At 41.3% G+C, this 139332-nt stretch overlaps 1 protein-coding gene across 1 annotated transcript; it reads right to left on the reverse strand.

Moving 5' to 3' along the window:
- Nucleotides 1-6548: 6548 nt before the first annotated feature.
- c1qtnf4 (C1q and TNF related 4) lies at nt 6549-93197 on the reverse strand. The gene is made up of 3 exons (XM_061887303.1): nt 93076-93197; nt 27714-28077; nt 6549-12728 (listed from the first exon to the last, which is right to left on the reverse strand). The coding sequence occupies exons 1-3, from the start codon at nt 93180-93182 to the stop codon at nt 11943-11945; spliced, it is 1257 nt and encodes a 418-aa protein (XP_061743287.1). The 5' UTR covers nt 93183-93197; the 3' UTR covers nt 6549-11942.
- Nucleotides 93198-139332: the final 46135 nt, after the last annotated feature.

The following is a 139332-nucleotide window of genomic DNA, read 5'->3' on the forward strand; positions in this document are numbered from 1 at the left end:
TCATGCTTTAGCTGCCTGAAAGCGGGTGACTCCACTGTAGAAATAGCCTGCATGTCTTCTAGCACATACGCTGCAATGGCTCTATCAATTCTGTCCTGGTTAGCAGTCCCTCCGTTAAAATCCAACCAGTGAAGTGGCATCGGAGTCTGTCTCTCGTTTTACTAGCTTCGTCGAAGCATGTTGCTTTTGTAGCTGTTTCGGCAGATTAGAATTTCTGTTTTGGTCTTTGATCCAAGACACAACTTACATTTAACTAAAATATTCTTTCCTATGTGCTCGACAAAAGAAAAGTAGGGAAAATAACTCCGCGTTTAGAAACTCGGCTACGGCTCCGCAATGATGTTTTGTTAGTAAACACAGACACGCTGCGCCACCCCGCCCGAGACAAACACACCCACACATAGCGCGCCTCTTGTGACACAGGAAGAATCAGAAGGACGACAGCGCAACTCTCCAATAAAACACACTCAGATCTTCTCACTTTCTAGCCGATACCACGTAAAAAATAACGTAAAATAACGCAGTAAGGCATCATGTTGTAACGGTAACTGAGTTACTGAATATTGGAAAATAACGCATTAGACTACTAGTTACCTTGTTAGTCCCAACACTGCTGGCGACTCTTTCAGTCGAAGATGTGAATTTGTGACAACAGGACATTTGCTGATTGGAGTAAGCGTTGCTCTGGTTTGTCGACAAATTGGAACTTACTTGCAGTCTTCAAAGTACCCCAAAGCTGCCAGAAATGATTGGAGGATGCGGGCAGAACTATGGGCATTCTTGTAATTTGGATAACATTGGACTGTCTGCCCTGCAGGATGATTTTGGGACCAGTAATAAAAAATTTAGAGTGAAAAGCAATTTTAATTTTCACTCGCATACAAAACATTCAAACTTTGATTGTTTCCATGGCTTCGAGACTCTGCTGAAGGACAGTGTGGCGAAGACAAACCACAACAAACTCCCTTCTTGTGTCTCATGGACACTCACTTGTTGTTGTTGACTTTGGACTGACCGGCGGCTGCAAGAACACCAAGGCCGCGGAACAGAGACACGCGGCAGGCTTACTCACACACATGCATCCACAAAAATTATACGCCCCACACACATACCCCACCACCCATCCATCACTCTTGACGCGAATCCCTTAGAGGTGATGGGCGGCTGGGCAGCGCCTAAAGCAGGGGTCGGGAACCTTTTTGGCTGAGAGAGCCCATCCATCCATCATCTTCCGCTTATCCGAGGTCGGGTCGCGGGGGCAACAGCCTAAGCAGGGAAACCCAGACTTCCCTCTCCCCAGCCACTTCGTCTAGCTCTTCCCGGGGGATCCCGAGGCGTTCCCAGGCCAGCCGGGAGACATAGTCTTCCCAACGTGTCCTGGGTCTTCCCCGTGGCCTCCTACCGGTTGGACGTGCCCTAAACACCTCCCTAGGGAGGCGTTCGGGTGGCATCCTGACCAGATGCCCGAACCACCTCATCTGGCTCCTCTCGATGTGGAGGAGCAGCGGCTTTACTTTGAGTTCCTCCCGGATGGCAGAGCTTCTCACCCTATCTCTAAGGGAGAGCCCCGCCACACGGCGGAGGAAACTCATTTCGGCCGCTTGTACCCGTGATCTTATCCTTTCGGTCATGACCCAAAGCTCATGACCATAGGTGAGGATGGGAACGTAGATCGACCGGTAAATTGAGAGCTTTGCCTTCCGGCTCAGCTCCTTCTTCACCACAACGGATCGGTACAACGTCCGCATTACTGAAGACGCCGCACCGATCCGCCTGTCGATCTCACGATCCACTCTTCCCTCACTCGTGAACAAGACTCCTAGGTACTTGAACTCCTCCACTTGGGGCAGGGTCTCCTCCTCAACCCGGAGATGGCACTCCACCCTTTTCCGGGCGAGAACCATGGACTCGGACTTGGAGGTGCTGATTCTCATTCCGGTCGCTTCACACTCGGCTGCGAACCGATCCAGCGAGAGCTGAAGATCCCGGTCAGATGAAGCCATCAGGACCACATCATCTGCAAAAAGCAGAGACCTAATCCTGCGGTTACCAAACCGGAACCCCTCAACGCCTTGACTGCGCCTAGAAATTCTGTCCATAAAAGTTATGAACAGAATCGGTGACAAAGGACAGCCTTGGCGGAGTCCAACCCTCACTGGAAATGTGTTCGACTTACTGCCGGCAATGCGAACCAAGCTCTGGCACTGATCGTACAGGGAACGGACCGCCACAATAAGACAGTCCGATACCCCATACTCTCTTAGCACTCCCCACAGGACTTCCCGAGGGACACGGTCGAATGCCTTCTCCAAGTCCACAAAGCACATGTAGACTGGTTGGGCAAACTCCCATGCACCCTCAAGAACCCTGCCGAGAGTATAGAGCTGGTCCACAGTTCCACGACCAGGACGAAAACCACACTGTTCCTCCTGAATCCGAGGTTCAACTATCCGACGTAGCCTCCTCTCCAGTACACCTGAATAAACCTTACCGGGAAGGCTGAGGAGTGTGATCCCACGATAGTTGGAACACACCCTCCGGTCCCCCTTCTTAAAGAGAGGAACCACCACCCCGGTCTGCCAATCCAGAGGTACCGCCCCCGATGTCCATGCGATGCTGCAAAGTCTTGTCAACCAAGACAGCCCCACAGCATCCAGAGCCTTAAGGAACTCCGGGCGGATCTCGTCCACCCCTGGGGCCTTGCCACCGAGGAGCTTTTTAACTACCTCAGCGACCTCAGCCCCAGAAATAGGAGAGTCCACCACAGATTCCCCAGGCACTGCTTCCTCATAGGAAGACGTGTTGGTGGGATTGAGGAGGTCTTCGAAGTATTCCTTCCACCTATCCACAACATCCGCAGTCGAGGTCAGCAGAACACCATCCGCACCATACACGGTGTTGATAGTGCACTGCTTCCCCTTCCTGAGGCGGCGGACGGTGGTCCAGAATCGCTTCGAAGCCGTCCGGAAGTCGTTTTCCATGGCTTCCCCGAACTCTTCCCATGTCCGAGTTTTTGCCTCCGCGACCGCTGAAGCTGCACACCGCTTGGCCTGTCGGTACCTGTCCACTGCCTCCGGAGTCCTATGAGCCAAAAGGACCCGATAGGACTCCTTCTTCAGCTTGACGGCATCCCTCACCGCTGGTGTCCACCAAGGGGTTTTAGGATTGCCGCCCCGACAGGCACCAACTACCTTGCGGCCACAGCTCCGATCTGCCGCCTCGACAATAGAGGTGCGGAACATGGTCCACTCGGACTCAATGTCCAGCACCTCCCTCGTGACATGTTCAAAGTTCTTCCGGAGGTGGGAATTGAAACTTTGTCTGACAGGAGACTCTGCCAGACGTTCCCAGCAGACCCTCACAATGCGTTTGGGCCTTCCAGGTCTGTCCGGCACCCTCCCCCACCATCGCAGCCAACTCACCACCAGGTGGTGATCGGTAGAAAGCTCCGCCCCTCTCTTCACCCGAGTGTCCAAAACATGAGGCCGCAAATCCGATGACACAACTACAAAGTCAATCATGGAACTGCGGCCTAGGGTGTCCTGGTGCCAAGTGCACATATGGACACCCTTATGTTTGAACATGGTGTTTGTTATCGACAAACTGTGACGAGCACAAAAGTCCAATAACAAAACACCACTCGGGTTCAGATCCGGGCGGCCATTCTTCCCAATCACGCCTCTCCAGGTTTCACTGTCGCTGCCAACGTGAGCGTTGAAGTCTCCCAGTAGGACAAGGGAATCACCCGGGGGAGCACTTTCCAGCACTCCCTCGAGTGTTCCCAAAAAGGGTGGGTACTCTGAACTGCTGTTTGGTGCATAAGCACAAACAACAGTCAGGACCCGTCCCCCCACCCGAAGGCGGAGGGAGGCTACCCTTTCGTCCACCGGGTTGAACTCCAACGTACAGGCTTTGAGCCGGGGGGAAACAAGAATTGCCACCCCAGCCCGTCGCCTCTCACTGCCGGCAACGCCAGAGTGGAAGAGGGTCCAATCCCTCTCGAGAGAAGTGGTTCCAGAGCCCTTGCTGTGCGTCGAAGTGAGTCCGACTATATCCAGCCGGAATTTCTCGACTTCGCGCACTAGCTCAGGCTCTTTCCCCCCCAGTGACGTGACGTTCCACGTCCCAAGAGCTAGCTTCTGTAGCCGAGGATCGGACCGCCAAGTGCCCTGCCTTCGGCTGTCGCCCAGCTCACAATGCACCCGACCTCTATGGCCCCTGCTATGGGTGGTGAGCCCATTGGAGGGGTGACCCACGTTGCCTCTTCGGGCTGTGCCCGGCCGGGCCCCATGGGAACAGGCCCGGCCACCAGGCGCTCGCCATCGTGCCCCACCTCCGGGCCTGGCTCCAGAGGGGGGCCCCGGTGACCCGCGTCCGGGCGAGGGAAATCTGGGTCCATGGTTTTTCATCTTCATAAAGGTCTTCGAGAGAGCCATTTAAGCTAAATATTTTAAAATGTATTTCCGTGAGAGCCGTATAATGCTTTTAACACTGAATACAACTGTTAGGTTCAAATATCGATGACATCAATTAAACAGACAAGAAGCAAGGAATTAAACAGAGAAAGGATTCCATTTAGCTCAATGAGGCGAAACGCGTAGACCTGTTCCCTTGTACAGTGTCGTCCCACGCTCTGACGAGAGAATTATACGCCTCCTCTTTTATTTGGACTTTCCCTGATTACAACAACTAAATGCGTGCATCTCTTATTCTTTTTAATAACATTGTTATTCTGAAGGTAACAAAAATAAATACAATGCTTTTGATCATTAATGCGACTTCTTGAACAGGTGCGGAAGAAACGGATAGATAGATTAAAATGCATGAGAATGTTTTATATTTCGAACGTTATTTTTAACACTGTGATTACTAGCGGAATTATTAACTACTTATCGTGTTGAGCAACGTCAGCTAAGATTTATCTGAGAGCCAGATGCGGTTATCAGAGCCACAGGTTCCCTACCCCTGGCCTAAAGAGCTGCAGTCTGCCACGTAACCCTCACTTTCTCCCCTCTGTTGCAAGTCTCGAATTGTATGTTGTAATATGTATATGTGCTGAGGTATGGAGCTTTTTTTCCCACTCCAGACAGGGCCTCCTTAGGAGCCCAGTCGATATTGTATTTTTTCACTCATCCTCCCCCAGCGTTTACCTTTTTCCCATCTTTTACGGTGCGCCTTGTGGCAAGCCATCAGTGTACCTGTTCTGTAACCCTGTACACCATGCGTGTCAAACTCTGGCCCACGAGCCAAATTTGGCCCACCGTGTAATTTAATTTGGCCCTTGAGGCAATATCAAATTAACATTAGAGCTGGCCCGCCGGTATTATAACACCGCATTCACCGCTAACACTCATACTTACCAACCCTCCCAATTTTCCCGGGAGACTCCCGAATTTCAGTGCCCTTGCCGAAAATCACCCGGGACAACCATTCTCCCGAATTTCTCTCGATTTCCACCCAAACAACATCATTGGGGACGTGCCTTAAAGGCACTGCATTCAACGTCTTCTACAACCTGTCGTCTCGTCCGCTTTTTCTCGATAGAAACATTGTGCCGGCCCAGTCACGTACTATATGCAGACTTTACACACGAACAAGTGAATGGTGGTCAACCACCAGACAGGTCACACTGAGGGTGGCGGTACAAACAACTTTAACACTGTTACAAATATGCGCCACACTGTGAACCCACACCAAACAAGAATGACAACCACATTTAGGGAGAACATCCGCACTGTAACACAACATAAACACAACCGAACAAATACCCAGAACCCCTTGCAGCACTAACTCTTCCGGGATGCTACAATATACACCTCCCGCTACCACCAAACCCCGTCAAGTTAATGTTGATATTTACATCAGAAAGCTGCAAATAGGAAAGAGGCATTCAATTTTTTAATTTAAATTGTATTTAATATACCATTGATATTTTAAAATTATTATTATTATTATTATTTGAAAATCGATTTTGCATGTCACTATAAAGTTATACAAGCCTTGCTCGTTCAATATTCAATGCAAAACTTGTATGGGTCCCTATTAAAAAGGTTCATTTGTTCAACCTTGGCCCGCAGCTTTGTTCAGTTTAAAATTTTGGCCCACTCTGTATTTGAGTTTGACACCCATGCCGCACACTGTTTGTTTGCACAATCTTGAACGGGTTTGTGCTAAAAACAAAGTTTTGTTGTACTTGTGCAATGGCAATAAAGATCTACCTACCGACCTAGACACCAAAGTTGTCTCAATTTACAAATACAACTCTTTTGCAACGTTAGTTGTAGGACTATGTATGTATAATCAACTTTGTATCAATGTCTTGTCCCTGCTGGGTATGGGTCTTTTAATGGAATATAATTCACTTGCTGGATTCATTGGCCGACAACCACTCTTGACAAGGCTCTATAACCCTGTATTCTTTCCTGTAAACCAAACATTCAAGTTAGTTGGTTGAAGACTCTTGATTAAAAGAGATGACATGCTTGACGTTGTCTGTCCAGCAGATGGCAATGCAGAATCAGTTATCAGTTTGAAAAAAAACACTTAAATACATCTGTCTTGGTTTTATTTTTTTCCAAGATATTTTTCTGTGACAAATGACATAACCAACACATGTTTTTTCTTTATTATTTTGTAGAACACTAAAATCATGTTAGAAATAGTCAACGTTCTCAGGACACAAGCCACATGATCAAAACAGGACATGGTCAAATGCACACACCGAATGAATGTACTCTGTATGTTTTATCATTTCAATTTAGTTTTGAGAGGGTTTACTTTTGAACCATTTTAAGTACAACATTGTAGCTAATACACAGTTTTAACCCTTTCATCATTACTACATACAGAACAGCGACATTCAACAAATCAGTAAGTGAACTCGACTTTTATTAAAAAATACAGTAACAGGCTTTTGCTGGGCCTGTGATATTTTTGATTCATTATATTTTCAGTTACATGCATGCACCACATGCTGCTGGATGTTTTAAATGACAGCGGTTAAGTCACTTCACACACTATGAATTGTGCCGAGGCATGATCATGAGGTCCACTGTGGATGTCTTTTTTTTAAGTGACTGGAGTGGAAAAAGCACAGAGGTTGAGACAATAACAGACGACATGATTGGGTAGAATGTGCTTACGCTGGTATTTTTTCAAAGGGGTACCTATGGGAAAATGTTCATTAGGACCATGGAAGGGGAGAGAAGTGTTGTGGGAGTGTGACACAGGACACTTATCACATATTAGTTATCATCAGATGTGTCTGGTTAAAACCCCCTGTGTGACAACAAGAAACTGTGTGTGTCCACAATCAACTCTGAGCATGTCGAATATTATACATGTCACGCATATAACGTACACTCATTCAGCCTGTTGTTCACCATTCTTTATTTATTTTAAATTGCCTTTCAAATGTCTATTCTTGGTGTTGGATTTTATCAAATTAATTTCCCCCAAAAATGTGACTTATACTCCAGTGCGACGTATATATTTTTTTTCCTTCTTTATTATGCATTTTCGGGCGGTGCGACGTATACTCCGGAGCGACTTATAATCCGAAAAATACGGTACATGACACATTCAATTTCATTGTCAGGATGTCATACAATAATATTTTTAAAAAGTGAAGTGAATTATATTTATATAGCACTTTTCTCGAGTGACTCAAAGCGGTTTTACAAAGTGAAACCGAAAATATAAGTTATATTTAAACCAGTGTGGGTGGCACTGAGAGCAGATGCGTAAAGTGTCGTGCCCAAGGACTCAATGGCAGTGGATGGCGGAAGCGGGGATCGAACCTGGAGCCCTCAAGTTGCCTCAACCGAGCTATACCCCCCCCCAAAAACGTTCTACTTCAATGCACGTCCTTTATTGCTTCGGTAGAAGGAGCACAGGGTCTACTCAGCGTTGCCAAAGTAGCTATTGGCTCTCATAAAATTGGCTAAAAATTGCTTGATGAAGCCATCGCCTTATTTGCGGAATTAATTGCAATCGACGTGTCGCAGGAGATTAAAATGATTAAAACCGCAAATTATCTTTCTCCTGTTGAGGCTTAAATTTTAATTTAAATCAATTGTGTTCTGCTTCATTAAATGTTAGTGTATCACATGTGATCAAACACTAGAGGGTTGTGAAATTCACAAACTAACCGGATCTAATGACTGGCTCATTAACATGAGCTATGGGACATTGCAGTGATTTATTTTAGTGTGACATGACAGTGAAATAACATTTACATTTATAATTTGCTCCGTAAGCCGAGGCTCTAACAGCGGTAGCTTTGCACAATCAAATTTCATTTGCAGTCTGGATGCGACGGGGTATTCTTTCTTCTCTGACAACAGCTGGGACTGCTGCGCGAGGCAACTGCTGACCTGACTTCCTGTGATTATTAATCATCATCTTTGTGCTTAAGACATTTCTCCGTGACTTTTGTTCTCCACTTGGTCTGATTTTATGAGCTTGTCATGTGTCAGTCAGTCAACTGACAGAGGCCTTATTGCCTCAAGTGGTGGAAAGGTGTATTACAACAAAGTACCACTGCAGGCTATACGGACCGCAGCTAAGAAATATATTTCTGGCAGACTTATGAGCAGGGGTCCCCAAACTTTTTGACTCGGGGGCCGCATTGGGTTAGAACAATCTGGCCGAGGGCCGGGCTGTGTATATATATATATATATATATATATATATATATCGATCCATCCATCTCCATCCATTGCTACCGCTTATTCATGAGGGGTTCCCTCAATCTCCTGACGATTGAGGGAACCGTATTGAGAAATCTCCTGACAATTGAGGGAACCCCTCATGAAACAGTTCTGTAGAGATGGAGTAGTCTTGTGATTTTTTTCCCACACATACATATTGCGCTCTACCACGGTATGGAGCACTATTCTCTGGATAATCCAATTAAGACACACACACACACACACATATATATATATATATATATATATATATATACATATATATATTTAATTACTTTAGCACCGGAAAATGATCAAAGAAAAGTAAGTGACATTTCGCATTGTGCTTCTCAGAAAATGAAAGTCATATCATAAAGTCGAGGGTCATCACAATTTCCAATTTCTCCCCGTGGTGTGAAATGAAACCGACATGCATATTAAAGTGGCCTTGAAGAGGAAATTCAATTTCCCCCTTTCTGTTCCCTAACTTAGGAAATAAATTAAACGCTGCCTGGATTTGAAATCTAATTATGGTGCACAATCATGCAGGCTCGGAGATGCCGTGTAGTCAACTCAACAGCACCCTTAGGATGAATTTAGAGTTGGAACTTTTCCATTAAAAAAAAAATATATATTTTTATCCTCTGCTGCCGCTGTGTCTCACACTCACTTCACGAGAAAGACAAAGAGCCATTTTGTCAACAGCAAATACACAGTTCACATAGTCTTTTGGATTTTAGTTGAGGCAGAAAATTGATAATAAAGAATCTTTGAAGTCTTTGAATGTAGAATGAGAAAGATGACCACTACATACAAGCTAAAAATACCAAATGCAGACCACAAATGGATATAATGGTATGCCATAACTACTTATTTATGATGCTGAGGGACACTTCGGCTCGTTAAAATTCTGCTCCACACTGTTCACACTCGTTATGAGAGACAAGAACACCGATGTATATTTTTTTAATGCATTCTAACACATAAATAAGAGTCAGTTTACAATGGAGTCAGTGGGAGGTCCTCATAAAACAACAATAAATAATCATCCAAAAAGCACCAACAATGCCATTCGTGACCTGAATATTTGCATAGTATTGGTGATATTGTTATCATAAGCGCGGACAAACTTTTCTTAGCCGCGCCGTGATCAGAGAGGTAACTAGCTTGTGCTGACATATTGACATCATAAGCTGGTGAGCTGCTTCCTGTCCTAGGAGCTCATGAAAGTTGATTCTAGATCATAAATAATGCCTCTCATCTTGATAGTAGAAGGAAGAAGCCATAATCCAACAAGTTGATCAACTTCAAGGTAATCTTATTTTCAGTGAAGTTATAGGATAGGCAAATATAAGCCTTGGCTTCAACCTATTCCGTTTACAGTCATTATTTTTCTTTTCTTTTCTTTTTCTGTGTAATGTGTATGTGTCACACCCATGAGATCATGTTTCATTTTTGTCATGTTTTGTTTTGTTTTTTGGACAACCGGTTCCTATGTTTGCACTTCCTTGTTTGTTTTATCACCATAGCTATCAATGATTTTCACCTTGCCCTCATGTCATGCCCCTGTTCTCAGCCCTCACACCTGTTTGTAATCATCACTGGTATTATTTAAACCTGTAGTTACCAAGTGTTCAGCCTGGCAACTTCATATTCCTCATCTACCTTCATGCCATGCTACTCTGTTTATTATGCTGTTTTTGCCATGTAAGTTGTTGTTATTCATGCCACAGTGCAAGTGTTTGTTTCATATTCATAGTTTGTAGCCTCTGTGCTAGTCTTTTGTTTTTCATTAGTCAAGTTTGTTCTCCACCATTGTGCGCGCCATTTGTTTCCCCTTTTGTTAGTTATAGTGTTTAATAAATAAAAATGTACTTGCATTCTCACCTGGCTCGTACCAATTTTCCTTTGCGTCAAAGAAACAATCCCAGTCAAAGTCCCAGTTATATATGTATAATCTGTACTGTTAAACTGGTCACACAAAATGGTTAATGGTTGATTATATGACCGAAATAAACTTATTTCATTCATTCATTCATTCATTCATTCATTCAACTTTAGACCCGTAAATGGAGAGAAAGACATTAAATGACGCTAGGTGTCTTTGCAAGGATTATTCATTTAAATTAGAATATATCAACATTCCATCAGTCAGCACACCGGTGGGAGCCGACAATATACAGTACGTAATTATTAATGATGTTTTTTGGCTGTTATGAAGTCAGTTTGCAGTGAATAGTAATCAGTGACGATGCACCGCCGTATGCTTAAAATTAGTATAATACCTAAATATTAAATGTTGTCTATTTGTGTTGGCCCTGCGATGAGGTGGCGACTTGTCCAGGATGTACCCCGCCTTCCGCCCGATTGTAGCTGAGATAGGCACCAGCGCCCCCCGCAACCCCAAAGGGAATAAGCGGTAGGAAATGGATGGATAGTAAATATGTCCAAAGACATGCACCTGGGTATAGGTTGATTGGCAACACTAAATCGACCCTAGTGTGTGAATGTGAGTGTGAATGTGTCTGTCTATCTGTGTTGGCCCTGCGATGCGGTGGAGACTTGTCCAGGGTGTACGGCGCCTTCCGCCCGATTGTAGCTGAGATAAGCACCAGCGCCCCCCGCGACCCAAAAGGGAATAAGCGGTGGGAAATGGATGGACGGTTAATAGATATGCCTTTCACTACATTACATATGTACTGACAGCATGTATTTAAAATGATGATGGAAGTGTTTGAATGTTTTTTAGAGCACTTTATAGACTCTTATAGGCTCCATTGTAAGCAAATTTTTGCTTGTTTTTATTTGCTGGTTAGAATGCATAAAAAAAAGAAAAACATTTGTGTTATTGTCTAACATAAGGATTGTAAATGAAAGGCAAAGTTCCAAAACAAGTGCAGTTCCCATTGAATGATGTTGAACGAGAGTTCAAACTTAATTCAGCCGTGCTGTTTAATTTGGGTGTGAGGTCAACTGACAAAGAAGTGCACAGAATTCCTAATATCGTCGTTAAACAGTGATAGCAAATCAATGTTTGAATTTGGTAAGAAAGGATTAGGTCACATTTGGGGATTTCTTTTGCTGGAATCGAAGTAACTAGGCATTGAATTCTCACTCAGTGCACGGTCTCAGTGACATTACAAAGACATTCATATGAAGTGGATGCGTGGAAGAACCATGTAGAATCATTCATGCCCGCCACTTTGCATGAATTCCACCATCAACATTTAGTCTGTAGCCAAGATGCGGCGACTAGGGCTTCTTATCCGCTTGTGACTGACTCGTAATGTTAATTTTAGTCATAGGAGACATTTCTGGGTACACAAGGAAGCCGGTGAAGGTGATGTATTTGGCATGGTTGCTGTAAGCTCCGAAACCATCTTTCTGGTGGGAGTACAACCACACGGTGTCGCCTGGTTTCAACGACAGCATCAAACTCTGACTCTGCAGCGCTTTCTCTCCGTGACTGTCGTCGTAGATCATTGCCTGCACTTCGAGGTGGTTCTTCATCAGCTTGACGGAGAGAGTCTTCTGCGGAAGTTTGCCTACGTTGAAGGAGAAGTAGTAGGCGCCAGGAATGCGACAGGTGAACATCCCCTCCGTCACGTTGAAGTCCTCCCCGATGTTCACGAATGCAGCGTCAAAGCTGACTGGCTCGTGCTGTGGCGCTCCGACTTGATTTACTCCGATTATACTCTGAGTGCGGCCGACTGAGAATGCAGATCGTGGATCAGCCTCCTCCTCATCGTCATCCTCCAGACGTCGCAGCCCCTTCTCACCCATTGGGTTCCTCGGTTCAGACCCAACGTCTACTGTGGCTTGGTTATCATTGTCCTGCTGGGGTTGCTGGGGTTTGTAAGCAAGACGGTGCTGCTGCTGGTGTGTCTGGTAGTCGTAGATGTCGGGGTAGACGAGGTAACCATTAAAGGTGGTGTAGTGTCCGGTGTTGCTATAGAGGGCGTAACGAGGATCGCCATGAAGACGCAGCCAAATAGTGTCACCAAACTCCAGTTGCAGCATAACACTCTGGCTCTGTACCTGCAAGGAATGCAAGCAGGTTTTACATTGACTTTAGATCAGTGGTTCTTAACCTTGTTGGAAGTACCGAACCCCACCAGTTTCATATGCGCATTCACCGAACCCTTCTTTAGTGAAAAATAAATTTTTTTTTTTCAAATTCAAGCCAAAGTTATATGTTTTCGGTAACACTTTAGTATGGGGAACAAATTCTAAGTAACAAAGACTTAAGTTGGAGTTTTTTGGACACTATGGGAACATATTCTAAGTAACAAAGACTTAATTTAGAGATATTTGGTTAGGGTTGGGGTTAGGGTTAGAGGGTTAGGGTTATAATAAGTCCATGCCGAATAAGGCATTAATAATTACTTAATAATGACTAGTTAAGAGCAAATATGTTACTAATTTGCATGTTAATAAGCAACTAATTAATAGTGAATGTTCCCCATACTAAAGTGTTACCAAGTTTTTTTACTGGTGCACAAAAGGAACCGTGCATGAACATCACCTTGTTCAAAGAACAAAACCAACTCAGTGCATGAACTCCCAACAAATTACACACCTGCAAATCAGTGTGACTTCTGCTGTTGCCGTATTCATAATACGCCCATAGGGAGAAGTTTTTATTTACACGAGGAGTCGGGTGTGCCTTGACCTCCGCCGAACCCCTCAGCCCGACTCACCGAACCCATAGGGTTCGATCGAACCCAGGTTAAAAACCACTGCTTTAGATTAAGGCATTTGGACTGTAGCAACCGTTGATTCCACTGTCCACCAGAACACAATTCCATGAACCAGACCTGGGAAAATTATTGCCAGGCGGCTGCGTTCGCAGATAATTTTTTTTAGATCTTTAATAGCAAAACTGTAGCTGCCATTATGATGTGCAGTGATGTTTTCAAATTACTGTGAGTCTTGAACTATACAAAGTATTTCAAATGTTGGACTCTGCGCTTTTGCATGATATACTAGTACGGGGGTCGGCAACCCGCGGCTCTTTAGCGCCGCCCTAGTGGCTCTCTGGAGCTTTTTCAAAAATGTATGAAAAATGGAAAAAGAGGAAGGGAAAAAATATATTTTTTGTTTTAATATGGTATCTGCAGGAGGACAAACATGACACAAATCTCCCCTAATTGTTTTAAAGCACACTGTTTGTATTAAACATGCTTCACTGATTTGAATTTTTGGCTAGCGCCGTTTTGTCCTACTAATTTTGGCGGTCTTTGAACTCACCGTGGTTTGTTTACATGTACAACATTCTCCGAATTTCTCTGACGGATAGGTTGATTGGCAACACTAAATTGGCCCTAGTGTGTGAATGTGAGTGTGAATGTTGTCTGTCTATCTGTGTTGGCCCTGCGATGAGGTGGCGACTTGTCCAGGGTGTACCCTGCCTTCCGCCCGATTGTAGCTGAGATAGGCGCCAGCGCCCCCGCGACCCCGAAAGGGAATAAGCGGTAGAAAATGGATGGATGGATGGTGTTTTATGCCACTTCTTTTTCTGTCTCATTTTGTCAACCAAACTTTTAATGTTGTGCATGAATGCACAAGGGTGAGTTTTGATGACGTTATTGACTTGTGTGGAATGCTAATCGGGCATATTTGGTCACTGTATGACTGCAAGCTAATCGATGCTAACATGCTATTTAGGCTAGCTATATGTACACATTGCATCATTATGCCTAATTTGTAGCTATATTTGAGCACATTTAGTTTCCTTTAAGTCCTCTTATTTCAATTTATATCTCATGACACACTATCTGTATGTAATATGACTTTTAAATTTGCTTTGCGGCTCCAGACAGATTTGTTTTTGTATTTTTGGTCCAATATGGCTCTTTCAACATTTTGGGTTGCCGCCCCCTGTACTAGTTACTATGGTAATCTAAGTCATAGCATCTCAGATGAAGCACCAAGCAGTGTGGGTGGGGAGCGTTTCCACAGAGTGTTTCCAAAGCGGCCGGCCTGGGTGTCAGGGACAAATGCGGAAGGAGATTTCTACAACAAAGTTCTAAAGCTTAGTGATATATCGGATTTTAGGTGTTCATATTTGGCTGCTTGTTGCATTTTTGTTGCGTTTCGCTTGATTGTAAAATATATCAATCGAGAGGGGGTGTGACATTCATATTTTGTCAATATTCAGTGTTTTATGGTTCATAGTTATTATTGTAAATACCTCATTCTTTTTTTTCATGTACATTCTGGGTGTCTCATTCAGTAAAAATAAAATTCCATTCTGTTTTTAAGGCGGTCTTTCATAACGTTTTTAGCATTCAATCATTGAAGTTAAAGTTAAAGTACGACTGATTATCACACACACACTGGGTGTGGTGAAATGAACCTCTGCGTTTGACCCATCCCCTTGTTCCATCCTCTGGGAGGTGATAGGAGCAGTAAGCAGCAGCAGTGGCCATGCTCTGGAACCATTTTGTTGATTTAACCCCCAATTCCAACCCTTGATGCTGAGTGCCAAGCAGGGAGTTAATGGGTCCCATTTTTATAGTCTTTGGTATGACTCGGCCCAGGCCTGCCATAAAACTAAGAACACATGGCTCTACTCAAGAGTTTTGACATAAGAAGACCAGGGATATTTTAAAGGAAAGCTATTCTACTAATGTGTCTGATGTGTTTTCCCGTACAGTCGTCCCTCATTACGTCGCGCTTCAAATATCGCTGCTTCACCACCTTGCGGATTAAAAAAAATAAAATTCCTTTTTCGTATGTTACGTATTTTTTTACCTAAATCAAATGTTAAATTAAAGGGGGTGTCTGCAACCTTTACACAGATGCCTAATGTGTTGCATCACACATGCTGTCAGTTTCTCTCTCCGCCGCGGGCGCACCTCCGCACGGCTGCAGGAGATCTGTAATCAGCGCACCTGTGTGGGATGAACGAGCTGCCTTCAACAACTTGTGAACCGATTGGCTATCGCAACTGTCTATCAACTCTATGTGTTCTCAAATTCATCCGCTAACGGTCCCAATGAGTATCCAATCACAGGAAGCATAAATGTCACGTTCAAAGTGAGGCCATCTAGAAGACCTTACTGACAACAACTCGTGATCTGATTGGTTATCGCAACTGTCTATCAACTGTACGTCCCCGTCCGTTTACAGTGCACAGACGCTCGTATTGGCGACAGCATGGCAATATACTAAAAAACAAACTAAAACTAAAAACAACGGCACAGGAAGGAGCATATTATGACGTGAAGAGTATTTGAATACTTTTAGATATTTAGGGAAAATAAATACAAAAATAATTGCATCTTTAACCATGATCCTGATTTTTGGTAATGTTATGCCGGCAGAGAAGGCCTCGCTGGCCCTGATGGCACACCACTGCATCTTAGGTTATATGTAAAAAAGTATTACAGCGCGGTTTTTGTCTTATTACTGATTATTATGTTGTGGCGATTGATTAAGTTAGGATAGACCAGACAGGACTTGTGTTTCCTGGTTAGGGTTAAACGCTGCCAACAACATGGGGGCTAATGTCAGCGCTACCGTATCTTTGCCGCGACAATCAAGTTGACTGGCTTTTGGCAGGCCAACATTTTGATGCACTTCTTTTTCGACTCCTTGTTCACCCTTAACACACCTTCACATTGGTGTGTTAATGCTACCTGGTGATCATGTTCAGTTTGGCTATGTTCTGTTTGGCTTTTGGATTTTGTCAGTTCCTGTTTTTTTCACTCCCTGCTTTGTTTCCATGACAACCCATTCGTTTTTCACCTGTCCTCATTTTACGTACCTGATTCATTTGGACTCATGCACCTGTTGACAATCACCACATCTGTCAAGACTAGGAATAAGGTGTGGAACGTTTTCCCGAGGTGCGAAACGACTGGATCGAACATGGCGTGAAGGTAATGACATCTTTTAATTTTAACACTCAAAAGTACTACAAAAACAAAGGGTATAAACACAAACTTGCACAAAGGCAGAACTATGGACATAAAACAAAACTTGCAAACTATGGCATGAATAAAATGAAGGAAAGAGTGGTTGTGACCGCAGTTTGTAGAGGACGCTGAAGGCAGTGCCTTTAAGGCACGCCCCCAATATTGTTGTTCTGGTGGAAATCGGGAGAAATTCAGGAGAATAGTTGCCCCGGCAGATTTTCGGGAGGGGAATTTAAATTTGGGAGTCTCCCGGGATAATAGGGAGGGTTGGCAAGTATGACTGGCACACCACTAAACCGCCTAAGGTCTGCTGAGGCCCATGATACTAGGTAGCTATTTATATTTAAAGCGGTAACATGTTTGGATAAAGTTTGCCCTCATCCTTTGATTCTATTGGCATTTAAAAATATATTTTCATACTCTATCAAGATTTCATGCCGACCACAACTTTGAAAAGGCTACATTTTCAATGTAGCTTGGGTGGTTTATGAGTTGTCGAAGCGAAATCTGAACCGTGTCCCAAAGCGGTCACGTGGTACAGCCTGGTAGCGAGGCTTCACACGTCATCATTTCCGTCTCCTCCCTTACATCAAGCAAGCCATGATACACGCTTTGCGGGTTCTTCGGACCACCAATCACTGACATGCCAGGCTCTTATATGATGACAATAATGTTTTATTTTCCAATAAATTGTCTTTCGCGTGCTTTTTAGCAATCGTTCACTAACAAACTAAGCACATGATTGGTTTCTCTCCAGTGTATAGTTTGTCTCGCTCTCGCTATTGCTCATGCTGCACCACCAACCCTTCTATCCTCCCCTGGTGCCTTTTAAAAGAGCGACAGGTGATTAGATAATCAGGCCCAGGTGGGCCATCTACACACCTGTCGCTGAGCTCAACGCCGGTCCTGACACACCCCGTTTCGCTGCGGGTCCGCAGGCCACGCCCCCTCCACAACCCCTTTCAGTACTCGACACACACCCCGAAGCCTCGCAACATTTCGACCCATCACTAACAAAAATACAGCATATAGAGTACATTAAATTGTTGCGGAATTTAGTGGCTACATACGCACTTTTTATTAATACTGTACAAAAAGAAAAAGGGAACGGTTTACCTGCCAGCGGTGAAAGAATACAAGGGCAAAGTAAAACGTAGTCACTTTCTCTATTGTTCTTTTTACTTAACTTTCTGCCTTTCTTTACGACTCCCAAGCGTAAAATATGCTCTGAGGAGGAGTGAAGAAATCATCATTAAGATGCATGCCCAGACGTCCTCCTCCCTACTGCTGGGTTATTATCTGTGACCTAAATGCCTTCCCTCTTGCTTGAGCTTCCCAGATGAATGGCAAACACACAATAAGGTTGCTGTTTGTTTACCTTTAGCCGAGCAGGTGGAAGCCTATTTCAAAGGTTTAGTGGCGAATACATAAGCCAGTTATCATCAAAAAAGCTGAACCTGGGCAATTATTTTGACTCGTGGGGCCAAATTCAGATATATATATATATATATATATATCCATCCATTTTCTACCGCTTATTCCCTTTCGGGGTCGCGGGGGGCGCTGGCGCCTATCTCAGCTACAATCGGGCAGAAGGCAGGGTACACCCTGGACAAGTCGCCACCTCATCGCAGGGCCAACACAGATAGACAGACAATATTCACACTCACATTCACACACTAAGGCCAATTTAGTGTTGCCAATCAACCTATCCCCAGGTGCATGTCTTTGGAAGTGGGAGGAAGCCGGAGTACCCGGAGGGAACCCACGCATTCACCGGGAGAACATGCAAACTCCACACAGAAAGATCCCGAGCCTGGATTTCAACCCAGGACTGCAGGACCTTCGTATTGTGAGGCAGACGCACTAACCCCTCTGCCACCGTGAAGCCCTATATATATGTATATATATATATATATATATATATGTATATATATATATATATATATATATATATATATATGTGTATATATATGTGTGTAAGCTGTGAAAATCAGCTGTACAGTATGTGTGTATGTGTGTGTCGGTCCTATTTTTAGGAACCCTAATACAAAACTTCACAATAATGTCTGATTGAATGTTAAAACCGTTATGACAGACCGCCTTAAAAAACGGAATAGAATTTTTATTTTTTTTTACTGAATGAGACACCCAGAATGTACATGAAAGTAAAGAATGTGGGATTTACAATTTTAACTATGAACGATAAAACACTGAATATTGATAACATATGAATGTCACACCCCCTCTCGATCGACATATTTTACAATCAAGCAAGCTGAGATAGGCTCCAGCACCCCCCGCTATCCCGAAAGGGACACACGGTAGAAAATGCATGGATGGATGGAATATGCAAGAAAAATGAAACAAAAACAGCAAAATATGGACACAAAGGGTAAAAAAAACCCCCACCTACAATCTGATACATCTGACATATCACTAAGCTTTACAACTTTGTTGTATAAATCTCCCTCCGCGTCTGTTTCGGACACTCGCATTTCAGGCTGGCTGCTCTGGAAACACTCTGTGGAAACGCTCCCCACCCACACTGCTTGGTGCCTCGTCGGATCTGTTGTGACTTAGATGACCATAGTAACTAGTATATCATGCAAAAGCGCAGACTGCAACCATTGAAATACTTTGTGTAATTCAAGACTACATCTTGAAGATAAAAAAAAAAAATATTAGAGAATGTCCGGACGGCCAGATTGAAAAGCCTAACCGGCCGCATGCATCCCTCAGGCCTTAATTTGCCAATGTCTGATATACACTTTTACTAATAAAATGTTTTCTATCAGAGGTGTCCTAACTTTTTCCGGCGAAAGCCACATAGAGAAAAGTTTAAATCTGCAGGGGCCGCGTTGTACTTTTTTGTGCATTCAAGACCCTAAAATCTGTCATGATTTCACACGACTCTTATTATCAATTTTTTGTATTTCTATTATTTCCTGTGAAGCGCGCTTATTTTTCCGTCAACATTCTGTTTGCCTCCATTTGCTACCACTCTAATCACTCTGGCTCCGTCACCTGTATCTGATTGGCAATCAGAATGCTTTTCGAGACTGGATTATTTTGCTTTGTACCTCAACGTGTTACCTTTGACAAAATACATCACATTGTTGTTCAATCAACTCCAACGAGAATAAGCCGTAAAAAATGGATTGATGGATGTTGTTCAATCAATTCTTAATAGTATTTTTATTTATTGATAATATTATCTTCATTACCTTATAGGGCTTTCGCGAGAAAATTGTACATATGCTCCTAAAACACCATGTAGAAGATCAACACAATTTTGTTTTGCAGGCCCCATTTTTGGGGCAAATTGGGCTGATTCCATCCATCCGTCCATTTTTCTGACGCTTGTCCCTTTTGGGGTCACGGTGGATCGCTGGAGCCTATCCAAGCTGCATTCGGGCGGAAGGCGGGGTACACCCTGGACAAGTAGCCACCTCAAAGCAGTGGGCCAATAAAAAACAAGCTGCGGGCCTGATTTAAATGATCAACCAAAGTTGTCTTTTCAACTGATCCGGTTGACCACACTTCCTACTTCATTTGCTAGGAGTCAAAGTACCAAAGTACAGAGACACGCCATTTCTTTACATTGGGCTGGTACATGAAATAAACGAAAAACTGTACTTATTTTTTATTTTTTCCCATCGTCTACAATCCTTATGTTAGAAAAAACACGTCTTTCCCTTTTCTGTGTATTCAAGGATTAAAAAAGGGCTAGCACGAGGCAGCTAACAATGCATGTAATGGGGATTCCCCTATTTTGCCTATAAAGCTCTCTTAAAAAATGGCCACATTACTCTACAAGCATGCAATGACCTGTACATATCAACACAAGTATAGAGACATTGTTATTGTAGGGGCTAAATCCCAGTAAATAATTTTCTGGTGTAGTGACAGAGCGCCTTGCTAGTGCTGCTGATGTTACTGGTGCTGAATCACCTTTGAGCTTAGAAAAGTTTTAAAACTTAGATGTTCCACAACCAACCAACCAACCAACACAACATTTCAAAAGACTGTAGCAGTGAACACTGGCTCTCAACTTTACTTGTGTCAAAACGTGGACTATAGTGGGGTTTGTTTTCCCGGAATGCAAAGGAAGGTGATGGGACATGGCGTGAAGGTAAATACATATTTAAATTCATCTATAAAAAAGGTGCAAACTAAAGGCGCGCACAAGGCGGAGAAGAAACATGGCTAAAAAAAACAAAAATTACCACAAAGGCAAAAAACTTAGGACATGAAAAACTCGCTAACTTTGATTTGAATAAACAAAACTTATGTGCAGGGCATGAAGCATTTACTATGGCAGGAAGAGAATGAACAGAGCATGGAACAGCAACAATGACGCCAGGCCGACTGACTGGCAACTACAAGTTTAAATAATAGTGATATAATTAACACAGGTGCATGAGTCCTAAACAAATTAGGTGTGTGAGTCCAAATGAATCAGGTGAACTAATGGTTGTCATGGTGACAAAACAAACAAGAGTGCACAATGAGTCCAAAACCAAACAGAACGTGACCACAAAATATGACAACTTGACATCACCAGGCTCGGCAAGACGCTCGTTTGCTCCCAGCATTTTTTCACCTGAGAATTATGCTGATTTCACCAGCTAAACAAAGAGCACAAGTCGTGTTCTGGAAGATACAACCATCTCCCCAGTTGGCAGAACGTGACCACAAAAGATGACAGCTTGACATCACCAGGCTCGGCAAGACACTCGTTTGCTCCCAGCATTTTTTCACCCGAGGATTATGCTGAATTCACCACCTATAAAAAGAGCACAAGTCTTGTGCTGAAAGATACAACCATCTCCTCAGTTGGCATTCCAGTGAGAGCGGCCATAGTAAGTCACCGTTTAACTAAGTTCGTATTTAGTTTAGCAAAAATCCGACATGATGGCTGAGTGCTTCACTATAGCGTCCAGCTTCTAAAAAACTGTAGCTCATCCTCCATGTATTCCGGCACAAAAAGATAAGGTTCTGGATCATCTTTTGACCCAAACTAGTCGTCGCTTGCTCTCACTGTTAACATTAGCAGTAGCAAACACAAAATGCGCTCTCTAGAGTTAAAGTTAAAGCTATAGTATTGTTGTTGGCGGGAGTAGCGTCATATAGCTATGGAATCCTTGTCTATTACTCCATCACATTTATAATTACAGGATAACTATAAAACGTAGGAGTTATTATTTTTATTTTTTTCCTTTTTTTAAGCGGGCTCCATAGGCGGATTAGGTGAATTCCCCTTACCTCTATTGTTAGCTACCTCCTGCATGTGTGCCGGGCTTTCCCCTGACAGTTTGTTTATGTTTTAGTTTTTTCCTCTGCATTTGTCTGTTTCCTCTGTGTTTAGTATTTCCTGTCCTTAGTTCCTGTCTAGTGCTCTTATTTTGTCAGCTTCCTGTCTTTTTCCCTGAGTGCTGTGTTCCTCCTCAGCTGCGGCTGATTGGCACCTGGCCACACCCGTTGCCAATCAGCCCGCTCCTATTTGTACACGCTTTTTCTTGTGTCAGTTGCTGGATCATTGTATTGTCTTGTCGATGTCACGTGTAGTCGCTCTTGTGATGTGTTATCGCTCCTGTCGTGTCGTACCTTGTCTTTGCAGCGTAGCGGTAAGCTATATTCAGTTGATGTTTGTAGCTTACTGTTTTTTGTTCCCTGCTTCCGTTTTATTTTTCATTATACAAGTACGACTTCTGTTTGCCTGTTCGCTACCCGCTAGCTTCCATGCTAAGCTCCTGTTCGTTATTTTCTAGCTCCCAGGCTAGCTCTTTTTGTTTGATTATCCGCCTCGTGCGCGCTTTGTGTTTGTACCCTTTTGGTTTTGTTTTTGTCTTAGTATTTAATTTAATCATGTTTTCTCATTCCATGCCTGCCTCCATCTCTGCATCTTGGGGTTCAACAACAAATAACCCTGACAATGTGTTCTTGTTATGTTTCTGTTGCTCGCCTGCCTTCCCTATTATTTTGTCCCTACTGTTGTCTCTTGTTTCTCCTCCTCGGTGCTTCCTTCCTAAGAGGAGAATGGCCTAATCGGACACACCTGGTCCTAATTTGTCACTGGGCTATTTAAGGAGGGCACTGACAGCTTGTCTTTGCTGGTAAAATTGCTTCCTGTGCCGTCCGCAATTCATACCCAACTTCCACGCTTATGCCGCAGGTCGGTTTGGATTTATTTGTATTTTATTAATTAAATGTTTTAACTCAAACCCCCATTTTTTTGTTCTCCTCCCCAGAGGTTGAGTGTTTAAACTGAACACTCCCAGAGTGTCCTGGCCATTCTCTAGCCGATCGCCTCATTGTGGACTAAATTTTATGGTGTGTATTTTTGCCCCATTTCATTTTTTTTTGGACAATATTTATTTTATGGTGTGCATTTTTGGCCCATTACCTATTTGTTTGCACTTTTAGCTACCTTGCCTCATGTCTCTGCATCAAGGGATCTACTATTGACTGAGCCATGGCACTTGTCTCACTTAATGATCGTGGATGATTGGCAAAATTGTAAAAGTGCAATTTTTGTTCAAGGATTGAGTCATGAAAGATGCACGAGGCGGGTCGAAATGACCGCGGCCCTTACGAATGCGAGCACCTTCTATGTCATGTCTTTGTGATCATGTTCTGTTTGGTTATGTTCTGTTTTGTTTTTGACTCCATTAGTTCCTGTTTTTGCACACCCTGGTTTGTTTTTGTTTCCATGACTACCAATAAGTTCACCTGTCCTCACGACTCACGCACCTGATTAACTTGGACTAAGGCACCTGTTGTCAATCACCACGTCACCATTTAAGCCTGCAGTTGCCAGACAGTCAGCCTGGCGACATCATCCTCTATCACCTCCTACACACCCATGTTATCCATGCCGATGATCCATGCTCTTTCTTGGTCCAGTAAGTTTTTCATGCCATATATTGTAAGTTTTGTTTTATGTTCATAGTTCTCTTATTGTGGAAGTTTTAGTTTTCATAGCCGTTTTTAACTCCCACTGAGAGCGGCTTTTGTTTATACCCTTGTTTTTGTGATATTTTTGAGTTAAGATTAAAGATGTCATTACCTTCACGCCATGTCCGTTTCAATCACTTTGCACCACGGGAAAACAAACCACACCTAAGTCCACGCCATGACATTCTAAGTATCACAATAAATAAGGCAGCTTTAATTCTTCCATTCCATCTTTTTATTACTGTATTTTAAGTTTTTACTGTGTTCTGGGTATAGTAGGGTTGTTAAGATAGTACCGCAATAGTAATGAATCACATTCGGTACTGTACCGCCTCCTGAAAAGTACCAGTCCACCACACCTTAGCGCCCCTGTCGTCACGTCGTATCATTGCTGGTTTACGAGTAGACGAGCATGTTCGGCAGCGCACAATCACAGAGTACTTACAGGCATATAAGATGTGTGGACAGAAAAGGGAAACCAGACGCATTTTTGACTTAAAAACTAACGATAAAGGTGTACTTTAAGACATGTTAGCGGAAGTCGGCAGTCTTGTAGCTATTTCTAAATCACTAGTCCTCGCCTCCATGGCGACAAATAAAGTAAGTTTCTTACAAGTATCATCCCTGCAGGACGAAGAATAGCTAAACATGTTTCACTACACACCGCAGCTAACTGGAGTTGCAATGTAAACAAACGCCATGGGTGGATCTACACCTAACATCCACTGTAATGATACCAAGTACAGGAGTGTATCTAGTCGATACTACTATGATTACGTCTATTTATTGGCATCATGACATCTTTTTTCGTTTTTTAAAAATGTATATTATGTTCATAAACTCAGGAAATATGTCCACATGAGGACTTTGAATATGACCAATATTTGATGCTGTAACTAGTTGGTTTTGGAATGATACCTAAATTGTGGTATCATCCAAAACTAATGTAAAGTATCAAAAAACATAAGAATAAGTGATTATTACATTTGAACAGAAGTGTAGATAGAACATGTTAAAAGAGAAAATAAGCAGATATTAACAGTAAATGAACAAGTACAAACCCTGTTTCCATATGAGTTGGGAAATTGTGTTATATGTAAATATAAACCGAATACAATGATTTGCAAATCACTATCAACCTATATTCAGTTGAATATGCTACAAAGACAACATATTTGATGTTCAAACTGATAAACAATTTTTTTTTTTTTGCAAATAATCCTTTTCTTTAGAATTTGATGCCAGCAACACGTGACAAAGAAGTTGGGAAAGGTGGCAATAAAAACTGATAAAGTTGCGAAATTCTCATCAAACACTTATTTGGAACATCCCACAGGTGTGCAGGCTAATTGGGAACAGGTGGGTGCCATGATTGGGTATAAAAGCAGCTTCCATGAAATGCTAAGTAACTCACAAACAAGGATGGGGCGAGCTGTCGTACTTTAGGCTTCATAATGCGCCACACATTTTCGATGGGAGACAGGTCTGGACTGCAGGCTGGCCAGGAAAGTACCCGCACTCTTTTACTACGAAACCACGCTGTTATAACACGTGGCTTGGCATTGTCTTGCTGAAATAAGCAGGGGCATCCATGATAACGTTGCTTGGATGACAACATATGTTGCTCCAAAACCTGTATGGACCTTTCAGCATTAATGATGCCTTCACAGATCTGTAAGTTACCCATGTCTTGGGCACTAATACACCCTCATACCATCACAGATTCTGGCTTTTGAACTTTGTGCCTATAACAATCCGAATGGTTATATTCCTCTTTGTTCTGGAGGACACCACGTCCTCTGTTTCCAAATATAATTTGAAATGTGGACTCGTTAGACTACAGAACACCTTTCCACTTTGCATCAGTCCATCTTAGACGAGCTCGGGCCCAGCGAAGTCAGCGGCATTCCTTGGTGTTGTTGATAAATGGGTTTAGCTTTGCATAGTAAAGTTTTAACTTGCACTTACAGATGTAGCGACCAACTATAGTTACTGACAGTGGTTTTATGAAGTGTTCCTGAGCCCATGTGGTGATATCCTTTACACACCGATGTTGGTTTTTGATGCAGTAGCCCGAGGGATCAAAAGTCCGTAATATCATTGCTTATGTGCAGTGATTTCTCCAGATTCTCTGAACTTTTTGATGATTTTACTGACCGTAGATGGTAAAATCCCTAAATTCCTTGCCATAGCGCGTTGAGAAATGTTGTCTAAAACTGTTCGACAATTTGCTTACAAATTGGTGACCCTCACCCCATCATTGTTTGTGAATTACTTAGCATTTCATGGAAGCTGCTTTTATACCCAATCATGGCACCCACCTGTTCCCAATTAGCCTGCACACCTGTGGGATGTTCCAAATGAGTGTTTGATGAGCATTCCTTAACTTTATCAGTATTTATTGCCATCTTTACCAACTTCTTTATCACGTGTTGCTGGCATCAAATTCTAAAGTTAATGATAATTTGCACAAAAAAAAAATGTTCATCAGTTTGAACATCAAATATGTTGTCTTTGTAGCATATTCAACTGAATATGGGTTGAAAATGATTTGCAAATCATTGTATTCTGTCTATATTTACATTTAATACAATTTCCCAACTCATATGGAAATGGGGTTTGTAGATTAATAATTCATTATCTTAATAATGTTGAGAAACTAATAGAATGATAAAGAACACGATATGTCACTGAATAAGTCAGCAGATTAAAATAGGAACCTTTGTTTGCTGTACAAGTTGTCGTGTGTGTTCACTCTTTTATTGAAGTATAAACGTGCAATAAGAAACATATGTTTAATGTACCCTCAGATTTTTTTAAATTAAAATAAAGCCAATAATGTAATTGTTTTGTGTTCCCCATTATTTAGAAAAGTATCAAAATAATTTTGGTACCGGTACTAAAATATTGGTAGTGTGAGTGACTTAAGTGTTAATATATAGAACTAATTTGAGCTAGTTTTGATTGACAGCACACCAATCGGTGGTAGCCCAACAACCAGCTGTATAAGTGAAATAAAATTTCAAATGTTGCGTTACTGTTATCCGATAACAAAAGTTTTTTTTTCATGTAACCGGTAATGTGTAATGATTAGTGTGTGTGTGAGTATGTGTGTGTACACATGTTTCCTCTCCTGGGGAGTTGCCATCGTTGTTCAAATGCTACAGTAGGCTTTATATACAGTGTGGCAAAAAAGTATTTAGTCAGCCACCGCTTTTGCAAATTCTCCCACTTAAAATGATGACAGAGGTCTGTAATTTTCATCATAGGTACACTTCAACTGTGAGAGACAGAATGTGAAAAAAAAAATCCAGGAATTCACATTGTAGGAATTCATTTGTAAAATATGGTGAAAAATAAGTATTTGGTCAAGCATTCAAAGCTGTCACTGATGGAAGTAGGTTTTGGCTCAAAATCTCACGATACATGGCCCCATTCATTCTTTCCTTAACACGGATCAATCATCCTGTCCCCTTAGCAGAAAAACAGCCCCAAAGCATGATGTTTCCACCCCCATTCTTCACAGTAGTTATGGTGTTCTTGGGATGCAACTTAGTATTCTTTTTCCTCCAAACACGACGAGTTTTGTTTATACCAAAAAGTTATCTTTTGGTTTCATCTGACCACATGACATTCTCCCAATCCTCTGCTGTATCATCCATGTATCCATTTTGGTATAAACTCAACTCGTCGTGTTTGGAGGAAGAAGAATACTGAGCTGCATCCCAAGAAAACCATACCTACTGTGAAGCATGGGGGTGGAAACATCATGCTTTGGGGCTGTTTTTCTGCTAAGGGGACAGGACGACTGATCCGTGTTAAAGAAAGAATGAATGGGGCCATGTATCGTGAGATTTTGAGTCAAAACCTCCTTCCATCTGTGAGAGCTTTGAATGGTTGACCAAATACTTATTTTCCACCATAATTTACAAATAAATTCTTTCAAATTCCTACAATGTGAATTCCTGGATTTTATTTTCATATTCTGTCTCTCACAGTTGAAGTGTACCTATGATACAAATTACAGACCTCTGTCATCATGTTAAGTGGGAGAACTTGCACAATCTGTGGCTGACTAAATACTTTTTTGCCTCACTGTATTACACAAGAACGCTGCTGCAGTAACACAGAGTTGACTTACCTTTTTCTCCTCGCCTGCATTCTCCTCATACACAATAGCTTGCACCTCATTCCTATTCTTCATCAACATCACAGACAAGTCTTTGTGGGGGAACTTTCCCACCGTGAAGGAGAAGTAGTAAGCCCCTGGGATTCGGCAGTGGAACAAGCCTGTCTTCGGGTCGAAGTCCTCGCCGATATTGACATAGACCGCGTCGAAGGTCACTGTCATCTTGGGCCCACCTTCCATGCTGTTGGTTCGGGCCACCGAGAAAGCCGACCGTAGTTCGGCGTTTTCCAGCAGACGAGCAAAACCCGCCACCGCGCCTGCATGGCTCAGACAGAGTAGGCCAACCAGCATGCTCGCTGGGAGCAGCATCTTGTCTCTAGAGAGATGGACAAAGTCAGAAAATGAGTCAAATCATTGTGCACCTGATCAACCACACTTAAATTACCATGAATTCCAGACTAAAAGCTCCCCTTTTCTTAGCTTTAAACCCAGCGGCTTATAAAACAGTGCAGAGGTTGAATTTACTTTTTTTTTGTTGCAAATACCGTATTTCCTTGAATTGCCACAGGACATATAGTATGCGCCTGCCTTGAATTACTGTCAAGTCAAACTCGCTTCGCAAAATAATTAGCGCATGCTTAGTATTACCGCCTGGTCAAACTCGTGACGTCATGAGTTACACTTCCCCTGTCAAAATGGAGGAGGGTGATTTCAATACCGGTAATTTGAAGAATATTAAGAGCTATTCAGTAGGATTTAAGGTCCAAGCTTACATCACAGTCAAATTTTTACTGCATGCCTTTGGTAAGTGCCGGAGAGAGAAGAGGTTTTAAAATAATTAGCGCATGCTTACTTTTACTGCATGCCTTTGGTAAGCACGGGAGTGAGAAGAGGTTTTAAATTAATTAGCGCCCCGCGGCAATTCAAGGAAATACAGTAGTTTAAAAAAAGAAAAACAAGCAGACACTGAAGAGGTGTGGTATTGTTTAAGCTATGGCACCATCTTTTGGACGAGTTTGATCACTGGAGGTGCTGTAGTGCTCTTCCTTTCTTCTAGCCGCTTACTACTAGTATGGATTCATCATCACTACAAGCCGCGTTTTTAAGTTTTACAATATAACTAAATCAGTTTATACTTACTAAATTGTAACATGTTTTATGTCCATAGGACTGTTTTCATTCATATTTGTACAAGCTGTCGTAATGTAATGAAGCAAGCTAATATGTTAACACGTTTACGAGTGTCTGTGCTGGTATTACAAACTCACAATGGCATTCTTTTTGTATTGTTTCACAAATTTAATTAAATCGAATTGTCAACCCAAGAATTGGAATCGAATCGTGGGTTGTTGTAGGAGTCACAACTAGAGATATCCGATAACATCGGCCCATAAATGCTTTAAAATGTAATATCGGAAATTATCGGTATCGGTTTCAAAATTATCGATTTTAAAAAAAGTAAAATGCATGACTTTTTAAAACGCCGCTGTGTACAAGTACGTAGGGAGAAGAACAGGGCGCCAACATACCTTAAAGGCACTGCCTTTGCGTGCAAGCCCAGTCACATAATATCTACGGCTCTTCACACACACACAAGTGAATGCAAGCATACTTTGTCAACAGCCATACAGGTCACACTTAGGGTGGCTGTATAAACGATTTTAACACTGTTACAAATATGCGCCACACTGTGAACCCACACCAACAAGAATGACAAACACATTTTGAGAGAACAGCCGCACCATAACACAACAGAACAAATACCCAGATCCCCTTGCAGCACTACCATACAGGTCACACTGAGGGTGGCCGTATAAACAACTATATCACTCTTACAAATATGCGCCACACTGTGGACCCACACCAAACAAGAATGACAAACACATTTTGGGAGAACATCTACACCTTAACACAACATAAACACAACAGAACAAATACCCAGAACCCTTTGCAGCACTACCTTACAGGTCACCCTGAAGGTGGCCGTATAAAAAACTTTAACACTGTTACAAATATGCGCCACACTGTGAACTCACACCAAACAAGAATGACAAAACATTTTGGAAGAACATCCGCACCGTAACACAACATTAACACAACAGAACAAATACCCAGAACCTCTTGCAGCACTACCATACAGGTCACACTGAGGGTGGCCGTATAAACAACTTTAACACTGTTACAAATATGCGCCACACTGTCAACCCGCACCAAACAAGAATGACAAACACATTTTGGGAGAACATCCACACCATAACACAACATTAACACAACAGAACAAATACCCAGAACCCCTTGCAGCACTACCATACAGGCCACACTGAAGGTGGCCATATAAACAGCTTTAACACTGTTACAAATATGCGCCACACTGTGAACCCACACCAAACAAGAATGACAAACACTTTTCGGGAGAACAGCTGCATCGTAACACAACTTAAACACAACAGAACAAATACCCAGAACCCCTTGCAGCACTACCATACATGTCACACTGAGTGTGGCCGTATAAACAACTTTAACACTGTTACAGAAATGCGTCACACTGTGAACCCACACCAAACAAGAATGACAAACACATTTTAGGAGAACATCCGCACCGTAACACAACATAAACACAACAGAACAAATACCCAGAACCCCTTTCAACACTAACTCTTCCGGGACGTACATTATACACCCCCTTCAACTCCGCCCAACTCAACCTACTCATGCTCTCTCAGGGAGAGCATGTCCCAAATTCCAAGCGGCTGTTTTGAGGCATGTTAAAAAAAATAATGCACTTTGTGACTTCAATAATATATATGGCAGTGCCATGTTGGCATTGTTTTTTCCAAAACTTAAGTTGATTTATTTTAGAGAACCTTGTTACAATTTTTAAAGCATCCAGCAGGGCATCACAACCAAATTAGGCATAATAATGTGTTAATTCCATGACTGTATATATCAGTATCGGTTGATATCGGTATCGGTAATTAAGAGTTGGACGATATCGGAATATCGGATATTGGCAAAAAAGCCATTATCGGACATCTCTAGTCACAACTCTAATGCAAACAAAAAAAATGTAATTTGACAGTCAAAAACCTTAGTGGAAAACAGCCCTATTACTTGTTAAAACACAAAACTACACAAAACTTCTCATACTATACAACTGCTCTAAAGACTAGTTTGTCGTTGGCTGTAATCTGCTCTGCTGCTGCATTTAAAGCTCGAGTTGTAAGGGCTGTGAACTACAATCTGCAATATATCTGTTGCCAGGCAACTAAAAAACCTGCTTTTAAAAAAAAACCTAAATGCACTATATTCATGAATACTGATATGTGCATGAATGCTGAGCTATTTACATTTTTAGAAAAGGCTTACAGTATAGAGTGAGCAACATTTCAACTGCACCCTTCACCTATTGTACACACGTATTGCCTTTGAGGTTTAGCTTTATATTCATGTCAGACATCTAACCAACACTAATAAAAAATCTCTTCAAACTGCATCCGATCAGTAACTGTGGTTTTTAGTTGATCAGATTGTCCGAATGGAGATTTGTTATTTTCAAATATATTTTCCAATTTCAGCAAATGTAAAATTTGTGGGGGAAAAAGTAGACAATAAGAAGCGACTAACAAATTTAGCCTATTTTCCAAGGCCCTTTAGAGACTATTAATAACAACAAAAAAACATGTAACATACATATTGTTGTGTTTATAGTGTTTTCCTGACTTCTCCTTTGTCTGCACCTGTGTTTTTAGTGATTCGTCCTCGGCGAGGGGTGGACCTTGAGGCACACCTGCTCGCAATTAGCACACCGGTATTTAGGCTCGTCACTGTCAGCTTGGCCTCGCCGGTTATTGTCTCCAGAACTCCTGTCGTGCATGCACCTGCTTCACCAGACCTGGTATGTTTTCGCTACTTTGTCCTGAATTTCTTGATCTCCTGTGTGTTTATCTTCTAGTCCCCCTGAGGTAAAAAGGATTACTTTTGTTGGACTCGTACCCTGCTCAGTGTGCCCTGGCCCTTTCTCCTGCTGACCTCTAAGGAACCTATTTTGTCCAGTTTTGATGGTGTGCATTTCTGCCCCATCGCCCTTAGTTATCCCTTTTTTTCAAATTAAATTTTTTTATTTTTGTAATTCCACCTTTTCTCCCGTCTCTACATCCTGGGGTCACCCCTACTTGACCAAGATCTTAACACGTGTTTTATAATAAATCACTTTGCCATATTTTTTCCCCCTTGTTTCTGCTGTCAAAATAAATAATTGCCTTTCTTCGTATGTGAGTCTAAACATATTCATATCGTATTTTTTTTTTTTTTGTATGGCTTGCTGACTGTAACATTCCAATCACACTTTTCTAGCTGGTATATTTTAAATATTTAGCTGAATTTTCCCACATTTGGCTTATCTTCATATTTCAGGTATACATTAAATGGTGAATCCATCCATCCATCCATTTTCTGCCGCTTATTCCCTTTGGGGTCTCAGAGGGCGCTGGTGCCTATCTCAGCTACAATCGGGCGGAAGGCGGGGTACTTCAATCTAAAATTGTATATCTAAATATAAATGTTAAATGTTGTATAAAGTTAGGGTTGTCCCGATACCAATAATATACCAGAATGTATACTGATACTGTTTGATACTTTTCAAAATAAAGGGAACTACTAACCCTGTTTCCATATGAGTTGGGATATTGTGTTAAATTTAAATATAAACGGAATACAATGATTCACAAATAATTTTCAACCCATATTCAATTGAATGCACTACAAAAACAAGATATTTGATGTTCAAACTAATGAAATTTTTTTTTTACAAATAATAATTAACAGAATTTCATGGCTGCAACACGTGCCAAAGTAGTTGGGAAAGGGCATGTTCACCACTGTATTACATCACCCTTTTTTTTTTTTTACAACACTAAATAAACGTTTGGGAACTGAGGAAACTAATTGTTGAAGCTTTGAAAGTGGAATTCTTTCCCATTCTTGTTTTATGTAGAGTTTCAGTCGTTCAACAGTCCGTGGTCTCTGCTGTGGTATTTTACGCTTCATAATGCGCCACACATTTTAGATGGGAGACAGATCTGGACTGCAGGCGGGCCAGGAAAGTAGCCGCACTCTTCTTTTACGCAACCACGCTGTTGTAACACGTGGCTTGGCATTTTCTTGCTGAAATAAGCAGGGGTGTCCATGATAATGTTGCTTGAATGACAACATATGTTGCTCCAAAACCCGGATGGACCATTCAGCATTAATAGTGCCTTCACAGATGTGTTAAGTTACCCAGGACTTGTGTACTAATACACCCCCATACCATCACAGATGCTGGCTTTTGAATTTTGCGCCTATAACAATGGTTATTTTCCTCTTTGTTCTGGAGGACACCACGTCCACAGTTTCCAAATACAATTTGAAATGTGGATTCGTCAGACCACAGAACACTTTTCCACTTTGCATCGGTCCATCTTAGATGAGCTCGGGCCCAGCGAAGCTGGCGGCTTTTCAGGGTGTTGTTGATAAATGAGTTTGACTCTGCATAGTAGAGTTTTAATTTGCAATTACAGGTGTAGCGACCAACTATAGTTACTGACAGTGGTTTTCTGAAGTGTTCCTGAGCCCATGTGGTGATATCCTTTCCACACTGATGTCGGTTTTTGATGCAGTACCGCCTGAGGGATCAACAGTCCGTAATATCATCGCTTATGTGCAGTGATTTTGCGAGATTCTCTGAACCTTTTGATGATTTTACGGAAAGTAAATGGTAAAATCCCTTAATTCCTTTCAATAGCTCGTTGAGAAATGTTGTTCTAAAACTGTTCGACAATTTGCTTACAAAGTGGTGACCCTCACCCCATCCTTGTTTGTGAATTACTTAGCATTTCATGGAAGCTGCTTTTATACCCAATCATGGCACCCACCTGTTCCCAATTAGCCTGCACACCTGTGGGATGTTTCAAATAAGTGTTTGATGAGCATTCCTCAACTTTATCAGTATTTATTGCCACCTTTCCCAACTTCTTTGTCACGTGTTGCTGGCATCCAAATCTAGAGTTAATAATTATTTGCAAAAAAAAAAAAATTCAGTTTGAACATCAAATATGTTGTCTTTGTAGCATATTCAACTGAATATGGGTTGAAAAGGATTTGCAAATTATTGTATTCCGTTTATATTTACATTTAACACAATTTCCCAACACATATGGAAACGGCGTTTGTACATACACACACACACACACACACCTATATAAGCTGTGACGATCTGCTGTAAAATATGTGTGTTTGGGTCCTATTTTTAGGACCACTAATACAAAGCCTCACAATAATGTCTGATTGAATGCTAAAAAACGTTATGACAGACCACCATAGGAAACGCATGGAATTAAAAATGTTCTACTGAATGAGACACCCAGAATGTACATGAATATAAAGAATGTGGGATTTACAATATTAACTATGAAGGAGAAAACACTGAATATTGACAACATATGAACGTCACTTCCCCCTCTCCTTCCGCATTATTTACAGTTGAGCGAAACAACAAAAATGCAACAAACACGGCAAAATATGAATGTGAAGTGTTCAAAAAACCCCCACCGGCAATCTGATATAATACCACTTTTTTTGTAGAACTTTGTTGTAAAAATCTACTTCCGCGTCTTTCCCTGACACCCACATTTCAGGCCGCTCTGGAAACACTCTGTGGAAACGCTCCCCACCCACACTGCTTGGTCCCTCGTCCGAGCTGCTGTGACTTAGATTACCATAGTAACTAATTAGTTTACCATAGCAACTACTATATCATTCAAAATCGCAGATTCCAACCATTGAAATACTTAGTATAGTTGAAGACTCACGGTCATGAGAAAACATGACTGCACACCATAATGGCAGCTAAATTTTCCATCTTAAAGATCTAAAAAAATTATTTGGGAATGTCCGGCTGGCCAGATTGAAAAGCTTAATTGGCCACATGTGGCCCCCAGGCCTTAATTTGCCCAGGTCTGTTGTCTAAATGGTAAATGTTAAACTCTAAGTGGTCAATTCAAATCTAAATTTAAAAAAATATAAAAGTTAATTGCCAAAAGTCCTCATTGGTTTTGCACATCTGCAATTGCGGCACCAGCTGTCAGAGGTGAAGGAGTGTTTGTGTGGGCCGAGATGCGAGAAAATGGTGAAATATTTGCACTAGGCAAGACATTTAGATTCAACATTTAGATTTTCCATTGTCATATTAAAATATACCATTTACATTCAACTTTTACAGTATATTCAAAATTGAGATTTAGATTTAAAATTTCGATTCAACTTTTACCGGTACTTTATATTTGACATTTTGATTTAACATTTAGATTAAATTCATAATTCACCATTTATTGTGGACATCAAATGTTAACATTTTCCAAATGTGAGAAAAGCAACCTGAATATCTAAAATACTTAACCTATACTATAAAAATTAACCTGAAATGTTTCAATGAATGTAACTGCTGTTCTAAATGTGTCCACTGGATGTCGCAATAGCAATTCTTTGTATCTTTGTAGATGATGCTACATATGTACAAAATACATCACATGTTAGATGTTAGTGCTCCAGTCAAGGAAAAGGATCAGACTAGATTAATAACATCCTGTATTTTGATTTTGTGTCAAACTTGGACATGGATTGTGTGTGCTCCTTCGACGCAGAGGGATTACAGGACGAGCCAGGCGTGAATTAAGGTACATGGTGTTTTATTAGGAATTCTAAATACAAAAATAAACAAATTAAGGGCGCTCACAAGGAGGTATAAAACTTGGCTACAAAATATAAACAGGAAACAAAAACACTTGCTCGATTGGCATGAATGAACTAAGAACAGAAACAGCACGATGGCATGACTATAAACAACTAAAACAAAACACTTACTGTGACAACAAAAACAGGAGGCAAGAATAGCAAGGTGCGTGGCAGGTGATGGCGGGCATGGAGAATGAGCAGCAAGGTCGTAGATAACAATGAAAGTTAGAACGCCATGGGTAAGGAAAGTTGGATGTTCCCAGACTGATGGACGGAAAGAAATTGACTTAAATAGTGGCTGTGAATAATTAGGAACAGGTACGGGACTGAGGGCATGGGCGTGACTAGGAGGGCAAGGTGAAAAGCAATGAGTTGTCATGGTAACAAAAACAAACCAGGAAGTGAAAAAACAGAACAAGAGTCCAGAACACAAAACAAAACATGATCAAACATGAAATCAGATTTACAAACTTGACATTTTGAAACTATTTTTTTATCTTGATAGATTGAAAATTAACACCAATGAGTTGACTGATGAACATTATAACGACAAATAAATTATTAACCGCAACACGTAAGTCTAAAAAACCCCCCAACAAAATTATGTTTTGTACATTTGTGCCCCAAGTGGAGGAGTTCAAATACCTAAGTCTTGTTCAGGAGTGAGGAAAGAGTGGATGGTGAGATCGACAGGCGGATCGGTGCGGCGTCTTTGGTAATGTGGACGCTGTATCGATCCATTGTGGTAAAGAAGGAGCTGAGCCGGAAGGCAAAGCTCTCAATTTACCGATCGATCTACGTTCCCATCCTCACCTATGGTCATGAGCTTTAGGTCATGACCGAAAGGACAAGATCACGGGTACAAGCGGCCGAAATGAGTTTCCTCCCCCTTAGAGATAGGGTGAGAAGCTCTGTCATCCGGGAGGAACTCAAAGTAAAGCCGCTGCTTCTTAAGATTGAGAGAAGCCAGATGAGGTGGTTCGGGCATCTGGTCAGGATGCCACCCAAACGCCTCCCTAGGGAGGTGTTTAGGGCACGTCCAACCGGTAGGAGGCCACGGGGAAGACCCAGGACATGTTGGGAAGACTATGTCTCCCGGCTGGCCTGGGAACGCCTTGGGATTCCCCGGGAAAAGCTAGACGAAGTGGATGGGGAGAGGGAAGTCTGGGCTTCCCTGCTTAGGCTGCTGCCCCCGCGACCCGACCTCGGATAAGCGGAGGAAGATGGATGGATGGATGGATGGATGGACATTTGTGCTTGTTCTATTTTCAAACAAAGAAAACAATCTCAAAGTTCAAGTTCAAAGTTCATACTTTATTCGTCACATGCAGAGTACACCACAGCGAAATGCTTTTTTCCATGCTCTTCAGATATTGCGTACAGTGGTATCCAAACACAAGTTGCAGAATCTAATACACTAAATGCAAAAAATACAACAACTACAAAAAATTGAAAAAATACAAAAAGTCTGAAGTTGTCTTTATTTTTAAGTTATCGTGCCGTGATTTTACCAGTCCGGCCCACATGGGAGTAGATCTTTCTCCATGTGGCTGTCGATCTAAAATAAGTTTGACACCCCTGCTATGCTAATTATTTGAATAATATGAACCCCGACTTAAACAAGTTGAAAAACTTATCCGGGTGTTACCATTTAGTGGTCAATTGTATGGAATATGTACTGTACTGGGCAATCTACTAGACTTAGAAAATCTTTATTGTCCCCAAGGGACAATTTGGTTTCAGCAGTAGTCATTAAAACAAGAGTCAACAGTAAAAATGAGGTACAACAGTAAAAACGAGGAACAACAGTAAAAACAAGGTACAAATACATAAAATACACACAACATACAAACCATCATGAAGGCATTGAGCTAAAAACAAAAAACATTTGTAATACAATAAAAACTAATCATCACACGTCACTTCCCACTTAAGTGACTACATAGCAGCTAAGCTTGTTTAAGAAGCTCATTTATAAAAATAACAGCTGAGGGAACAAAGGATCTTATGTATCGGTTGTTTTTGGCCTTCCTATTACTAATGGCGTACATACATCCTGAGGGCAAGAGTCTAAACTGTGATAAGAGAGGGTGCTGAGAGTTGGCCAGAATGGCCTTTGCCTTCTGGATGACTTCGACCTGATAGATCTGGTTCAGGGGGTTCAAGGTAGTGCCTATGGTCTTTTGGCACACCTCGATTATACCACCTAGTCTGTTTTTATTGGCCACACTGAGGTTACCAAACGTGATAGAATATGTTAAGATAGCCTCGATACAAGATGAATAGAACATCCTCATTAGTGTCCTATCAACCTGAAAGCCCCTCAGTTTCCTAAAGAAAAACAGCCTCTGATTGGCCTTCTTGCAAATACGGTCATTGTTGGCATCAAAGGTCAATTTATTGTCTAAAATTGTGCCGAGATACCTGTATTCACGGACTATCTCAACAGCAGAGCCTTTGGGAGGGGGATCACGAAACGAAAGTCAATGTACATCTCCTTAGGGTCCAGGTACGAATCATCGCACCATTTGATGATGTACAGATAAAAGTTTCTATCAATCAATTAATCAGTCAATGACCAAAAATAGGTCAGTAGCTCTTAAAAGTAAGTACAGTTCTACAACTAATATTTTAAAGGCCTACTGAAATGAGATTTTCTTATTTAAACGGGGATAGCAGGTCCATTCTATGTGTCATACTTGATCATTTCACGATACTGCCATATTTTTGCTGAAAGGATTTAGTAGAGAACATCCACGATAAAGTTCGCAACTTTTGGTCGCTAATAAAAAAGCCCTGACTGTACCGGAAGTAGCGGACGATGTGCGCGTGACGTCACAGGTTGTAGGGCTCCACACATCTGAACATTGTTTATAATGTGAGCATCCAGCAGCAAGAAATATTCGGGCCGAAAAAGCGACAATTTCCCCATTAATTTGAGTGAGAATGAAAGATTCGTGGATGAGGAAATTTAGAGTGAAGGACTAGAAAAAAAAGAAGAAAGAAAAGGCAATTGCAGTGGGATTCAGATGTTTTTAGACACATTTACTAGAATAATTCTGGGAAATCCATTATCTTTCTATTGTGCTGCTAGTGTTTTAGTGAGTTAAATGGTACCTGATAGACGGAGGGGTGTGTCCACGGGTGTGTTGACGCCAGTCTCTGAGGGAAGTCACGAAGCTGCAGCAGGACAGAAGCTCTGCTGATACCCGGTAAAAGGCGACTTTTTACCACAATTTTCTCACCGAAACTTCCCGGTTGACATGTAGTCCGGATCCATGTTCGCTTGACCGCTCTGATCCATAGTAAGGCTTCACCTATGGGAATTTTGAACAAGGAAACACCTTGTGTTTGTGTGGCTAAAGGCTAAAAGCTTCCCACCTCCATCTTTCTACTTAGACTTCTCCATTATTAATTGAACAAATTGCAAAAGATTCAGCAACACAGATGTCCAAAATACTGTGTAATTGCGCGATGAAAAGAGACGACTTTTAGCCGCAAGTGGTGCTGGGCAATAATGTCCCCTCCAACCAATAACGTCACAAACACGCGTCATCACTCCGCGACGATTTCAACAGGAAGCTCCGCGGAAAATTTTAAATTGTAATTTAGTAAACTAAAAAGGCCGTATTGGCATGTGTTGCAATGTTAATATTTCATCATTGATAGGGACGGCGTGGCGCAGTGGGAGAGTGGCCGTGCGCAACCCGAGGGTCCCTGGTTCAAATCCCACCTAGTACCAACCTCGTCACGTCCGTTGTGTCCTGAGCAAGACACTTCACCCTTGCTCCTGATGGGTGCTGGTTGGTGCCTTGCATGGCAGCTCCCTCCATCAGTGTGTGTATGTGTGTGTGAATGGGTAAATGTGGAAGTAATGTCAAAGCGCTTTGAGTACCTTGAAGGTAGAAAAGCGCTATACAAGTACAACCCATTTATATATAATCTATCAGACTGCGTGGTCGGTAGTAGTGGGTTTCAGTAGGCCTTTAAATCTTGGCAAGTGGAGATTAATTTGCGGTGTGATCGCAGCTCCTGCTCAGTGTTTGTCTTTGTAACGACAACATTTTGAACGGGTTATGTTGACAGAAATCTCTCCACGGAGTCGGTGATGCTTAAGGTCCAAACTCCAGTGAAATAATTGACCAAACAACCCTTCTGTAATGAGCAGCCGTGGGAGCAACGCAGGGAGAGGGAATATTAGACTCACATCTGAATTGCAAGGTAGAACATGCATTAAGCTTTTGCATTTCAAAGCCAGGCCTATTAGTGACTTTTCTGATCTGTTCCCTCATTAAAGTTTCATGAAAAAAAGTGTAGTTTCTGCAACTTTACTTTAGTCTGTAGCATATTCACCTCACAGTCAGGAGGGTTCCAATTTGTGTGGAGGACATTTTCACCGCCTGTGCCATGTGAATTGTGGAGACTCGAAATCAGGTGTGTCCAAAGTGCGGCCCGGGGGCCATTAGCGGCCCGTAGTTCGTTTTTTCGTGGCCAGCGGCACAACTATTAGCCGGGCTGCCAAGCGTCATAGCTCGGTTGGTAGAGTGGCCGTGCCAGCAACTTGAGGGTTGCAGGTTCGATTCCCGCTTGTGCCATCCTAGTCACTGCCGCTGTGTCCTTGGGCAAGACACTTTACCCACCTGCTCCCAGTGCCACCCACATTGGTTTAGATGTAACTTAGATATTGGGTTTCACTATGTAAAGCGCTTTGAGTCACTTGAGAAAAGCGCTATATAAATATTATTCACTTCATTTCACTTTGAGTATGACAGTCACGCAATTTAACTCTTTCTCACACCAAACACGTCAATAATGGATAAAGCAAAACATTTTCTAGAGCAGTGGTTCTCAACCTTTTTTCAGTTATGTAGCCCCTGTGAACTTTTTTTTAATCCAAGTACCCCCTAATCAGAGCAAAGCATTTTTGGTTGAAAAAAAAAGAGATAAAGAAGTAAAATACAGCACTATGTCAACAGTTTCTGATTCATTAAATTGTATAACAGTGCAAAATATTGCTCATTTGTAGTGGTCTTTCTTGAACTATTTGGAAAAAATATATAAAAATAACTAAAAAGTTGTTGAAAAAAAACAAGTGATTCAATTATAAATAAAGATATTTACACTTAGAAGTAATCATCAACTTAAAGTGCCCTCTTTGGGGATTGTAATAGGGATCCATCTGGATTCATGAACTTAATTCTAAACATTTCTTCACAAAAAAAATAATCTTTAACATCAATATCAATCAATCAATCAATGTTTATTTATATAGCCCCAAATCACAAATGTCTCAAAGGACTGCACAAATCATTACGACTACAACATCCTCGGAAGAACCCACAAAAGGGCAAGGAAAACTCACACCCAGTGGGCAGGGAGAATTCACATTCAGTGGGACGCCAGCGACAATGCTGACTATGAGAAACCTTGGAGAGGACCTCAGATGTGGGCAACCCCCCCCCTCTAGGGGACCGAAAGCAATGGATGTCGAGCGGGTCCAACATGATACTGTGAAAGTTCAATCCATAGTGGCTCCAAGACAGCAGCGAGAGTCCCGTCCACAGGAAACCATCTGAAGCGGATCAGCAGCGTAGAGATGTCCCCAACCGATACAGGCGAGCGGTCCATCCTGGGTCCCGACGAGCGGTCCATCCTGGGTCTCGACTCTGGACAGTCAGTACTTCATCCATGGTCATCGGACCGGACCCCCTCCACAAGGGAGGGGGGGACATAGGAGAAAGAAAAGAAGCGGCAGATCAACTGGTCTAAAAAGGAGGTCTATTTAAAGGCTAGAGTATACAAATGAGTTTTAAGATGAGACTTAAATGCTTCTACTGAGGTAGCATCTCGAACTGTTACCGGGAGGGCATTCCAGAGTACTGGAGCCCGAACGGAAAACGCTCTATAGCCCGCAGACTTTTTTTGAGCTCTAGGAATCACTAATAAGCCGGAGTCTTTTGAACGCAGATTTCTTGCCGGGACATACGGTACAATACAATCGGCAAGATAGGCTGGAGCTAGACCGTGTAGTATTTTATACGTAAGTAATAAAACCTTAAAGTCACATCTTAAGTGCACAGGAAGCCAGTGCAGGTGAGCCAGTACAGGCGTAATATGATCAAACTTTCTTGTTCTTGTCAAAAGTCTAGCAGCCGCATTTTGTACCAACTGTAATCTTTTAATGCTAGACATGGGGAGACCCGAAAATAATACGTTACAGTAATCGAGACGAGACGTAACAAACGCATGGATAATGATCTCGGCGTCTTTAGTGGACAAAATGGAGCGAATTTTAGCGATATTACGGAGATGAAAGAAGGCCGTTTTAGTAACGCTTTTAATGTGTGACTCAAAGGAGAGAGTTGGGTCGAAGATAATACCCAGATTTTTTACGGAGTCACCTTGTTTTATTATTTGGTTGTCAAATGTTAAAGTTGTATTATTAAATAGAGGTCGGTGTCTAGCAGGACCGATAATCAGCATTTCCGTTTTTTTGGCATTAAGTTGCAAAAAGTTAGCGGACATCCATTGTTTAATTTCATTAAGACACGCTTCCAACTGACTACAGTCCGGCATGTTGGTCAGCTTTAGGGGCATGTAAAGTTGGGTGTCATCAGCATAACAGTGAAAGCTAATACCGTATTTGCGTATGACGTCACCTAGCGGCAGCATGTAGATGCTGAAGAGTACAGGGCCAAGGACCGAACCCTGGGGAACTCCACACGTTACCTTAACATAGTCCGAGGTCACACTGTTTATGGAACATGTCCACAAAAATCTAGCTCTCAACACTGAATATTGCATTGTTGCATTTCTTTTCACAGTTTATGAACTTACTTTCATATTTTGTAAAAGCATTATTCAATAAATATATTTATAAAGGTTTTTTTTTAATCTGTGTTGGCCCTGCGATGAGGTGGCGACTTGTCCAATATTTACCCCCATATATTTTGGTATTTTATTTAATCTAACTGTGAGCATTCTATTGTTAGCATGTCAGCATAGTACTGTAATCATGTTAGCTTTGTAGCTCATTTTGCTCATATTTTTGCTAAATATTTGAGATATTCTCAACACTTTCCATGGAAGCCAGTTTGACAATATGGGGAATGATATAATCGTATTCTCAGCAAAGGAGCATGAGGAGGCTAGGAATATGTTTGCGATAACATTTTTACATGAAGCGCTCTTGTCATTCATAATTTTAAATTTTACATGTGTTTTTTTTTGCCCTTCGGGGCCCATCACAGATCGTGGGGCCCTACTCACAGCGTGCAATCTGTGTAAAGCGGTAATAAGAAGGTAAATATTTTTATTAATTTTGTTGCTACTGTTACATTGTTTTATATTGTTGTATTGATCATTTGAGCAAATTAACAGCATGGAAATCACAAAATCTTTCAATGATCTGAAAAATGTCGATATTGTATTGGCGATACAACCGCTGTATTTACTTGTTATTTGCTTGATTCTGACATTTGCAGTACTGCCTACCTCTACCACACAGAGTCAAAATGTATATTGTAAATCATTCCACTTTGGAAGAACAACAGTTAAAGTAAATCCTCAAAATTACCAAACTAATAAGGCATTCAAGCTCAAGCATGATGAGTGTATGTACACTTCTGACCACAACTGCACATATTATTTATTAATGCAAGGCTTAATAATATACTTCTAGCTCATTTTGTCATGACCTGTGGTCCAGATCATCTTTTGTTTGTTATTTTCTGTTAGTTTTGGACTCTTTTAGTTCCCTTTTTACGCTCCCTTGTTTAGTTACCATGACGACTCATTAGTTTTACCTGCCTCATGTGTTCGGATCACGCACCTGCTTTAATCAGAGACTAATATTCAAGCCTATTTTGCCAGTTAGTCGTCCTGGCATCATTACCCTGTATTTGCTCCTTACTTGCTTCGTTCACGTATTGATTGTTTCATGCCATAGTTCATGCTGCTCGTTTTCATGCCACAGTAGGTCTAATTTGTTCGATGCCATAGTCCATGTTAAGTGTTTAGATTCCATGTTTCCTGCATTAAGTTCTTTAGTTTGTTAGCGTCTCGTGTGAACGGCATGCTTTTCTTGATAAAATAAATATGTTCCTACCTTCACGCCTTGTCCAGAATAGTTCGTTTGCATCCCGGGAGAACCCCCATGCCCTCACCCCTTTCATGACAATTGTAAGCTTTTTGATTATATGCTTACATTCCGATACAACAACAACTTTGCCTTCAGATAGATGAATAGATAGAAATACAGATAGATAGGATAGATATAAGAGCGGTAGATTGTTGATAATGATGACTTATGTTAAATGAAGAAGGATACTTTGGTGTTGTAAGGCATAAAGAGACACTGTTGTGTTTCATCAGGTTGAATTGATGTCAGCGCAATGATAAGAATGTCGAACAAAAAGCAATCTTCTTAATTAGGTGTTTAGAGAACAAAGTGTGCAGTCTGACAAGTCTGTCCCTGTTGAGTAATTTTACACCGTCTATGGTCCCACACAAGTTTATGAACGTCTTGGCAGTGTTCGCACAGTTGTCAAATCGGGGTTTCTTCATCCAACAACTACTGTCTGCGCTGCAACCCCATTGTTTGTTTGTAGTCTACACGTACAGAATGTACTCCTGTTGTGTGTTTACTGTACATTCTTCTTAACTGGTTCTCAAGCTTCTTATTGGATACAATAGTTTTACTTTATAACGATATATGTACGTTATGTTGTGTTGTGTTAATGAAGGAATTAAAGAGGTAAAATCACTGAAAGTCAATTCACGAGCCTGCAATTATAAAACATCAGTGCCAACACAAAACATATAGCATGTATTATTTTATTTTTTTAGGCTCTTAATGAGTCATTCCACCAAATTGGTGCTATTGCATCCCCAGGAAAAAAATTAAATGAATTCACGATACATTATACTAGTTACTATTTTTTTTTTTTTTTTATACAAAAAAATGATTTGACTCTATAGTTAATACATGCATTTTGAAAGATTAATTTAAACTGTGTTAAATTCTATAGAAAGCATTGCCTGTCCCTGTTTCCTAAAACTTGACTTTGCCAAGAAATATAATAACTAATAATAATATAATGCGTCCCAGCTACAACGGGGTTCTATTAACACTGACACGATTGTATATACGGCGGATACTGCCCTCCAAAATAGTTTCTCTCGTTTTGAGGAAATAACATTAGAGGAATTGTTACAACGTGTAAATGGAATAAAACAGACAACATGTTTACTTGACCCTCTTCCTGGGAAACTGATCAAGGAGCTCTTTGTATTATTAGGTCCATCAGTGCTAAATATTATAAACTTATCACTCTCCTCGGGCACTGTTCCCCTAGCATTCAAAAAAGCGGTTATTCATCCTCTTCTTAAAAGACCTAACCTCGATCCTGACCTCATGGTAAATTACCGACCGGTGTCTCACCTTCCCTTTATTTCAAAAATCCTTGAAAAAATTGTTGCGGAGCAGTTAAATGAACACCTAGCGTCTAACAATCTATGTGAAACCTTTCAATCCGGTTTCAGGGCAAATCACTCCACGGAGACAGCCCTCGCAAAAATGACTAATGATCTATTGCTAACGATGGATTCTGATGCGTCATCTATGTTGCTGCTCCTCGATCTTAGCGCTGCTTTCGATACCGTCGATCATAATATTTTATTAGAACGTATCAAAACACGAATTGGTATGTCAGACTTAGCCCTGTCTTGGTTTAACTCTTATCTTACTGATAGGATGCAGTGTGTCTCCCATAACAATGTGACCTCGGACTACGTTAAGGTAACGTGTGGAGTTCCCCAGGGTTCGGTCCTTGGCCCTGCACTCTTCAGCATCTACATGCTGCCGCTAGGTGACATCATACGCAAATACGGTATTAGCTTTCACTGTTATGCTGATGACACCCAACTCTACATGCCCCTAAAGCTGACCAACACGCCGGATTGTAGTCAGCTGGAGGCGTGTCTTAATGAAATTAAACAATGGATGTCCGCTAACTTTTTGCAACTCAACGCCAAAAAAACGGAAATGCTGATTATCGGTCCTGCTAGACACCGAACTCTATTTAATAATACAACTCTAACATTTGACAACCAAACAATTAAACAAGGCGACACGGTAAAGAATCTGGGTATTATCTTCGACCCAACTCTCTTGAGGCACACATTAAAAGCGTTACTAAAACGGCCTTCTTTCATCTCTGTAACATCGCTAAAATTCGCTCCATTCTGTCCACTAAAGACGCTGAGATCATTATCCATGCGTTTGTTACGTCTCGCCTCGACTACTGTAACGTATTATTTTCGGGTCTCCCCATGTCTAGCATTAAAAGATTACAGTTGGTACAAAATGCGCCTGCTAGACTTTTGACAAGAACAAGAAAGTTTGATCACATTACGCCTGTACTGGCTCACCTGCACTGGCTTCCTGTGCACTTAAGATGTGACTTTAAGGTTTTACTACTTACGTATAAAATACTACACGGTCTAGCTCCATCTTATCTTGCCGATTGTATTGTACCATATGTCCCGGCAAGAAATCTGCGTTCAAAGGACTCCGGCTTATTAGTGATTCCCAAAGCCCAAAAAAAGTCTGCGGGCTATAGAGCATTTTCCGTTCGGGCTCCAGTACTCTGGAATGCCCTCCCGGTAACAGTTCGTGATGCCACCTCAGTAGAAGCATTTAAGTCTCACCTTAAAACTCATTTGTATACTCTAGCCTTTAAATAGACTCCCTTTTTAGACCAGTTGATCTGCCGTTTCTTTTCTTTTTCTTCTATGTCCCACTCTCCCGTGTGGAGGGGGTCCGGTCCGATCCGGTGGCCATGTACTGCTCGCCTGTGTATCGGCTGGGGACATCTCTGCGCTGCTGGTCCGCCTACGCTTGGGATGGTTTCCTGCTGGCTCCGCTGTGAACGGGACTCTCGCTGCTGTGTTGGATCCGCTTTGGACTGGACTCTCGCGACTGTGTTGTATCCATTGTGGATTGAACTTTCACAGTATCATGTTAGATCCGCTCGACATCCATTGCTTTCCTCCTCTCTAAGGTTCTCATAGTCATCATTGTCACCAACGTCCCACTGGGTCATTATTGTTACCAATGTCCCACTGGGTGTGAGTTTTCCTTGCCCTTATGTGGGCCTACCGAGGATGTCGTGGTGGTTTGTGCAGCCCTTTGAGACACTAGTGATTTAGGGCTATATAAGTAAACATTGATTGATTGATTGATTGAACTTAAATTATTCATGAATGTTATAGTTTTACACGTACCCCAGACTGTACTTTACACATGTGTATAGTGCCATATATATATATATATATATATATATATATATATATATATATATATATATATATATATATATATTTACACACACACACACACACACACACACACACGGAACAAGCATGAAACTATGGCATGGAAAGAAAATCCGTATCAGTAATGTCGCCAGGCCGACTACCTGGCAACTACAGGCTTAAATAATAATGTTTGGTCTAAACCAAACATGACCGAGACCACAGGTCATGACAATATATATATATATATATATATATATATATATATATATATATACTAATGTATGTACTTTGTATATATATGTGATATATGTGTGTATATATACTAATAGGGGCGGCATGGTGTAGTGGGTAGAGCGGCTGTGCCAGAAACCTGAGAATTGCAGGTTCGCTTCCCACCTATTGACATCCAAATCGCTGGCCTTGCCCCCGGTGCTGCTCACACTGGTGAATGAATGATGAATGAATGATAGGTGGTGGTCGGAGAGGTCTTAGGCGCAAACTGGCAGCCACGCTTCCGTCAGTCTACCCCAGGGCAGCTGTGGCTACTGATGTAGCTTACCACCACCAGGTGTGAATGAATGATGGGTTCCCACTTCTCTGTGAGCGCTTTGAGTATCTTACAATAGAAGCGGTATAGCCCGGTTGGTAGAGTGGCCGTGCCAGCAATTTGAGGGTTGCAGGTTCGATTCCCGCTTCCGCCATCCTAGTCACTGCCGTTGTGTCCTTGGGCAAGACACTTTACCCACGTGCTCCCAGTGCCACCCACACTGGTTTAAATGTAACTTAGATATTGGGTTTCACTATGTAAAAGCGCTTTGAGTCTAAAGCGCTATATAAATATAATTCACTTCACCTCACTTCACAAAAGCACGATATAAATCTAATCCATTATTATTATTATTATATATTGCTTATTTATTATTTATGCACTCATGACTAGTGATGCATCAGCAATTGGCCGCATTTAAAAAGACTTTAATCACCAAAGCAGCTCTGCTTAAACAGGATGATGTGATGATGTAAGCAATACACGTGATTGTCTGGAGCGGAGGCAACATTCCTGCAACGTAAGTGCAGTTTAATACTTTTTTATCCGAGATATACCTGGGGACAGCGATCTACAAAATGTGCAATGAGCAAATATTAAGAGAGCAGTGGCGGCTTTTAAGGCGAGAAAATGCAGTTGGAGCAGGAAAGTGTGAACCCAGGCACACCACAGCTGTCTCTGATCATCGCAGACAGAGGAGTCTTTAAATATGAATACAGTCTCCAAAACCACCAGTAAAAGATGCTAGATTTGTTGCTAGTCGATTTTAATAAGTAAAAGGTCCTTAAAAGTATTGGAGAAATCTCTCGAAACTTGAAAAATTCTCAACAAAGTACATACATTATTGAATATGGAGCAACAATGGAAAAACAAAGCAAAATATATTTAATATACAACTAATTTTATGTTATTACTAATTTATAATGAATGATTGTTGTCAAATGTATTTATACAATTTTTTAGCCTTCTTACGAAAATATTTGCATTATCAAAGACTATGAAATGTTTATGATGACGTCATTTTGACAACGCACCTAGACACGCCCCCCACAGCAGCAATTATTTTGGCAGTCTGGGGTAAACCGGCTTACAAGTGCCTTGTGTCTGAGAAATGTTTGCATATGCATTTTTCATTTGCATTCTTTTCAGTGTTCCCACACTGGGTGTTGTGTAACACTGCTCCTCGAGGTGGTATTTGTGGCTCTGTGAGGAGCCGTTCCTTTAAAATAGCCATTCAAAAGACTGGCACGTTCTTATATTTATTTATTTTTCGTTAAGTATTTGTTTTCAACAAGAAATCAATCACTCGTGGCAGTAATAAGCTAAACGTTTGGTCGAAAAATTAAAAAGTATACATTACACAATAGGTCACCAACCAGTCTATCTGTGGGACTCTACTGGTCCATCCATCCATCTTCTTCCGCTTATCTGAGGTCGGGTCGTGGGGGTAGCAGCCTAAGCAGGGAAGCCCAGACTTCCCTCTCCCCAGCCACTTCGTTTAGCTCTTCCCGGGGGATCCCGAGGCGTTCCCAGGCCAGCCGGGAGACATAGTCTTCCCAACGTGTCCTGGGTCTTCCCCGTGGCCTCCTACCGGTTGGATGTGCCCTAAACACCTCCCTCGGGAGGCGTTCGGGTGGCATCCTGACCAGATGCCCGAACCACCTCATCTGGCTCCTCTCAATGTGGAGGAGCAGCGGCTTTACTTTGAGCTCCTCCCGGATGACAGAGCTTCTCACCCTATCTCGAAGGGAGAGCCCCACCACACGGCGGAGGAAACTCATTTCGGCCGCTTGTACCCGTGATCTTATCCTTTCGGTCATGACCCAAAGCTCATGACCATAGGTGAGGATGGGAACGTAGATCGACCGGTAAATTGAGAGCTTTGCCTTCCGGCTCAGCTCCTTCTTCACCACAACGGATCGGTACAACGTTCGCATTACTGAAGACGCCGCACCGATCCGCACCAGTAGAGTCGGTGCGGTGCGACTCTACTGGTCCCACATGTAAATCACAATATGGTGATCTTAGGATTATAATGCAAGAATGTGCAAAAGTTGAACTTGAATAATCTTTAAGAATTAACAGCAGTGACACCACCTGAACTAATAGTGTGAACTAACTAATATTGCAGTGCAGGAAACATTAACACATTACACAGCCCCCAACTAACTGGTTAGCTGTACCCAGCAACTAAAATGTTAGGGAAGCTGCTGCTGCAGTCAAGCTCGCTCATGTGGCTCTGCAGTGGTTTCTGAAGGTACATTGCAAACCCAAGGCTGGTTTTCTGTCCCCCTTCAACCGCCAAAAGGGCCAGTGGTTGGTAGGGAGTCAACCAGTCCCTGTTAAGCACTACCACACGATTCGTCTTTACAGCCGCTTGTACAGCACCATACAGGGTCCAGTCCAGTGGCTCATCTGCTTTGGTGAAAGGCCCTTTGTCCTCTTAGGGTTGTAGACCCAAACCTGTGTCCCTGTTGTAAAGTCTTCTCCCCTACACAAGTCTCGTAGGCCCGCATCTGATGAGACGGAGCATCCACCTTTCTAGTTGACATCTCTCTCTCTCTCTCTATAGGTCGTCCTCAGACGAGCCTTCCATCGTTACTTCCAGTCATCCCGATTCTCCATACATTTGGCCAGTTCCTTGGCACTCTGAGATCCTGCATCCTTCTTGAATATGTCCACTTATGTTAGTGTGGGACGTCCTCTTATCCGATGCCCATATGTTGGTTCTCACAGCACCAATTTGCTGGCTGGCAGCTTCTGATGCCTTTGGTATTGTCCTGCTAGTCTCATTCTCCTTACAGCAATCTTCTCGCTCACCCTTGGTATTCCCTTGTAGATGATTCTTGTTGATGTTAAGCAAGCACTGCACGCAGCATCCTCGTGCAGCATCCATCCAGAGACTTCTCTCGCTGCCGTAGAGGAGAACGGTCCTCTTAGGCTTGTAGACCCAAACCTGTGTCCCTGCTGTGAAGTCCTCTCCCCTACAACGAGTGTCGTAGGCCCACATCTGATGAGACGGAGCATCTGCCGTTCTAGTTAAGTCATGAACCTCCTTAAGCCTCTTTCGAATATGGAAGAGATTGTCCAAACTGAGACCACCCACCCCTTCTGTCTCAGGGGGAGAGCGGAACACCAAGTCCACAGGGGCCTGGAGCTCATGTCCAAACATGAGGGCCGCAGGGGAGCTCTGCAGGTGAAGGTCTTAGTCTCGCTGCTAACAACTGGTAAGTACAGCAAGTAGAGTGAATAGGGTGCAGTTAAACCACTCAACCGCTTGTCACGTTGAGGATGCAGCAGTGTAATTTGGGTCTTGTTGACGCCCAGCCTTTTACAAACCTCAAGGAACAAATGAGCCTCAAAGTTTCACGTAGGACGCTGTGCAGCTCTTGTGTTACCCCGAAGGGGAAGAACATCTTGTTTACCAGGCACTCTTTGGTTGTGATGGCATTCTGGGCAGGAACTGTGTATGTTTCAGGCCATTTGGTGAAAAAGTCCATGGGTATCCGAATGTAGTTGTTATCCCATTCCATGGTCGGAAAGGGGCCCAGGATGTCAACTGCAACACACTCAATGGTAGCCCCCACCTGGTACTGTTGCAGGGGAAATGCTAGATCTAGTTTGGCCCCTTCTTTGCAATGTAGGTGTCACACCGATTAAAGTAGAGCTCCACATCCTGGCGAAAGCCTGACCAGAAGAACTGGGACCGGAGGCAGTGAAGGGTCTTGGTAACCCCAAAGTGGCCTGCTACCACCAAACCATGAATAAACTGGAGCACTCTAGATTATAGTTTGTGGGACACCTGGAGCTTGATAATATTATTTATGCTTACAGGGTCTGCCAGCGGCGATGTAGAAGACTGTCACAGCTGAAGAGACTGGACCCCTGTGAGCAGAGGGCTTTAGTCTCAGGGTCTAAGGCCAAAACCGCTGACCATGCTGGTCATCCTCACCCATTTCTGAACATAAAAAATGGACAGGATCTTGACTCTGGTGGTACTGAAGTTCGTCCGGGTTGATGTCCTAGGGTTTGGGGTCATGGTTTCCAGAGTCATCAACTGAGGTAGAACTTAAAGTTGCTGCGAGAGCAGCAGATCTCTTCCGTTCTTCCAAGCGCTGACAGTACCTGCACTTATCCTCCTCACAGGACCGGTGAGATAGTGTGTCTGTGTTGAGCTTACAGTTCCTCAAAATTGAGGAGCCAGCCGAGGGGTGCATGGTCTGTGCAGAGCAGTAACTTCTGCCCATAGACTGAGGACGACAGCCAACAGCTCTCGACATGTGACGCACAAGTTTCTCTTTGCTTTGCTTAGGGAGCGGTTGAATTAGGCAATGACCTGTTACCCTTTCTTTCCTTCCTGGGACAGCTGTCCCAACACCTAAATTGCCGGTGTCTAAATATAAAGGCCCGAACAGGATCAGAGAATCTAGCACGGGAACACTCAACAGTGCTGACCGGAGCTGAGCAAAGACATTGAAAGCCTGTCCCTTCTGAGTCAGCCGGTGCAGAGGGCTGGCAGTGATGCGAAGTCTTTGACAAATTGGTGATAGTAGGAGGCCCGTCTCTCATTGCTGCTACTTTTGCTGGATCGATGGATACTCCTGCTGCGCTGACCACATGAGCCAGGAAATAGGTTTCTCGCCGGAAAAAGGTGACATTTCTTAGGGTAGAGGCACAGACATTCCTTAGGATGGAGGCACAGACTTGTCTTGCAGACGGAGTGAAGACTTCCCTTAAGTTTCCGCATAGGTCATCCAAATACACCACACACCGTCTCCAGGGAGAGTCAGTCAAAACACTCTCCGTAAAGCACTCAAAGGTGGCCGGGGTGTTGCAAAGGCCCAAACTGACACAGCCCTTGGCCAATGGGAAAAACAGTCTTAAGATGTGCTTCCGGTGCCAGCTCTACTTGCCAGTAGCTGCTTTGCAGTTCGGGGGAACTGAACCAGCATAAGAGTTCTTGTGATTTTGTACTCCTGCTTTCGGAGCACTTGCATTAGGCGGAGAGGAGCTACACTTCCCTGTTTAGATAGCAGTTTCACACATTAATAACACAAAATATGGATTGTTACGATCATGCTTTGATTGTTAAAGATGATGGGTGATCTTTTTGTTACTACATTTATAAATGTTTCTGATATTCTGTACTTTACATGTTGTACAAGTTAGAAGTAGTAGTAGTTTATTTTGGACATGTTAAAAATAAAGCAAAATAAAAAAAATGAGAAAATAAAATCATTTTGATTACATTGCAGTAAGTAACAGAAATTTAGACAAATATTTTACAATGAAAATACGTAATAAAATGGTAACAAAACATAATGGTTTGTTTTTTTCCTATCGAAAAAGGAGTGGGAAGTGGTGAAACCTATTTATTCAGACACGTCATTTTATAAATCAAATAACTAGCTTTCTTGTCATCATCATTATTATATATAATGACACCTTTACCGGTCTTATTAAAATATATTATCAATATTTTTTAACCCACTTGACTCACTTTTCTTTGGCACAAAAATACAGTACATATGTACAATACACACATACTGTATATGTACTGTACATGACTACAAGTACTAATTGATAGTAACTCCAACCAATTACAAGTGAATAACTACCCAAATAATTCCAAACTTCTCTTTAAAATACACCTCAAAAGGACCTCAGATAAAACTGTTACCAAGATTTGAGCATATAATTGACAGGTATTCATATAAAACATTTACAAAACAAATTCTGTATGACATTCTGATAATAAAAAAATATTTCTTGTCCCACAGTTGTTGTTTTGGGTTTATTTAGATTAAGCAAGTGAGTAATAACCTGTGATTGATTAATCGTGATTAATCAAAGTTCACAAATGGGATTGAGCTGATTAAAAATGTAAATTATCAATGTAGAAACGCCTGAATTGAGACACACACAAACACTCACTCCTACAAACAAGTGAGAGAGTGTAAGGGAGTGTAATAATGACTAATGTGCCTTGTTAAAATGTTAAATATATCTCACAATAACTGCCTTCCTAGTAAGAAAGACATTGGTAACAAATTGGTATAGTCACACGGAAATACATTGTTAATGGAATAAAGAGGCTTCAAAACATCAAGTTTTTGAAAATGCTGCTACAAAATTAGATTTAGGCTGCAACAATAAAAACAAAAATGGGTTTAAAATTCTGTAGCGTTATATTTACTATGGTTAACTGGAAGCTAAATCATTTTTCTTAACACTTATATCATGAATTACCATATAATTGTTAAAGGAGCCCTGACTTTACAACACACTAGCGTAATTACTGTGATCTATTTTTATATTGGCTTCTTGTTTATTGTACAATATGTGTGTTAGGATAATGTTTTTTTTGTATTATTAATGTATGAATATTACAATTGTTTTATGTGCACTACATATTAATTGTTACTTTTTTGTTTGTTTTTTGTTACATTTTACTTTTGTTAAAATGTAAAAATCAGCATTGTAACCACATAATTGTTGAATTGTTGGGTAAATACAGTTTATTGTATCATATCCTAAAAGAAAAGCAATACTATACTGAATAGTAGTTTATATAAAATAACTTTCAACAAAAGAAAAACAATCCTGGCTTTTGGTAGTTTTTGTAAAAAATAGCTGTATGACTACAATTGTGAAGCTTGTGTGGCATAACGGTGACGGATTTGTTCCTCCGTGGACGCGTCGGGCAAGGACACAGCGAAAGGTAAGAAATAAAGTATTTATCAAACTAATAAAAGGCTAGGAACAAAAACACTGGAGCTAAGCAGAAAGGCAAACAAAAAAGCGCTAGCATGGAAAGCTAGGAAAACAAACGGAAACACAAACACTTGGCACGAAGGCACAAAAAGGGAAAACAAAACAATTAGCATGAAAGCTAGGAATAAAATAAAGCGTAGCGTGAGAGCTAGCGAGTAATAGTATGGAAAACAAGTCATCAACTGTTGCGTGAAAGCAAACTAGGATCCGAGACAGAAGAACTAAGGCAGTGATCAGTGGGAACAGGTGTGCGGAAACCGGGAGTAGCAGGTGGAAACAATATGCAACCATGGTGACAGAGCAAAACAGGAAATAAGGAGGTCAAACTACAGAGTGTGATATGAAAGAGGAACAAAGCAACAATATGGTGATGATCTGACCATCTGATCACAACAACAATAAGACATATACATTATATTTATCGTATATACATTCTGTCCCCTGTACATAAAGGCTTCTGGAAGCCGCCAGCACAAAATCAAAATGATTTTTAAAACCCGTGCCACCTGGTAAAGCTTTTTTTTTTACATTTGTTAGGCTTTTGTCAATGCTGCAGTCATTAGGTACAATTTGGAACATGTCTTGTAAGTCTGCTGTGGTTGCTTCCCATTTTGTAAACACACGAGAAAAATTACAAACCATGAGAGCAAAGTCCAGTGTGCATTCGCCTTGTGTCTTCCCAGTGTCTCGAGTCAAGAGAGCATCATAACAGATTTGCGAAGTCTGTTATCAGTATCACCTCGCTATCAAATAACACTCCACCTCACAGTATCTGTGGCATCTGTGCTGCATGGCTCAGTTTGTAGCTCCCTGAGATGTGCCGTGCATCTAAAAATAGCGCTCTGGAGACAGATCAATAGCATGGTTGAGACATGGATGACAAGGTGGAGGGAGAAAAAAAAATGGGTGACATGACGATTAGTGGAAGGATGTAAACTACAAAAAATGTGAAATTAGTTTTTAATGTTGGTACAAAATGTATATGTATGTGTAAGTTAGCGCTTTCAAAGTTAACGCTTAAAAATTAATCACAAACCTTACAATGAATTAAATGTATAATTGCACAATCTATGTTGACCGGACATGCTTCCTTAAAGGCCTACTGAAACCCACTACTACCGACCACGCAGTCTGATAGTTTATATATCAATGATGAAATATTAACATTGCAACACATGCCAATACGGCCTTTTTAGTTTACTAAATTACAATTTTAAATTTTCCATGAAGTTTCTTGTTGAAAACGTCGCGGAATGATGACCCATGCGCATGACGTCTCGAGTTGGAGGGGACATATTAGCGCACCGCTTGCGGCTAAAAGTCGTCTCTTTTCATCGCATAATTACACAGTATTCTGGAGATCTGTGTTGCTGAATCTTTTGCAATTTGTTCAATTAATAATGGAGAAGTCAAAGTAGAAAGATGGAGGTGGGAAGCTTTAGCCTTTAGCCACACAAACACACTGTGTTTCCTTGTTTAAAATTCCCGGAGGTGAAGCTTTACTATAGATCATCGCGGGCAAGCGAAGAAAGGATCCCGACCACTCTTCAACCGGCAGGTTTCGGTGAGAAAATTGTGGTAAAAAGTCGCCTCTTACTGGGCGTCTGCGGAGCTTGCGCCGTCCATGCAGTTTCCGTGACTTCCCTCAGAGACTGGCGTCAACACACCCGTGGACACACCCCTCTGACTATCAGGTACTATTTAACTCACTAAAACACTAGCAACACAATAGAAAGATAAGGGATTTCCCAGAATTCTCCTAGTAAATGTGTCTAAAAACATCTGAATCGCTCCCAATGCAATCGCCTTTTTTTTTAAACTTTATTTTTATTTTTTTTCTAGTCCCTCGCTGTCAATATTCTCAGCCACGAATCTTTCATCCTCGCTCAAATTAATGGGGAAATTGTCGTTTTTTCGGTGCGAATAGCTCTTGCTGTTGGAGGCTCCCATTATAAACAATGTGAGCCCTGCTACTTCCGGTACAGGCAAGGCCTTTTTATTAGTGACCAAAAGTTGCGAACTTTATCGTGGATGTTCTCTACTAAATCCTTTCAGCAAAAATATGGCAATATCAGGAAATGATCAAGTATGACACATAGAATGGACCTGCTATCCCCGTTCAAATAAGAAAATCTCATTTCAGTAGGCCTTTAAAGGGGAACTGCACTTTTTGGGGAATTTTGCCTGTCGTTCACAATCATTATGAGAGATATGTCGACGGATGGATTTTTTTTTTAATGCATTCTAAATATTAAATAAATGCAATCAAAAGTCTGCTTACAATGGAGCCTATGGGAGCTGTTCAATTTTACCTATAAAACAGGGGTCCCCAAACTTTTTGACCGGGGGGCCGGTTATATATATATATATATATATATATATATATATATATATATATATATATATATATATATATATATATATATATATATGGAAAACAAATTCCGGACGGCTTCGAAGCGATTCTGGACCACAATCCTCCGCCTCAGGAAGGGGAAGCAAAGCACGGTTAACACCGTGTGTGGTGCAGATGGTGTTCTGCTGACCTCAACTGCGGTTGTTGTGGATAGGTGGAAGGAATACTTCAAAGACCTCCTCAATCCCACCAACACTTCTTACTATGAGGAAGCAGTCCCTGGTGGGCTCTCCTATTTCTGGGGCTGAGGTTGCTGAGGGAGTTAAAAAGCTCCTCGGTGGCAAGGCCCCGGGGGTGGATTAGATCCACCCGGAATTCCTTAAGGCTCTGGATGCTGTGGGGCTGTCTTACTTGACAAGACTCTGCAGCATCGCGTGGACATCTGGGACGGTACCTCTGGATTGGCAGACCAGAGTGGTGGTTCCTCTCTTTAAGAAGGGGGACCGGAGGGTGTGTTCCAACTATCGTGGGATCACACTCCTCAGGCTTCCCGGTAAAATGTATTCAGGTGTACTGGCGAGGAGGCTACGCCGGATAGTCGAACCTCAGATTCAGGAGGAACAGTGTGGTTTTCGTCCTGGTCGTGGAACTGTGGACCAGCTCTATACTCTCGGCAGGGTTCTCGAGCGTGCATGGGAGTTTGTCCAACCAGTCTACATTTGCTTTGTGGACTTGGAGAAGATATTAAACCGTGTCCCTCGGGAAGTCCTGTGGGGAGTGCTTAGAGAGTATGGGGTATCGGACTGTCTTATTGTGGCGGTCCGCTACCTGTATGATCAGTGTCAGAGCTTGGTCCGCATTGCTGGCAGTAAGTCCAAAACGTTTCCAGTGAGGGTTGGACTCCGCCAAGGCTGACCTTTGTCACCGATTCTGTTCATAACTTTTATGGACAGAATTTGTAGGCACAGTCAAGGCGTTTGAGGGGTTCCGGTTTGGTGGCCGCAGGATTAGGTCTCTGCTTTTTGCGGATGATGCGGTCCCGATAGTTTCATCTGGCCGGGATCAGCAGCTCTCACTGGATCGGTTCGCAGCCCAATGTGAAGCGACCGGAATGAGAATCAGCACCTCCAAGTCCGAGTCCATGGTTCTCTCCAAGAAAAGGGTGGAGTGCCATCTCCGGGTTGGGGAGGAGACCTTTCCCCAAGTGGAGGAGTTTAAGTACCGAGGAGTCTTGTTCACGAGTGAGAAAAGAGTGGATTGTGAGATTGACAGGCGGATCGGTGTGGCGTCTTCAGTATTGCGGACGCTGTATCAATCCGTTGTGGTGAAGAAGGAGCTGAGCCGAAAGGCGGAGCTCTCAATTTAGCGGTCGATCTCCGTTCTTATCCTCACCTATGGTCATGAGTTTTGGGTTATGACCGAAAGGACAAGATCCAGGGTACAAGCGGCCGAAATGAGTTTCCTCCGCCGTGTAGCGGGGCTCTCCCTTAGAGATAGGGTGAGAAGCTCCGTCATCCGGGAGGGGCTCAAAGTAAAGCCGCTGCCCCTCCACATGGAAAGAAGCCAGATGAGGTGGTTCAGGTATCTGGTCAGGAGGCCACCCGAACGCCTCCCTAGGGAGGTGTTTAGGGCACGTACGACTGGTAGAAGGCCATGGGGAAGACCCAGGACACGTTGGGAAGACTACCTCTCCCGGCTGGCCTGGGAACGCCTCGGGATCCCTCGAGAAGAGCTGGACAAAGTGGCTGGGGAGAGAAAAGTCTAGGCTTCCCTGCTTAGGCTACTGCCCCCGTGACCTAACCTCGGATAAGCGGAAGAGGATGGATGGATGGACACTTGTCAGTAACAAAACAAATTTAGCATGCATAAATTTGACTTAAGTTTGAAAAAATCCTTACTTAAACAGAAAATATGACCGACATTAACCATTTGCTTGTATAAAATCAATCCAAATTAAGTCAATAAATAATATTAAATTCAAATTGGTGCAGTGTGGCCCAGTTGGTTGAGCTACTTGAGGGTGCTCAAGGTTCTATTCGAGCTTCTGCCTGTAGTCACTGCCTATAGTCACTGCCGTTGTGTCTTTGGGTAAGACACTTTACCCACCTGCTCCCAGTGCCACCCACACTGGTTTAAATTTAGCTTAAATGTAGATGATGGGGTTTACTATGTAAAAAGGCTTTGAGTATCCAGAGAAAACATTTTTCACTTCACTTCACATTAAAAAATAATAAAACAATTATTAGCCACCGTAAACATGTTTGGTAATGCACAGCTTTAGAGGGATCTGCTCCACTGTTTGTTAAGAACTGCATCAACACAACTTACATAACTCACCGAAGTTGTAGAAGCGGGAGTTTGCTTATTTTAAGATCTTGCGAATTACTGCAAATATTTGTGAGACTTTACTGTGTTTTGTAATGGAGTCATGAGACTAGTAATAGTAAATACTAATTCTAAATTCATTGCTGATTAATATGATACAGTACAGTAAAGGCCATTTTAAAGATCCCTCATATTCGACGGAATATAAAGAACAGACTCCTATAGACGGAATATAAAGAACAGACTCCTATAGACGGAATATAAAGAACAGACTCCTATAGAAGGAATATAAAGAACAGTCACCTATTGCACTGTTGCTACATTATACTGTGGCTATAAGCCTGTGTTTGTTTTTATTATATTAAATATTGGCTCTAATGTTTCCCACGTACTGAATTTCTTTGGAGGCTCCGCAATGGGAAACACTTGAAGGTCAACACAGGCTGCAGTGACAGATGTTGCTCAGCAACCAGAAAAACCTGCAACAGGAACATCTGCTCGAGCCGATTAAATAGACTTTGACCCGCGAAGGGTGTAGCATTATAGCAAACATATACTCTTTAGTCACAAGTTGTGTTCAGTTTAAAAAACAAATCAATTCACACTGATTTGATTGATGATACAGCACTTATAGTAAAGATGAAGAGTGTTATCTCCCCAGAGACCTGCCACATATTAGCTGGTGATCATTAATTAGATATTGACACTAATGGTTGATGATTAAACACATCCATTCCAAAAGAAGTCCATTTGGGGTATTAGTTAATTGGAACAGACACAAAGATTTGCACAGTCATCAAATTGATATTATCTTTGGATACATTAGGCAGGCATAGCTCGTGTTAGGAAGTTGTGTGGGTAGGACACATTACCATTAATAGTTAATACATGTAAAAGAAAAATAAAACTATCTGTATGCGCAGAGGAAGAATGCGTATTTGTGCAGCAAAAGTTAACTTTTGTTCTTTTAAGTTAACTTTTACTTTATTTTTTATCTTCGCTAAGCTTGAGGTATATTCTGATGGTAGTGCGTCAAAAAATAGAAAAGTATATATATATATATATATATATATATATATGGATGGATATATATATATATATATATATATATATATATATATATATATATGTATACATATACATATATACATATATACATATATACAGTATATATATATATATATATATATATATATATATATATATATATACATTTACATATACATATATACATATACATATATATATATATCCCAGTATAGCTCGGTTGGTAGAGTGGCCGCAGCTACTTGAGGGTTCCAGGTTCGATCCTCGCTTCCGCCATCCTAGTCACTGCCGTTGTGTCCTTGGGCAAGACACTTTACCCACCTGCTCCCAGTGCCACCCACACTGGTTTAAATGTAACTTAGATATTGGGTTTCACTATGTAAAGCGCTTTGAGTCTCTAGAGAAAAAGCGCTATATAAATATAATTCACTTCATTTCACTAAAAGGAATTCAAATTAGCCATCCTAAAAGGATCAGGCAGTGGAGCAGGGGTACCCATTTGGTTGATCGTGAGGAGGGCATTAAAAAAAATACACCTAGAAATTACCGATCATCAAGCTTCACTATGACGTCCCTTTCGTCACTTGATTTACACTCACTGCACCCGAGGATCTTGTTAGATGACGCTTGCTACTGAGAGCTTAGAATGAAGAAAAAAAACCCCAAAAAAAACGGCTGGAATGCAGGAAGCACTTTTTAACTCAACTCTCTCCGTACTGGCTATCAAAAGTCTTACCGCGCTAGCAAAATAATGAGCTCCGGAGTTAACTTCAATGTATTTCTTGTAATGGGATTAAAAACGAGTATAGAAACTGGACAAATAAATAGACTCGAAACCAAACCACTTTCGTGTGGTACTGGAAAGAGAGGAGGACTTTTTTTTCCACAATGTTAACCTGAAGTTTTAGAAGTTATAAGCACTCGTATTAGAATAAAATAATACACTAACTTTTATTTTTGTCTTAATTATATAAGGGACTCTTTATCAGTTAAACATGATTGTATTTTTATTAAACACCTTTAACATGTTAACAAAAAACATATATAATGAATATGTATATATATATATATATATATATATATATATATATATATACATATATATTTATATATATATATGCCACCTGGAGGCCGGGAGGCGGGGCATGCGGCGGCGAAGAGAGGCGTGACACACGCGGAGCGACACCACAGCAGCAATCTGAGCCAGGTGCGTATATCACACAGCTGCTCACCATCTGTCTATCTGCTGCTAGAATACAAAAAGGGCGAGGGAGGAACGACCGAGGGAGCAGCACGGAGGAGGAAACACCAGCCAGCAGACGAGAAGCGCGACAACCCACACCACGAGAGCAATGGCGCACCCCCGCAGCGGACGCAAGCCCCGGACGCCGAAAGGCGTGCAGAGGCAGCAGACAGGCCGGAAGAGCGCACTGAAAAGCGACGCGACAAAAGTGCCAGTAGACAACAGATTTGTTGAAATAATAAATCAAGGTCAAAGCTGCTATGATGCGTCATGTGTCAGGTGTCCCCGCAACCCACACGAGGACGGCTGGAAGTCCGTTACAATATTATTGAAACTCCTTAGAAGCGTGTATTTAATCCCAAGAGCCTTTACAGTAGATAAAGTGTGGAATTGTTCAGCCTATTTTATTCCTGTTTTTTGGAGGGTTGTTGTCATGGCCCGGGCGCATGTCTGCAGCAAGCAGCTGCAATCAATCGCCAGCAATCAACACGCCTGAAGCTGATCATGAGACCTGCCTTCATAAGCCGGCACAACCTGCTATTCCGGGCCAGAACGTAGTTTCTTGTTCAGTACAGTAAGCCGAGACGTCAAACTCTATGCGCACTCTTTGCTCTTTGCCCCCCCCACACACACACCCCCATCGCGTTCATTGTCTGGTGGCCTGCCGTCGTTCCCATGTCACGAGCAGTGTGTCTCGTCCCCGCGCGTTCCCTTTGGTTCCCTGGCTGCATCTTGGATCTCGACCTCCTGCCTGGACACGGACTCTGACACTCCGCTGGTACCCCCAATTACCTGCCTGTCTCAAGGACCTTCGAGCCTGCCTTTCCCCTCAGGGTCTTCAGCCCCTCGCCCAACACTCCCGGTAACACCCTGCAGTTAATTCACACATTTAATCGCACACAATAAACTTTTGGATCCATCACACTTAATTTACCTTTTTTATTAATATTATTATTTCTTATTTATATAAGGTAACGTGTGGAGTTCCCCAGGGTTCGGTCCTTGGCCCTGCACTCTTCAGCATCTACATGCTGCCGCTAGGTGACATCATACGCAAATACGGTATTAGCTTTCACTGTTATGCTGATGACACCCAACTCTACATGCCCCTAAAGCTGACCAACACGCCGGATTGTAGTCAGCTGGAGGCGTGTCTTAATGAAATTAAACAATGGATGTCCGCTAACTTTTTGCAACTCAACGCCAAAAAAACGGAAATGCTGATTATCGGTCCTGCTAGACACCGAACTCTATTTAATAATACAACTCTAACATTTGACAACCAAACAATTAAACAAGGCGACACGGTAAAGAATCTGGGTATTATCTTCGACCCAACTCTCTCCTTTGAGGCACACATTAAAAGCGTTACTAAAACGGCCTTCTTTCATCTCCGTAATATCGCTAAAATTCGCTCCATTCTGTCCACTAAAGACGCTGAGATCATTATCCATGCGTTTGTTACGTCTCGCCTCGATTACTGTAACGTATTATTTTCGGGTCTCCCCATGTCTAGCATTAAAAGATTACAGTTGGTACAAAATGCGGCTGCTAGACTTTTGACAAGAACAAGAAAGTTTGATCACATTACGCCTGTACTGGCTCACCTGCACTGGCTTCCTGTGCACTTAAGATGTGACTTTAAGGTTTTACTACTTACGTATAAAATACTACACGGTCTAGCTCCATCTTATCTTGCCGATTGTATTGTACCATATGTCCCGGCAAGAAATCTGCGTTCAAAGGACTCCGGCTTATTAGTGATTCCCAAAGCCCAAAAAAAGTCTGCGGGCTATAGAGCATTTTCCGTTCGGGCTCCAGTACTCTGGAATGCCCTCCCGGTAACAGTTCGCGATGCCACCTCAGTAGAAGCATTTAAGTCTCACCTTAAAACTCATTTGTATACTCTAGCCTTTAAATAGACTCCCTTTTTAGACCAGTTGATCTGCCGTTTCTTTTCTTTTTCTTCTATGTCCCACTCTCCCGTGTGGAGGGGGTCCGGTCCGATCCGGTGGCCATGTACTGCTCGCCTGTGTATCGGCTGGGGACATCTCTGCGCTGCTAGTCCGCCTACGCTTGGGATGGTTTCCTGCTGGCTCCGCTGTGAACGGGACTCTCGCTGCTGTGTCTTGGATCCTCTTTGGACTGGACTCTCGCGACTGTGTTGGATCCATTGTGGATTGAACTTTCACAGTATCATGTTAGATCCGCTCGACATCCATTGCTTTCCTCCTCTCTAAGGTTCTCATAGTCATCATTGTCACCGACGTCCCACTGGGTGTGAGTTTTCCTTGCCCTTATGTGGGCCTACCGAGGATGTCGTGGTGGTTTGTGCAGCCCTTTGAGACACTAGTGATTTAGGGCTATATAAGCAAACATTGATTGATTGATATATATTCTATATATCTATATTGTGTGTATAAATAAATACATAATAATAAAAAAATGTTATATAAATATATATATATATATATATATATATTTTTTTTTTATGTACATATATATATTTTTTATATTTTATATTTGTATATATATATATATATATATATATATATATATAGCTAATACTATGTCCCTGTTGTCTGTGCCATCTCCTTCCTCCTGTACACATAACAGATATAGTCTTTCTATTACTGTATTTTTTTAAACATTTTTGTTCATTTTACAGTGTGATTAACTTAGGTGTTACTTATAGATATAATTTAGGCATACATTCAGATTTTTACGATAAAACCAGATTATCGTCTTGGGTCTTCATTCTCCTAATTGTATGACTTTATTGCTACCATATTCGGTTGAGTCTGGCCTGAATAGTTTTTTTATTTACAATAATACAAGTGTTGTTGGCCAAACTATAAAAGTATCAATTCATTTGTTTCCATTTCATGTCACTCAAGTGCGATACAAAGATACCACGACAACAATAGCGTTCACGTCCGTCATAAATCAGCTGAAGCTACATAGAACAATAAAGTTGCTATTTCTCATAAAGGGTACAGTATGTGCAATGCTTTGATGCTGCCCGGCTTGATCTTCTACCTGAGAGGTCGACATCAAAGTATAGTATGTGCTCCTGCAGGCTCTCAAATAAGACTTTTAAAAAACAAAACAGAAGCAAGAGTAACATATCCATCTTGATGTCAATACAGATAAATGTCCATTTTAGCGATGCATTGCTGTGTAACCCGTACCAGCCACGTATACTACCTGTTTGCCCTCGATTGATATGAACACATTTTAATGCACGTGGTCTGCCAGAGCATAAGAAGATGGACTAAGAGGGACCGGTTTTGTCAATTTAGCACTTTTGTTGCTAAATTTAGTGAGTAATTAGACATTTTTACATTCTCTTTTTAAAAAATGAATGAGTCTTTTGGCGAATCTGACATTAATTTCTGTTCTCATTGAGCAGTGGGTTCTGCTCTTGTGGGCGCCTCTGCCAAAAACTGACAAGAAACAACAATAGTCTTTTAAACATAGCTGTCTTGATTTTAATATACTCCCTTTTTTTTTACTGTGCTATGGCCAATTAGGCAAATTGTATGATTATATGGCAGTTTTGTGAAAGAGTTTACTGTTTTATTCAGTACCAATATTGGCCTCACTAGACTAGACCAGTGGTGTCACGCGCGTGCTCAATCCCGCATGTCGTTTGCGGCAAGCTCTGCCGGTTCCTCTGCTAGCAACGTGCCAGGACACGGCCCTGCTCGCTATGGCCACATCACGGCGACATGTAGGCAAAGCTGCAAGTAATCTGCAATCAGAAAACCTGGGACTAATGATGGCAAGCAGTATAAAGACCAGCGGACCAGAAGATCCTTTGCCGGAACGTAGTTGACTCCCGTAGTAAGTGTCCCATCTCCGGCTTCCCTCCCGCGTACTTGATCTCTCTCTGTGAAGTGAAGTGAATTATATCTATATAGCGCTTTTTCTGTAGTGACTCAAAGCGCTTTACATAGTGAAGCCCAATATCTAAGTTACATTTAAACCAGTGTGGGTGGCACTGGGAACAGGTGGGTAAAGTGTCTTGCCCAAGGACATAACGGCAGTGACTAGGATGGCGGAAGCGGGGATTGAACCTGCAACCCTCAAGTTGCTGGCATGGCCAGTCTATCAACCGAGCTAAACCGCCCCGTGTGTTCCCAGTTCCCGTGTCTGATGTTCCTTGTGTTTACCGCAGTACTTTTCGTGTCTCCTGTGATCGAGCTGTGTGCCTCTACTTTCCTGTTGGATTCCAGACTGCCTCCCTCGATCCTCGACCCCATATTGGACACAGATCTCGTTGCTTCTCTCCAGCCCCTGACCGCTTGCTTGGCCACGGACTGCCATCTTGCCTTGCACTTCTGGTCTTACAAAATATTTTAATTCCTACACATAGTCTCACATAGTGTGTGAATGTGAGTGTGAATGCTGTCTGTCTACCTGTGTTGGACCTTGGATTGAGACGGTGACTTGTTCTGGGTGCACCCTGCCTTCCGCCCGATTGTAGCTGAGATGGGCTCCAGCACTCCCCCCCGCAGCCCCAAAAGGGACAAGCGGTAAAAAAATGAATGGATGGATGGTCTCACACCATACACCTCTTTGGATTTTTGTCACACTCCATTCTCTAGTTTATTATATTCATTATTGTTTGATTATTTTATATATATATATGGTGTATATATATATATATATATATATATATATATATATAAGTAAACATTGATTGATTGATTGATATATCCTAAATCATAGAGCCACTACGCCCCCTTGTGGTCTGTGCCGTCTACACTCCCCCACCCATGAACACAACAAGTGGTTTTCAACCGTTACTGTCAAAAAAAACAATGTTTTTTCCCATCTTACGGTACAGACAAATAGAGAGGAGCCACAAAACATAACACAATGTAAAACTTTTGAAATCTTTCGACTGCATGGATGATGTGTAGGCCATTTTTTCTGAAAATGCAGTTGTGGTTGTTTTGAAAAAGCAAAAACATTTGTGTTGTGTTATACCAAACACACTGTTTAGCTTACTCATCATCCGATCACCAGTCAGAACTCAGCATGGACGCATTAAGGCCCAATCCCAATACACCCCCTCACCCACTACCACTACACCCTCCAAGATAAGTAAAAAGGTGTGGTAGAGCTTTGTAATTTTCCCTACGAATTTGGACACCACTTGCTACGTTACTGCATAGTTTACGTTCTGGCACGTAAGCGACTAAATTGTTACGTTTGCACATATGTCCCACCGAGTGTTGTACCGGCACCAACATTTCGGTACCATAATGTATTTATCATTTTGTATTTCAATACTTTTTGATACTTTTCAAAATAAAGGAGACCCCAAAAAATGTCATTATTGGCTTCATTTTAGCAGAACATTGATGATCTAACTTATGGTAAAACATATGTTTCTTATTTCATCCAAAGAACAATATTATAATTACAATTAAAATGCACAATAAACACATGGTCTTTTCTTATTGCACTCAAATAACAGTTTACAATTATTTTACATATCAGATAAAGCCTGCCATAATCTAGAATTAGGTAAGAATAGAATTGAAAGCTTTAGTAAAAGTGTATTAAATGCTTCATGACCTGTGCTTTTAAACAATTACAATAATTGGTAAACACCGAAAACAAGGCTAAAAATACACAGATAAGATCAGTAGCATGTACAAAACCCGTTTCCATTTGAGTTGTAAATAAAAAACAGAATACAATGATTTGCAAATCCTTTTCAACCCATATTCAATTGAATGCACTACAAAGACAAGATATTTGATCTTCAAATTTAATTTTTTTTTGCAAATAATAATTAACTTGGATGGCTGCAACTTGTGCCAAAGTAGTTGGGGAAGAGCATGTTCACCAGTGTGTTACATCACCTTTTTTTAAACAACACTCAATAAACATTTGGGAACTGAGGAAACTAATTGTTGAAGCTTTGAAAGTGGAATTCTTTCCCATTCTTGTTTTATGTAGAGCTTCAGTCGTTCAACAGTCCGAGGTCTCCGCTGTCGTATTTTACGCTTCATAATGTGGGCTCTGTTCAGAGGATGTTGTTGTGATTTGTGCAGCCTTTTGAGACACTTGTGATTTAGGGTTATATACATAAACATTGATTGATTGAATTCGCCACACATTTTCGATGGGAGACAGGTCTGGACTGCAGGTGGGACAGGAAAGTACCTGCATTCTTTATTTACGAAGCCACGCTGTTATAACACGTGCTGAATGTGGCTTAGCATTGTCTTGCTGAAAAAGGCAGGGGCGTCCATGAAAAAGTCAGCGCTTAGATGGCAGCATATGTTGTTCCAAAACCTGTATGTACCTTTCAGCATTAATGGTGCCTTCACAGATGTGTAAGTTACCCATGCTTTTGGCACTAATGCAGCCCCATACCATCACAGATGCTGGCTTTTGAACTTTGCGTCAATAACTGTCTGGATGGTTCGCTTCCCCTTTGGTCCGGATGACACAATGTCGAATATTTCCAAAAACAATTTGAAATGTGGACTCGTCAGACCACAGAACATTTTTCCACTTTGCATCAGTCCATCTTAGATGATCTCGGGCCCAGAGAAACCGGCGGCGTTTCTGGATGTTGTTGATAAATGGGTTTCGCTTTGCATAGTAGAGCTTTAACTTGCACTTACAGATGTAGCGACAAACTGTATTAGTGACAGTGGTTTTCTGAAGTGTTCCTGACACCCATGTGGTGATATCCTTTAGAGATTGATGTCGGTTTTTGATACCTTGCCATCTGAGAGATGGAAGGTCACAGTCATTCAATGTTTATTTCCAGCCATGCCGCTTAAGTGGAGTGATTTCTCCAAATTCTCTGAACCTTTTGATGATATTATAGAACGCAGATGTTGAAATCCCTAAATTTCTTGTGATTACACTTTGAGAAATGTTGTTCTTAAATTGTTTGACTATTTGCTTACGCAGTTGTGGACAAAGGGGTGTACCTCGCCCCATCCTTTCTTGTGAAAGACTGAGCATTTTTTAGGAAGCTGTTTCCATACCCAATCATGGCACCCACCTGTTCCCAATTAGCCCGCACATCTGTGGGATGTTCCAAATAAGTGTTTGATGAGCATTCCTCAACTTGATCAGTATTTATTGCCAGCTTTCCCAACTTCTTCGTCACGTGTTGCTGGCATCCAATTCTAAAGTTAATGATTATTTGCAAAAAAATACAATGTTTATCAGTTTGAACATCAAATATGTTGTTTTTGTAGCATATTCAACTGAATATGGGTTGAAAATGATTTGCAAATCATTGTATTCTGTTTATATTTACATCTAAAACAATTTCCCAACTCATATGGAAACGGGGTTTGTATTATTTTACATTATGTGGGCGGTTTGGACTGCTCTAATAATTTTCAACCAGCCAACCAGCTGTATGCGTACTGTATATGTGCACGGGGGAAGCTGTTAACTGTTAACTATATTACCTGCCACATTTTAAACTCCCTGTGCAGGTCTAAATTTTCGTTATTTAAATGTTTACTTAAATTTGAAACAATGGTGGTAATGCTGTATTGACACATCTGGCGAAACATGTTTTAAAGAAACGCTTGCAACTTCCGTGTTTAAAGCGTCATCTTTATTGACAGTTCTAAAGCCCAAATACTGTCATATTGCCTTCCACGCATCCTTGTGTATTAATCAGTAGAATTGTTGTTATTTTGTCATTATTTCTTTGGACGATTATTATGATTGTATGCGCTCAGCTTGTGCGTTTCGTAGGAAGATATTTGTGAAAAATAAAGTCAGTAGTCGGGAGGCAGGTCAAGAGTAAACAGTAGAGAGAGAGATGCTGTGTTTGCACTGACAGACAAGAAGAGACACTGCACTTGCATGAATTCTGAGGAAAAGCAAGTAATTTGCTGTACGTATAGACAACAAACTGACACAAAACTATCAATAACAGCAAGCTAGTATCGATCGGATACCGATTCCCACCTTGATGTCGATACTATCGATATTCGATATTCCCACCCTTAGTGAACACAGCAATTACACAAACTTAGAAACTTTGCTTTGTTTGAAACAGAGGTGGACACCCAAAAACGTAACAAACAGCTAAGCTCATTTTTTTAATTGGCCCTTGGCATACTGTATTGTAAAAAGAAAACAACTGCACTACATCTGATTTTACATGTGAATAACTATTTGCTTTCTCAACTACAACACACAACTGCGACAGATCAAATACCTTAACGCAAGGTCCTCAAACTTTTTGACTAGGGGGCCACATTGGATTAAAATAAATGTTTTTGTGTATGTATGTATATATATATATATATAAATTGTATATATATATATATATATGTCTTGATTGGATTATCCAGAGAATAGTGCTCGATACCGTGGTATATATATATATATATATATATATATATATATATATATATATATATATATATATATATATATATATATATATGCATGCTCTACTTGGGTCTGCACCGGAGCCTAACAGCAGGACAAGCAAAGGTGGTAATATTAATCGACACTTTTGGTAAGGCGTGTTTGCCTCCCTGATTATAACATCACTTTTACCGTTAGTTTTGGGAGCCCAAACACCTCCAAATTGCGCTTCACCAGCCACTTTATTAACCAGTAGAATTGTCTTTATTTTCCATTCGTCCTCTCCACGATGTTATTGCTCGTATGCACTTTGTGTGTGCATTTTGACACACTCAACATAATGCCCCCACCCCCTTCTATTCCCTCCTTTTACTGTCCGGCTCCACCAAACACTAAACATATCCAAACATTTAATAAAGTCAAACAAAAATACAAATTCTGGGCCCAGTTGTGGGTTCAGACTAGTGATGTCATTGTGTATTGTGCAGCCCTTCGAGGCATCTAAATAATGTTTCATTGATTAATTGATATAAATACTGTCACGGCCCTGGCGTACATCAGTGCGCATTCATTTGAGTGCAGCTCCGAGAGCTTTCAAAATGTGCGTCAGACAGGCGGCAGCCGCCAGCTGCAATCATTCATCGGAAATCAGCGCCCCTGAAGCTGATCATCAGAGGACTGCCTTCAAAACCCAGCTTTACCTGCTATCCGGTGTCAGAACGTTAATTAGCTGTTCAATTACCATAAGCCACATCTTGCTCTATGCAACCTTGCTCTCCCTCTCTTTGTGTTTTTCCCCTCCGAGTTTCATTGTGCGTTCTCCTGTGTCATTCTCGCAATATCCTCAGTCCTCTTGGAAGTGAGCTGTGTGCCTCACTTCCCTGGACCCTCTCTGGATTCTGACTTCCTCCCTCGATTCTCGATCCTCGATCCCCGCTCTGGACACGGACTTGTTGACACCTCGCTATACCCCCTGGACTACCTGCCTGTCTCACGGACCTCCGAGCGCTGCCGTGTATGAGGGGCCACTAGGGACATTATCCAGAATTACCTCTTACATGATTAGTGTATGTAAGAGTGTTTCAGTACTCTATAAGAGTGTTTCAGTCGTGTGTGTGTGAGAAAAAAATTTCAGTTGTTTATGTGAGTCCATTTGTAGTGTATGTAAGAGTGTTTCAGTAGTGTGTATAAGAGTGTTTTAGTAGGGTGTGTGAGAGAAAAAAATGCAGTTGTTTATATGAGAGCATTTCAGTAGTGTATGTAAGAGCGTTTCAGTCATGTGACTATTGTAAGAGTTTTTCAGTAGTGTGTATAAGAGTGTTTCAGTAGTGTATGTGTGTGAGAAAAACATTTCAGTTGTTTATGTGAGAGTATTTCAGTAGTGTATGCAAGAGCGTTTCAGTAGTGTGTATAAGACTGTTTCAGTAGTGTATGTGTATGAGAAAAAAATGTCAGTTATTTATGTGAGAGCATTTCAGTAGTGTATGTAAGAGTGTTTCAGTAGTGTGTGTGTGTGAGAAAAATATTTTAGTTGTTTATGTGAGAGTATTTCAGTAGTATGTATACGAGTGTTTAAGTACTGTGTATAAGAGTGTTTCAGTAGGGTGTGTGAGAGAAAAAACATTTTAGTTGTTTATGTGAGAGCATTTCAGTAGTGTATGTAAGAGTGTGTCAGTAGTGTGTAAGAGTGTTTCAGTAGTGTGTATGTGAGAAAAACATTTCAGTTGTTTATGTGAGAGCATTTCAGTAGTGTGTATAAGAGTGTTTCAGTAGTGTGCGTGAGAAAAACATTTCAGTAGTGTATGTATGAGTGTTTCAGTAGTGCATAAGAGTGTTTCAGTAGTGCATAAGAGTGTTTCAGTAGTGTGTATGTGAGAAAAACATTTCAGTTGTTGATGTGAGAGCATTTCAGTAGTGTGTATAAGAGTGTTTCAGTAGTGTGTGTGTGAGAAAAACATTTCAGTAGTGTATGTAAGAGTGTTTCAGTAGTGCGTAAGAGTGTTTCAGTAGTGTGTATGTGAGAAAAACATTTCAGTTGTTGATGTGAGAGCATTTCAGTAGTGTTTATAATGTGAATTATACTTTAGTGAATTATACTTTATATAGCGCTTTTCTCAAGTGACTCAAAGCGCTTTACATAGTGACACCCAATATCTAATTTACATTTAAACCAGTGTGGGTGGCACTGGGAGCAGGTGGGTAAAGTGTCTTGCCCAAGGACACAACGGCAGTAACTAGGATGGCACAAGCGGGAATCGAACCTGCAACCCTCAAGTTGCTGGCACGGCCACTCTACCAACCGAGCTAAGCCGCCCCAAAGAGTGTTTCAGTCGTGTGTGTGAGAGAAAAACATCCCAGTTGTTTATGTGAGAGCATTTCTGAACTGTATGCAAGAGTTATTTCTGAATAATGTCCCTAACGGCCACTCATATAAAATGGCCACTGTCCAGTTAGCTCAAACACATCTTTAAATCTCTGGATTGATGAAGTAATGTCCTGATCATTCTTACTGGGGACCCTGGGGAAAAAAGAGTTAATATGGTTCATGGGGAACAAATTTAAATCATTTTACATAATTCCCACATATTTATACTACCGAGGACCATTTAAAAAAAAAAAAAAATTCAAATGAAATATGACATGATCCTCAGAAAACAGCACTACAGCTGTCCTTTTACAGGAAGTTTCACCACTTAAATGTTAAAGCAAATCCTGCATCTTCTGTGACATTACTGAAAACTGCTATTTAGCCGTAATGAAGTTTTCTGCGACTCCAACTACCATATTTAGAAGGATATAGAATGGATCTGACTATCAGACTATCATTTCAAAAGGCTTCCCTTTAGGGGACCTGTTTTTTTGTCCCCATAGCGTCAGAGGTCCCCTAAAGGTGATCGTGTAAACAGAGCGATGTCCCCATTAAGTAAGCATTGTCAGACACACACACACACACACACACACACACACACACACACACACACACACACACACACACACACACACACACACACACACACACACACACACACACACACACGCACACGCACACACACACACACACACACACACACACACACACACACACACACACACACACACACACACACACACACAAGCGACCCTGTTATTTTCTTTGCCATACTCATGCTAATCCAATCACCACTCAAAACTCAGCATGCACGCTTTCACGGCCTCACGGACAGTCAAAAATAATCGAACTATTTCCAAAAATGCAAATTTGTGAAGGGAATCACAACTAGGAGGCAAAAGAATCATGTGCGGCTGACACCTGCTCTCAAACCTATAACCTCTCACAGTTAACAACACATTATTAAATCTAATTTTACACATTAAGAAATCATACCAGGTATAAAGTGTTCAATCCAATCCAATCCACTTTATTTATATAGCACATTTAAACAACAACATCTTTCCAAAGTGCTGCACAACAATATTAAAAACAACATTCATATACTATCCTGTGCTCCACCAATGACTGAATAAAAACAAAACAATTAAATAAATACATATACAACCAAAATAAAATACATATGATTAAAAATGACTTTAAGGGTGAAACCAATTAAAACAGCAGATAGAAATAAAAATGTTAAAACAGAGGGCAACAGAGGACCACACAACTCACATAGTGTTAAAAGCCAGAGAATAAAAATGGGTCTTAAGACGAGACTTAAAACACTCCACTGTGCGAGTAGTTCGAACATGGAGGGGCAGAGTGTTCCAGAGCTTAGGAGCGACCACAGAGAAGGCCCTGTCTCCCCTGGTTTTATGTCTGGTCTTGGGCACCACGAGCTGGAGCTGGCTCTCGGACCTCAGAGCGCGCGCAGGATTGTAAGTATGGATGAGGTCCGAGATATAATGGGGTGCCAGTCCATGTACAGCTTTAAAAACAAAGAGCAAGATTTTAAAATCAATTCTAAAATGAACAGGGAGCCAGTGCAGACTCTCAAGAATTGGGGTTATATGCTGGTGTTTCCTGGCCCCTGTTAAAAGTCGTGCTGCCGCGTTCTGGACTAACTGCAACCGGGAGAGAGCTTTTTGGCTAATGCCAGCATAAAGTGCATTGCAGTAGTCCAGGCGACTTGAAATAAAAGCATGCATGACTTGTTCAAAAAGATTGAAAGATAAAAACGGTTTTACCTTTGCAAAAAGACAAAGATGATAAAAACACGATTTTAAAACGCCATTGACTTGTTTGTCAAGTTTAAAACTTACTGTCTATAGCAGGGGTCATCAAGGCGGTGCCCGCGGGCACCAGGTAGCCCGTAAGGACCAGATGAGTAGCCCGCTGGCCTGTTCTAGAAATACCTCAAATAGCAGCACTTACCAGTGAGCTGCCTCTATTTGTTAAATTGTATTTATTTACTAGCAAGCTGGTCTCGCTTTGCTCGAAATTTTTAATTCTAATAGAGACAAAACTCAATAGAATTTGAAAATCCAAGAAAATATTGTAAAGACTTGGTCTTCACTTGTTTAAATAAATGCATTTATTTTTTTACTTTGCTTCTTATAATTTTCAGAAAGACAATTTTAGAGAAAGAAATACAACCTTAAAAATGATATTAGGATTTTTAAACGCATAAACCTTTTTATCGTTTAAATTCCTTCCTCTTCTTTCCTGACAATTTAAATCAATGTTCAAGTAAATTTATTTTCTATTGTAAAGAATAATAAAGGCATTTTAATTTCATTCTTAATTTTAGCTTCTGTTTTTTTGAAGAAGAGTATTTGTGAAATATTCCTTCAAACTTATTATGATTAAAATTCAAATTATTTTGATATGTAGAATCAAATTTGAATTCTATTTGTGAGTCTTTTGAATTTCTTTTAAAAATTTTGGTCTGGAAAATCCAGAAGAATTAATGATTTTTCTTTGTTCGAAATATAGCTTGGTCCAATTTGTTATGTATTCTAACAAAGTGCAGATTGGATTTTAACCTATTTAAAAAATGTCATCAAAATTCTAAAATTAATCTTAATCAGGAAAAATGACTAATGATGTTCCATAAATTATCTTTCAAATTTTTTCAAAAACTTTCGAATTAGCTAGTTTTTTCATCTTTTTTTCGGTTGAATTTTGAATTTCAAAGAGTCGAAATTGAGGATAAACAATTTTTTCATGTTTTCTCCTCTTTTAAACCATTCAATTAAGTGTTTTTTTCATCATTTATTCTTGCAAAAAACCTTCCGTAAAAGGAAAAAAAAATGTACGATGGAATGACAGACAGAAATACCCATTTTTTTATATATATATAGATTTATTTATTAAAGGTAAATTGAGAAAATTGGCTCTATCTGGCAATTTATTTAACATGGATCCCGACCACATGTCAACCAGTAGGTTTCGGTGAGAAAATTGTGGGTTAAAAGTCAGTTCTTACTGGAGAAAAGCTGAGCTTCTGCCGTCCATAGCTGCCGTCGACTTCCCTGAGACACTGGGCGTTAAGACACCCGTGGAGACAAACCTCCGACTATCAGGTACTATTTAACTCACTAAAACACTAGCAACACAATAAAAAGATAAGAGATTTCCCAGAATAACCCTAGTAAATGTGTGTAAAAACACCGGAATCTGTCCCAATGCAATCGCGTTTTTTGGGGGTTTTTTTTCTAGTCCGTTGCTATCAATATCCTCAAACACGAATATTTCATCCTCCCTCAAATTAATGGGGAAATTGTCGTTTTCTCGGTACGAATAGCACTTTTTGTTGGAGGCTCCCATTAAAAACAATGTGAATATGTGAGGAGCCATCAAACATGTGACATCATCGTCTGCGACTTCCGGTAGAGGCAGGGCTTTTCTCTTAGCACCGAAAGTTGCAAACTTTATCCTGGATGTTCTCTACTAAATCCTTTCAGCAAAAATATGGCAATATCGCGAAATCATCAATTATGACACATAGAATAGACCTGCTATCCCCGTTTGAATAAGAAAATCTCATTTCAGTAGGCCTTTAAAAGCAAATCATTAAAAACCTTTAAAAGTGCAGATTCAATACTGTGCAAAGCTTTGTATCCAGACTAAAAAGTGCCATTTTCATCTTGAAAAAAAAAAGTCTGCAGTTGCACCAAAACACATTTCTCCAAAATGTTTGACAGAATAGGTAGTTTAGAAATGGGCCGATAATTTCATAAACTTGTAGGATCTAGAACAGTTTTTTTGATCAAAGGCTCAACAACAGCTCCTTTACAAAAAGAGGGCACACTGCCAGAAATCAAGCTGCTGTTGATAATGTCCCTAACAGACAAGCCAATAGAGTCCAAGTCTTCTTTAAAAAAGTAAGGGGGGACTGAGTCTGTGGGACAGGACGAGGGTTTTAGTTTGTCAACTATTCCTTTAAGCTCAGACATGGACACAGGCTCAAACTGACAAAACTCAGCCAAGCACCGACTGCCCACATCGAAACTCAATGGAGAAGGAGAAAGATTTGCCCGAATAGTAGCAAAGGAGATACATTTTTCACAAGTTTCACTTGTCATCTCCAGTGAAGTGGCTGGATTTAGGTTAAGAACAGAAATAATAGATTTAAAAAGAATGCGTGGCCTGTTGACACTATTTGAAATTAAGTCTGACATATATTTAGTTTTTTCAGCTTCAACCACACTTTGATAATTCTGACAGCTTTCTTTTAGAATTAAATAAGAGACCTCCAAGTGATCCCCTTTCCACTTCCGCTCTGCCCTTCGCCACTCACGCCCAGCTGTGCGCGTGGTGTCATTGAGCCAAGGCTCCTGTTTTGACTTTGGACGTATAGCTCTGAGGGGCGTCATACTGTCCAGAATTTCAGAACATGTGGAGATGAAAGAGCACATCAATTGTTCAGTGTCTGCAGGGTGTGCTAAACGCTGCATGGCCACAGTGAACAAAGGATTAAGGGCGGCTGCAGTGTCAGACCTAATAACACACATGTGACGCAGGGCAGGCATTTTTTACATCAGAGTCCAAACTTAAATTGAACATAACAGGAAAACACAGCATCACCAACAACAACATTGTCAACTTTAAAACCATAAGACAGTATCAATCAATCAATCAATGTTTATTTATATAGCCCTAAATCACCTAGTGTGTGAATGTGAGTGTGAGTGTTGTCTGTCTATCTGTGTTGGCCCTGCAATGAGGTGGCGACTTGTCCAGGGTGTACCCCGCCTTCCGCCCGATTGTACCTGAGATAGGCGCCAGCGCCCCCCCGCGACCCCGAAAGGGAATAAGCGGTAGAAAATGGATGGATGGATGGATAAATCACAAATGTCTCAAAGGACTGTACAAACCACCACGACTACGACATCCTCGGAAGAACCCACATAAGGGCAAGGAAAACTCACACCCAGTGGGCAAGGATAATTCACACCCAGTGGGACGCCAGTGACAATGATGACTATGAGAAACCTTGTAGAGGACCCCCCCCCCTATGGGACCGAAAGCAATGGATGTCGAGCGGGTCTAACATGATACTGTGAAAGTTCAATCCACAGTGGCTCCAACACAGCCACGAGAGTTCAGTTCAAAGCGGATCCAAGACAGCACCGAGAGTCCCGTCCACAGGCAACCATCCCAAGCGGAGTCGGATCAGCATCGTAGAAATGTCCCCAACTGATACACAGGCGAGCGGTCCATCCTGGGTCCCGACGAGCAATCCATCCTGGGTCTCGACTTTGGACAGCCAGTACTTCATCCATGGTCATCGGACCGGACCCCCTCCACAAGGGAGGGGGGGACAGAGGAGAAAAAGAAAAGAAGCGGCAGATCAACTGGTCTAAAAAGGAGGTCTATTTAAAGGCTAGAGCAGGGGTCGGGAACCTTTTTGGCTGAGAGAGCCATGAAAGCCAAATATTTCAAAATGTATTTCCATGAGAGCCATATAATATTTTTTAACACTAAATACAACGAAATGCGTGCATTTTTAAGTAAGATCAATATTTTAAGAGTATAATAAGTATCTTATTCTTTTTAATAACACTGTTATTCTAAAAGTTAACCAATAATAAATATAATACTTCTTTCCATTAATGCGACATCTTGAACAGGTGCGATAGAAAACGGAGGCTTGGATTAAAATTAATGAGAATGTTTTATAAACACTGTGATTACCAGCAGAAATATTAATTACTTATCATGTTAAGCAATGTCAGCTAAGATTTATCTGAGAGCCAGATGCAGTCATCAAAAGAGCCACATCTGGCTCTAGAGCCATGGGTTCCCTACCCCTGGGCTAGAGTATACAAATTAGTTTTAAGGTGAGACTTAAATGCTTCTACTGAGGTAGCATCTCGAACTGTTACCGGGAGGGCATTCCAGAGTACTGGAGCCCGAACGGAAAATGCTCTATAGCCCGCAGACTTTTTTTGGGCTCTAGGAATCACAAATAAGCCGAAGTCTTTGGAACGCAGATTTCTTTCCGGGACATATGGTACAATACAATCGGCAAGATAGGCTGGAGCTAGACCGTGTAGTATTTTATACGTAAGTAGTAAAACCTTAAAAACAGTACAAGGTATAGAACAGTGTTTTCCAACTACTGTACGGCGGCTCACTAGTGTGCCGTGAGATACGGTCTGGTGTGCCGTGGGAGATTATCTAATTTCACCTATTTGGTTTAAAAATGTTTTTTGCAAACCAGTAGTTATAGTCTGCAACTGATGTGTTGTTGTTGAGTGTCGCTGCTGTCTAGAGCTCGGCAGAGTAAGCATGGAATACTCTTCCATATCAGTAGGTGGCAGCCGGTAGCTAATTGCTTTGTAGATGTTGGAAACAGCGGAAGAGAGCGTGCAGGTAAAAAGGTGTCTAATGCTTAAACCAAAAATAAACAAAAGGTGAGTGCCCCTAAGAAAAGGCATTGAAGCCTAGGGAAGGCTTTGCAGAACGAAACTAAAACTGAACTGGCTTCAACGCAAACAAAACTAGATTGCTGGATGACAGCAAATACTTACTGTGGAGCAAAAACGGCGTCCACAATGTAGATCCAGACATGACAATCAACAATGTCCCCACAAAGAAGGATAAAAACAACTGAAACATTTTTGATTGCTAAAACCAAGAAAATGCGGGAAATATTGCTCAGAGGAAGACATGAAACTGCGACAGGAAAATACCAAAAAAAAAAATAAACAGAAAAAGCCACCAAAATAGGAGCACAAGACAAGAACTAAAACACTACTCACAGGAAAAAAGCAATAAACTCCGAATAAGTCAGGGTGTGATGTGACAGGTGGTGACAGTACACCTACTTTGAGACAAGAGCTATAGTTGCGACGACATTTTACTGTTAACAGAGGGTTTTGTTTTTTTAATGATTTCTGCTGGTGGTGTGCCTCCGGATTTATTCAAAGCAAAAAATGTGCCCTGGCTCAAAAAAGGTTGAAAAACACTGGTCTAGAGTGTGTTCGTGTAAATGTGTTGGGCCAGTAACATGCTGAGCCAAATTAAAACCTTCACTCAAGTCCAAAAACTCTCCGGCCATGGCTTTAAAGGACTACTGAAATTAAATTTTGTTATTTAAACGGGGATAGCAGGTCCATTCTATGTATTCCGCGATATTGCCATATTTTTGCTGAAATGATTTAGTAGAGAACATCCTTGATAAAGTTTGCAACTTTCGGTGCTAGGAGAAAAGCCCTGCCTCTACCGGAAGTCGCAGACGATGACGTCACACGTGTGGCGGCTCCTCACATATTCACATTGATTTTAATGGGAGCCTCCAACAAAAAGTGCTATCCGGACCGAGAAAACGACAATTTCCCCATTAATTTGAGCGAGGATTAAAGATCCGTGTTTGAGGATATTGATAGCGACGGACTAGAAAAAAAAAAAAAAAAAAAAAAACGCAAAAGCATTGGGACGGATTCTGATGTTTTTAGACACATTTACTAGGATAATTCTGGGAAATACCTTATCTTTCTATTGTGCTGCTAGTGTTTTAGTGAGTGTAACAGTACCTGATAGTCGGAGGTGTGTGTCCACAGGTGTCTTGACGCGCAGTGTCTCAGGGGAGTCGACGGCAGCTTTATGGACGGCACAAGCTCAGCTGATATCTGGTAAGAAGCGACTTTTTACCACAATTTTCTCACCGAAACCTGCTAGTTGACATTTGGTTGGGATCCATGTTCGCTGTGATCCATAGTAAAGTTTCACCTCCATGAATTTTAAACAAGGAATCCCCGTGTGTTTGTGTGACTAACGGCTAAAGCTTTCCAACTCCATCTTTCTACTTTGACTTTTCCAATATTAATTGAACAAATTGCAAAGGATTCAGCAACACAGATCTCCAAAGTACTGTGTAATTATGCCGTTAAAGCAGACGACTTTTAGCAGTGTGTGTGTAAAATCTCTGACGATTAAAATCTTGTCGTAGCGCACCAAACTAAAAGCAATGAAGTCCGAAAAGTCCTTAATAAAGTCTTTGTTGTGCTTTGGTGGTCTGTAGATTACAGCACAAGGTACTGGATCAGTCTGTTGCAGTTTGAAACACCTCAGCTCAAAGGAGGGAAAAGAGCACTCCATGATCACCTTGTGATGAACGCTGTCCTTCAAAACAATAACTAAACCCCCACCACGACTGCTCGTTCTCGGCGTGTTAATGAAAGTACAGTCTGGGGGCAATAGCTCTGAAAAAGCAGCAGGCTTACTGGTGCTAATCCAGGTTTCTGTCAAGAACAGTCCCAGTTTCTGTCTCGAACAGTATATCCAAAGAGTGTGATGACAAAAAGTCCTGGAGAACAAAAGTCTTGTTCATCACCGATCTCGCATTCATAAGTGCACACCTCGTAGACGTTGTCTAAGCCACGCGCGGTGCCCAGCTCAGCGGCCGAAAATTAGCCATGAATTGATTGACGTGGACCCCGACTTAAACAAGTTGAAAAACTTATTCGGGTGTTACCATTTAGTGGTCAATTGTACGGAATATATACTGAACTGTGCAATCTACTAATAAAAGTATCAATCAATCAATCAATCAATCAAGGGACACGCTACCTGAGCCCCGGTGATATGAGCGAAGAGGGCGCACCGCGCAGGGATCTCCCCACCGTCCGATGATTGGCACCAACCAAGACCCGAATAGTCGAAGCGCCCGCAGCGACAAATAGCGACCAAAACAGTCGCTGTACTCCCAGGGAAGTGCAGAGATCTTCACCGTGTCAGGATGTGACAACCAAGTTTTCACTTTTATCAGTCGTCCGGATCGCACTCCTCGGCGTTTCCGCTTCCTGGGCAACGGCGCGATCACCCGACGGAAGCATTCGGGTAGGTTAGCACGGAAAAATGAATCCGAGTTTCTTGCATTGTAAAGTTCACATGCCCGTACTGACTCCCCTATCCTCAACAACTCCTGGAGTTCATACACTAGAAGTGAGTCGATGGTCCCCAAAACACACGTCAAAATAACCACAAAACAGACAGTAGTGCTCAGAGACAAACGACGAGCCGGACACACCGGCGTACTCTTAATTCGCCATCTTAATTAATGTGTTGTCCTTACACAACGTGCAGTTACACATCTTGTCAAAGCAACTTCTGGTGCTGAAAACGTTTAGTGAATGGACCTGTGGGACAGTGCCCTCAGCACCCTGTGTGAATAGAGTCATCAAACCACTTTCTATTTACAATACCATTGCAAAATAAAAAGAAAAAGTAAAAAGGTATTTCCTGACAAGTTAAACGAAAAAAATGCAATTTGCATAGCATGAAAATGTTCTTTGAATGATCACTGTCATGTCCTGGGGTCTAGATTCTGTTTAGTTATGTTCTTTTTGTTTTTGACTCCATTAGTTTCTGTTTTTGTGCACCCTGGTGTGTTTTGGTTTCCATGACAACTCATTAGTTTCACCTGGCTCATTTGTTTGAACCCACGCACCCGTTGTTAATCATGTCACTATTATTTAAGCCTGTAGTTGCCAGGTAGTCGACCTGGCGACATTACTCTATTGACATTATTCATCTCTTGCTCTGCCCATGTTGGATCACTCGTTTTTTGCTCGGTCCATGCCGTAGTTTTCATCACCGTAAGTGTTTTGGTTTATGTCCATAGTTCAGTTCATCCATCCATCCATTTTCTACCGCTTATTCCCTTTCGGGGTCGCGGGGGGAGCTGGCGCCTATCTCAGCTACAATCGGGCGGAAGGCGTGGTACACCCTGGACAAGTTGTCACCTCATCGCAGGGCCAACACAGATAGACAGACAACATTCACACTCATATTCACATTCACACACTAGGGCCAATTTAGTGTTGCCAGTTTATGTGTTGACGTTTTTTTGTTTCCTGCATTAAGTTTTGTGCCTCCGCTGTGAGCGCCTTTTGTTTGTACCCTTTTTGAGTGATAAATTAAATCATGTCTTTACCTTCAAGTTTGTTTGCGTTCCGATAAAACAATCCGTGCCGTAAACTGCATCAAAGTCCACGTTCTTACAATCACCTCTGTTGTGTCTGAAAGTCTAGTTGAGAGAAGTATTTGATCTTGGCTTTACAATCCTCCATATTGATAGCCATATTCATTCATTCATTTATTCATTTATTCAGCAGAGTATTAAAACATACATTGCATCAAACACTGACTTCCTTGTTGACCGAATAAAGTAGCGACATGCTCACGATTGCCCCCACTTCTCACAGTGTGTTGAATCCCACATTCATTTTTATACCCCGATTATCAACAATAATGTCTCACTTATATAAAAAAAAAACATGAAACATGAATCCATTGTACAGTATACAAAATAGAAAATTCATAATGTAAAAATGTCTCTGCAAACATAACATACTTTACGGACTGTAACTCGCTACTGTCATGTCTGCGCGATCATGTTTTGTTTTAGTTATGTTCCGTTTTGTTTTTTGGACACTCAGCTCCTGTACTTGCACTTCCTGGTTTGTTTTGATACCATAGCAATTTATTAGTTTTCACACGGTCCTCATGTCACGCCCCCATCCTCATGTCTCACACCTGTTTTCACTAATCACCACAGTATTATTTAAGCCTGTCTGTTTCTGTTGTTCATCCTGGCAAAATCACTTCCTGCACCCATGATATCCATGCTGCTTTTTTCTCATACCCTTTCTCGTCACTGTAAGTGTTTTTGTTTTAGTTGTTCATAGTTTTGCTATTGTGCAAGCTTTAGTTTATGTCCATAGTTTATGCCATAGTGCAAGTGTTTGTTCCCATAGCCAAGTTGTGTACCTCAATTGTGAGCGCCTTTTGTTTGCCTTTTTTTGTAGTTTGTTAATGTTAAAATAAAAAGATGTACCTTCATTCACGCCCTGCTCGTGCCAACTTTCCTTTGCCTCGGGAAAATAATCCACGCCCAAGTCCAAGTCCTGACAGCTACTTTTTTTCCCATGCTTCGGACCCTGCGGTTCATAAAACGGTGCGGCTAATGGTCGCATGTGCGATGTCTGTTGGAGTATTTTCATGCATATTTGTGCATGCTATAGTAATGCAATCAAGCTAATGTCTTTAGCATTAGCAACTATGCTAACACGTTTAGAAGTGTGTGTGTTAGTATTATTACTTATAACGGCATTCTGCTTATTTTGTTCCAGTTGCGTAAATCCACCAAAATGTCACTGAGAAGTTATTTATTTCGCTCACTTCCGCAGCTTGTGGGTCCATGATGATGTCTTCAGTTTTGTTTGATCACCCATTTTAACATTCTGACATGCAGACCAGCCAGTAAGCCACACCCTCATCTTCACAGAAAGGAAGGAAAAATGGCTTCAAAGACCTGGAAGCCTCATGATAAGCTTGTGTCCAAATGAAGTGATTTTTACTTAAGTAAATGTTGTAAAAAAAGATGTTTAATGGACAAATGTCAATATCTATTTTTTGGGTTATTATTCCTTTTTTTTTTTTTTTTTACATCATGACTAGCCTACCCTGACCACACAGCCCTGATGACGTACTGTATGTCGGATCACAAATAGACAGGGGTCTACTGTATTGTAAATAACCAACAGCCTGACCGCTTCTATGTTAGCTACCTCTCTTTGTTTATATTATGTATATTTTCTGCTGGATCTAATCTCTATTTTATGCTGTCCTTTTTTTCATTTTTTTTCCCGCAGTTGTTACATATACTGTAATATTGTGCATGATAATTGGGATATGTTATATATGGCATATATTATTTAAAAATATAATATAATATATTAGTATATATTATATACTGCATATATAATATGTAAATTGTACATATTGTCATGTCTTTGTGATCATGTTCTGTTTAGTTATGTTCTGTTTTGTTTTTTGATCCATTAGTTCCTGTTTTTGCGCACCCTGGCTTCTTTTAGTTTGACGCAAGTTAGTTTTCACCTGTCATGTCACACAACTAGTTCATTTGGACTCATGCACCTGTTAATCACCACAGCATTATTTAAGCCTGTGATTGCCAGGCAGTCAGCCTGGCGACAACATCCTCTACCACCCTCTACGCACCCTTTCTCCATGCTGATGATCCATGCTCTTTTCTCGTTCCCTGTAAGTTCTGTTATTCATGCCATAGTTTGCAAGTTTTGTTTTATATCCATAGTTTACGTTGCAGTAATAGTTTTGTTTCATAGCCAAGTTTTGTACCTCCTCTGAGAGCGCCTTTACTTTATAGCCTTTGTTTTGTTTGTACTTTTCGAGTCAAAATTAAAAGATGTCATTACCTTCACGCCATGTGCGGTCCAGTCTTTTTGCACCACGGGAAAACAAACCGCACCAAAGTCCATGCCTTGACATATATATGTTGTATTTTATAATCCTACTATGGTACATTTTTAGTCTACTTTATACCTGTATTATCCTTTCCATCCTTACACTTTCCTTCCTTTGTAACTGAGCTTCTGTGTGGAACAATTTCCCTTGTGGATCAATAAAGTTTGTCTTAGTCTTAGTCTAAGACAACAGAGTGATCAGAAATGGTCATATGTGTAAAAAAGTTAAAGCTAATGTACCATCGGCGGTCACTCGAACCAGTATGACGATCCTCCTGGTAGGGGTGTATCCCTTTATGGGAGATGCCTGTGCGTGACTTAGTTTTATGTGGGGAGAATGGTGCACAGACATTCACCAAACGATCTCTGACAGAAGTGAGTCAGGGTCCAGTGGCATGGAGTCCAAGACGACTGGGGACCCTTTTCTGCTGCAGCCTTCCCCCGCCATCGCAGCCTTTGTGGTGGTTCTTAAATCTACCGTCTTCCGCCTGCTCCGCCGTTAAGGTCTTCACTGTATCCCTGGCTAGGGGGCAGTCAGGTACTAGGCCTTTGCCAAGGGCCACCTGGGGTAACAGTAGTAACGGGATTAACCTCCTAGTGCCCCAAGGCCCCATAGAGGAGCCTCCACTGCCGGATGCACATTAACGTCATGCCCACGACACAAAGTAAAGTACCGATGATTGACACACACACACACTAGGTGTGGTGAAATTATCACCCTTGATCATCCCCAGAAAGGCAAGGGGAGCAGTGAGCAGCAGCGGTGGTCCCTGAACTCACCTCAGTTGGTTTACATGGACAACATTCTCCGTTGCTGCCACAGAACGACGTGTTTTATGCCACTCCTTTTTTGTCTCACTTTGTCCACCAAAAGTTTTATGCTGTGCGTGAATGCACACAGGTGAGCTTTTTTGATGTTACTGACTTGCGTGGAGTGCTAATAAAGTTAAAGTACCAATGATTGTCACACACACACTAGGTGTGGTGAAATTTGTCCTCTGCATTTGACCCATCCCCTTGATCACCCCCTTGGAGGTGAGGGGAGCAGCGAGCAGCAGCGGTGGCCGCGTCCAGGAATCGTTGTTGGTGATTTAACCCCCAATTCCAACCCTTGATGCTGAGTGCCAAGCAGGGAGGTAATGGGTCCCATTTTTATAATCTTTGGTATGACTCGGTTTGAACTCACGACCTATCGATCTAAACTATACAAGGCATGCACTTGTTCCAGAAGAAACACAAAAATTGTTTGTTTTTTATTATTAATCCTTAACAGTGGCCCCATTGCATTAAAAATTGCAAAGAAAAAACAAGAAAAAAAAAATGATTAAAGGCCTACTGAAACCCACTACGACCGACCACGCAGTCTGATAGTTTATATATCAATGATGAAATATTAACATTGCAACACATGCCAATACGGCCTTTTTAGTTTACTAAATTGCAATTTTAAATTTCCCGCGAGTTTCTTGTTGAAAACGTCGCGGAATGATGACGCGTGCACGTGACGTCACGGACTGTCAGGAAATATTAGCGCTGCACCACTAGCGGCTAAAAGTCGTCTGCTTTAATCGCATAATTACACATTATTCTTGACATCTGTGTTGCTGAATCTTTTGCAATTTGTTCAATTAATAATGGAGACTATAAAGAACAATGCTGTTGGTGGAAAGCGGTGGATTGCAGCTGTCTTTAGCACCGAGACTCAGTCGGTGTTTCTTTTTTTGTTGTGAAGCAGAGCGGTCAAGCGAACATGTTTTCTCTACGTCAACCAGCATGTTTTTGGATGGGAAAATTGTGATATATATCTTACCGGAGACATCATTAGACTATTCGTCATCCTGCAGCAGCTGTCAAAAAAGGCAGCTGTGAGCTTGGCTCCTCGGCTTCTCTCTGAGACACTGCGTGTTCACCGCAGCCATCCGACCTCGAGGTATGTCTTTACAATCTTTACAATCCCACTAAAATACTATTAAAACAATAAGCAGATAAGGGATCTTCCAGAATTATCGTAGTAAATGTGTCTAATTACATCTGAAATGCTCACACTGCAGCCGCCCAGAGCCGTCACTTTTTTTTTTTTTCTAGTCATTCACTATCAACATCCTAAATCACAAATCTTTCATCCACGCTCAAATTAATGGGGAAATTGTCACTTTCTCGGTCCGAATAGCTCTTACTGCTGGTGGCTCCCAATATAAACAATGTGGATATGTCTGGAGCCCTGCAACTCGTGACGTCAAGCGCACATTGTCTGCTACTTCCAGTAAAGGCAGGGCTTTTTTATTAGCGACCAAGTGTTGCGAACTTTATCGTCGATGTTCTCTACTAAATCCTTCCTGCAAAAATATGGCAATATCGTGAAATGATCAAGTATGACACATAGAATGGACCTGCTATTCCCATTTAAATAAGAAAATCTCATTTCAGTAGGCCTTTAAGGAATGATAATAGCGTAATGTTTAGTTCGGATTTTACTTCAATACCACCTTTGGCTTTTTCATCCATGCAAGGTTTCACAATGGCTGCCCTTTCCTTTTGTGAACCAAGAAGACAAGGATGTCGAATAAACCTCACATATAAGCACTGGATGTCGGAATCCGGACATTTGAGACGTATCAAAGACTCGGGGGTGCTGTCATCTAGAGGTGCACTGTCAGAGCCCTGCTGCTACTATCCCTCGTATTAGTCTCTCTTCCTTTCTACCCTTCCCCGCCTCTCATCTCCAACACTTGTCAGCGAGCTGTCAGCTGCCAGCTCGGCTGCAGTCGTAGAGGCAGCCCGGGGACTGGATGGACGTCAGAGACAGGAAGAGCGAAAGAGGACATGCCAGGTTCGCCATCTGAAGCTGGACAACAGAAGAGATCTATTTCTCAGAGCTGTAATCCGGTAAACATCTGCTATCTCGTGCTGCAGTCTGACAACAGAAAGAAGTACAGCAGCTAGACTGCTGCTCTCTTACCTGATACAACTACCGATAGTCACACAAGTGGAGGATGGAGATAATGCGGCTATTACAGCAATCTACGCACTATCGATTCAATTCCAACTGCTACTGAATTAAGTCAAGCTAAACCCAAAGTATGTAGTAATCCCTGGTTTATCGCAGTTAATTGGTATGGTACTGGGATGCTTGAATTTTCATGAATTAGGACTGATTTGTTATGTCTGTTCGGCATCGTGATGCCGGGTTCGATTCCCTCGAGGATGCGTCGAAAATTGAACACAGCAAGAGGTATGAACTAATGATTTATTTAACAAAAGGTGCTAGAGAACCAAAATACTGGAGCTGAGAAAAGGCAAACAAAAGACGCTAGTATGAAAGCTAGGATAAGCAAATAGTAAACTAAACTGGCACATAGGCACACAAAGGGGAAAACAAAACATTCAGCATGAGAGCTAAGAATGAATAAAATTGCGCAGCGTGAGAGCTCGCGAGAATAATACAGAAATTGCATATAAGCAAAAGTGTAAAACAGATGTACCGTTGTGTATGAACAAATTTGGATCCCAGACTAAACAACAAAAGATGCAGGCTTATATAAGGCAGGTTATTAGTGAGAACAGGTGTGCAGGGCCGTGAGTAACAGGTGAAACTGATAAGCTACCATGATGACCGACTAAACAGGAAATAATAGGATCAGACGGAGAGTGAAAATAAAAATGGAACAATAAACAATAATATGTGGAGGATCCAAAAAGCGTATCTCAACATAATTAATTATAATAAATGGTCTGTATTTAGGGCAGCACGGTGTGAGAGGGGTTAGTGCATCTGCCTCACAATCCTGGGTAGTCCTGGGTTCAATCCCGGGCTCGGGATCTTTCTGTGTGGAGTTTGCATGTTCTCTCTGTGACTGCGTGGGTTCCCTCTGGGTACTCCGGCTTCCTCCCACCTCCAAAGACATGCACCTGGGAATAATTTGATTGGCAACACTAAATGGTCCCTAGTGTGTGAGTGTGAATGTGAATGTTGTATCTCTATCTGTGTTGGCCCTGCGATGAGGTGGCGACTTGTCCAGGGTTTACCCCGCCTTCCGCCCAAATGCAGCTGAGATAGGCTCCAGCGACCCCCCGCGACCCCAAAAAAAGGGACAATCGGTAGAAAATGGATAGATGGATGGGTCTGTATTTACATAGCACTTTACTATATACCTGCACAATACGCAAAGTGCTCTACATTGTATGTCACATTCACCCAGTCACCCATTCACACGGGGGAAGGAGCAACGTGGGGTAGGTCACTTGTCCAAGGAGACAACGGCCGTGACTCGGATGGCGAAAGCTGGATTCGAACTCTGAAGTTGCAGGCATGACTGCACTACCGTTAGAGCCACACCGCCCCTAATTTAATTATAAACCAAACATTTTCCCTTGCAAGAGCATAACAAAATGGGGTGGCATGACGTAGGGGGTAGAGCGGCCGTGCCAGAAAACTGAGGGTTGCAGGTTCGCTTCCGACCTATTGACATCCAAATCGCTGCCGTTGTGTCCTTGGGCAGGACAATTCACCCTTGCCCCCGGTGCCGCTCACACTGGTGGATGAATGATGAATGAATCATAGGTGGTGGTCGGAGAGGTCAGTCTACCCCAGGGCAGCTGTGGCTACTGATGTAGCTTACTACCACCGGGTGTGAATGAATGATGGGTTCCCACTTCTCTGTGAGCGCTTTGAGTATCTAACAATAGAAAAGCGCAATATAAATCTAATCCATTATTATTATTATTATTATTATTCTTATAAAAATGTCTTGTACTTTCTAAATACAAACCCTGTTTCCATATGAGTTGGGAAATTGTGTTAGATGTAAATATAAACGGAATACAATGATTTGCAAATCATTTTCAACCCATATTCAGTTGAATATGCTTAAAAGAAAACATATTTAATGTTCAAACCGATAAACATTTTTTTGTGTGCAAATAATCATTAACTTTAGAATTTGATGCCAGCAACACGTGACAAAGAAGTAGGGAAAGGTGGCAATAAATACCGATAAAGTTGAGGAATGCTCATCAAACACTTATTTGGAACATCCCACAGGTGTGCAGGCTAATTGGGAACAGGTGGGTGCCATGATTGGGTATAAAAACAGCTTGCCAAAAAATGCTCAGTCTTTCACAAGAAAGGATGGGGTGAGGTATACCCCTTTGTCCAAAACTGCATGAGCAAATAGTCAAACAGTTTAAGAACAACGTTTCTCAAAGTGCAATTGCAAAAAAATTAGGGATTTCAACATCTACCGTCCATAATATCATCAAAAGGTTCAGAGAATCTGGAGAAATCACTCCACGTAAGAGGCATGGCCGGAAACCAACATTGAATGACCGTGAACTTCGATCTCTCAGACAGCACTGTATCAAAAACTGACATCAATATCTGAAGGATATCACCACATGGGCTCAGGAACACTTCAGAAAACCACTGTCACTAAATACAGTTGGTCGCTACATCTGTAAGTGCAAGTTAAAGCTCTGCTACGCAAAGCGAAAGCCATTCATCAACAACATCCAGAAACGCCGCCGGCTTTTCTGGGCGCGAGATCATCTAAGATGGACTGATGCAAAGTGGAAAAGTGTTCTGTGGTCTGACGAGCTCACATTTCACATTGTTTTTGTAAATATTTGACATTGTGTCATTCGCACCAAAGGGGAAGCGAACCATCTGGACTGTTATCGACGCAAAGTTCAAAAGCCAGCATCTGTTATGGTATGGGGGTGCATTAGTGCCCAAGGCACGGGTAAATTACACATCTGTGAAGGCACCATTAATGCTGAAAGGTACATACAGGTTTTGGAACAACATATGCTGCCATCTAAGCGCTGTCTTTTTCATGGACGCCCTTGCTTATTTCAGCAAGACAATGCCAAGTCACATCCAGCACATGTTACAACAGCGTGGCTTCGTAAAAAAAAGAGTGTGGGTACTCTCCTGGCCCGCTTGCAGTCCCGAACTGTCTCCCATCGAAAATGTGTGGCGTTTTATGAAGCGTAAAATATGACAGAGGAAACCCCGGACTGTTGAACGACTGAAGCTCTACATAAAACAAGAATGGGAAAGAATTCCACTTTCAAAGCTTCAACAATTTGTTTCCTCAGTTCCCAAATGTTTATTGAGTGTTGTTAAAAGAAAAGGTGATGTAACACGGTGGTGAACATGCCCTTTCCCAACTACTTTGGCACGTGTTGCAGCCATGAAATTCTAAGTTAATTATTATTTGCAAAAAAATATATAGTTTTTGAGTTTGAACATCAAATATTTTGTCTTTGTAGTGCATTCAATTGAATATGGGTTGAAAAAGATGTGCAAATCAATGTATTCTGTTTGTATTTACATCCAACACAATTTCCCAACTCATATGGAAACAGGGTTTGTTTTTACAGTTACAAGGAAGAAGAATCCCGGTAAAAATCTTTTTTGCCTGCAACTGTGCTTTTAGTGATTCATCCTCTGTGAGGGGCGGACCTTGAGGCACACCTGCGCGCAATTACCACACCGATATTAAGGCTCGTCACTGTCAGCTATGCCTTGCAGATTATTGTCTCCAAAACTCCTTTCGTGCATGCGCCTGCTTCACCACACCTGGTATGTTTTCGCTACTTTGTCCTGAATTCCCTAACCTCCTGTTTGTTTATCTCCTAGTCCCCCTGAGGTAAAAGGATTACTTTTGTTGGACTTTTGCCCTGCTCAGTGTGCCCTGGCCCTTTCTCCTGTCGACCTCTAAGGAACCTATTTTGTCCAGACTTCATTAAATTAAGTTAAAGTTGTCCTCTGCATTTGATCCATCCCCTTTACTATCCCCTGGGAAGTGAGGGGAGCAGTGGGCAGCAGCAGTGCTGCGTCTGGGAATCATTTTTGATGAATTAACCCCGAATTCCTACCCCTGAGTGCCAAGCAGGGAGGTAATGAGTCCCATTTTCATAGTCTTTGGTATTATTCGGCTGGGATTTGAACTCAAAACCTACCAATCTCAGGGCGGACACTCTAACCACTATGCGACTGAGTAGGCATGGTGTGCATTACTGCCCCATCGCCGTTACTGATCCCTTTTTGTCTGATTCAATTTTTTCATTTTTGTAATTTCAGTTTGTCTCTCGTCTCTGCATCCTGGGGTCACCCCCACTTGACCAAGACCTTAATAGAAGTGGAGTGAAATATATGTATATAGTTCTTTTCTCTATTGACTCAAAGCGGTTTACATGGTGAAACCCAATATCCAAGCTACATCTTTAAACCAGTGTGGGTCGGTTGGTAGAATGGCCGTGCCAGAAACTTGAGAGATCCAGGTTCGTTTTCCGCTTCTGCCAACCTAGTCATTGCTGTTGTGTCCTTGGGCAGGACACTTGACCCACCTGGTCCCAGTGCCACCCACACTGGTTTAAAACTGTAACTTAGATATTGGGTTTCACTATGTAAAGCGCTTTGAGTCACTAGAGAAAAGCGCTATATAAATATAATTCAGTTCACTTCACTGGGAGCAGGTAGGTAAAGTGTCTTACCCAAGGACACAATGGTAGTGACGAGGATTGCAGAAGCGGGGATCGAACCTGCAACCCTCAAGTTGCTGGCACGGCCACTCTACCAACCGAGCTATACCGCCCCTTGAACCTTATCAAAATATGTGATAATCTTATACATTTGATGATGCAAAAAAAACACTATCGTATTTATCGTACTATAAGTCGCAGTTTTTTTCATAGATTGGCCGGGAGTGCGACTTATACTCAGGAGCGACTTATGTGTGAAATTATTTACACATTACCGTAAAATATCAAATTATATTATTTAGCTCATTCACGTAAGAGACTAGACGTATAAGATTTCATGGGATTTAGTAATTAGGAGTGACAGATTGTTTGGTAAACGTATAGCATGTTCTATATGTTATAGTTATTTGAATGACTCTTACCATAATATGTTACGTTGACATACCAGGCACCTTCTCAGTTGGTTATTTATGCGTCATATAATGTACACTTATTCAGCCTGTTGTTCACTATTCTTTATTTATTTTAAATTGCCTTTCAAATGTCTATTCTTGGTGTTGGATTATATCAAATAAATTTCCCCCAAAAATGCAACCTATATTTGTTTTTTTCCTTCTTTATTATGCATTTTCGGCAGGTGCGATTTATACTCCGAAGCGATTTATACTCTGAAAAATACGGTAATAATTTCTGTATTTTTGTTACAGATTGAGCACAATTAGTGCACAAATAAATGTCTTAGCTATTGCTATGAAACGTAAAAGAGGTGGGATTAAATAAGGTCTGCGTCTTCCCACTGGAATGAGAAACTAGGAATATGTGATGTTCCAATTGAAACTGTTGTCATGGGCAAAATATTAAAGCACAACTAAATACACACTGGAGGTGTAAATAATACAGCAAGTACTGTTTTTTTTTGCAACAAAGGTGGCACTTTTTCCTCACCAGCAGCCTTTTTCACATCACAGCATCCTGTTGCCTCTGGGACCTCCAGTGTCAGCGCCACAATTAACAAAAAAATATATGCATCCTCCCATGCATACTAGTGATATTCAAAGTGATGGTACATACTAAACACATGCCTTCTTCTGTTCGAGGTATCACTGTTTAAATAATGCATATCGCTCAAATGCGGCATGAGCGCTAAATGCAGAATTCCCCCAGAATTCATCACTATAAGGCACCATCTGGTATTTTTACAGCGTTCAAAAAATTAAGTCTCAACCTGTGTTTTACGGTGGTCCGTCAGGACACCGCCGCTAACCACCCCTCCAACCTCAGGTGGTGCATCACTGTTTACGTTGCATGCCTGCAGACTCCGAACTTGGGCAGGTCACCCAGCTCTCACATTCACACCAGAAGACAGATGGAGACCCGTGGATGTGATCATGCTGATGGTGATGATGAAAAGCCATCTCACCTTTGCATGCGTGTGAGCTTGGATCGCCCGTCCTGCTTGTGTGGGAAGCGCGGAGCTGAAACTTCCGACTCTCCGCTGCCGTTTGGCGAAACCTCCCCTCGCTTCATCTCCCCCCCTCCTCTTTTCTTTTCAATCTGCTCTCCCCCTCCTTGCTCTTTTGCCCATCACCCATTGTTCCATCTGCTCCTTCTCTCTTTTTCTCTCTTCTGTTCACACACCTCCACTCTCCCGCCCTCACCCTCACACGATATGCTATGGTGGGTTGTAATGTGATTAGATGTTCTTAGAGGTGCAATGCGCATACTGCAGTGATGCTCCCGATTTAATGCAGGCACATACTCCCAGTCTCTGTGCATGTTGGAGAGAGTGTTTGTTGTACCTGGATTTATATCGCAGCTAACTTCCTTCTTCTTTCTCATCTCAAGAAGTCATAATCTTCTTTTACTTGTCGTGACTCAGATAGAAAATACATGTTGTGAATTTGAAATTAAATCCTATCCAACCACTTTTCCCTTCATAATCATATTCAAATCTGTTGCAGATTCACACGCATGAGCACTGTACCCCTCCCGCGCTTTGCTTTTTAGGGGGTCTGGCATTTACCAGACTGCCGCGCTCTTTTGCATCTGATCTTCCCGCAGGCTTTTGGGCAAACTGCTGTGCTTTGTGTTCCGGCCAACGCACAGAAATAGATTTAAGGAGTGGGCAGAGCAGCTCCGCAGTAAGGCTGAACTGTCACGATCGGCTTAGTCGGAGTAGGACCCGAACGCAGAGCAAAAATAATAAGAATACTACTAAAAAGGCAAACTCCAAAAGGAGTGAGGGAAAATAACTCAATAGGTGTGAAGAAATAAAAAATGCACACAAAAGGTGTGGAGAGGAAACATTTAACACTCCACGGCAATGCAGGAAAACAAAAAGCATGAGTGGAGCCAAAGCAGAGAAGGCGGACACGTTCGGAAGGGTGAACCATCAGGAATCTACTGGCAAAAGTGAAGAGCTTAAGTAGACATGAAGAATTGAGTATCTGGTGCGTGCTGCAGGTGGCTCCGCCCCGTGACCTAGAAGCACTGCTACAAAAAACAGACCACCTGTCTGCTTTTGAGCTGCCAAATCATGACATAAATCGCTGTGCTGGCAAAATGCATCTGCTCTAGACAAGGAATAAGGAAACCACCACAAACTGATACAAAGTTGGGACATTTTCATGACTTTTGCTTGGTGTTGATCAGTAGGATCAAGAAATCAATGATCTTCATTCTAGAGTGGCCGAGAGAGCAACTTGAGGGTTCCAGGTTCGATTCCCGCTTTCAGCGTTGTATCCTAGGGCAAGACACCTTACCCACCTGCTCCCAGTGCCACCCACTCTGGTTTAAATGTACAAACCCCTTTTCCATATGAGTTGGGAAATTGTGTTAGATGTACTTGTAAACAGAATACAACGATTTGCTAATCATTTTCAACCCATATTCAGTTGAATATGCTACAAAGACAACATTTTTGATGTTCGAACTGATAAACATTTTTTTTTGTGCAAATTATCATTATCTTTAGAATTGGATGCCAGCAACACGTGACAAAGAAGTTAGGAAAGGTGGCAATAAATACTGATAAAGTTGAGGAATGCACATCAAACACTTATTTGGAACATCCCAGAGGTGTGCAGGCTAATTGGGAACAGGTGGGTGTAATTGGGTATAAAAGCAGCTTCCCAAAAAATGCTAAGTCTTTCACAAGAAAGGATGGGGCGAGGTACACCCCTTTGTCCACAACTGTGTGAGCAAACAGTCAAACAGTTTAAGAACTTTTCTCGAAGTGCAATTGCAAGAAATTTAGGGATTTCAACATCTACGGTCCATAATATCATCAACATGTTCAGAGAATCTGGACAAATCCTTCCACGTAATTGTGATTGCCTGAAATCAACATTGAATGACCGGGACCTTTGATCCCTCAGACAGCACTGTATTAAAAACCGACATCAATCTCTAAAGGATATCACCACATGGGTTCAGGAACACTTTAGAAAACCACTGTCACTAAATATAGTTTGTAGCTACATCTGTAAGTGCAAGTTAAAGCTCTACTATGCAAAGCGAAAGCCATTCATCAACAATATCCAGAAACGCCGCCGGCTTCTCTGGGCCCGAGATCATCTAAGATGGACTGATGCAAAGTGGAAAAGTGTTCTGTGGTCTGACGAGCCCACATTTCAAATTGTTTTTGGAAATATTCTACATCGTGTCATCCGGACTAAAGGGGAAGCGAACCATCCAGACTGTTACCGATCAAAGTTCAAAAGCCGGCACCTGTGATGGTATAGGGGTGTATTAGTGCCCAAGGTATGGGTAACTTACACATCTGTCAAGGCACCATTAATGCTAAAAGTTACATACAGGTTTTGGAACAACATATGCTGCCATCTAACCACCGTCTTTTTCATGGACGCCCCTGCTTATTTCAGCAAGACAATGCCAAGCCACATTCACCTGTCGCAGCCATGAAATTATTATTTGCAAAAAAAAACAACATTAAGGTTATGAGTTTGAACATCATAAAAATATCCTGTCTTTGTAGTGCATTCAATTGAATATGGGTCAAAAAGGATTTGCAAATCATTGTATTCCGTTTATATTTACATCTAACACTATTTCCCAACTACAATGGAAATGGGGTTTGTAACTAAAGATGTACACAATAGGTGTGAAGAAAGAAAAATTGCACCCAAAAGGTGTGGAGAGGAAATATTTAACACTCCACGGCAATGCAGGGACAGAGCCACAGGAAAACGAAAAGCATGAGTGAAGCCAAAGCAGACAAGGCGAACACGTTCGGAAAGGTGAACCATCAGGAATCTACTGGCTCTGAATTAACTGGAGAGCTTAAGTAGACAGGAAGAATTGAGTATTAGGTGCGTGCTGCAGGTGGCTACGCCCCGTGACCCAGATGCACTGCTACAAAAAGCAGACAGGTGGCAGCAGAGCTGCCAAATCATGACATACATCGCTTTGCTGGCAAAATGCATCTGCTCTACACAAGGCATAAGGAAACCACAACAAACTGACACAAAGTTGGGACATTTTCATGACTTTTGCTTGGTTTTGGTCAACAGGATCAAGAAATCAATTATCTTCATTGTAGAGTGGCCGAGCAAGCGACTTCAGGGTTCCAGGTTCGATTCCTGCTTTCACCGTTCTGTCCTTGGGCAAGACACCTTACCCACCTGCTCCCAGTGCCACCCACTCTGGTTTAAATGTAACTTAGATATTGGGTTTCACTATGTCAAGCGCTTTGAGTCACTAGAGACAAGTGCTTTGAGTCACTAGAGACAAGCGCTATATAAATATAATTCACAATTCACAATTCACATTGGGCTTGATCCAACAGACAGCACGGATGACAAAGACGTTGGTTAATAACACAGTACTTGCAGCAACAGAACAGGTGGCTGAGAAAACTGACTGATCACCAAATAATAAAACAATTTGGGTAAGACTCAGACTATCAAAGTTTAGGCACTGGAAATACATTTTTTCCAGACTAGGCAGTGTATTTGTCTATAAGTAGCAACTACTAGAGTGACATAGAAATGCATTACATGTAAATCATCCCTGACCATGATGCCACAATTTCCTCATCACAAGTCCCTAGTGCTTGATGTCTGGTGAGTGTGAGACTGACAGCACTTGAGTTATTTTAATGGATGTGCCAATCGATTGGCCATCGATCAGTATCGGTTGATTTTCTATGTGATTACTAAGTTTGTATACCATGGGTGTCAAACTCTGGCCCACCGTGTAATTTCATTTGGGCCTTGAAGCAATACCAAATTAACATTAGAGCTGGCCCACCAATATTATACAGCGGCGGTGCCGCCGTAACACCGCATTCACCGCTAATACTCATACTTGCCAACACTCACGATTTTCCCGAGAGACTCCCGAAGTTAATAACCCCTCACGAAAATCTCCCAGGGCAACCATTCTCCCGTATTCCTCCAATTTCTCAACAATATTGGGGGCGTGCCTTAAAGGGGAACATTATCACCAGACCTATGTAAGCGTCAATATATACCTTGATGTTGGAGAAAAAAGACCACATATTTTTTTAACCGATTTCCGAACTCTAAAAGGGTGAATTTGGCAATTTAAACGCCTTTCCATTGTTCACTGTCGGACCGATGACCTTTCACCCGTGACGTTACAATGGGAAGCAATCCGCCATTTTGTCAAACACATTACACGCACAAGTCAAATCAGCTCTGTTATTTTCCGTTTTAACAACACAAACAGGGACGGATTCAAGTTGTCTTACGTGGAGTGTGCATCGATTAGCACAGCATGCTAATCGATGCTAACATGGCAGAAATGGCAAGAAAGTGTGGATATCCTGCGTTACTCAAAGCAGATGCATTTCCAACGATAAAGTCAACGAAATCACAAAGGTGAGTTATGTTGATGTTATTGACTTATGTGCAGAGGTGGGTAGTAACGCGCTACATTTACTCTGTTGCATTTACTTGAGTAACTTTTGGGATAAATTGTACTTCTACGAGTAGTTTTTATGCAACATATTTTTACTTTTACTTGAGTATATTTATAGAGAAGAAACGCTACATTTACTCCGTTCCATTTATCTACATTAAGCTCGCTACTCGCTACTTTTTTTTATCGATCTATTAATGTTTGTTTTGGTTAATGACAGAGCTTCAAAGTAGAATCCACGCATGCCTGCGTTTCACCAATCACATGCAGTCACTGGTGACGTTGGACCAATCAAACAGATCCAGGCGGTCACATGACCGGGATACGTAAAACCCGACTTAAACATGTTGACAAACTTATTCGGGTGTTACCATTTAGTGGTCAATTGTACGGAATATGTACTGTACTGTGCAATCTAATACTAAAAGTTTCAATCAATCAATCAAAAGTGTAAAGGAAAAAAGACACTTTTCATTTCAACCGTACTTCCCGTCAAAAGCCTAAAGACTGATCGCACAGTTCCTGTCTTCACAATAAAAGCGCCACTCCATCGCGCCTGCGTTAACAAAAAAAGAGTCTCCGAAAGCCAGCGCAAACAAGCTAGCAAGCTACGGAGTTTGCCGCCAATGTATTTCTTGTAAAGTGTATAAAAACGAATATGGAAGCTGGACAAATAAGATGCCAAAACCAACAACTTTCATGTGGTATTAGACAGAAAAGAGGAACTTTCTTCTCCTCCATTTGAAAACGTGGACGTCTGATTCCAATCAATGCAAGTCATTAGAATCAGGTAATACACCAACTTATATTCTTGTCTTCATGAAAGATATGAATCTATATGTTAAACATGCATGTATATTCATTAAAACGCCTTCAACATGTGAACAAAAACGGCAAAATAAATAAATATAAATTATATACTGTATATATGTAAGTATATATATATATATATATATATATATATATATATATACTGTATATATATATGTATATATATATATATATACTGTATATATATATATATATATGTGAGGGTATGTATGATATGTGTGTGTATGTATGATATGTGTGTGTGTATGTATATGTATATATGAGGTAGATCACCTCGACTTGGTCATTTACTAAGTAATTGATAAACGTTGAAAAACTTATTGGGGTGTTACCATTTAGTGGTCAATTGTACGGAAGATGTACTGTACTGTGCAATCTAGTAATACAAGTTGTAATCAATCAATCAATCAATCAATCAATCAATCAAATCAATGAATGCCTACTGAGGCTATGCTGCTGTTAAGTTATTGTGGCTCAATGTGCCATTTTTTTATTTTATTTTAATGTACTATTATTTAATATATATATATTATTGTTTTAGTTGCTTAAGAGATATTCCTGGCTCTGAATTTGCTCATTGCTATTTTTATGTTTTTGTGCATTATTTGTTGCCGTAATCAGGTTACTCATCAGTTACTCAGTACTTGAGTAGTTTTTTCACAACATACTTTTTACTTTTACTCAAGTAAATATTTGGGTGACTACCCCTTACTTTTACTTGAGTAATAAATCTCTAAAGTAACAGTACTCTTACTTGAGTACAATTTCTGGCTACTCTACCCACCTATGCTTATGTGCTAATCAGACATGTTTGGTCACGGCATGACTGCCAGCTAATCGATGCTAACATGCTATTTAGGCTAGCTGTATGTACATTTGTAGCTATATTTGCATACAGCCTTTCCCTCCAACCACATTTAATGCCAAACAAACACTTACCAATCGACTGATTTAAGTTGCTCCAGTGGTCAAAAGATGCAATCGTTGGTTGGAAGGCGATCGCCGAATAGCTTCAATAGCTATTCGCGCAATAGCTTCAGTTTCTTCTTCAATTTCGTTTTTGCTATCTGCCTCCACACTCCAACCATCCGTTTCAATACATGCGTAGTCTGTTGAATCGTTTAAGCCACTGAAATCTGAGTCTGAATCCGAGCTAATGTCGCTATATCTTGCTGTTCTATCTTCCATGTATGTTTGTATTGGCATCATTATGTGACGTCACAGGAAAATGGACGGGTGTATTTACAGATAGCAAAAATCAGGCACTTTAAAGCCTTTTTTTGGGATATTCCATGATGGGTAAAATTTTGAAAAGAACTTCGAAAAATAAAATAAGCCACTGAAAACTGATTTTTATTTGTTTTAACCCTTCTGAAATTGTGATTATGTTCCCCTTTAAAGTCGCTGCCTTTAGCGTTCTCTACAACCTGTCATCACGTCCTCTTTTCCTCCATACAAACAGCGTGCCGGCCAAGTCACATAATATATGCGGCTTATTCACACACACACACACAAGTGAATGCAACGCATACTTGGTCGACAGCCATACAGGTCACCCTGAGGGTGGCCTTATAAACAACTTTAACACTGTTACAAATATGCGCCACACTGTGAACCCGCACCAAACAACAATGACAAACACATTTCGGGGGAACAACTGCACCGTAACACAACACAAACACAACAGAACCTACACCCAGAAGCCCTTGCAGCACTAACTATTACGGGATGCTACTATATACACCCCCACTACCACCAAACCCCGCCACCCCAACCCCGCCCACCTAATTTTTTTATTTTCAAATTTATTAGCCTGTGAAAAAAAATAATGTGGATATTTACCTCAGAAAGCTGCAAATGTATAAGACATTACACTTCTTATTTAAATTTTATTTAATATACCATTGATGTTTTTTTCGTTTGTTTTTTGAAAGTTGATTTTGCACTATTAAGTTATGTAAGTGTTGCTTGTTCCATACGCAGTGTTAAAGCAAATCAGTGTAGCAAACGGAGCAATAATTAACGTTTTATTCATGCACTTTCTCTTGCTACTTCAAGGCTTGAATGTTTGATTCATTCATTATTGTTTTTTTTTCAAATGTATTATTAGCCTGTGGAAAAAGTGTATTTTGATATTTACCTCAGAAGGCTGCAAATAGAAAAAAGGCATTAGATTTTTATTTGAAATTCAATTTGGTATGCCATTGATGTTTGTTAATTATTATTATTATTATTATTTGAAACTGGATTTTGCATGTCACTATAAAGTTTTATAAGCCTTGCTTGTTCGATATTCAATGCAAAACTTGTGTGGGTCCCTATTAAAAGGTTCATTTGTTCAACTTTGGCCCGCGGCTTTGTTCAGTTTTTAATTTTGGCCCACTCTGTATTTGAGTTTGACACCCCTGATGTATACCTTGTAGCAGTTCCTAATTGGGTCGGTTCATGAAGATCACTAAGATTTTGGACTACACTGGTACTGGTATTTCTTTTATCCAGCTGACTGTCGTCATTATGACATACGGTCACATTCCGTTCAAGTGTCGCTCCTATGCACGGATAGATGATAATTGTCTTGGAATGGTCACAAATAAGGACACAGCACCACACGTCATGTCTAGCATTAAAAGATTACAGTTGGTACAAAATACGGCTGCTAGACCTTTGACAAGAACAAGAAAGTTTGATCACATTACGCCTATACTGGCTCACCTGCACTGGCTTCCTGTGCACTTAAGATGTGACTTTAAGGTTTCACTACTTACAGTACGTATAAAATACTTCACGGTCTAGTTACAGCCTATCTTGCCGATTGTATTGTACCATATGTCCCAGCAAGAAATCTGCGTTCAAAGAACTCCGGTTTATTAGTGATTCCCAGAGACCAAAAAAAGTCTGCGGGCAATAGAGCGCTTTCTATTCGGGCTCCAGTACTCTGGAATGCCCTCAGTAGAAGCATTTAAGTACCATCTTAAAACTAATTTGTATACTCTAGCCTTTAAATAGATCCCCTTTTTGGACCAGTTGATCTGCCGTTTCTTTTCTTTTCTCCTCTGTCCCCCTCTCCCGTGTGTGTGTGTGTGTTTTTTCAGTGATGTACACCGTGTGAACATTTTTTTTTACATTCAAGTACCCCCTAATCAGAGCAAAGTATTTTTGGTTGAAAAAAAAACAAATAAAGAAGTAATATATAGCACTATGTCATCAGTTTCTGATTTATTAAATTGTATAACAGTGCAAAATATTGCTCATTTGTATTGGTCTCTCTTGAACTAATTGGAAAAAAAGATATAAAAATAACTAACAAACTTGTTGAAAAATAAACAAGTGAGTCCATCATAAATAAACATTTCTACTCATTGAAGTAATCATCAACTTAAAGTGCCCTCATTGGGGATTGTAATAGAGATCCATCTGGATTCATGAACTTAATTCTAAACATTTCTTCACAGAAAAAAAAATCTTTAACATCAATATTTATGGAACTTGTCCACAATTTTTTTTAGCTGTAACACTGAATATTGCATTGTTGCATTTATTTTCAACTATTTCAATTATTTGATGAATATATTTATAAAGGATTTCGGAATTGTTGCTCATTTTAGAATATTAAAAAAAATCTCACGTACCCCCTGGCAAACCTTCAAGTACCCACAGGGTTACGCGCACCCCCATTTGAGAACCACTGCTCTAGCCTTTAAATAGACCCCCTTTTTAGACAAGTTGATCTGCCGTTTGTTTTCTTTTCTCCTCTGCCCCCCTCTCCCTTGTGGAAGGGGCGGGGGGGACACAGGTCCGGTGGCCATGGATGAAGTGCTGGCCCTCCAGAGTCTGGACCCGGGGTGGACTGCTCGCCTGTGCATCAGTTGGGGACATCTTTGCGCTGCTGACCCGTCTCCGCTTGGGATGGTCTCCTGCTGGCCCTACTATGGACTGGACTCTCACTATTATGTTAGATCCGCTATGGACTGGACTCCCACTATTATTTTAGATCCACTATGGAATGGACTCCCACTATTATGTTAGATCCACTATGGACTGGACTCTCACTATTATGTTGGATCCACTATGGACTGGACTCTCACTATTATGTTAGATCCACTATTGACTGGACTCCCACTATTATGTTAGATCCACTATGGTACTTGACTCCCACTATTATGTTAGAGCCACTCTGGACTCTCACACTATTATGTTAGATCCACAATGGACTGGACTCTCACTATTATGTTAGATCCACTATGGACTGGACTCCCACTATTATGTTAGCGCCACTATGGACTGGACTCTCACACTATTATGTTAGATCCACTATGGACTGGACTCTCACACTATTATGTTAGATCCACAATGGACTGGACTCTCACTATGATGTTGGATCCACTATAGACTGGACTTTCACTATTATGTTAGATCCACTATGGACTGGACTCCCACTATTATGTTAGATCCACTATGGACTGGACTCTTACTGTTATGTTGGACCCACTATGGACTGGACTTTCACTATTATGTTAGATCCACTATGGAATGGACTCTTACTGTTATGTTGGACCCACTATGGACTGGACTCTTACTATTATGTTAGATCCACTATGGACTGGATTCTCAGTCTCCTGCTGGCTCCACTATGGACTGGACTCTCACTATTATGTTAGATCCACTATGGACTGGACTTTCACACTATTATGTTAGATCCACTATGGACTGGACTCTCACTATTATGTTGGATCCACTATGGACTAGACTTTCACAATATTATGTTAGACCCACTCGACGTCCATTGCTTTCGGTTTCCCCTGGGGGGTGGGTTTCCCACATATGCGGTCCTCTCCAAGGTTTCTCATAGTCATTCACATCGACGTCCCACTGGGGTCAGTTTTTCCTTGTACCGCGAATGTTGTTGCGGCTTCTGCAGCCCTTTGAGACACTTGTGATTTAGGGCTATATAAATAAACATTGACTGATTGACACACAAGTTTGTACGACTCTTATTCGTACTACACACTTCATCAACCATCCACTATGCAATCCAGTAATCCACAGGCCAATATTTATCCACTATTATTTAAACTGTTATTAGAAGGGCAAGCAGTACAAAATGGATGCAGGGTGTAAACATAGTGAATAGAAACTGCGTGGTCTTTACAAGACGATGACATAACTGCATCGCACCTTGCACATGCAAACATAGTCGACTTGTATGAAACAGAAAAAGCAGGCGTTGATAAAATACTTCCCTGCTGTGAGATGTTATATCATGATGTTGCTGCTGCACAACCTCTTGTGCTAGTAAAAATGCAAATAAAAAATGCAATTTTTCACTTTACACAAATTACATATAGTACCAGTTAGTACCGGTACTGATTAGGAATATTGATACTGGTAATGAAAAAACCCTAACGATATACATCACTATTGCCAATTCATTCCTTACTATGCTGATTACAAACGCAGATCTCCTCTTGTATTTTTTTTCTATTCCCCCAGCTAAAAAGCTGGAAGCCAATTGTGTGTTTTCATACACTGCACTGCAAAAAGTCAGTGTTCACAAACAAGAAAAAAAAATACGAAAAGTAGGGGTATTTTATTTGAACTAAGCAAAATTATCTGCCAATAGAACAAGAAAATTTGGCTCGTAAAGACTTTCCAAAACAAGTAAAATTAGCTAACCTCAATGAACCCAAAGATACATTAAAATAAGTATATTCTCACTAATAACAAGTGCACTCCCTGGGGGATAAAGTACTTTCTATTCTATTCTATTCTATTCTATATGGATAAGTATTTTCTATTGTTTCATTGAAAATAAAACAGCAAAGTCCATTTGGCTGTCATCTGTTTTAATATGACACACAATTGTGTCAAAGTCATGATTTTCTTTTCATGCTTGAAATAAGAATTTATTACTTAAAAAAATGAGTTTTATACTTGTGAGTGTTGATGACACAGCTTTGCAACATTTGATATTTTACTTTCAAGCATTTTTCACTCAATATAGGTCATCAAATCTCAGCAACAATCTGTAATATCTTACTGAGATCATTTAGGACCAAAACCCTTAAAACAAGTACTACACTCTAAAATAAACTCTGCTTAGTGAGCAGAATTATCTTATCAGACAGAAAATAAGCAGATATGACCCTTATTTGAGATATTTAATCCTACGTAGATTTCAGTTTTTGCAGTGTTTGGAGCTGTGCCACTAAGTTAATAATAATCACCTACATTACGACAAACCACATTTCTTAATATCTTAGGTAACATTATCACAGATGGATGGGGGTAAACATGTTACACACTGAGTAGACTGACCATACGTCCTCTTTTCCCCGGACATGTCCTCTTTTGCGGGGTTGTCCGGGCGGGGTTTCTTAAATGCCTCAAATGTCCGGCGTTTTGAGTCAGGGTTGCGTGTATTTTCATTGTATGCACAGAGTTGAAAGGGGGTTTACAAAAATAAAATTAAATTGGAAAGGTGTGCGCACGCAGTTATAATTGTGAGGGAGTGGCAGAGATAGAGAGAGCGCGAGAACGATGAGGTGGATTTAAGAGTTAATCAAGGCATACTTGACCAACAGGCATACAGGTCACACTGAGGGTGGCCGTATAAACAAATTTAACACTGTTAAAAATATGCGCCACACTGTGAACCCACACCAGAAAAGAATGACAAACACATTTCGGGGGAACAACTGCACCGTAACGCAACATAAACACAACAGAGCGTTCACCCAGAAGCCCTTGCAGCAGTAACTATTCCAGGACGCTACAATATCAATTAATCAATGTTTATTTATATAGCCCCAAATCACAAATGTCTCAAAGGACTGCACAAATCATTACGACTACAACATCCTTGGAAGAACCCACAAAAGGGCAAGGAAAACTCACACCCAGTGGGCAGGGAGAATTTACATCCAGTGGGACGCCAGTGACAATGCTGACTATGAGAAACCTTGGAGAGGACCTCAGATGTGGGCAACCCCCCCCCTCCCCTCTTGGGGACCGAAAGCAATGGATGTCGAGCGGGTCTAACATGTTGCTGTGAAAGTTCAATCCATAGTGGCTCCAACACAGCAGCGAGAGTTCAGTTCAAAGTGGATCCAAGACAGCAGCGAGAGTCCCGTCCACAGGAGACCATCTCAAGCGGAGGCGGATCAGCAGCGTAGAGATGTCCCCAATCGATACAGGCGAGCGGTCCATCCTGGGTCCCGACGAGCGGTCCATCCTGGGTCTCGACTCTGGACAGCCAGTACTTCATCCATGGTCATCGGACCGGACCCCCTCCACAAGGGAGGGGGGGACATAGGAGAAAGAAAAGAAGCGGCAGATCAACTGGTCTGAAAAGGAGGTCTATTTAAAGGCTAGAGTATACAGATGAGTTTTAAGGTGAGACTTAAATGCTTCTACTGAGGTAGCATCTCAAACTGTTACCGGGAGGGCATTCCAGAGTACTGGAGCCCGAACGGAAAATGCTCTATAGCCCGCAGACTTTTTTTGGGCTCTAGGAATCACTAATATACACCCCCGCTACCACCAAACCCCACCAACCCAACCCCGCCCACCTCGCCCATATTTCGGGAGAACATCCGCACCGTAACACAACATAAACACAAGACAACAAATACTCAGAACCCCTTGCAACACTGACTCTTCCGGGATGCTACAATATACAACCCTGGTTACGTCACATCAAATATTCCACTTTGAAAAATATTTTTAGTGGAAGATTTTGCATATTTTGTGTGTTTGCCATAAAAAAAATAGTTTTGTTTGACAAAAAGGGGCGGAAAACAAACAAAAAACATAAAGAAAACTAAAACATTTTGTAAGGAGGAATAGATCTGAAGTTAATGTAGACTCCAGATGTTTAAGGGTTAAACGGCGTGGTGCAGTGGAAGAGTGGCCGTGCGCAACCCGAGGGTCCCTGGTTCAATCCCCACCTAGTACCAACCTCGTCACGTCCGTTGTGTCCTTGACACTTCACCCTTGCTCCTGATGGGTGCTGGTTAACGCCTTGCATGGCAGCTCCCTCCATCAGTGTGTGAATGTGTGTGTGAATGGGTAAATGTGGAAGTAGTGTCAAAGCGCTTTGAGTACCTTGAAGGTAGAAAAGCGCTATACAAGTACAACCCATTTACCATTTAAATATAAAATGTATGTATGCCCTGCTACACCATTATCATAATTTCAAATTCCTAGCACCAACACTGCTGTCAACAAAGGAGAAAAAATGCTTTATTTAAATAAATATATTATTTATAAAGCAAGTTCAAATATCATTGGGAAATTTTCACCTAGTTCCGGCCTTGACGCGCTGCCCGCCTTGGCACGCATATACATGTCCTCTTTTTGGGATTTCACAATATGGTCAGCTTAACACTGAGAGAAAGCCAGAGCAGGCATGCTAATTGCTGGGCTAGCCGCTAAGATAGCTAGAAAAAAACATAAGAATTAGGTTTGAGTTTATTTCATGCTAAGTAAACTTTAAAAAGTGTAAATGTCATTGCGTTGCAGAAGAAAGGAAATCAACAAGTACATTAATAAGAGTCTATGTTCCCATCCTCACCAATGGTCATGAGTTTAGGTCATGACCGAAAGGATAAGATCACGGGTACAAGCGGCCGAAATGAGTTTCCTCCACCGGTTGCCAGGGCTCTCCCTTAGAGATAGGGTGAGAAGCTCTGCCATCCGAGAGGAGCTCAAAGTAAAGCCACTGCTCCTCCACATCGAGAGGAGCCAGATGAAGTGGCTCAGGATGCCACCTAGAGAGGTGTTTAGGGCACGTCCAACCGGTAGGAGGCCACGGGAAAGACCCAGGACACGTTGGGAAGACTATGTCTCCCGGCTGGCCTGGGAACGCCTTGGGATCTCCCGGGAAGAGCTAGACGAAGTGGTTTGGGAGAGGGAAGTCTGGGCTTCCCCGCTTAGGCTGCTGCCCCCGCGACTCGACCTCGGATAAGCGGAAAAAGATGGATGGATTAATAAGAGTCTGGAGGGAGGCTAACATAACAACAACTGTCAGTGTGTCAGCATTGTTGCGGCCAAAAGTCCACAATGTCACGACGGGGTTTTCGCAGCTTACTGACTCGTTCTCCCAGGAATGCAGACGGACCACTCCGAACATGGCGTACAAGTAAAAATATGACGTATTCCTCAAAATATCAAACGAGTCCAAAAACAACAGAAAAACGAGCCAAAAGCACAGCGTGCTGATCGCATTTTGAGCTATCGCTATCCCTTAGCATAGACTATGGACAAGGAATATTTATGAAATGCATGAAACAAACAAGACTTACATAGCAAGGCGTGAAGCAAACAACTAGAATTAAGGCAAAACTCACGTAACAGGTGCAAAAAGCACCTGTTACATGATTGTTTGATTTTTTTGGCAGCATGGTGGAGGCAGGGTTAGTGCGTCTGCTTCCCAATACGAATGTCTTGAGTAGTCGTGAGTTCAATCCCGGGCTCGGGATCTTTCTGTGTGGAGTTCGCATGTCCTCTCCGTGACTGCGTGGGTTCCCTCCAGGTACTCCGGCTTCCTCCCACCTCCAAAGACATGCACCTGGGGATAGGTGGATTGGCAACACTAAATTGGCCCTAGTGTGTGAATGTGAGTGTGAATGTTTTCTGTCTATCTGTGTTGGCCCTGCGATGAGGTGGCGACTTGTCCAGGGTGTACCTCGCCTTCCGCCCAGCTGAGATAGGCACCAGCGCCCCCCGCGATCCCAAAGGAAATAGGCGGTAGGGAATGGATGGATGTTTGATTTTTGGACATACAACTTTTTAGCATTAACATACAAACTGTAGATGTCCTTACATCCATTATGTAAGTCAACCATATAAGACATATTCCAGAGAGATGCTCAGTTCCCGATGCTGTTCTGTATATGCTTGAATCTTCTCAGTCAGATCATAACCAAGAGTGGCTTCCCTGATTTACCTTCAAGAATACACAACAATGCCATCAAAATAGAAGTGTGGGCCAACGATATCCAGGCGAGGGACGATTATCACAACTGAAGAGGTTGAACTACCTGAGGGCAACACACAGAGTTACAGGACATCTACCTGGGGATCCCACAGGCCAAAATAAACCACAGGCCTCTGGAACAGATAAACAAAGCAACAAGTGAGTGTCATAGACACTATACAAGAGAAATCAACAGGCCAGGAATACATCAATAATATGAGCCCCAGGGACCACGTGCTGAGTGAATGCCTCAAGCAACGAAAACCCAGTAAGGAACAGAAACCAGGCCAGCTGTCATGGCAAGAAAGAAGCCAATGCTTGGCATGTACCACTAAGACATTGAAGAAGAAGACAAAACCTCAAGAAAACATACAAATATCAAGAAAACATACCAGTGGCTAGAAAAGTCTAGACTGAAAGACAACACAGAAGCACTAATCATGGAAGTGCAAGAACAGGCCCGAAACACAAGGCCAACCACATGAGACAATACACCAAGTGCAGGCTGTGCAAAGAAGCCCCAGAGATAGTGCCGCGCATCACAACAGAGTGTAAGATGCTGACAGACTAGGCAAACACGGACCACCTTAACCAGTTAGCAAGCATAGTGTACCGCAAGATATGTACCATGTACTTTTTCATATGGACTGGAGGTCCCAGAAACAAGATGGCACAATTGAGAACAATCTGACCAGGATCCAGTGGGACTTCCAGACTGACAAAATGGTGAAAGCCAACCAGCCTGCTTTGAGTTAGGAAAAGTTCATGCGAGATCATTAAATATGCAGGTCACTTGATACGTAGAAGGTTGTGGCACCGAGTTGAGATCTTGGTCAACTTTAAACTCAGCACGCTACCAATTTGATAATATATGTCTCTCAAACTGATGCTATTGGTTTTGTGCCAAAACCACAGGCAATTGCTGTAATGGTGCACTGGAATGATCCAGACGCAAGAAATGCATGTTGCAAACATATTTTTCAAACACATATATTAATAATAAGATCGGACTGACACATGAGCTCAGTAACTACAGATTGTCGCAAGTTAAAACTGTACTGTGCAAAAAAAAAAAAAAAAGGGCCATTTATCAACAACACCCAGAAACGCTGCCAGCTTCACTGGGCCCGAGCTTATCTAACATGGACTGTTACAAAGTGGAAAAGGGTTGTGTAATCTGTTGTTTTTGGAAACTGTTGTGTCGTTGTGTCCTTCGGACCAAAGAGGAAAATAACCACCTGGATCGTTTGTTTTTTTTGTCCTGTCCAGCTTCTCAGGCAAATCATATAGTTGATGTAGATGCCCGTATCGGCTTTTCAGATTTACTTTACAAAAAGAAGTGTATGATTCTTCTCTTGTTCCCTTATTTAAATTTTTTACTAAATGTAATCATATTATCATTTGGTACAGCCAGGCTGGAGCAGGAGGGGATGGAAAGAGAAAAAAAGTAAGACAGAGGGGGAAATTGTGGGGATAAGAGGGGGATTAGACGGAGAGACACAAACAACAACAGCAAACACAACATTAACAACAAAAACAACAACAATAGAACATCACCAGCACATACGATATGTACAAATGATCGTAAAAGTGATAGCAAAGAAGCAGTTAGCGAAATAATTAATGATATAGAAATGACAATAAGCATTTTTACACTACAACTGGAGCAATACAAATACCAATAGAAAAAGCGCTATTGATCATGAGCATTACCAATAGTTTACCTCTATCATCAACAATACATTTGTTCAAATGCAACAATACATATACATAATGATAACTAGAGATTAAAAAAAAAATGAATACAAAAAAATGGAGGGGAAGAGAGAGAGGCAACCTATATTAAGCTTGGATTGTTAAAGGCGCAACGTTCAAAAGCAAGTATCTGTGATATTATGGAGGTGTATTAGTGCCCAAAGCATGTTTAACTTACACATCTCTGAAGGCCCCATTAATGATGAAAGGTACATTCAGGTTTTGGTGCAATATATGTTGCCATCCAAGCAATGTTATCATGGACGCCCCTGCTTATTTCAGCAAGACGATGCCAAGCCATGTGTTACAACAGCGTGGCTTAATAGTAAAAGAGTGCGGGTATTACACTGGCCTGCCTGTAGTCTAGACCTGTCTTCCGTTGAAAATGTGTGGCGCATTATGAAGCCTAAATTACCACAACGGAGACCTTAATGTACATCAAGCAAGAAAAGCTTGAAACATTGGTCTCTTCTGTTCCCAAATGTTTACTGACTGTTGTTAAAAGGAAAGGCCATGTAACACAGTGGTAATAATGCCCCTGTGCCAACTTGTTTGCAATGTGTTGCTGCCATTAAATTCTAAGTCAATAACAATTTGCAAAAAAAAAAAAAAAGTTTCTCTATTCCAACATTAAATATCCTGTCTTTGCAGTCAATTCAAGTACATATAAGTTTAAAAGGATTTGCTAATCATTTTATTCAGTTTTTTATTAACGAATTACACAGCGTGTCAACTTCACTGGTCTTGGGTTTTGTAAACACACTGCAGGATTGCTTCTAAAATGCCAGTAAAAAGTGGTACCTGTCTGCTGCATGTTTGAAAAAACATAGCAAAACATCAGAGGCAGGAGCATGATAACATGATTGTGCAGTAAATGATTGTGTCTGTAATGTACATGCAAAAACCTCATTTGAACAAGGCAGTTTGCACTTTTAAAAACAGTAAAACACACAACCTGCCCAGGAATAGTACATACAATGTTATTGTTTGCACGTGCTATTTATCACATGGTAATTGTATCTTAGTAGATCAGGCATCAGGTGGTTTAGGTCTCTCATTAAAGTTGAGTCAGTTTTGAAACAGATGAAAGTTTGATGACAGAATTAAATGTGTTTAACCTTCATGAGTAAAAAATATGGCATAATAATGTTATTTCGTCTGTCACATTTTCTACAGACCCACTTAGAAATGTTGTTCTAAGTGGGTCTAAGGCAGTGGTTCTTAACCTTGTTGGAGGTACCAAACCCCACCAGTTTCATACGCGCATTACTCCGACCCTTTTTAACTGAAAAATAAAATGTTGGTTTTTTTAATTCAAGAAAAAGTCATGTTTTTTTTTTTAATTCAAGAAAAAGTCATATGTTTTTTTACTGAACCGTGCATGAACATCACCTTGTTTAAAGAACAAAACCAACACAGTGCATGAACTCCCTACAAATTACACACCTTACACACATTACCATGAATTGATGAACGTGGACCCCGACTTAAACAAGTTGAAAAACGTATTCGAGTGTTACCATTTAGTGCTCAATTGTACGGAATATGTACTCCATCCATCCATTTTCTACCGCTTATTCCCTTTGGGGTTTCGGGGGGCGCTGGTGCCTATCTCAGCTACAATCGGGCGGAAGGCGGTGTACAACCTGGACAAGTCGCCACCTCATCGCAGGGAACATGTACTGTACTTTGTAAACTGTACTGTTTCATATAATGTATTCTCTTCCTTTGCAATCTGCGAGTAAAAGTTTCCAATCCATCAATCAAACAACCTGCAAATCAGATGGAAAATTAGAGGGAACATTGTTTGGGGGTATCCATAATACGCTGATAGGGAGAAGTTTTTATTTACACGATAAGTCGGATGTGTCTTTACCTCCGTGGCAAAGGCTGCACCGAACCCCTGAGGCCGACTCACCGAACCCCTAGGGTTGGATCGAACCCAGGTTAAGAACCACTGATCTAAGGGGACAGCGTGGCGGAGTTGGTTCCTGGGTCAATCCTTGCCTTCTACCAACCTCGTCATGTCCGTTGTGTTCTTGAGCAAGACACTTCACCCTCTCTCCTGATGGGTTGCGGTTAGGGTCTTGCATGACAGCTCCCATCATCAGTGTGTGTGACTGGGTGAATGTGGAAATCGGGTCAAAGCACTTTGAGTACCTTGAAGGTAGGAAAGCGCTATAGAAGTATAACCCATTTACCATTTCATTTCAGAACCAGATGCGCCTTTTACGAACGGCCAGCTAGGGCAGTGGTTCTCAACCTTTTTTCAGTGATGTACCCCCTGTGAACTTTTTTTTTAATTCAAGTACCCCCTAATCAGAGCAAAGCATTTTTGGTTGAAAAAAGGAGATAAAGAAGTAAAATACAGCACTGTGTCATCAGTTTCTGATTTATTAAATTGTATAACAGTGCAAAATATTGCTCATTTGTAGTGGTCTTTCTTGAACTATTTGGAAAAAAAGATATAAAAATAACTAACAAACTTGTTGAAAAATAAACAAGTGAGTCCATTATAAATAAAACATTCTACACATAGAAGTAATCATCAACTTAAAGTGCCCTCTTTGGTGATTGTAATAGAGATGCATTTGGAATTATGAACTTAATTCTAAACATTTCTTCACCCAAAAAATATCTTTCACATCATTATTTATGGAACATGTCCACAAAAAATCTAGCTGTCAACGCTGAATATTGCATTGTTGTACTTTTTTCACAGTTTATTAACTTACATTCATATTTTGTTGAAATATTATTCAATAAATATATTTATAAAGGATTTTTGAATTGCTGCTATTTTTAGAATATTTAAAAAAAAAATCTCACGTACCCCTTGGTATCCCTTCAAGTACCCCCAGGGGTACGCCTACCCCCATTTGTGAACCACTGAGCTAGGGTAACGACGGGATTAGAGGGTCTCCTTCTCCATATGTAAAGTCCAAGTCAGTTTCATTTAGTAACTCAACAGAATCTGTGTCAATTAAAAATATTTTTGCTCATCTACCAGCAGTCTTCACCAGCTGTCTTGCGAGCATGCTAACATATAAAACTAAAATTCATGAATATGGTGACTTAGCTCTATTGTGTTAACTGCACGTTAGCTTATAGCTTTAGAGTTTCGTACGTATACACTTACATATTCTTCTTATTGATATATTTGCAGGTAACCTAAGAGGGATTTAAATATCCTGAATGGGTATTGCATTTTGATATTGGAATTGTTTGAATCGGTTTAAAAATGTGCAAGTATAGTTAGTGGACAAAAGTGCGGAAAGATGCTGCACAATTGAACACATTAACACAATGAAATTATCTTTTTTATGTATTTTCCTATTCTTAATTGTCGTTAAAAAAAACATTTTCTGTAACTAAATTCAATGAAAAACATTCATTCATGGAATATACTGTAAAGCATGATTGTAGAATACACAAATATTAGTAATAAATATTTCATGAAATTAAATTCCATCCATTTTTCATCCATTTTCTACCGCTTTCTCCCTTACGGGGTCGCGGGGGGCGCTGGCGCCTATCTCAGCTACAATCGGGCGGAAGGCGGGGTACACCCTGGACAATTCGCCACCTAATCGCAGGGCCAACACAGATAGACAGACAACATTCACACTCACATTCACACACTAGGGCCAATTTAGTGTTGCCAATCAACCTATCCCCAGGTGCATGTCTTTGAAATTAAATTCTACTTCCAATATTTCAAATTGGAATTGCAATCCATACAACAACAAAAAAATCCCTAGTAAAGAAAAAATGGAAAAAACGGACCAAAAAGATGTTGTGATGGAAGTGTGTTGTTGTATCCTGCGTCAGAAAGACCAGATGAAATGAATCAATATGGTTTTATAAATAACCGCAGCATACAACACCACACTGTTCTTCCCTATGGACCACTCTTGTCTTTAAATAGCAACTTCTGGTTTACAGTGTCGAAATATGAGAAAATATCTGTTTTTGGTCCGTTTGTTGTCATTTCTGTTGGCAGCGGATTTTTATTTCTGTTATATACAAATTTAGAAATATATTTTTTCGTCTAGTTATTACTGATCGGCACAAAAAAGAACATTTTTTTCAATGTTATCTTTTTTTATTTAGCTCAACATGAAATTAAACTCATCAAACAAAAATTAAATGACCAAATGATACGCTAATCTATATTCAAATTTATTTCAAATGTATGTAACAGCATGGTGGAACAAGTGATAGTGCATGTCCAGCACCCCCCGCGACCCCAAAAAAGGGACAAGCAGTAGAAAATGGATGGATGTGTCATGTCTCGTGATCATGTTTTCGTTTAGTTATCAATCAATCAATCAATCAATGTTTATTTATATAGCCCTAAATCACAAATGTCTCAAATGACTGTACAAACCACTATGACTACGACATCCTCGGAAGAACCCACATAAGGGCAAGGAAAACTCACACCCAGTGGGACGCCAGTGACAATGAGGACTATGAGAACCTTGGAGAGGACCTCATATGTGGGCATTTTGTACCAACTGTAATCTTTTAATGCTACACATGGGGAGACCCGAAAATAATACGTTACAGTAATCGAGACGAGACGTAACAAACGCATGGATAATGATCTCCGCGTCGTTAGTGCACAAAATGGAGCGAATTTTAGCGATATTACGGAGATGAAAGAAGGCCGTTTTAGTAACGCTTTTAATGTGTGACTCGAAGTAGAGAGTTGGGTCGAAGATAATACCCAGATTCTTTATAGAGTCGCCCAGTTTCATTATTTGGTTGTCAAATGTTACAGTTGTATTATTAAATAGAGGTCGGTGTCTAGCAGGACCGATAATCAGCATTTCCGTTTTTTTGGCGTTGAGTTGCAAAAAGTTAGCGGACATCCATTGTTTAATTTCATTAAGACACGCCTACAGCTGACTACAGTCCGGCGTGTTGGTCCGCTTTGGGGGCATGTAGAGTTGGGTGTCATCAGCATAACAGTGAAAGCTAACACCGTATTTGCGTATGACGTCACCCAGCAGCAGCATGTAGATGCTGAAGAGTGCAGGGCCAAGGACTGAACCCTGGGGAACTCCACACGTTACCGAGGTAACACTGTTATGGGAGACGCACTGCACCCTGTCAGTAAGATAAGAGTTAAACCAAGACAGGGCTAAGTCTGACATACCAATTTGTGTTTTGATATGCTCTAATAAAATATTATGTTATGTTCTGTTACTTCAGGACTCCGTTAGATCCTGTTTTTTCACTCCCTTGTTTTGTCACCATGGCGACCCATTAGTTTTCACCTGTCCACATGAGACTCACGCACCTGTTGTCAATCATGACATATCTATTTAAGCCTGGTTTTTCAGTTGGTCGGGCTAGCTTCATTGATTGTTACATGCTCGGTGCACTCTGTTTCATGCCATGTTTACTTCTTCATGCACTTTTCATAGTTCATGCTGCTCTGCTCTGCTCTCTCCTCACCGTAAGTGTTTTTACAGTCATAACGTGGACTTTGGTGCGGGTTTCGGCGTGGATAGTTTTCCCAAGATGCAAAAGAAGGTGACGGGACATGGCCTAAAGGTAAATACATGGTTTTAATTTTAATTCAAAAGCTACAAACAAACGGCGCTCACAGTGGAGCCACAAAAGTTAACGCAGGGAACAAAACTAACACTAAGGCAGAACTATGGACATAAAACAAAAACACTTACGGTGACGAGAGCGGAGCAGCATGAACTATGAAAATTGCATGAAGCAGTAAACATGGCATGAAACAGAGTGAACCGAGCATGTAACAATCAATGATGCCAGCACGACCAACTAAAAAAAACAGGCTTAAATAGATATGTCTCGTGAGGACAGGTGGAAAGTAATGTGTCGCCATGGTAACAGAACATAACTAAACAAAACAAGATCACAAAACATGGCAGGATGTATGAAACTGAATTAGGATTTGAGAGGTATTCTCAGTTAAATTTGGAATTTTGCACACGTTGGGTTGGCATGATATCCTATATATCTGCATAATGTAAAGCCCGAGGGAGGATCTTTCTGTTCCTCTGAGTCCAATTATAGCATGTGTGCTGTGTGAGCTCCAGCAACCCTTTTCTCTTCTTTTCCTTACTCCAGCTCATTTAAAGACGGACACGCACATTGGCCGGACATTAATGATCACTTCAGAGACAAACTGCATACTTTGATGGTAGGTAGGTAGGACTTTATTGTCATTGCACAAGTATAACAAAACTTTGTTTTCAGCACAAACCCGTTCAAGATAAGACAAACAAACAGTTTACAGGGTTACAGAACAGGAATGCTGATGGGTCGCCTCGGGGCACCCCGTAAAAGATGGGGAAAAGGTAAAACGCTGGGGAAAAAGATGAGTAAAAAAAGTACAATCTAGATTGGGCTCCTAAGGGGCCTAGTCTAGAGTCGAAGAAAAAAAACCTCCATGCAATGCACACCTAAACACGATACATGTAATCACGACAAACTCGCAACAGAGGGGCGGGGAGTTGGGGTCCTGGAAGAGGAAAAAGCGGTGGTGAAAGTGTGGGGTGGGGGTGGGGAGCGTGTGCGTGTATGCCCAATTGTCTTGGATGTGATGATGTAATGTTTTTTTAGACTGAGACGGATCTGCAAAAGTTCGACTCCAGGTGTCGTTGAGGAGGGAGGAAGGTGTGTTTTTCAGAACAGCCCGGTCCTGTTTCCACAGCGTCAAGGCCATTCGAGGGAGTCAAATCATAGATTAGGATGTTTGTTTTCCGTGAGCAGACAAAACAATCACTTGTCTATTTTATTCGTCCATGTCGTGTGCTCTCTTACCTATGTACTTAGATGGTTCGCTTTGGGTGCGGTAAATATGTGGCACTATTGAACGACTGTGAATCACATCATCAAGTGTTTAACTATTAACACCTTTTGGCACAATCCAACATGATAGCGTGGGATCAGAAGTCTGCATTTAGAGTCAAATTACAATATAAGCTTTGTATAGTTGGGAAATATTGATGATGAAGAAAAAAATGGACACACTGTGAGAGAGATTAACACATTTGATGACACATATACAGTATATCTGTGCTTGCCATCAAAAGTTTCTCCACCACATCATAAATCACGTTTTGCTTGGGGATCAAATACTTATGAAATTCAAATGAATTACTTGGTGAAAACCAGGGGTCGGCAAACAAAAATGATGAAAGAGCCAAATTGGACCCAAAATTAAAAATTTTATATTTCTAATGCCGGAAAAAATCGAAATCCTTGTATAAGTGTTATAAGGAAGGCAACACATGATGTAAGTGTCTATTTCAGCTATAATAGCCTACTATTAAAGGCTGATGCAAATCTTCATTGACAGAAATGTTGTATTATAATTTTCATTCTACACATTTTTGCAACATTGTAAATCATTAGGAAAACAAAGGCTTCTTAGAGGGTGAGATAAATTCTGGAAATTACTGTCTCAGAATGGCCACAGGTATAGATGTGTGTGTCCAAGTTAAAAGAAACGGCAGGCTGTCTCCTTCTAATGGATTAATTACAATCTTTGCAAGCTGGGTAACGTTTGCTGTGGTCTGGAACAACATGGCACACAAACAACTATGAAAAATGCAGCCTATATTACATACAGATAATGTGTCATGAGACATGCAAATATAAATTAAATACACAGAGGACATACCTAAAGGAAATTAAATCAGCTCAAATATACCAACAAACAAGGCATCATGATGCAATACAGCTAGCCTAAATAGCATGTTAGTATTGATTAGCTTGCGGGTCATGGATTGGCCAAATATGCCTGATAAGAACTCCAGCGAATCAATAAAATCAACAAAGCTCACTTTTTGTGCATTCATGCACAGCATAAAAAAATTGGTGGACAAAATGAGGTAGAAGGGAATTAGTAGGTCAAAACAGTGCTTGACAAATACTCTCAGCAGTGAAGTATGTTTAATAAAAACAGTGGGATCTTTTTCCATTCTCACTCATCTTTGAACAAGCTACAGGGAGCCACTAGGGCGGCGCTAAAGAGCCGCGGGTTGCTGACCCCCTGCGTAAAAATTACTCACACGTAATGTTTTTTCCTAGGTTTTTTTCGATATTCTCTATATTTGTATCCAATCCAATTCTTTTTATCACTATTAGCAACAAAACTGTTTCAAGTGGCTGCTCATAAAACAAAAATATAAAAATAACACAACTAAAAGCATTTAAAAAAAACAATATTTACAATAATAAAATGAATAAATGAATATGATGGTATACAAATAAAATGCAGAATGTACAAAGGCAGCAGATCTACAGTAATCACGGCCACCTTGCGTTACATGCCATTGTCACAGCCTTCTTCAGCTCTTCCAATTATGCAGGGATACAGTAGGTTAATGATGTGAAGACTCTTCTTCGGCATTGTAATGCCGGTGTGGTTTTCCCGTGGATGCGTCGAAGCAGAACACAGCATAGGTAAGATAAAGGGTATTTAATAACAAAAGTCTATGAACAAAAATACTGGTGTAAAGAGAAAAAGTAAACAAAAGACGCTAGCGTGAAAGCTAGGATAAAACAAGGAAAACTAGAACTTGGTACGAGGACACAAAAGAGTAAACAAAACATTTAGCATGAAAGCTAGACAATAAAGTGGCTTGGCGTGAGAGCTAGCGAGAAAATACATACGAATGATGAGAGTCGTCACTGATGCGCGTGGGCAAATTAGGATCCGAGAATGAGTAAACAGAAAAGGTGAGCTTAAATAGGAGGGTGAAAATTAGTAGCAGGTGTGCGGGGCGAGACTAACAGGTGGACTGATGTGTAACCATAGTGATGGACAAAAACAGGAAATAAACGGGTCAGACAGAGAATGAAAAAAACAAACACGTGAAGATCTGAGCAGCAGATCGCAACAAATGATGTGCATTTTAATTTTTGATAGTTATTTTAAAGTGGTATTATAGTCCTTTCACCCTCATCTCAATGGATGTTTCCAGGTGTCTCCTTTGAAGCGATCAGAATCTAATTGATACCTTTCTGAGAGTCTCTCGTCATATTAGTACATGTGGCGATCACTGCAAACAAAGTGAACTTATTCCATCATCAGAAGCGTGTAGGAGCAGAAGTACTTAAATTGATGGGAGAATATGCAATTTAGGGTTGCTCCACCCAGAGAATCTAAAGAACAACTGTAATTTTCACAGCTTCTCACAAGCAGTCAAAGACCTGCTTTTAGACCACCAGTCCTGCTTACGTTACCAATACCAGGCAAGTAGTTGACCATCTGATGATACCCTGGCGGGAGTAGTCTGATGGCCATCTGCGTGCCATTTCAATCTTGTAACTTCGCAAACTTGTTTATGTATATCAATGGGGTATATGGCTTTTGAATGATACCCTTAAGGGTATCATCTAGGGGTGTAACGGTACACAAAAAGGTTGTTTCGGTTCGCACCTCGTTTTAGAGGTCACGTTTCGTTTCATTTTCGGTACAGTAAGAAAACAAAAAAATAACAACGGCTTTATCCTTTTAACATTGGAAACAATATAATAATTCTGCCCATGTTAATCCACATTAAACTGCCTCAAATTGTTGCTCGGATTAAATAAAATGACAAAACTTTTATTGCACATATAAAAAGTGCAACATTAAACAGTTTCAAGAAAACTCATAATGCCTAATTTTTTACAGCATTTGGGAAGCCTGTAGTTGATTTTTATTATGTACATGTTATATATTTATCAACATGTGATAGCAAGGACTCTGCCTTTCAAAACTAGGCTGCTACATTACTAATGATTGATGTAACTATAGCTGAAAAAAATAGTACAATAGCAATAGGAGAGACTGTTGATCCCTGAACACCATGGAGTTCATGTAGGCTTAATGATCCACTTACATTGTTATATACACTATCAGAGACAGAAACTCTTCATTTAACATAAGGTCCTTTTTTGCTGCTTCAACACAGCTCAATCAACACTGTCCGTAACACACACACACACACACACTGCAAAATGAGCTAACGTTACGCAAAAACCTAATTAGCCTTCACCTCAAGCCAAACTGCGAGTGAGCTGAGTGTTCTGTTTCTAGAACGTTAACGGGCTCATAGTGATGATACTATTAGTTGACTGGGAAGTGTTTATTATCATTTGGGGAGAGTACGCTGCCTAATTGTCACCTGCTAAACACCAATCTGCTCGACGCTGAAGCGCTGACTACACGCGCTCTGAATACGGACTGCTGACTGACTGTTACCGCTACGGTTGTAACCAATCAGATGGTTGTGTGGGTGGGACAATGCTGGGTGCTGTGTAAGAGACAGAGGCAGAAAGCAGAGCAGCTTTTTAAGACTTTAGCTTAGGCGGCTACTTGTGGAAACTCGTTCGGTACACCTCCGCACTGAACCGAAACCCCCGTACCAAAACGGTTCAATACAAATACACGTACTGTTACACCTTTAATATCATCTGATGGCTACTGCACTGTATGTGGACTTTGATAAAAACTGCTGCCCTTTATAAACTTCTGCACTTTAAATGAATTTGCTAAAATACTATAACTTGACCACTCACTGATTTGTAATTCACATACCCTCTATGTATTGTACTTGTATTCTAAATTGTTTATCATTATGTAATTTTAATATTTTTGTGTATTTCAAATCCTGAGTGATTTTATAAAAATGACTACAGGTGGAAATTAGCATGGTGCTAAATCTGGTGCAGCTATCTTCTTAATGTAACTGCACATTGTCCTTCAAATAAACATATACAAACCTGACATGAGGGGGCAGACCATTCCATAGTTTAAGGACCACAGCAGAAAACTCCTTAAAAAATAACTTTTTAGCCTAAACCCCATGTCAGCCATTCCAACCAATCATTTAAGGTTCCCCTCCTTGGATATTTTTTTACAAAGGTTTTGCAACGTCTATTTCTTAAATCTCCAGCTTTTAGCTCTGTGAGTTCGAAGAGGAAGTGACTTCAGAATGAACGCGCCATAACTCGGAGGTAGCCACTCGAAATATGATCATGCAGACATGCCCGTGTTTCTCTATCTTCTACATGTACAGACGCTTGTGGAAATCACACGTCAATACCTTGAGAAAAGGAAACAAGCTATTTTGGATACAACACATCTCAGACAGCAACATAGCAACGTTGAGCGACTGTTTTGGATGAGGCCTGGAAGAACGGCAGCCTGGTGGGATATGTTTGTCAACGAGTGTGGAAGTACCAGAAGAATGGTAACAGAACTTTCGAATGTCCAGGCCAGCTGTGATTCTACTTAGTGAAAAACTTTGTCCATTTGTCGAAAGGGGAGACAACAAGAATGCAGGCTCATGAAATAAGATAGCGTGTGTGTGGGAAGATTACTGAAAACAGCGAATGCATTTGGACTGGCAAAGCAGACTGTATCAGTTATTGTCTGCCATGTATGTCTAGTTTCGTACTCCATAACTACTGTTAAGCCATGAAGTGGTTGCAGCCGTCGAGTACTACCGCCAATTTCAGCCTCAAAGCACAGGCAGGATTGCAAGAATGGACAATGAAGGTGAAGATAAGAGTGAGGAGCATGCTCGCCAAGCCTCCCGATTTACCCGGGAGACTCCCAAATTTCAGTGACCCTCCCGAATTTCTCCCGATTTCGACCCAGACAACAATATTGGGGGTGTGCCTTGAAGGCACTGCCCTTAGCGTCCTCTACTACCTGTCGTCACGTCCGCTTTTCCTCCATACAAACAGCTTGCCGGCACAGTCACATAGTATATGCGGCTTTTCACACACAAAAATGAATGCAAAGCATACTTGGTCAACCGCCATATAGGTCACACTGAGGGTGGCCGTACAAAAAACTTTAAGACGGTTACAAATATGCGCCACACTGTGAACCTGTCATGTCTTTGTGATCATGTTTTGTTTGGTTATGTTCTGTTGGTGTTTTGGACTCTTAGTAGCTGTTTACGCTCCCTTGTTTTTTCACCATGATGACCATTAGCTTCCCCTGTCATGTGTTCACGACTCACACACCTGATTTGTTTGGACTCACGCACCTGTCAATAATCACATCACTATTATTTAAGCCATGGTTGCCAGGTAGTCCGCCTGGCGACATCACTCTTGAGGCACTCTTGATTTACCCCTGACATTATTCATCTCTTGCTCTGCCCATGTCGGATCTCTCTGTCATGTCTTTGTGATCATGTTTTGTTTGGTTATGTTCTGTTGTTTTTTGGGACTCACAGTAGCTGTTTACGCTCCCTTGTTTTTTTCCCCATGATGACCATTAGTTTCACCTGTCATGACTTGGACTTTGGCGCGGTTTGTTTTCCCATGGTGCAAAGCGACTGGACAGGACAAGGCGTGAAGGTAAAGATATGATTTAATTTTAACACTAACAAAGTACACACAAAAAGCGCGCACAGGGCGGGGAAACAAACTTGGCTCAGGAAACAAAAACGTAAACACAGCCTGAACTATGGTCAAAAACAAAAACACTTACGGTGACGAAAACTATGGCATGGACCGAGCAAAAACAAGAGATGAATAATGTCAGCGAGTGCATCAAGAGTGATGTCGCCTGGCAACTATGGCTTAAATAATAGTGACGTGATTATTGACAGGTGTGTGAGTCCTAGCAAATTAGGTGCGTGAGTCGTGAACACTAGATAGGTAAAACTAATAGACGTCATGGTGAAAAAACATCCATCCATCCATCCATCCATTTTCTACCGCTTATTCCCTTTCGGGGTTGCGGGGGGCGCTGGCGCCTATCTCAGCTACAATCGGGCAGAAGGCAGGGTACACCCTGGACAAGTCGCCACCTCATCGAGGGCCAACACAGATAGACAGACAACATTCACGCTCAGATTCACACACTAGGGCCAATTTAGTGTTGCCAATCAACCTATCCCCAGGTGCATGTCTTTGGAAGTGGTAGGAAGCCGGAGTACCCGGAGGGAACCCACGCATTCACAGGGAGAACATGCAAACTCCACACAGAAAGATCCCGAGCCTGGATTTGAACCCAGGACTGCAGGAACTTCGTATTGTGTGGCAGACGCACTAACCCCTCTGCCATCATGAAGCCCGGTGAAAAAACAAGGGAGCGTAAACAGCGACTAAAAGTCCAAAAAAACAAAACAACAGACCATAACCAAACAAAATATGATCACAAAGAAATGACAGAACCCACACCAAACAAAAATAACAAACACATTTCGGGAGAACATCTGCACCGCAGCAAAACATAAACACAACAGAACAAACATCCAGAACCTCTTGCAGCACTAACTCTTACGGGACGCTACAATATACATCCCCCGCTGCCAACAAATCCTGCCCCCAACCCCCTACACCTCAACCCCCCCTTCCTAATCTCCTGAATTCGGAGGTCTCAAGGTTGGCAAGTATGGTGAAGATAGTCCTGACTAGATATCTAGATCCCCAGATTGATTGTTGTAAAATTTTCTTCATCACATTGTTTACTTTCACACGTCCATTGAAGATTTGACAATAGGCTACATTAAAATACTTCACATACCAGACTGCCAGGTAAGGATGCACTTCCAGTTCTGAGGTGACTATGACGCAATACATGCGCGTCTGCCATTTTCAACGCATGTGTACTGGGTCACGTTGCGCCGGCGGACGGAGGGGGAAGGTGGTCTTAAACTATGGTATTGTGTGTGTGGACAGGGATAAGGTTAGGTGGGTTATATCCTGTACAACCTTAGTTTAGAGGCAGCCTTAGGCACCACAAGTTGGAACGGGACCCTGGCCCTCAATGCACAAGCTGCAGCGTTAATTTAAATGTAGTCCGTCCATTTTAAGTTATTCCAGTAATATTCATATGTAATTCATGCGCTCAGGAAGGCAATCAATGGGCGAGAGCAGGAACTCGGCTTCACGCTGACGCCAAGGAAGTCGAGTCGACAACCGGCAGTGGTCCTGGCAGACCTTGACTATGCGGATGACATCAGTCTGCTCTCCAACAACGTGGAACAACCACAAGAACTACTACACAGGGTAGAGCTAGAGTGCACCAAGGTTGGCCTTAGGCTAAATGCCAAGAAAACTGAGGTCATGACCTAAAACGTTCCACCAGAACATCAACCTCTGATAACAGCAGGAGGCACTGTGCTGAAAGTAGTTGAGGACTTCAAATACCTGGGCGCATGGGTCAACTCAACTGAGCAAGATCTGAAAGTGAGGAAGGCACTTGTAGAGGGCCCTGAACGGCATGACCAGTGTGTTCTTTTACGCGACAGTTGAGTCTGTTATTCTCTATGGCAGCGAATGCTGGACCCTGAAGCCAACCCTGGAGAAGTCTCTGGATGGATGCTACACTAGGATGCTGCGTGTAGTGCTTGCTTAACATCAACAAGAGTGCGCACGCAACCAACAGAATCCTCCACAAAGGAATACCAAGGTTGAGCGAGAAGATTGCTGTAAGGAGAATGAGAATAGCAGGACACTGCCAAAGGCATCAGGAGCTGCCAGCCAGCAAATTGTTGCTGTGGAAACCAAAACATGAGCATCGGTCAAGAGGACATCCCACACTAACATACGTGGACATACTCAAGAAGCATGCAGGAGCTCAGAGTACCAAGGAACTGGCCAAATGTATGGAGAATCGGTATGACTGGAAGCAACGATGGAAGGCTCGTCTGAGGACGACCTAGAGCATAGGTGTCAAACTCTGGCCCGCGGGCCAAATTTGGCCCGCTGTGTAATTTCATTTGGCCCTTGAGGCAATATCAAATTAACATTAGAGCTCGCCTGCCGGTGCTATACAGCGGTGCCGCTGTAACACCGCATTCACTGATTTTCCGGGAGACTCTCGAATTTCAGTGCCCCTCCCGAAAATCTCCCGGTGCAACCATTCTCCCTAATTCCACCCGGACAACAATATTGGGGGTGTGCCTTAAAGGCATTGCCTTTAGCGTCCCCTACAACCTGTCGTCAAGTCGGTTTTTCCTCCTCACAAACAGTGTGCCGGCCCAGTCACGTAATATATGTGGCTTCTACACACATGTAGGTAAATGCAAGCCCGCATACTTGATCAACAGCATACAGGTCACACTGAAGGTGGCCATATAAACAACTTTAACACTGTTACAAATATGCGCCACACTGTGAACCCACACCAAACAAGAATGACCAACACATTTCGGGAGAACATCCGCACCGTAACACAACATAAACACAACAAAAACTCAACAGAACAAATACCCAGAAGCCCTTGCAGCACTAAGTCTTCCGGTCCACTACAATATATACCCCCCCTCCACGCTACCAACAAACCCCTCCCCCCTAACCCCGCCCACCTGAGCCCCGACATTAACTGACCAGTAAAAAGGCCTGAATGGTTGATTTATTCATTGTTATTTTATTTTCAAATGTATTAGCCTCTGGAAAAAGTTAATGTTGATATTTACCTCAGAAGGTTGCAAATACAAAAGAGGCATTCAATTTTTATTTAAATGTGATTTGATATGCCAGTGATATTTTTTAATTATTATTGTTATTATTATTTGAAACTCAATTTTGCATGTCACTATAAAGTTATATAAGCCTTGCTTGTTCAATATTCAATGAAAAACTTGTTTGGGTCCCTATTAAAAGATTCGTTTGTTCAACCTCGGCCCGCGCCTTTGTTCAGTTTTAAATTTTGGCCCACTCTGTATTTGAGTTTGACATCCCTGACCTAAAGGGAGTAGAGTGCATTACAGTGGTCCAGACCTGATGAGATAAAAGCATGCATGACCTGTTCAAATTGTTTAAAAGATAGATAATATTTTATCTTTGACAAAAGCCAAAGATGATAAAAACCTGATTACATTTACCGTATTTTTCGGACTATAAGTCACAGTTTTTTTCATAGTTTTGCCAGGGGTACGACATATACTCCGGAGCGACTTATGTGTGAAATTATTAACACATTACCGTATAATATCAAATAATATTATTCATCTCATTCGCGGAAGAGACAAGGAAAATGTCAGCAATCGTCACACACACGTCAACCAATAAGAATTCGGCGGGGGAGGGTCATGGCGGAAGTGCATTGTGGGTCATGGAATGCTAACTGCTATATGCTATATGCTACTGCCGTAGCAATTAAAATTAATCATTTCATCGTTGGCGGTAACTTATAAAAACTGAGAAGGGCTGAACAAAAATGGCACCTAAAAGGAAATCATGTACTGCAGATTACAAGCTGGACGTAGTGAAATATGCAGCAGAAAACGACAAGAGAAGGCGGCGCATACCTTTGGAGTTGGCAGAGTTGTTTAGGAGCGACATCGAGGAAGAAGAATTCATCGGATTTATCGATTAGGAGTGACAGATTGTTTGGTAAACGTATAGCATGTTCTATATGTTATAGTTATTTGAATGACTCTTACCATAATATGTTACGTTAACATACCAGGCACCTTCTCAGTTGGTTATTTATGCCTCATATAACGTACACTTATTCAGCCTGTTAACTATTCTAAATCTATTTTAAATTGCCTTTCAAATGTCTATTCTTGGTGTTGGGTTTTATCAAATAAATTTCTCGCAAAAATGCGACTTATACTCCAATGTGACGTATATATGTTTTTTTTCCTTCTTTATTATGCTTTTACGGCCTGTGTGACGTATACTTTGGAGCAATTTATAATCCGAAAAATAAGGTATGTTAAAAGGAAACCTTACAACCAATACATAGTGTTTATGTCTCTGTTGATTTAAAGGACTCATAACACAATTGTATTTTCTACATGTAAAACACTTCCTTGTGGTTTACATAACATGCTTTGGTCAGAACTTTGCATAGATTATTTACAGACCGTCTTCAAGCCGCGATCTGACCATCTCTTCAGAATGTGTCGCTTTGTCTCCACTCTGACTGAGTCTTGTCTCCGTCAGCCATGTTGTAGTTTTTAACGCCTCCATATGGAGTTGAACTACAGTATATACTACTTTGTATTAGAAATAGATAGATAGATGGATAGATAGATAGATAGATAGATAGATAGATAGATAGATAGATAGATAGATAGATAGATAGATAGATAGATAGATAGATAGATAGATAGTACTTTATTGATTCCTTCAGGAGAGTTCCTTCAGGAAAATTAAAATTCCAGCAGCAGTGTAAAGAGTTGAGATCAATTTAAAATAAAAGTAAAAAGTAAATAATGGGGGTTTAAATGGAAACAAAATAGAGAAATATTACAATAAGAATAAAAAATAAAAAGCAACAATGGGAATAAAAATATAACAGTAAAATAAGAATATAACGAGACAAAGAAGGCAGTAGTGACCATGTTATGAAAACGTATTGCACTGTTATTGTTTTGCATCCCCTGTCATCCTAGTACCCCCCGCGCCCCTCCCCAGAGAGGAGTTGTACAGTCTAATGGCGTGTGGGACAAAGGAGTTTTTGAGTCTATTAGTCCTGCACTTGGGATGAAGCAGTCTAGTACTGAACAGGCTCCTCTGGCTACTGATAACGCTATGCAGAGGGTGACTGGCATCATCCAGGATGCTCACTAGTTTTTCCACAGTCCTCTTCTCTGCCACCGTCACCAGTGAATCCAGTTTCATTCCGATTGTAGAACCGGCCCGCCTGATCAGTTTCTCCAGTCTGGAGCTGTCCTTCTTAGATGTACTGCCCCCCCAGCACACTACCATGTAGAACAGAACACTGGCAACCACAGACTGGTAGTACATCCACAGGAGTTTTTTTTACAAATGTTGAAGGAGTGAAGTCTCCTGAGGAAGTACAACATGCTCTGTCCTTTTTTGTACTGGTGGTCCGTGTTAACAGTCCAGTCCAGCTTATTGTCCACCCAAACCCCGAGGTACTTGAATGAGTCCACGGTCTGTACCTCAACACCCTCGATCACAATAGGTTGTGACCGTGGACTCGACCTGCCAAAGTCAATGACCAGCTCCTTGGTCTTTGATGGATTGAGCTGCAAAAGGTGCGTGTGGCACCAGACAACAAAGTCCCTTACCAGATTCCGAAACTCCTCCTCTCAGCCGTGCCTGATGCACCCGACGATGGCTGTGTCATCCGCGTACTTCTGGATGTGACACAGCTCTGAGTTGTAGCAGAAGTCAGCGGTGTACAGGGTGAAGAGAAGAGGGGCCAGCACCGTTCCCTGCGGTGCTCCGGTGCTGCTGATCATAGTCTCAGACGTGATGTCCTTCAGTCTGACGTACTGTGGCCTGTCGGTGAGGTAGTTCGAAATCCAGGCAACCAGGCAGGGGTCCACTCGCATTTTGTAGAGCTTGTCCGGAAGGAGGCCGGGCTGGATGGTATTAAAGGGACTCGAGAAGTCCAGGAACAGGATCCTCACAGTGCATGTATGAGCCAGTCCGCCCCATAACAAGAGGATGGAGAAAAAAATAAAACTTATTAACTACAGCGTCGGACGACAATGGCGGACCACCGCAAAGCTCCTCGGGAAAACGTCACAAATCGGGCCAATTCCAAAAGGCTCATTTCACAGAAATACACAGAAAGGGAATATTGTTGAATACATAGCTCTGCAATGCCTCCATCGTTTGTTATACAGATCCCAAATACATAAAAACAAGTACCAATAGGTAAGAAAATGTGGTCTTGCTTAACATGGCCCCCTTACATTAATCTACATCCCTTATTTAGATTATTTGGCTTTGCCTGCAACAGTCAATGTTTTATGTGTCAATATTTGTCTGAGAGTCCTAATTGTGGAAGCTGTTCTCAAAAGTGAGGGTCAGCAGATTAGGTTGCGCCTGTCAGGTCTGATTAGGGTGATGAAGCAAAACACTGGCAAACACTGCAACCACTTAAGGTGCCAAGAGTTATTGTGTATCAAGGGAATAAATATATCTGCCAGATGGAATTTTAGGATTGTTGCAATAGCCTCATGAGATACCTATCTATATATATATATATATATATATATATATATATATATATATATCATAACAGGACATCATTAAACAACCCAACAGGACATCATAACAGGACATAATCAACGTAACAGGACATCCAATGACATAACAAGACATCAAATAACGTAACAGGCCATCATCAAACGTAACAGGACTTTATCAAACAACGTAACAGACATCATCAAACGTAACCAGACATCATCACTGGTTGGGAGAGTGGCCGTGAGGGTTCCTGTTTCGATCCCCACCTGCTACCAACTTAGTCAGGTTCATTGTGTCCTTGAGCGAGACACTTAATTCACCCTTGCTCCTGATGGGTCGTGGTTAGGGCCTTGCATGGCAGCTCCCGCCATCAGTGTGTGAATGGGTGAATGTGGAAATAGTGTCAAAGCGCTTTGAGTACCTTGAAGGTAGAAAAGCGCTATACAAGTATAACCCATTTACCATTTACCATTTTATATGTTGTGAATAGGTTCTTTTAGTAACATCAGTTAAACTGTGTTATGCTATAGGAATAATGAAATGCCAGTCAAATGTTCCTGCCCGAAACCATCATTCAGAGATCCATCCATTCATTTACTACCGCTTGTCCCTTTCGGGGTTACGGGGGGTGCTGGAGCCTATCTCAGCTGCATTCGGGCGCTACACCCTGGACAAGTCACCACCTCATTACAGGGCCAACAAGAGATAGACAGACAACATTCACACTCACATTCACATACTAAGGCCAATTTAGTGTTGCCAATCAACCTATCCCCAGGTGCATGTCTTTGGAGGTGGGAGGAAGCCGGAGTACCCAGAGAGAACCCACGCATCGTGATTCACAAGACTCCACCACAGCACTGGAAAATTCAATATTTTTGTAATGCTATGGACTTTGTTATCACACCTTACTAAATAAACAGGCTAGTAAATATTGTTGCCTCAGTACTTAAATACTTTTTGTTACAGCTTTAAGTATTTAATAATTTAATCATTGCTATGGGTCACACTCCTGCTGCCTCTCATCCTGCTGTCTGAGTGCACCGCGGGCCACGCCCACGGGCGTTCCCTCTCAGCTGTGGGCGTGCCTCCGCACGGCTGCAAGAAATCAACAATCAACACACCAGCCCATGATGAGCAACCAGCAATCATAAGCCAGCGCGTCTGGAGAACCAGTGCCAGAACGTAGCTTCTTATACCCCGTATAGCAGGGGTCACCAACTTTTTTGAAACCAAGAGCTACTTCTTGGGTACTGATTAATGCGAAGGGCTACCAGTTTGATACACACTTAAATAAATTGCCAGAAATAGCCAATTTGCTCAATTTACCTTTAATAAAATAAATATATATATATATATATGTATAAAAAATGGGTATTTCTGTCTGTCATTGATTGATTGATTGATACTTTTATGAGTAGATTGCAGTACAATTGTACATATTCCGTACAATTGACCACTAAATGGTAACACCTGAATAGGTTTTTCAACATGTTCAAGTCGGGGTCCGTCGTACATTTTTTTTCCTTTTACGGAAGGTTTTTTGTAGAGAATAAATGATGAAAAAAACACTTAATTGAACGGTTTAAAAGAGGAGAAAACATGAAAATTATTCTTGGAACATAGTTTATCTTCAATTTCGACTCTTTAAAATTCAAAATTCAACTGAAAAAAAGGAAGAGAAGAACTAGCTAATTCGAATCTGTTTAAACAATTAGTCATTTTTTCCTGATTAAGATTAATTTTAGAATTTTGATGACATGCTTTAAATAGGTAAAAATCCAATCTGCACTTTTTTAGAATATATAACAAATTGGACCAAGCTTTATTTCTAACAAGACAAATCATTATTTCTTCTAGATTTTCCAGAACAAAAAATCTAAAAGAAATTCAAAAGACTTTGAAATAAGATTTTATATTTGATTCTACAGATGTTGTAGATTTACCAGAATGATTGTTTTGAATTTTAATCATAGTAAGTTTGAAGAAATATTTCAAATATTATATGTCAAAAAAACAGAAGCTAAAATGAAGAATTAAATTAAGATGTATTTATTATTCTTTACAATAATAATAAATAAAAAAAATTGAACATTGATTTGAATTGTCAGGAAAGAAGAGGAAGTAATTTAAAAGGTAAAAAGGTATATGTGTTTAAAAATCCTAAAATCATTTTTAAGGTTGTATTTTTTTCTCTAAAATTGTCTTTCTGAAAGTTATAAGAAGCAAAGTAAAAAAAAAAAAAATGAATTTATTTAAACAAGTGAAGACCAAGTCTTTAAAATATTTTCTTGGATTTTCAAATTGTATTTGAGTTTTGTCTCTCTCAGAATCAAAAATGTCAAGCAAAGCGAGACCAGCTTGCTAGTAAATAAAAAATGAAAAATAAAAATAGAGGCAGCTCACTGGTAAGTGCTGCTATTTGAGCTATTTTTAGAACAGGCCAGCAGGCGACTCATCTGGTCCTTACGGGCTACCTGATGCTCGCGGGCACCACGTTGGTGACCCCTGCCGTATAGTAATCCAACACGTCTCCAGCCTTCTCGCATGAGCATTATCTCTCCTTGTGTTCCCTCCCCGTCGTGTTCACTGTCTCTTGTGTTGTGTCGTCCTCCAGTTTCCCGTCGCCCTTCCTTGTCGTCGAGCAGTGTGTCTCGTCTTCCTAGACCCCCAATGGACTCCCAGGAATTCGACCTCATGACAGCCCACTGACCACAATGCCTCGCTCCTGTCCTTTTTGGACAATCATAGCTACAAAAAACATTTAGTCAAGGTGAAACTTGCAAGGGACAGAATGTAATGTATATTTTCAAGTGTATGTATATTAGTTCTAATAATTAAAAAAAAACAACAACAAAAGAACATTGTGTGTTTAACGTACTTGGCCCCCGAAAAACCTGATTTTGATTCTGATTCTGATTTGAAGTCATTCAAATGTGCACCCAATTCTTGTTTTGAAAAAGACTGTTTAAAATAAAAAATTAAGGGCCTGATCTACGAAACGTTTGCGCGTACTAATATGTGCTAATTTGAGCCAGGGCCCCGAGTTGTGTATGTTTTATCAATTTTGTGAAAAACAATATGTAAATGTCTTTCCCCTCCACACAATAAAATAAGATGTACTACAAACATCTGCATAAGTTTCATGAAGTAATGTAATAATAATGTACAGCAATTTTATTTCATTGGAGGATTTTAATACCTAAAATGTACTTTAATCTGTCGTACTCATGTCGCTGGTGCACTAGACCAGTGGTTCTCAAATGGGGGTACCCTACCCCTGGGGGTACTTGAAGGTATGCCAAGGGGTACGTGAGATTTTTTTTTAATATTCTAAAAATAGCAACAATTCAAAAATCCTTTATGAATATATTTATTGAATAATACTTCAACAAAATATGAATGTAAGTTCATCAACTGTGTAAAAAAATGCAACAGTGCAATATTCAGTGTTGACAGCTAGCTTTTTTGTGGACATGTTACATAAATATTGATGTTAAAAATTTCTTTTTTTGTGAAGAAATGTTTAGAATTAAGTTGATGAATCCAGATGGATCTCTATTACAATCCCCAAAGAGGGCACTTTAAGTTGATGATTACTTCTATGTGTAAAAATATTTTTTTATAATTGAATCACTTGTTTATCCTTCAACAAGTTTTTAGTTATTTTTATATCTTTTTTTCCAAATAGTTCAAGAAAGACCACTACAAAAGTTATACAATTTAATAAATCAGAAACCAGAGGTGGGACCAAGTCATTGTTTTGCAAGTCACAAGTAAGTCTCAAGTCTTTGCCCTCAAGTCTCGAGTCAAGTCTCGAGTCAAGTCTCGAGTCAAGACAGGCAAGTCCCGAGTCAAGTCCAAAGTCAAGACTGGAAAGTCTCAAGTCAAGTCCCAAGTCCTGCATTTTGAGTTTCGAGTCCTTTCAAGTCATTTTAATCACAGACTAATACATTTACACAGATTGTGTATGTTTTTAAAATGCTGTATTTATTTATTAAAACCAAGTGCATTTGAAATTGCAGGAAAAAAAATAGTGCTGACCTTGCAATTCATAATAACACTATTAACCAGTCATTTTAAACATTTAACTCATTGCTTTACAGAATAAACACATTTGGAAAAACAAGTTCAACTGTACTTATTTGTACAAAAGTGTTAACATTGTATTTCCATGTCATATTGCATTGTAGCTTGTTCCACAGCAATTTCTATTCTGGAAATCAATGTCATTGATCTCATCTCATTCTGTTTGTGTGTTTATGTCTGCGTACACATGAAAAACATAACAAATACATGAAAATAACAATGAACAATGTACTGTTTAGATTTCAGGGCCCTATGCAAAAGCAATCTGTACACATATTCTTAATATAGTGTACATTTTAACTGACCTTTATTTGACTATGTTTGTCTTTTTGTACGTTGCTAAAATACGCGGTGCTGCTGACCACCGTATAACCTTACATTACCGTTTGTGATACACTGACTAACGTAACGCTATGTGTAGGTACCTCATGAAACCCTGCTTGAAAAAAATCACTTTACAAAAACTATGAATACGGTAGCAAACTGCAGTGGATGCAACAGATTGTCGTGTTTGCAATGACGTTATAACCAGAGACATCTTATAAGTAGACGCCGCATTGGCTGTTGTGACGTGAGCAATTTGGCCTCCATCTTGAAGTGGTGATGAGGAGCCGGCAAGCAGCCTAAACTGACAGCTGACAGGTAGAAAACAAAGATGCCGGGCGGTGTTCAGCGTTTTCCTGTTAAAATGAACGGAATGTTGAAAATAGGAATTGGGGGATTACTTTTCACAAGTAAGATTTAACATTAACGTACTATTGCCTTCCGCCTGATTGTAGCTGAGATAGGCACCAGTGCCCCCCGCAACCCAAAGGGAATAAGCAGTAGAAAATGGATGGATGGATGGTTGTATTTTGTGAAAAGAATATTACCACAGAGTTGTGAAGGAGCAAAGATCTTCAATATTTGTATGTGAAAATCACAAAGAAATCTTCTGGGGGAGGATGACCCCCCTACAGGTATTTGCTTTACAAACTTTCAGCCCCACCTAAAACAAAATTCACCAGTTGCCAATGATTATGATGCATTCTCATTTTAGGCAAAATATAAGACAATACTTTCTTAACAGTATGTATGTAACCAGGAATAAGTCTTCAAGTAACAATATTCAAATACTAACTTTGTTGGGTACAACAGAATTTAGTTTTATTCTGAATCCAGTCAAACAGATTGGTGGTTTTAGCTGATATAAAAACTTACAGGTTAAAGTTAAAGTACCAATGATTGTCACACACACACTAGGTATGGTGAAATCTGTCTTCCGCATTTGACCCATCCCCTTGTTCACCCCCTGGGAGGTGAGGGGAGCAGTGGGCGCCCGGGAAACATTTTGGGCGATTTAACCCCCAATTCCAACCCTTGATGCTGAGTGCCAAGCAGGGAGGTAATGAGTCCCATTTTTATAGTGTTTGGTATGACTCGGCGTGTTAATATATGTTTATGTTTAAGTATTTGGCAGACGCATTTATCCGAAGCGACATACATAAAAATATACATATAAAACAATCACTGAAAACATGATCATTTATGATCAAGAATGTAATAGAATATCAATACAAAGTGCCAAGACAGAATAAACTCCCTGCTGCTGCAGCATCAGAGATAGTCTATAGGTCCGTAACATACATATATATCTAATGTATTCATACATTGTTTATGCAAAATATATGCATGTATATACATATATACATGCATATGTTTTTTTCCCCTTCTCTGGGATTATATTCCCAGTATTGATCTGGGACGTCTGGTCACTTATAGCATATACAAATATTCTGTTACTGTTAAGCAAACTATGAATGATAAAACACACCCAAACATGTGTCCTTTTATCATAGTTACACATATGACGAAAATCAGTGGTTTTTAGTGAGGTAAGATTAATTAAATGCGCCGACTGTTCATTTCTCCTGCCAAATTAATTGCACTGAGTGGAGCCGATCACCACTCCAAGATGGCGGCTGCGCGTCTCTTCTCCTCAGCGCCAGTAGCAGAAGTGCTCTATACCGCGTCTACTTATAAGATGACTAAGGTTATAACGTTAGCAGTGAGTTTAACTACACAGCAAATAAAAGTCACGTTACTCAGCCAATAAACTTTAGCTTACAATCAAAACTTACCCTTCTTTGTGCATCTTCAAATGTCGAACGAAATTGGAAGTTGTTGCGTCTACATATTCGAACTGCATGTTTTGCTTACGGCAATTAGTTTTTTGTTGACCAAGTCGTAGTTTTTATACCCGAACGAAACCAACTTTGGCATATTTTTTTTCTCAATGGCGCGTTGTTTGAGAATTATTCTTCCTTGGTTTTCCTGCAATTTGATTGGATGAGTGCTGTGGGACCAAAACAACAGTACTAATTTGATTGGCTGTTGCACTGAGAGCATACAAGCTGACGGGAACAACACGCAGACAGACACAAGTACAAAATGAAAGATACGGAGCGCTCCTGAATAACTCTTTAATCTTTGGGTTTCGGGGAAAGTAGCAAGTCATGTCAAGTCAAAAGGCTCAAGTCCAAGTCAAGTCACAAGTCATTGATGTTAAAGTCTAAGTCGAGTTGCAAGTCTTTTTAAATGTGGTCAAGTCGAGTCTAAAGTCATCAAATGTATGACTCGAGTCCGACTCGAGTCCAAGTCATGTGACTCGAGTCCACACCTCTGTCAGAAACTGATGACATAGTGCTTACTTCTTTATCTCTTTTTTTCAACCAAAAATGCTTTACTCTGATTAGGGGGTACTTGAATCAAAAAAATGTTCACAGGGGGTACATCACTAAAAAAAGGTTGAGAACCACTTCCCTATACCTTCTGAGACGGTGTCAAGTGGTCAGCCTCATGCTGTCCTACTTTGGTGCAGTTTCCTGCATGGGTAGTTTTCCCAAGATGCAAAATGACTGGAACGGACATGGCGTGAAGGTGAATACATGATTTAATATTATTACTATAAGAGTACCAAACAAAAGGTGTGCACAAGACCGAGGCAAAAATAACTTAGGACATGAAAACATTAACTAAACAGCGCACTAAACTGTGGCTTGAATAACAAAGAAAACTTACGTGGCAAGACAAGAGCAGCGTGAATCAAGCATGAAAATGTTAGTAGATGTCAGGAGTATCGATGACATGAAGTGAGCAGGAGTGATGACGCCAGGACGACCAATAGAAAATGACAGGCTTAAATAGTCTCTTCATGATTGAACACAGGTGTGTGAGTTGCATCTCCACTTTGTGTTTTTGATTAATTCATTTATTGTTATTTCACTGCTACACAAACAGTACAGGCTAAAAATTTGGACACTTTCTCATTCAATGTGTTTTCTTTATTTTCATGACTATTTACATTGTAGATTGTCACTGAAGGCATCAAAACTATGAATGAGCACATGTGGAGTTATGTACTCAACAAAAAAAGGTAAAATAACTGAAACATGTTTTATATTCTAGTTTCTTCCAAATAGCCACCCTTTTGCTCTGATTACTGTTTCGCACACGCTTTTATCTCGATGAGTTTCAAGTGGTTTTTACTTCACTGGTGTGCTTGAAGCTCATCGAGAGAATGCCAAGAGTGTGCAAAGCAGTAATCAGAGCAAAGGGTGGCTATTTTGAAGAAACTAGATGTACCCCGCCTACTGGCCAAATTCAGCTGAGATAGGCGACCCCCCCGCCACCCCAAAAAGGGACAAGCGGTAGAAAATGGATGCATGGATAGAATATAAAACATGTTTAGTTATTTCACCTTTTTTTTTAAGTACATAACTCCATACTGCAAAAAGTCAGTGTTAAAAAAACAATAAAAAATATACAAAAATGAGGGGTATTTTATTTGAACTAAGCAAAATTATCTGCCAATAGAACGAGAAAATTCGGCTTGTCAAGACTTTCATAAACAAGTAAGATTAGCTAACCTCAATGAACTCAAAAATACATTAAAATAAGTATATTCTCACTAATAACAAGTATATTTATTTTGGGTAGAAAAAAAAAGAGACTTTTTTGCTCAATATGTTGAAAAATACCCTTAAATTAAGTAAATGCTAGTGCCATTATGTTGACATAATGATATGCACTCGGCATCATGATTTTCCATTTTTTTTATGCTTGAAGTAAGAAATTTATACTTTAATAAAGTAGTTTTATACTTGTGAGTGTTAATGACACAGCTTTGCATCAGTTGATATTCTAGTTTCAAGCATGTTTTAGTCAAAACCCTTAAAACAAGTAAAACACTAACTTAAAATCTGCTTGGTAAGAATAATTATCTTATCAGACAGAAAATAAGCAAATATCACCTATATTTGAGATATTTAGTCTTACTTAGATTTCAGTTTTCGCAGTGCACATGTGTTCATTCATAGTTTTGATGCCTTCAGTGACAATATACAATGCAAATAGTCAGAAAAATAAAAGAAAATGCTGGTGTGTCCAAACTTTTGGCCTGTACTTTATATACCGGTAACTTAACTGTTTGAAACATTAAATTGCTATCAAAAACTTAGTTTTAAAAAGACTACATGAGTCAGGGAAAGCTAGGTCCTTGGGTGAGTCCCTCACACAATCATAATGACAATGCAAATAAATATTTACCATCGCTATCGATACAGAGTATGCCACTTGGACTTCACAGTAAACTGTGACTTTTTAATAAAAGCAGTCAAAATCACTCTTAACATTACCTTAATGTGGAGATGCGCAGGCTGGAGGCGGATAATCCAGCCAAGCAGAGAGGCGGGGCGTGCCGGGAGCGACGCCACAATAGAGATCAGGTTTGTGGATTGCGCACCCGGACACAATCAATGATAAATGGGTTGTACTTGTATAGCGCTTTTCTACCTTCAAGGTACTCAAAGCGCTTTGACACTACTTCCACATTTACCCATTCACACACACATTCACACACTGATGGAGGGAGCTGCCATGCAAGGCGCTAACTAGCACCCATCAGGAGCAAGGGTGAAGTGTCTTGCTCAGGACACAACGGGCGTGACGAGGTTGGTACTAGGTGGGGATTGAACCATGGACCCTCGGGTTGCGCACGGCCACTCTTCCACTGCACCATGCCGTCTCCTCTCAATGTATACAAGGGGAGAAGGCGGTGGAGAGCCGGGAGCAGTGGATGAAGAGCGAAAGAGACAGAGAGCAAGACACGAGAGACGGAGACGCGGCCGACTGAAGAGCGGACCGGAGTGCGAGAGACGGAGAGCGGGCAGCAGGGGGAGACAGGAGACGGCGCGGAAGAGCGACCCGACCGCAGACAAGCTTAATTGAAAAATAAAGCAAGTCAAACCTGCTCAGAAATGTCCTTCCTTGATGGTCCTGGGAACCCGCACGGCATGAGACTGTCATATTTGGCGCCCAACCCGGAAGTACTATCGGAGGCGAGGTAGGACGATTCCTCTGGGCTCTCGTCGGCGCGTTTACCGAGCTGGCAGCAGGCAGACGGCAGCGGTGCAAGGAGTCCCGCCAACAATTGCGGCTCCTGCAGGTACTGGCGGACCAGGTGGGGGGAGGCGGCGAGTGTCCCCCCCAAAGAAGAGGAGGAAGAAGAAGGGGGAGAAGAGGAGGAAGAGGAATAAGAAGAGGAAGAAGAAGTCAAATAGGACGAAGAAGAAGTCAGAGGACAAAGAAGAAGACAAAGAAAAGGTCAAAGGGGACAAAGAAGAAGAAGAAGAAGAAGAAGACAAAAAAAGTCAAAGAGGACAAAGAAGAAGAAGACAAAGAAAAGGTCAAAGAGGAAGAAGAAGACTAAAAAAAGTCAAAGAGGACAAAGAAGAAGAAGAAGAAGAAGAAGACAGAGAAAAGGTAAAAGAGGACAAAGAAGAAGAAGAAGAAGAAGAAGAGGAGGCGGAGAATGCGGCCGAGCAGAGAGGCGGAGCGTGCCGGGAAAGACGCCACAATAAAGATCAGGTGTGCCGCACGGCATGAGACAGTCACACTTATGTTTGTTCAAAAAACAATATTTAACGACTCAATGTACGCGGTTTAGCGAGTCTACAAAGAGAGATGGTGGATATTTTAACAATTGCAAGTGCACCTTTTTTTTGCAGTCGGTGTCACACATTTTCATGACATTTGGACTACAAAAAACATTAAAATAAACACTTTATTTGGTAAAATGAACTCAGCACTGTAGTTAAAAAATACCCAGCATTTGGGTTGAACATATAAGAGATCTTTCTGGGTTGGATAAAAAAAACCTATCTTGTTGGGTTA

The sequence above is a fragment of the Nerophis ophidion genome, linkage group LG25 (assembly GCF_033978795.1).
Source record: "Nerophis ophidion isolate RoL-2023_Sa linkage group LG25, RoL_Noph_v1.0, whole genome shotgun sequence".
NCBI classification, from domain to species: Eukaryota; Metazoa; Chordata; class Actinopteri; order Syngnathiformes; family Syngnathidae; genus Nerophis; species Nerophis ophidion.

Coding starts and splice junctions, on each gene's coding strand:
- c1qtnf4 (XM_061887303.1), bottom strand. CDS start 93,182: ATGAAGCGAGGGGAGGTTTCGCCAAACGGCAGCGGAGAGTCGGAAGTT. Junction 28,078..93,075: donor AAGCTCACACGCATGCAAAG/GTGAGATGGCTT, acceptor CCATCTCTCTAG/AGACAAGATGCTGCTCCCAG. Junction 12,729..27,713: donor ATGCAGGCGAGGAGAAAAAG/GTAAGTCAACTC, acceptor CATTCCTTGCAG/GTACAGAGCCAGAGTGTTAT.